The sequence below is a fragment of the Anopheles gambiae genome, chromosome 3 (assembly GCF_943734735.2).
Source record: "Anopheles gambiae chromosome 3, idAnoGambNW_F1_1, whole genome shotgun sequence".
NCBI lineage: Eukaryota > Metazoa > Arthropoda > Insecta > Diptera > Culicidae > Anopheles > Anopheles gambiae.
This window is the reverse complement of record NC_064602.1, coordinates 20,087,900-20,209,795: the sequence shown is the minus strand read 5'-3', so window position 1 is coordinate 20,209,795 and position 121,896 is coordinate 20,087,900. Positions and strand designations below refer to the sequence as shown.

General features: G+C 44.3%; 10 protein-coding genes and 1 long non-coding RNA gene across 16 annotated transcripts; 4 read left to right on the top strand and 7 right to left on the bottom strand.

Moving 5' to 3' along the window:
- Positions 1-1,402: 1,402 nt before the first annotated feature.
- Positions 1,403-40,914, bottom strand: LOC1279866 (uncharacterized). 4 transcript variants are annotated; one of them, XM_061660991.1, is made up of 9 exons: positions 39,783-40,914; positions 36,051-37,362; positions 16,742-17,697; positions 6,455-6,626; positions 4,816-6,353; positions 4,351-4,652; positions 3,801-4,271; positions 3,563-3,723; positions 1,403-3,501 (listed from the first exon to the last, which is right to left on the bottom strand). In XM_061660991.1, exons 2-9 carry the CDS (start codon positions 36,238-36,240, stop codon positions 2,540-2,542), a joined length of 4,752 nt encoding a protein of 1,583 aa, XP_061516975.1. In that variant the 5' UTR covers positions 36,241-37,362; positions 39,783-40,914; the 3' UTR covers positions 1,403-2,539. The 4 variants fall into 4 exon arrangements, with proteins under 4 accessions (XP_061516975.1, XP_061516974.1, XP_061516976.1 ...); XM_061660990.1 differs by lacking the exon at positions 39,783-40,914 and having other exon boundaries at positions 36,051-37,403; XM_061660992.1 differs by lacking the exon at positions 39,783-40,914 and having other exon boundaries at positions 16,742-17,694; positions 36,051-37,402.
- A 4,917-nt stretch (positions 40,915-45,831) lies between these two features.
- LOC133393604 (cuticle protein 18.6-like) lies at positions 45,832-46,388 on the top strand. Its single transcript, XM_061659238.1, has one exon. The coding sequence runs from the start codon at positions 45,921-45,923 to the stop codon at positions 46,278-46,280; it is 360 nt and encodes a 119-aa protein (XP_061515222.1). The 5' UTR covers positions 45,832-45,920; the 3' UTR covers positions 46,281-46,388.
- A 14,163-nt stretch (positions 46,389-60,551) lies between these two features.
- On the bottom strand, positions 60,552-61,618 carry LOC1279865 (ATPase inhibitor mai-2, mitochondrial). The gene is made up of 3 exons (XM_319645.5): positions 61,403-61,618; positions 61,031-61,166; positions 60,552-60,949 (listed from the first exon to the last, which is right to left on the bottom strand). Exons 1-3 carry the CDS (start codon positions 61,570-61,572, stop codon positions 60,821-60,823), a joined length of 435 nt encoding a protein of 144 aa, XP_319645.5. The 5' UTR covers positions 61,573-61,618; the 3' UTR covers positions 60,552-60,820.
- A 590-nt stretch (positions 61,619-62,208) lies between these two features.
- LOC133393006 (nucleolar transcription factor 1-like) lies at positions 62,209-65,481 on the bottom strand. The gene is made up of 6 exons (XM_061655797.1): positions 64,945-65,481; positions 64,473-64,879; positions 64,268-64,389; positions 63,207-64,157; positions 63,021-63,125; positions 62,209-62,916 (listed from the first exon to the last, which is right to left on the bottom strand). Exons 1-6 carry the CDS (start codon positions 65,018-65,020, stop codon positions 62,469-62,471), a joined length of 2,109 nt encoding a protein of 702 aa, XP_061511781.1. The 5' UTR covers positions 65,021-65,481; the 3' UTR covers positions 62,209-62,468.
- A 7,227-nt stretch (positions 65,482-72,708) lies between these two features.
- Positions 72,709-78,322, top strand: LOC1279863 (dynamin-1-like protein). Its single transcript, XM_061656113.1, has 4 exons — positions 72,709-73,119; positions 73,442-75,269; positions 76,415-76,626; positions 76,699-78,322. The coding sequence occupies exons 1-4, from the start codon at positions 73,018-73,020 to the stop codon at positions 76,753-76,755; spliced, it is 2,199 nt and encodes a 732-aa protein (XP_061512097.1). The 5' UTR covers positions 72,709-73,017; the 3' UTR covers positions 76,756-78,322.
- A 186-nt stretch (positions 78,323-78,508) lies between these two features.
- Positions 78,509-79,550, bottom strand: LOC1279862 (actin-related protein 2/3 complex subunit 5-C). Of its 2 annotated transcripts, none has more exons than XM_061656114.1 (3): positions 79,434-79,550; positions 79,212-79,370; positions 78,509-79,105 (listed from the first exon to the last, which is right to left on the bottom strand). In XM_061656114.1, exons 2-3 carry the CDS (start codon positions 79,354-79,356, stop codon positions 78,789-78,791), a joined length of 462 nt encoding a protein of 153 aa, XP_061512098.1. In that variant the 5' UTR covers positions 79,357-79,370; positions 79,434-79,550; the 3' UTR covers positions 78,509-78,788. The 2 variants fall into 2 exon arrangements, with proteins under 2 accessions (XP_061512098.1, XP_061512099.1); XM_061656115.1 differs by having other exon boundaries at positions 79,212-79,367; positions 79,434-79,543.
- Positions 79,551-86,882: 7,332 nt separating this feature from the next.
- On the top strand, positions 86,883-87,982 carry LOC133393331 (uncharacterized). The gene is made up of 2 exons (XR_009766101.1): positions 86,883-87,292; positions 87,387-87,982. It is a non-coding gene; the product is annotated as an uncharacterized LOC133393331 (long non-coding RNA).
- Positions 87,983-89,497: 1,515 nt separating this feature from the next.
- LOC1279861 (odorant receptor Or1-like) lies at positions 89,498-91,525 on the bottom strand. Its single transcript, XM_061662977.1, has 9 exons — positions 91,494-91,525; positions 91,184-91,415; positions 90,974-91,125; positions 90,590-90,887; positions 90,361-90,524; positions 90,069-90,273; positions 89,844-89,932; positions 89,691-89,776; positions 89,498-89,634 (listed from the first exon to the last, which is right to left on the bottom strand). Exons 1-9 carry the CDS (start codon positions 91,523-91,525, stop codon positions 89,498-89,500), a joined length of 1,395 nt encoding a protein of 464 aa, XP_061518961.1.
- A 3,482-nt stretch (positions 91,526-95,007) lies between these two features.
- LOC133393097 (colicin-E6-like) lies at positions 95,008-97,144 on the top strand. Its single transcript, XM_061656552.1, has 2 exons — positions 95,008-95,117; positions 95,709-97,144. Exons 1-2 carry the CDS (start codon positions 95,094-95,096, stop codon positions 96,945-96,947), a joined length of 1,263 nt encoding a protein of 420 aa, XP_061512536.1. The 5' UTR covers positions 95,008-95,093; the 3' UTR covers positions 96,948-97,144.
- A 1,987-nt stretch (positions 97,145-99,131) lies between these two features.
- On the bottom strand, positions 99,132-103,326 carry LOC133393096 (mucin-5AC-like). Of its 2 annotated transcripts, XM_061656551.1 has the most exons (3): positions 102,958-103,326; positions 102,193-102,662; positions 100,059-102,044 (listed from the first exon to the last, which is right to left on the bottom strand). In XM_061656551.1, the coding sequence occupies exons 1-3, from the start codon at positions 102,967-102,969 to the stop codon at positions 100,190-100,192; spliced, it is 2,337 nt and encodes a 778-aa protein (XP_061512535.1). In that variant the 5' UTR covers positions 102,970-103,326; the 3' UTR covers positions 100,059-100,189. The 2 variants fall into 2 exon arrangements, with proteins under 2 accessions (XP_061512534.1, XP_061512535.1); XM_061656550.1 differs by having other exon boundaries at positions 99,132-102,662.
- Positions 103,327-110,362: 7,036 nt separating this feature from the next.
- LOC4578396 (zinc finger protein 512B) lies at positions 110,363-111,801 on the bottom strand. Its single transcript, XM_001238171.3, has 2 exons — positions 111,694-111,801; positions 110,363-111,513 (listed from the first exon to the last, which is right to left on the bottom strand). The coding sequence occupies exons 1-2, from the start codon at positions 111,697-111,699 to the stop codon at positions 110,938-110,940; spliced, it is 582 nt and encodes a 193-aa protein (XP_001238172.3). The 5' UTR covers positions 111,700-111,801; the 3' UTR covers positions 110,363-110,937.
- Between the last annotated feature and the right edge of the window lie 10,095 nt (positions 111,802-121,896).

The window sequence follows — 121,896 nt, the reverse complement described above, 5'->3', positions numbered from 1 at the left end:
CACGCTGCACGCATATGCGCAACGCACGACGACTTGCATTCTGTCGATCAGTTTAAGTACGATGATACGCTTTAAAATAAAACACACACACACACACGCTGATCGTAACGTGGGAGGACGAGGCGAACGAGACCAAATTTGCATTCGGTCGCTGGTAGAAATTGTTTACGGTCGACGCTTTATCGCTTCCTGGGCACGGAACGCAGGTTTTGCTCTACCTCTTGCTTGCATTGTCATAATTTAAATGACGACCTGAGAGGCATCGTGACAGCAATTTCTTTCCCCCTCATCCCCCGTTTTCATTAGTGAACTTTGTATCCGTTCTTGAGTGAAGGTTAGAAACGGTTTTATTTTATGATGGAGCCTATTTCTTCCGCTTACCGTTTATTTTGCACTTTAGCGAGCGGGAATTGGATTTGTCGCATCGGATTGAAAGTGAGTTTTTTATGATGCGTTTATAAATAGATGCTAATTTGCTGACTGCTGCAAATAAATGCACGCTTTTAATTCATTTTAATGGTCACCAAAACCCCGTTATTGAAAGTTTAGAATTTATGTTAGAACATTGAAGTTTTTTTTTGAATTTTCTTTTTTTCACACCAGGCATGGTTTTTTTTAAAGAAAAAAAATAAGGCAAATTTCCAAATTATTTATCGAAACGTTATTTTACTGTTTTCAAACAGTTATGATTATGTAATTTTCATTCAAAGTAAAATTATAACGTAAAAATATAAATAATAAATAATAATAATAAAATATGTAATAAATTTAAAAATAAATTTCATGTCCGCTCCATTGATTCTCATCCACTATATGCAGTCTTTTCACATAGGATCTTAGCTGGAGCCGTCCGCTATGTTCATTTTTTTCTGAAAAATTAATTTAAGGGGTTTTCAGTGCGTTTTGTTTAAACAAACATATTGTTTTAAAAAGAATAATAGTTCATCTTTGTTAAGATCTTGATTGGGGCTCGTGGGCCTAACCATTGATATGGAAATTTAGGAAGGACGAAAATAGTATTTGAAAAACTTATATTAAAAACATTTAAATTTTTAAAGAAAAACGAAATAAACAAAAAAGCGTTTTGTACTTTTCAAAACATTAAACCCTTTAAAACAAAAAAAAATGATCCGAAATATGACCAAGTAATCGAATCGATTGAGCCCATTGTGATCTGAAGCATTTATCCAAGACAACAACCACACAGACGGCGCTTTTAGCCGCCTCGTGCAATGGAGATAAAAGCTGCTTGCAAAGTACGTAATACATTTATTCATTTTATAAACTGAAGATTATACATAAAAATGATAATTCTATAAATTATACTTGTATGAAATTAATAAAAAGTGTATGATTATTTTCGGACAGTAAATATTTCACGAGCATTCTTCCGGGAGGAGCGTTTTTGTGTTTGGTCTTTTGTAGTTGTTTTATGTCCATATATTTTTTCGCTAGAATATTTTTATGAATATATTTAAATAGCACATTATCCGTTCATAATAATAGTAATAATAATAATAATATATATGTGTTACCTTTGTTTTCTTTCTGCATGCTTTTCTAGCATTTCTTCTGCACCTTTGGGACGACAGAGTTTAGGCGTGTGCCAAAACACGTGTTGGCTAGCGCGCGCGACGATGACCACGACGGCTAAGTTCTACATTACTTAATGGCACTAAAATCAGAATGTTTTTGTCACGTTCTTTGGTTGCGGGGGCAGCAGAGCAAGATTATGCATTAGCTGACTAACTTTTTGAAGATGTAAATTATTTCGAGAGTAACAAAAATCACCACAATGAAGAGGGCGCTCGAAATGGGTGACTTATTTGCTTGACTTAATAGGATAGTGGGTTCATTTCTTTCTCTTCCCGAGAGGTTTCGATCGAACATTGAATTTTATTTTCTCCGTAACACTTTCCTATCATTTTTCCATCACCGAATTTCATCCGAAGGCAACTGTTAATAAATGCTAATGGATTTGGTAATTCATTCTTGGAATAAATTGATGCCTTAATACAAATGTGGGGAAAAGGTTTAACATAATTCGCGTTCAAATATGTTAGAAAGGAAAGATAGTATAGGAAAAGAAAACAAAAAAAAAGGAGACGCAAAGGAAGCACACCATCTAGGTGCGCTTCAATTATCAATTCCCAGCCTGATAATTCATCACTTACTACTACGGTTTGCACGTTTCAGCAAAACACGAAAAATAGATTCGTAATCATAAATTATCGTCCTTATTGGATAAAGCATAAATAAATACTTAGCTGGAAGTTGTACGTTGGAGTAAGACATCCATTTGGTTTTTTTTTGGTCGTAGATAGCATCTATCTATCATCTTCAAGGCGGTTATTTCACCACGAACAACTGTGTGCAGCAACCTAAACTTGGCTCTCTTTCTGATTTGCATAACACAGACAACTGATGGGAATGGGGAGGGGCTTGGAGTCGCGGTAACAGTTACAAACACGATTGTAAAACTTGTAAAAATATCCCTCGCGCCCTAAACAACCCTTGTGGGCAGCTCTTTTCCCCGAGCTTAAACCGTCGAGGTAAGCGTTAGCCCTATCTGTTCCGCTCCTTGGCCACCTCCTCCTCCTCCTCCTCCTCCTGCCGAATGCTTTTTCACCACCTCCGTGTACTCCACCACTGCAGGTGGAGCAGCCGCCACTGGCCCAGCAGCGGCGGCGGAGGTTTTGCTATCCACGTTGTTCTGCTTCTGCAGCACGTCCGATTCGATCGGAATGTTCTTCCCGTACGGTGTGCTGTGGGCGATCGGTTCCACCAGCACCAGCTGCAGCTCGTTATCGACGGTCGAAAATCGTAAGGCAATATCTTTGGACTGTTTCTTGTCGATCATGTGATTGATCTCGAGGTTCGCGTTCAGCTGGCGGCTGTTTTTGTTCATGTCCACGTACGATACGACCCGCCGTGGCTGTCGGCTGGGTGAATCGTACTCGCTGCTACTGTTGCCGCAACAACCACTGGCACCACCAGCACCACCACCACCACCACTGGTGCTACTGCTGCTGCTACTGCTACAACAAGCCGTATCGCGATCAGCATTGTGTCTCGTGATGAAGGACGTTTCCTCGAAATGGTTTCGCAGGCAGCGCGGTGGACTGATTGAGGACGAGCGTACCGCATTCGTGCACGGACGGGAGTGATGCCGATCGTCGTTCTCACCCGGCGAGGACGATCCGCTGCCATTGCTCAGCTTTTTTGGCCTCAAGCGCACATCGTTTTCGTACCGCAGCTTCTGCTCGATCGTGGCCGTTTCGATGAGCGGGCGGGGCGTGTCGTAGCTTTGCAGCAGCAGCTGCTTCTTGTCCTCGTTTAGCTCCGATATGACGGACGCCACGGCCATCGCGGAGGGTGTTTGGTAGCGTCCGGTCATTTCAGCGCTCGTCGTGTCCACCGTTTCGTACTGGGGCGGGGTCCAGAGGCTTTCCAGCCGGTCCTGTTCCTCCTTGCAGATGGCAAGCTTCGCACAATCGGTTTCTGAAAAAACAGAAGGTCGTTTAAAATTTGCCAAATTTTAAGACGAAAACGTCAAACTTACCATCGACATTAACGCAATAGACCGGATTGGAGATAGAGTTCTGCTCCATATCGAGATACTTTGCACTGCGCCCCAGCAGCAGCTCAAACTGACCGGCCAAATGTTTGAAGCTGGGACGCTGCTTAGGATCATCGGCCCAACACAAACGCACGATGCCGTAACTGTTAAAAACAAGAGGAAAATATAGAACATCAAACCCGTTTTAAAAGCCCTTTCTCCTCCCCTTGCTGCCACTTACATTTCTTCGGAACAGTTCTTCGGACACTCCATCCGGTAGCCCTGCTTCAGCAGATTGTACAGATTCTGGGGCGGTATGCCCGGGTAGGGCGACGCCCCGAGCGTTATCAGCTCCCAGCACAGCACCCCGAACGCCCACACGTCGCTCTTGGTCGTGTAGATGTGGTCGGCCAGCGATTCTGGTGCCATCCACTTGACCGGCACCCGGTCCTTGCTCTTCTTCAGATACGCATCGTCCTCGTACACGTCGCGCGTCAGACCGAAGTCGGAAATCTTGCACACCTTACCCTCGGCCAGCAGCACGTTGCGGGCGGCCAGATCCCGGTGCACCAGCTTAATGTCGGTTAGGTAGGCCATCCCTTTGCTGATCTGCCAGGCGAACGATAGGATGTCCTTGACCGTGATCGGTTCGACCGCGTTCTCGTAGTCCGCATTCAGCACCTCCAGCTTGCGGCTAAGGCGAAGGTAGTTTCTGTTGGGGGCGAGAAACATGAGTATTAAATCAAAACTACGCTCTAGTTCTACCAAAACTGCACACGTTCAACACTTACTTCAACGATCCATACTGACAGTACTCAATGATTAGCAGTGGCGTATCCCCTTTGGTGCACGCACCGAGCAGCCGGATCACATTGGGATGGTTCACCTCCTGCAGCAGCTGATATTCGGACAGTAATGCGAGCAGTTCGACCGAATTGGCGCCCGTTTTCAGCATCTTCACCGCCACGGTCGTGATGCCCGGCTTTTCGGGCAGATCCGTGGCAAACCCCTTCAGCACCTTGCCAAACTCGCCCTCGCCAAGCGTTGCGTCGAGTATTAGATTCGTGCGGGGAAATTCCCACTTTGAGTCGTACTGTGAAGTTGAAATTAAAAAGAAAATCAATCCATAAAATTGTGATGGAGGCGCCTAATCTTTTTCACATTTTGGTATGCATTTTTTGAACCTGTAGCTCTCCATTGCATACAAAAGCTTTCCAATTCATAAGAAAAACACCCAAAAAAACCGCTCAACTTACATCGATTTTAAAGTTGATCTCATTGATGCGCGTCGTCAGTGGTAATTCCACGTTGAAAATCTCCGTATCGTTGCTGACCAGGTTCATGCTGATGCTGTTCATGCCACCGATCGTGCCGTTTGCACCGCTGCTCCCATCCAGCAGCTTGTTTTTCACTGTCAACTTCCGGCTGAAGCAGTACAGCACGATCATCACGGCCACCACCATCGGTATCAGCACGATCGCGATCAGATAGATCGATGCGTGCGGACCAGTGATCAACCCCGGCTCGTACAAGCTGCCATCCCGTACCGCTGCCGGTGGTGCATCCTCCGACCGATCGCGGTGTCGTGTTCCAGCTTCGTTTTCAGTGCCATTTTTCGCACCAACAGAAAACACTTCCACCTCACCACCACCTCCCGTCGATGCGCCCTCAACGTACGACGGCGTTGTCGTGGTGGAGGTAGTAGTGGTCGTTGTAGTTGAGCTGGATGTCGTCGTTTTGCTTCGCTTAAACGACGCCGGTATGCGCAACGTGTCGATGCAGCTACAGTGCCCCGACGCACGGCAGCTGCAGTGCCCCGATGCGGTCTGAATGCCACGCGCCTTGTCCGAATGGTGCAGCCCCACGATGTCCTGCTTGTACACACAGTCCTGCGGGCAGATGTGAATCTTCTCCCGGTGGCCCATCTCCTCCAGCGGATCGCACACCCCGTCCGGACAGTGGGACAGCCCGGACGAGCAGGTCGGGTAGTCCTCGGTCCACAGGCCGGGCAGATCCGTCTGCGAGCGATACTCGCACGGACCCTTAAGGCTGCCCAGCCCGCACGCACCCTCACAGCTGGTACGGTTCGGATGGGCGGCACAGAAATCTTCCGCCGAGTCCGGCCCGGGCGGCACCGCTGCACAGTGCACACCGTCCGGGTTTTTGCGCAACCGAACCAGTATGCTGACGGTGTAGTTTTTCCACGCCACCGTTAGCTCGTGCCGGCTTTCCGGCTTGTTCTGGAAGGCGGTCTCGTTCTTCAGATAGATTATGCCCGCAATCTTTGTGATGCCGAACGCGTTCAGTGGATTGCTCACGAGCCGGAAGTTTAGGTCGGCACTGTTCTCCTGGATCAGCTGCGCGAGCGCGTTCGGTTCCGCGATGCGAGCAAACTTGCGCGACGTGTCGTACACAATCGCTTCCTTCGGGTAGACAATCCTGGCCGGGTTCGCTGCTTCCTTTTTGCTCTTACCTCCGCCCCGGCCGCTTCTGCCCTGCTTCGGTGCTTCGGCACGGAAGCCACTACCTTCGGCGTAAAAGGAAGGTGGCGCTGCTGCTGCTGCTGCCTGGTGAACGTTCCCGCTGCTCGTCAGTGCTGCTGGCTGTGGCAGGTCGTACTCGTGGATGCGATTCAGGTTAGTCGTCAGACAGATGGACGCATTTGCTGCCGTGTCCCGGGTGGTGGCAGTTGCCTCGTAGTGGTACGGAGAATACTCTACCGTTTGATCCACCGCCTGCAGCGTGACACAGTAGGGAGTTCTTCGCAGTATTCCGGACCGAGCGAAAATTAGCTCTGTGAATGAAAATACCATATCAAAGCAGGCGAGACGAGTATTAGAGTACGTGGCGTGGGGATTTGTGAGTGTGAGAGAGACAGCAGGCGGTTTCACTTACTGCATCCAAAGACGGTCTGCTTGAGGCCTCCGTTGTGCTCATTTTCGTACATCGCACAGTCCGGATGGAACAGATCCATCACGTCGCCGTGCAGTTTGTAGTGGACGCGGGTGTTGACCGGGATGGAGTCGTCGTCGGTGAATACGATTCGGAAGTAGCCTACACTATCGCCCTGCGGGGTGAAAGAGTGAAACAGTGAGAGTGATGTTATTAAAACAAGGTCAGTGTTCTGGGAAATGTTCATTTAATTGCTATTTTATCTACGGATGCGTGGTATCGGGCAAGGTACACCTTCAACGTTGAACGCATGGCGGCGGACCGAGAAGAAGACTCGACCATTCAACAATTCCACGAACGCAAATTTCTATTTGTTCCCTTTTTTGCAGTGCAAATAACAGAACAACGTAAGTACAATGTTTTCCGATAATTAAAGTGCGTTTTTTTTTTCATTCTTCTAGTGAAACTTTTCTAATGAATTTATTACCGTCAAAATAGAAAGTCTGCACTCTATGGCGTCGGTGGATCAAAAATTGGATATTCATCGTATTCAGTTCAATTTAATGGCATTACACGCGTTGGGACCACATTTACCACATACTCAGCAGCGTGTGTGTTGATGAGATGTGTTAAATTGTGCGATTCTGATAAGCGGAATAATAGATAAATACATTCAAACAAACGAAAAAAAAACCCGTTCCATTTAATGATTGATGCATGAGTTTGTATAAAATGAAGCATCGCCAAACCTTCGGCCGCGCGCAGCAGAGACTTCTTCCATCGAAATCGAATAACAACAATATGCAACATCATCGGTGGAAGGTGCAAACGGTGGTGGTGGTGATGGTGTTGTCCCGCGGGAAATAAATTAATTTTTGCTAACGCTTACATCATGACAATGTCAATTGGAACACACGCAGCAGCATTTTTCGCCTTTTCTCCTCATCGTCTTTTTAGCAGCAGCTTTTTCCTCGTATGTTTTGTTCACGCGTTTATTGTGAGACATTTTATTGGCAAATTTGCCCACATGTGCGGGTGCTTTTATCGTGACTGATCACATTCTTTTGTGATAAATCATGTAATGGAAAACTTTAAAAAAACCACATTACAATGGATCTCTCTTTTTTCTAGGAGTAAAATTTGAAAGAGGGAGAACGAAGGGAGCTCGGCTTCTCGAGGATGCTTAAACAGTTTTAAGCAGTTTTATGCTTAAACGAATGTTATCAACAGTGTTTCAAAATACTTCTTATTTCATAGACTGAAACTAAACTTAAACAAATACATTTTATAACCGATAACAATCCCGATACGCAATTGACAAGCATAATCATGACTTTTTCTAGCTGCGAACAGTGCTGCCAAATGCCACTGTTTCAGTCACCAACACTCATGACTGAAAAGAAGCTCAAATCAGCTCACGTACACAGCTGAGATGATCAGAGGTGAGACTAACAGTTGGTGGACCAATCACCAATGCTTGGTGACATTTTTTAGCACTCAACTCTTGGTCACTCATGACATTTTCTGTCGGTGATAATCACGACAATCTTAGAATATACTTGGAGAGTAATCCCAAGCAACAAAATTAGCATGCTTTCTCGCTCTGTTTGGTTTGACGGACCGTTGGGCCAAACAGAGCGAGTAAACATGCTCATTTTGTTACTCGTACGCACCGCATATCTCCAATGACTCTAGTGATGCTCACCGAGAGAAAATGTCGTGACAAAGTAACTGACCAAAAGTTGCTTACACAAAATGTCACCAAGGATGTAACGGTCGCAGCCACTGTTTGAGTCTCACCTCTGATCATCACAGTAGAGCTCGTAACGCTGACATAATTTTGTTTCAGTCGGAATTTATCATGACTATATCAGTGACATTTTGTAGAACTGATCATAGTAAAAAAAAAGTCATGACATACTGACTGACCAAGCGCTGGTCGCAAAAATGGACACGAAGCATGCATTGGCCACACCAATCGTTTTGAGAATCACCTCTGATTATCACAATTGAGTACGTCGTGACGCTGACATGGATTTTGTTTCATTCAGTTTTTTTTTTGTGACATTTTGGAGCACTGGTTTTAGCACGTTTATAAAGAATTATAATTGAAAACCTTAAAATATACTCGATGGAGTACTGGAACGATGTAAAGTACTCTGATTTTACAAGGATTCAATATGAAATATAACATAAATTTGTTTTTTCACTCTCTCCTCTATCCTAGGCATCCTTTTAAATCAGTTTAGAAGGTAAAACCAACTACTCGTGTCAATACTACAAATATTCAAGAGTATTTTTGATTAAAAAAAGGTTGAAATTCCAATTAAGATGATACCTACGGATCCTTTCGCGGCTGATTCGGCTATCTCGAGAATAGTAGAAACACAGTCCGTCGAATGTGAAACATTCGACAAATCTTTTAAATCTTTTTCACTTGAATTAATAAGACTATTCTCATACCACAGGATGATGCTTTTTCCCCAATAAATCCATTAACAACTGAATTTCACCCTACCGTTACGTTCACCACAATCGAATGCTTTGTGAGCGCAGTTTTTACTGAAGTAGATTTCCCGCAGGATTAGATTGTTGTGCAAAATCCGTCTACCTCTCGAGACAGTAACACTCTTTCTTAGGAATATTTCGGTTTAGATGCAAACCATCTTGCTCTTGATGCGGGTTGGGTAAGTGAGTGAGCTGCACAACGTCTCAGTTTCATTGCGGTTGACAACATCGGAGGAGGAGAATCCAGAGAGACCGGCTTGGCCAATGCTCGCGGCAAACAAATCGCACATAAAAAGGTCGTGTATAACAAATGAGCTCACTTTATAACCCTTGCTAACAACAATGATCCTTTCGCATCTTTCGCGACTTTTCCTGGGAAGGGGGAAGGAGGCAGGAAGGAAACAGAACACACACATCGAAGATGTTAGTTTTTATGAGTTCTTTGTTCTTGCTGTTTGTACCAAAACAACGCACACAGGGCAAACAATTTCTTCTGTCCCTTCCAATTTGGATGTTTACGTCCCTGAATCATTCCAATGTCCTTATATGAAGCGATCGTTGCATGCCTTGCTGTCTGTTTGCGCGCCACAGACACAGGAAATATGCAAATTCATTTGCTCAAAATCCGAAAAGCGCACATGGGGCGATGGTCACGCGTCTTTTGGAACGTGGCGGCGGAAACCTATAATGGACGGAATTGAGCGGCACGACGGTTATTCTTCCGACGGAAAGCATACCACCACCGCCGCTTGCTTCCGGTGTGTGGGTTTACTGCCACAGACAGGCGGGAACGGCATGAATGGTGAAGTATGGTAAGTTATATTGCGCACACATTAAAAGATGTCCTTTTAAAAGCTTACCGTATGGAAAGCATTGTCTGCAAGGACTGACACCGTCTCAAATGCTTAAAGTCATCGAACTTAGTGCAAGGCTTACAGTGTGCCGGGAGTGTCCCCGAATGGTCAGCTTCTTGGGAATTAATCTAATACTGCCCCGGTCTGGAATACTGCACGAAAGGATTTGTGTGTGGTCAATCCCGTGCAAGCAGCAGTATGAGTATGCTCGTCCCTACCTATCCGTCTGTGTCTGTCTGTTGGCCAGCCAAGAGGAACAAACCATACACGCTCTCTCCCTGTATCTTTAAGAGGGAGGTCCTCAGTGGAGGTTATTGCCGGTTAGTTTGTTAATCCAAATGTCCCAACAAGCACTATCTCGGCTCTTTTCGAAGGTTCCTTTTCCCATTGCTGCTGCTATCTTTGCTTTGCGCGTTGCGTGATTAGCTTGCATTAATCAGCGTGATGGGTAAATAGACACAAGCACACACGAGCGCCGAAAAAAACGCAATGCTGTCTGGCACACGGGGGGAGAACAAGGACGATGTGGATGGACCTGTGTGCTGCTGCCTCACCCCAGTAGTAGTGCTGGGGTGGTCATAAAATCCATCCACCCACCCACCGTCCGACCATCATCATCAACATTAGCAACGGCAGTAGGTGTTGCTTCGGGTGTTCCGGTGATTGTTTTCGTCATACTGCCTGCTACGACTACGCCACAAGTATCCCTGTAACTTGTGGCCACTTGAGTGGGTTTCAGCTGACTGGGGTGTCATGGTACTACTTTCGCCACACGACCGACCGACCAACTACTCCTACTCCGTAAAGTGGATAAATCTCGACGCAAATGAACATCCCTGTTGAGCTCGTGCGAGTATGTGGACGTTCTTTGACGGATGATGATGATGATGGTGACGGGCGGTGATGATGGCCGACAGCCGGCTTGGACTGGGCCTGTTGTTGAAGGATGAGTGATTAGTTTCTTTTTCAGAAGGTTCACGGTCAAAGTCAGGGTAATTTCACCCAAGCCTATAGCGGCGCACATGTGACCAATGTATATACACACACGCAAACACAAACACACGTTGTGAAATCTTTTGGACAAATATGCTGCTTTAATGCTTGTCGAATTGAATATTTTGAAGAGATTGTATCAGAATGGTCAGAAGCGTTATACAAAATACTCAGTAGGGCTCACTTCATGCAACACACGCTACAGGGTCGTGGAAGGACCGGCTATTGAATTTCGTGACTTAAATCAAAGCCTTGAACTGCAGCACGAAGCTTTCTTGTTGATGCTCTGTATCTTAACATGAATGTTTTCCCCAAAACCCGGGCCATTTTAAAGGAAATTCTTCCCACATCACATTCTTCTATCGAGAACGATTGATGCCTTACATGCTTCCTGAGCCATGTAAAACGATTCAAATGGTCAATTTGGATGGTTTGCTCCCCCTCACCCTGATTTTGGTAACGCTTCTTTGGTTGCAAGCAATTTTTAAAGCTAATATTGATACAAGCAATACGGGGACACGGTTCTCGGTAACATCGGCCCCGCTGCTCGGCTGCTACGGGAACTGTCGAGAGAGATTCCCCCTGTGTTCTCTTCTACCCGCACCGAACACGAACCAAACCCTTTCCGACATGAAACCGGCAGCGTCGTCGTCGTCCTGCGATCGCTCACCGTGCCATTTGTCAACACAATTGTCAAACGCGGCATGCCACCACCGCACCGTCGCATGAAATTCAATCTCCATAGAGTTTTTGGCGGAGGCGGGCGCATAGGTAAGCATCTCATACCGCGCTCTCTCCACCAGCGCGCGATTGCACAATGGGCAGTTTAGAACAAATTGCGGGATAAAATTATTTTTGCAGAAATTGTTAGTTTTTATCGTTTGTAGTAAAGTATTATGATAATAAATAACATTTTATTTGTAGTTCGCATCCATACCACCAGGTGGCGCTACATAAAATAGTGTTTTAAGGGATCTTTGCTTAGTTTTATTAATTTTGTGTGTTTTTTTTCTTGTATTATTTGTTGCTAATAGTATAAACCATTTTAAAATATACTGTAATGTTCCGTAATGAAGATTAAATAAAGAATAATAATAATAATATATAAACAAAACATAATAATTTTGAATAAGATAATTTTTTCTGCTTTGTATAGGACAATTGTAGCTAATTCTCGTCACTTTTACTCACAGGTAGTACAAATATTAAAAATTTACATACACAACTTAGGTGGATGCTATTACAAGCTCGTGACGTCTAGTTCACTTTTCTAAAGACATGAATAAAGGCATTTAAATAATTAGATAGAGCAGGTGCATTGAAATAAAGCACTTCCCAAATTCGTAATGAAAAGCAGCACATATTGTTTGTCTTTGAATATTCATCCAATACCTTTCCAAGTGCTGTACTGCCTTCAGAAGGGGTAATAAAACTAAAAATCCTTCTTGGTTTTACAACTATCTAAAAAAATCAAAATTGCACGATAGCTACAAACTAAGTATTTACTTCATTTGTAAAGTTAAACCCTGTCTTTGTTTTAGTGCGTGTAGCTACTGATATTGAACTGGTTAACGAATCAGAGGAATACAGCTCATTAAACAAAATGTCCTTCTGGATGCATTTTCTTTCTTGCAAAATATTCTTTGTAGCATCTCCCCTCTATCCTTATATTTAGTTTGTCATGAGTTTTGGGAGTTTCTTCTCCCAAAACGCCAATAGATGCTACTGCATTCATAACGTTTTCCTGTTATGCGTATAATTTAAGAATTACTTTCCTTATATCCTTCTATAATCTGCAGTAGGACCAAAAGGTATTTGGTTCTGATTTGCTTCATTATATTTAATGATAAAGTTAGGTTAGAATAGAAATTTACATATTAGATAAGTACATGAGCTGAAACTAAGGCTGCGCTCTGGCACCAATCGAACACGACATCCGACTCGAACAAACCCATATAATCATATGGAGGTGCACTGTCAGACACAAACAAACAAACAAGACAAACATGTCAAATCCCATACATTTTTCATGTTCGATGTCGTGTTCGATTGGTGCTAGAGCGCCGGGTAAGATACACAGCTTCGTAATTGAAATGAAAGTTGATCAAAAGCACGTAGAATATATTTTTGTAGAATACACGAAATACGCTACACTAGGCACCTATGGAGACGCCTAGTTACGCATGTGTCTGTTTTTAGAAAAAGTTGATGGGAAAAAACTTCAATAAAATTCGCGTTCGCAAACTTTCGCAGAATATTTCTTCACAGATTGAAAGTATATATATTACACTATGATGTGACATATATGAGACAACGCCACTCTACGCCACTTTTATAATGGCATCAAGTCAAAAGTTAAAATTATGAAAATTTTCAGGAGGTTTCTTCAGTTATTATCGTATATTTTTGCATAAAATTAACTTAGCTCAAAATTTTTCATGTGTTTATAAAGCTGACTAAATATCCTTTATAAAATGTCTAAATTTATCAAAATCGGTTCATATTTGAAAAAGTTACAAAGGTTTAAAGTTTTCCAAAAAAGTGAAGATTTTTCTGCGTTTTTTTTAACAAATCTCGACTTTGAGAGGTGTTTTCTAGAGAACCAGAACAGATAAAGAGCTCATATTTGGTATTTTTCTTAGTTTAACCCTTAGTATTAAAACCTATTATTTGGAATTGCGCTATTACAAAGTTGAGTTTTTGAATTTCATCCCGGCAAATGCCCATTGTGGATTGGTGCCGTAAGCGCGTGTGTTGTAAGTGGCGACATTTTCGTGGAAACCAGTCCGTACCAGTGAAGTCACGGAGCACAACAAACAACAAGCAAACCCAGGGGGGAATGAGAATATTTTATAAGGTATTTTTAAAAAATGTATTGAGTTTCCAACGCCAGCCCCCACGAAGGTAACGAATCGGAAAATGGTCTTAAAATGGCAGCATTAAGGCGTATCGCGCGAAATTCTTACCGAATCGTGTAGCGGAACTTGGGGCAAGTGTGCCACCTTAAGCATTTCAAGTTATAACTCACTAAAACATGTTTTTCAAAAGCCGATTTAAATCTCATAACCATTTTACATCTATTTCCTCACTTATAACTGAGTTTCGCTTGAAAAAAGTGCAAATAAAACAGTTTTTGAAGCGTTTTAAAAAGGGTCCAAAAAGACGTTGTTTTTTAGGCTATGGGGCAAGAGTGCCACTCGTATGGGGCAAGACGGCCACCTGGTTAAAATAACCGTATTTCTTAGATAATTGGAAAATATTACGTTTGTGCCACTAGTGTATGTATTCCTACATGTATTTAGTCACCAATGAACCCTTTTTGACCACCAACTGTACCACAATATGGTTTTTTTACTGTTCTGTTTTTCTGGCGTGGAATCCGCTCACAATAGCGCACCATTCCGCAGCACGCTACAACAATGTTTACATTTTTGACAGCTCGCGCCTATGAAAGATGGTGGCACACTTGCCCCAAACAGAGATGGCACACTTGCCCCAAAAGTTGTAACTTTTTTGAAATTGAATTTTTCAGTGACAAAAAGAAAGTTTTTTTCAACTAACCCCACACAAAATTTCACGTTTTCTCAGCTATACGGTGGTGTAAATATTTTCTCGGTTGATTGTTCGCATGATTTTTGAGAGCTTATTTGATTCGATTCAAAAATTATAATATTCTGCTCAATTTTGAAACTCAATATAAATCAGTTCAAAATAATGGGGAATATCGATTGGTCTATATGAAATTTGGCTCAGTATACCTAGTCATTGGAAAGGAACCAACTGTATACACAATTGATCATTAAAGTAAAGTTTTTAAGGAAAAATGCTTGGTGGCACTCTTGCCCCGTATGGCACACTTGCCCCAAATTCCGCTACTCGAGTGGCACATGTTGGTTGGCGACGCTTTTGTAATGCCTGTTGATTGACTGTTAGAGCTTAGAATGGGCTCAATGATATTTCCCATTTACGGGAGCTTTTATCAATTTATGAGAAGATTCAATGAATGACGAAAGAATAAGAGCTTCTTTGCACGATTTGGGCACAATGGCATTACATATTTTAATTTATATGCTCAATTAATTTTAATTTGGTGAGTTTTCCATTAACGCGATTAATATTGCAACGTTTCAAACTCAATTGTTTAGTGCAAAATGTATTGGATTTTATCCGCTAAAATGCTTGACCAATGAATAGTAACAAAAATAATAATGATGCATAATTGACAAACAAAAATATTATTCAACAGAAGTTATACATTGACTGCCGTGGTATGTACTTTGCGCGGTGTATCTTGTCCTACTATATCCTATCTATCAGCAGCACTGCCATCACTGCAAACGACGGGGCCATCTTTATGGCTTGAGTAAGTCAAGGCGCGCTTTTTATCCCTTTATGTGCCATTTTCTACGTGTCGCTGTTTATACAACCGATGTCACTTTGCGGCATCAGCATCAGGCATCGGATGGCGACCACAAACGAGTAAGCCACCGTGTCTCTCCCTCCCACCTTTGACCGCTTTCACCGTCGTAAAATGCTCCACACCACACACTCTCTCTCTCACACAACGGGCACAAGCAGATAGAGTCGCGGGACCACCAGTCATTAAACTCCAGTTTTCTTCAGTTTCCGCACCAGGATGCTCTATCGCCGGCACCCATTGACATCCATCCTTCCATCACTTATTTGTTTGATAAAGTCATTAAATTTTCATCACCCTCGGGACGCTAATCACCCACGAACGACGACGACGACGGAAAACAATCCAATCTTTCCTTTTTTTTTCTACACCCACCGGACTGGTGGTTTCGATTGCTTTGGGCCTCGCGCTTAGGACACGGCGTTCGCGAGGCGCATCCTTTTTGGGGTCAACTCAAACGCAGCTAATTGAATACACACGGTCGGCACCCGCCACAACACACAGCAGGGGGAGTGAGTTGTTGTGCTGTAGTGGTGTGTTTCGTTCCGTTCCGTACCGTACCGTCATCGCTAAACCGGGATGGTTAGAAGGGAGCATCGCTCATTACGCGCCAACGCTTACTCGTACGGGGGCTTTGTTTTTTAGGGACCGCTCGCACCCTAAGTTTATGATCCCTGCCGTCATGCCGTCGGCCGTCGGCGATGATGGAGTCGTCCCCCGCGCTACTATCTACTATCCGAGAATGACAAGAATTCGATACATTCTTAATTACGTTAGCCTGTCGCTGAGGCGTTCCATGGCAGTCTTTTACACGCTTTCTACCCCGTGGGTCTATGGCACAGTGGTGTCACCCTTCTAATTTAGTTTTACTTATAAACTTAACAGCCGCGCTTAAGGGAGAGTAGTAGTGGCAGATCCGGCGTCGTGTATTAAAGGTTCCCCTAACAAGGTTGAGATTATAAAGAAATGGGTTTTATAGAGCTACGGCTATTAAGCAAAGTATAGGCACGAGAATGAGAAATTGACCGTTGTTGTCCGAGCAAATATAATAAACTTCAGGTTCACTTCATTATACGGGGCCAATCCGTTGCTGCAACGGAAGAATATGCCGTATCTTCAGGTAATACGTTTCAATTACGCAAATGGACAGCGACAGTGCCGGTGCCAGATTGCACAACCAGCGCATTTAGCTTCGTTAATGTGAGAGATTGAAAAAAAAAAAACCCATGAAGCAGTAAAAAATGTATCTGAGTAGAGATTAGGATTATGTGCACCGGCGCCGTCATGATGGAAAGGAAGGTTGCATCTGGACAAATCGATTTTACGTTTGCACTTGAAACTTCAAACTCAGCATTGAGCGTAATGTTTCCCTTATTTAGATCCTAAAATATCCATAATATCATTCGTTGGTGATAGTATTTAATCCAATATTTTAGTTATATTTGACGTGAAATGATTGAATAAAGCTAAAAATTAAAGAATAAACTAGAAATGGTACCAACACTACCAACACCTTACCTGTTGAACATGTGGATCATCGATGTAAACCTGATAGCTGTCGTCTCTGGCATCGGCGTGGTTCAACTCATCCGTCCCATTCGCCACCTCCAGCCGGGGCAAGTTATCGTTCCGATCCAGCACATTCACCGTGATCGTGCGGTCAACCGTTTGCGATACGGCAGCCAAAATGGACCCACCATCCACAGCAACCTGTTGCAGCGTGCACCGCACACCCGTCTGCACAGTCGGTCCCGGTGCGTGTGTATCGTGATCGTACGAAACCTTCGTTCGCAGTATTCCATCTTGCGGGTCTAGCAGCAAATACTCGCTGCTGCTACTGCTACCGTTGCTACCATTGCTGCTGCTGCTGCTGCCAGCAATCGCCTCGGACAGTAACTCGTACCGGGGACGATGCTGTGGACAAAGCCGCCGATAGAACGAAGGACCGACGGCACCGATCGTCCACCCCGGCGGTCCATTCTCAGCCACCCGGTACTGGGCCGTGTCCCAAAAGCATGCCCGCTCGGGATGATGCTCACAGAAGCGGTCGAGTGTATCCTCCGCCACCGGCACCGGCTCAATCGTAAGCGTTAGCCGAGCGGCCGGTACAACGCCATGGGCGAAGGGTGAACCACCACCACCGCTCGCGTTGACCGCCACGATGACAAACTCGGTGACGTTCGACAGGGTGTAGATTTGGGACGTTAGCCAAAGTCCGCCCGTGTGCGCGTCCACCTTCAGGTAGTCGGTGTCGGGCGGGCTCTCGATGGCGTAACTGTAACCGGTCACAACAGGTTGGTCGATGGCATTTGCGGTTCGCTGCAGTTCGCTACCCGTCACGGACAGGAGCCGCAAGTTGACGATCGGTTCGTTGCGTAGGATGATGTACGACTCCTTCGAGATGGGCAGCGTAACACGGAGTTTCGAGACGGAGAAGTAAAACCCGGTCGATGGTGATGCTGCTGCTGCTGCTGCTGAAAATCAGAACAGAAAGAAGTACATGAATTAAATGGTTTTGACAGGAAAAAGTTGCAAGAAATGGCATTTAAATTAAACATTAAACAAGACCCAACTTCTACGGAAAGAAGCTTAAATTAGTAACCGATTCGGGCGGTTCGTTTTACGCTTTATACACACACTCCTTGAACAGCACTTAATGCTGCATGAACGAGCGCTTACACGCCTTTGCTTATTGATTTGCCCTAGTTAAGGGTAAAGAGGAGTTCTTTTGCAAATAAAATGCTCCAAAAATCGAATGCGTATCCTATTAAAGAGAACGCACACATACAGATATCTGTTTACTTAGGCCACGTGCGGCTGCAAACACGTCGAATGAGGGTGAAGGGACTTTTAATTACAAACATTTTAAGGCTTTTCTCTCCCCACTTATGAATTATTTCATCATTGGAAACCGTAGAAACTCACGGTCCAGAACGGGCCGAAGGGAGGTAGAGAAAGAGAATTGCGCTGAGAATTAATTACACTTTACGCACAAGTGCGATAAATACACCTAAACAAGCAATTAACCTTTAACAAAGTGAGCCCAAGCAACGACTAGCGGCGGTGGATCGGGTCTATTTTCATATCATTTGCGTGTGTTTCAGTTTTCACGCAGTTAGATTGGACTTTTTTCTTCAATTTTCACGGTAGACTGAAATCCGATCACCTAGCAGCAGCAGACGCAGCAGTTGATGGAGCGGTAAGCTTTCTCATCAATTAGAGTGTACCTTTATCGTTACATAGAGCAACTTCTTCCCGCCCAGTCGCTAGCTAGTTTTCTTGTACGTGCTAGTGTAGTTACCGTGAAAAGCATTAAATGGGGGAACAACTGCGATATGATGTGCTAATGAGAATGTGACCCGAGACAAGAGAACTTTTCTCCCGCGGAGACGTGGTAATGGCACTGGTAAAGATGATGGAAGCTCAACACAGCAGGCTGCCTCCTTAGCCTTCATTAACACCTGCTAATGTGGAGAAAGGTTAGCGCAATATGCTCGTTTCAGTTGGCGTTGGAAAAGCGTTGCTAGAAAGCACATTTCTCGACGGCTATCACGCTAATGACGGGAAGCTGACCACTGTTTGCCATTCTTGCTTTTTTTTTTGTACGCAAAGTTGCTACGACCTACGTCCTCTGATTAGAAACTCATTGCATTAGATTAGCCATTTGCGTGGCGTCCCGGTGGGTAATGAGAGTCCTCTTTCCATACGGAAAGGTGTTGGTGTGAAGCGGAAAACCACCTTCAGAAAACAACAAAGAGCGGACAAAAGATGCGCCCATTGTTTGAGCGTACAACAAACGAACCTTTACTCTCGGGCAGGAAGTAATAATGTGAGGCAGGGCACTAAAAGGATGATTTTTCCCCATTCCGAGATGGAGGAGCTGTAGGATGTTTGATGGAAATATCAATTAGCGTTACGCTTCTCGTCTGACAACCCGCTCTTCTGGCCATACCAAGCCCATCACCTTCCGTTCGCTTGTTCCTTTTGTTACGCTAGCAAACAGAGTAAGAGGGCTTGGGTACATCAGGCTTGGGTACCACCCAAACCACCCAACAACAACTGACGCAGATAGGAGATGCCGTGCGGACGTTCAGTTATTAGGTAGAGGGGTAGCAGGGGGTAATGTTCGTATAAGATTTCTAACCTCATAACCTCACCCACCTCAGCAAAAAGAAAGGGGTTTTCGGTGGAAAAAGGTGAACTTACACACGCAAAGAAAGGAAAAAGAGCACTAACACGTTTTCGTAGTCCGTTCGTCGAAATTTAATACACATGGCGACCGCATCACGGCTTGCTCTTTACCACCTTGAGGAATCATTTACATCACACATCGAAGGGCAAGCACAGGGTTGAGGTGTCAAAGTGTCAATGTGGGTTCTTTTTTTCGATGTCAAAAACCCACAAAATGACTGTTGGGTGTGAGGTAGCGAGAAGGTAGGGGGGAAGAGAACTGTAACATACCATCAGCGTTTCCAGCGAACCTCCGGTGCAATCGAAGGAAATGACGAGGAATTCTTTCATGGAACTTTGGTATCCATTTATGCGATTCGGGTTTTTGGAATTTTGTCTGAATTCGTCGGCTGTCGTTAAAGGAGGACGGAGCAGTAAAGTCACTTGATTCGAGCAAACAACGCATGAGATCCTTTAGTGTTCATATAATTTATAAAACTATTTTAGACATATTTGAGTTCGTCAGGGATTTAGAACTAAACATAACTACATATCTATTTCTAATTACTTGCCCTAATGCGAATATCTCGACAGCTCGCGAATTTGCTTACGCCATATCTTGAAATTCTAATCCATATCAGATAAGCACCAGAAGTCATATTGTAATAAAACTCAAAAAACGCTATCACACACTAACCTTAAAACACAAGACAAATTCTAAACAAGTTTTAGGTATAGAAGCCCGTTAGAGGTAGGTATAGAGTCTCGGGTAATAAGTGATGACTAAATTGATAACTGATTATTGAATTGAAAGCGGTTTTAGCGCCGTATAAGTACAATAAATAAGAAATAAGAAATTTCAGAAGCTAAATCAGTCGGGGAATCTCCATGAGAATGGATCGTTTATGAGTACATTTGGATTCTTTGCGACTATCCATACGTAGAATCATTGTACCCAAACGCCTATTCTTATGAAGATGCCGAAACAAACTCAAAAAAACAACATTCTGATTCCGGATCCGATTCTGGAATCAATTCTGTAGCCGATTTCGGAGCCGATTTCGGAGCCAATTTCTGAGGCGAAATCGGAATCGATACCGGAAACTGATTCCGCACCTACTATCCGGAATCGATTCCAGAAAACTTCGGAGTTAGCCGGAATCGACTCCGACGAAAACTTCATTTTTTTCCAACACTACACTGAAGATTTATTTAGCTTCATGGATCTAAATCTGAGATGCCCATCTCTACTCTGAATGAGTCACAATTGGACAGGAATTAACCTGTTTCAATGGTTTAATTTCACAAATCATATCATACTTCCATAGTCATAGAAAATTGTGTAGAAAGAAATGAAAAGCAATATCAATGAAGTATTATTTTTCTTCCAATTTTTGGAAACTGCAATTATTGGCCCTCCTTTTACAGAATGTTTACCCCGTTTTGCTCTATTTTTTTTGTAAATAATAATGACCTCAACTCATCGTGTGCTGCGCGTGTGGTCTAGCGGACAGTGCTTCTTAATGTCCTTGCGGTTTCATTTCGCATGAAAAATAAGTTTGTAATTTGGGATTTAGATCCAGAGCGAGCGCTCGCGCCCGCACCTGGGCGTGTATCCTTCCTTTTTGTGCCTAATTTTTCGCTTACGCTCCCAGGAGGCTGACGTGCCTTCGGTTGGTTGGCGTGATGTAAATAAATGAGGTGCCACCACAGCGTGTCCTCGCCGTGTGTTGCGAAACAAGTTTGACCTATGACACGTCCTATGGTGGGCTAGTGGCACATGGGAACCATGGGCGAAAAAAGATACATCATGGCACCATGCTCCGGTTTATTCGTTTTTGCGTCCATCAACACCTCGAGATGGTTCGATGAAGAATGAATGGACACAGGGACAGGTGGGACGGACTATAGTGCCCATCCGTGAGGTGATTAAAAAAGCTTTACCATTGCACTATTGCAGTTCTCGTTTCTAACGTAACGTACACTTTTTGTTCCTAGAACCACGAGAGCTTGGCAGACAAAAGAGTTTGCAGCGATTTTTTTTCCATTTTTTTTTCTTTCATATTCAAATCAATCAATTCCGTTACGGTGTGTGTTCTGCTGAATAGAAAAACCTGGCGTATAGTTGGTGAGGCTCACTAGAACGTGTAGGATGAAATAGCGATTGCGCTCATAGGTACATCTGTTGATGAAGCGTTGTTTTTTTCGCGAAACATTCATATCGATGCATTCCGGAAAATCGAGCAACTTGTTTTAGTTACTCTGTTCCTGGAAGGTTTCACATACAAGCAATTAAAACCATCATATGCCGATGATGAAAAGAGTGCCAGCGGAGAGTTGTGTTAACAGTGTTGGGCAGAAGTTTTTTTTCGTATTTCCGCTACATTTCCAATTATTTCTAATTAATAATTATTTCACAGAAGTGCCCCGAGCAAATAATAAACCACACATCCAGCGTTTATCAAAGTAGATTAAGCGTAGGCATATGGATTTGAAGTCGAATGTTGCAATTGTACGGGATATGCATGTGATCTCTGCTAACATTGTATGTTAACATTGTGATTAAATTAACATCAAGGCTGGAATACGAACACATTAATAGAATGATCATAGTGAAGTAATCAAATAGTTATAAACATTGATAAATAGGCTGATTATTGATTGGCAACCTTACATATAAATTCAACCAATTAGGTCGCATCTTTGGCAATTACCGTTGTTCGGTTCGATGTTTAGGTATAATAATAATGCCTTTGACTAAAATAGTTAAACTATGAAACGTAGTTCCTATATTTTTAGTTAGATTTTAGAATTGAAACTATAGTTTGATTGAACTTCAATTGACTGCAATACCCAATACCTGGGACTAGTTCATTACATCTGAATGAATCATCATCTACAACTTCCTTATCTAACATTCTTTTCATTATTACCGTAATTATCATTATTTCGGCCACTAATGTCATTTCTGCGACAGCTGCTACAGAATGTGTCCTCAGATATGGCAGAAGCTCAAACGGTGCTGATAGCTCAAACACATGACGTGTCAGTTACAGGAGTCAATTCAGAAGACCAGCGAGCAATCTCGTCATACTGAAACCCAATGATAAACGATACTATAACCACATAGCTGTTAGTTCCTATGAAGTATTTAAGAATGATACTAAAAATATCATTTCAGGAATATATCTGACAGAAGTCCAGGAGTCATTAAGAATTAAGATGGGAATGAGCGTAGGACACAAGAGTGAAGAAATTAAATGTCAAGAAGGTGTCATTTAGTGTACATTTACTTGGAGAAGATCCACACAAGATTTGAGTACAACTGGTATGTTGAGAAATGACTTTACTACTTTTAATCAAAAACAGTCAGCTTCAGTACATTCAGCTTCAAGCAGATGCCACCTGTTGCAACCAGAATTAAGTAGAAACCGAAGAGACATGCATTCTCCTCACTATACGTCACAATTACAATAATTAACCCATCAAACTATAAATAGTGTGATCGACCCCTGCTGAAGGCATCAATCTTCCCACGAGACGTTCAAAAGGGCAACCGAAAACTGTGCCAGCAGGAAGCAGGTACGGTACAAAACAACCCATTTACAGCTTAAGCTATAAAGGCCATAGCGATAGGTCTCACAGGGACCCGAAGGAAGAGTGCAGCATCGATCGATTATCGTTAACGGGACATGCACGCACATGATATGGAGCAAGCGTTCACATATCGCACAGGCAACAATAATATCGTACAGTAGAGGTTATCAATCATATTCCACCATCCATGCAAACACACACATCATAGCATAGCGCAGCGGTTTGCGCGTTTGTTTGGTTTGGACACGCGTCTTCCGCAAGCACTGTGTGTGTGGTGATAGGATATGGTAATTCGATAATATATTTATTGATGATAACGATAATTGTCTTATCTCCTCCGGTACGGTTCCTCCACCAGTCGGTGGACAAAAAGTCGATCAATAATGAGCTGCATGAGGCTAGAGTGTTGTAACTATACATTCGGTCTTGCGTTTTATCTCGATGTTTGTCTCTCCTGCTAGTTGACACGATTCCCCACTTTACCGGTCAAACTTTGAAACGCATTTGCTGATGCTTGTTGCCGGCACACCAACTCTATCATTTCGTGCAAGAAAAGTTTCTTTTATTCTGTTTCACTCCCACCCCAAACGCGCTATAACGTTTTGCGTCACTTTGCGCGACTCTCTTATTGCAGCAGCAGCAGCAGCAGCAGCACAAGCGTAACATGAGCGTCGTACACGTGTGTCATGGCGTGTTGTGATACAGGGGTTTTTGATGATTTTCCTAAAACGAGAGGATAAAGATGTGCCCCAGTGCTGGGAAATGCCAAACAAGAGCATAGTAGCATATAAAAAGCTCGTGCAAAGCGTGTTGGTGGTGGTGGTGGTAGTGGAATAATATTCAGAGCGGCACCACATTCCTTGAAATTGGTTTAACGAACTGTGCGCGAAATAAAGTTGTTTACAAGTGGGACCTTATTCTGGGATTCTGATAGCAGAGCAGAAAAAAAAAAATACTTAAACCTACAAACAAACCTACAAAAAAAAAGTTCTGCTCTGGTTCCCCCGCATGAGCTTTGCTCGTAATTATGAAGTTTGTTTTTTTATATTTTCCGGGAAATTTAATCACAAGACAAACGCACTTTTCTGAACTCCATCTGGCAAGACAAGACAGTGCCCGCCGCCCCGTTTACAATGGGGAATATCTTTGGCTTAACGTTTTTTTTTCTTTTTCTTTTCAACCCAACCAGTGCGTGAAAACAAACGTCAAGGTGAAATAAAAAATCGACAATCCTACGAAGCTTTGTGTGCTTTTCTACCTAGCCGGAGGGGATGAAATTACTCTAGAGAAAACATAATTCATTCATAAGAAGCAGTAGAAAAGGAGCTTCAGCCTCTCTAGCTGAAGGGGAAATTATAAGCAACATTTCTGCCAATAGAGCTTTAAGGTAGCAGTAAACTTTAACGATAAAAAAGATCATTTTTTTGGCAGAGCAAAACATAAAGTGTGAGACTACTACATCAAACAGCTAAGCCGTGTTTGGATTAGTAGTAGAACATTCGCTTTTATTTTGAATCGAAATTGTTTTCTCATCACAATTCCCTTTTTTGCGTGCGTGTGTGGTAGTAAAAATTGGATAAACGGTTAACGAAACGTACACGAAGCAAGGAGCGGAAAGAACCAAATCCTCCTGTATCAGTGAAAATTAATTTCTGCTGATGATGCTTTTTCACAGCAAAATAGCCCGAAAGTTGATGTTTGGTCTTATTCCTTCTCTCTCTCTCTCTCTCTCTCTCTCTCTTATAGCCAGCCAGAGTACAAGGGAATTGCTTTTTGAGCGCCTTTTCCGCTTCGCCGATGTACTTTTTTGGGCGTACGGACGGTGTTGTAATGTAATCTGTGAAGTTTTTGCTTGTGACGCTGCATGAACAACAAATCAGTTTCATCACTTTGACGCCTAAATAGGTTTGAAGGTGATGCTATTGCTCCAAAGAAAAGGCCGTTTATTCTACCCTGCCTTTGCGAAGTTTATGTATATCAAAAACACATTTCTGGGTGGTAAATTAGGTTCGAAAAAGATCAAACAACGATTCAAAAGTACGTTACAATAAAGAAAAACACAAAACATCTCATCGAGAAACTCGATTCCCGGTTTTGTACGCCTAATCCACACACACACCACATGGTTTATGCCTCGAGCAAAACCTCCTTCTTCTTGTGTTTGATTCTCGTTTTCTTCTTAAAGCCTCATAAAACGGAACAAAAAACGATATAACCGATAGCCCGTTTTGGAGGTATTAATATTCATTTCGTGTTTCGCTTTTCATTGTTCCGTCACGGGACGGAAATATCTAATATCCTTGTTGTGGTGGATTACTTCTTCAAACAACAATCGGATCGAAAAAATCCATCGACTGAGAGAAGACTGCGAGAGAGTGCATGTATGACTTTAAATCCGAGCTAGAAATTAATACCGATCGCTAAGCTCTTTCCAATTGAATGAATTGGAATTTTTGAAAAAAAAAATGTATCAATTTTACAACAGACAAAACCGATAAAACGACCAGTAAGATTTTTTTCAGCTAAACGGCTCAACAGCTAAAGGCAAAGCATAGAGGCATAACGAAGCGGATGATTGAAATTGATCGATTGTGATGGCAGAATAATCGAGGCGAATCAATCGTTTAAGGCTATGATTTTATTAAATTTTATCTAGTAATAACAATCTTGATGCATACTTAATACGTAAGGAATTAAAGTAAATAATTACCAATATCAATTGTACATTGAGTTTGAAGTAGTGATGGGAAAAATGAAGATTTAGTCGGAATCGATTCAGGCTAGCTCCGAAGTTTTCTGGAATCGATTCCGGATAGTAGGTCCGGAATCAGTTTCCAGAATCGATTCCGGAATCGGCTCTGGAATTGGTTCCGGGATCGACTCCGGAATTGGCTCCGGACATCGGAATCGGCACCGGGATCAGAATCAGCTCCGTAATCTGAATCGGTTCCGGAATTGGCTCCGGAATCAAAATCGGCTCCGACATCGGAATTGACACCGAAATCAGAATTCGAAACGGAGTCGGTTTCGACATCTTCATAGGAATAGGCGTTTGGGTCCAATGATACTACGTGTTGATAGCGGCAAACAATCAAAATTTACTTGTTAACTATCTATTCACATGGAGATTCCCGGACTTATTTCGCTTCCCACACTTCTTATTTCAATTCAAAAACTAATTCTCATTCCGGAGCTAGCTCCATTTCTGGAGTCAAGCCTGGTTCCGTTACCAGAGCAAATTGCGATTCCCAGATTGATGCCGATTCCGGAGACGATTCTGATTCCGGAGCGACTCCGGAATCGGCTCCGGATTCAACTCCGAAATCGGCTCTAGATCCAACTCCGGATCGGCTCCGGAACCAACTCCGGAATCGGCTCCGGATTCAACTCCGGAATCGGCTCCGGAACCAACTCCGGAATCGGCTCCGGATTCAACTCCGGAATCGGCTCCGGATTCAACTCCGGAATCGGCTCCGGATTCAACTCCGGAATCGGCTCCGGATTCAACTCCGGAATCGGCTCCGGATTCAACTCCGGAGTCGGCTCCGAAACCAACTCCGGAATCGGAATCGATTCCAGCATCGGAATCGGCTCCGGAATTGAGGGTAGGTCCGATTCCGAGCTCCCACCACTAGTTTGAAGGGATAAAAGAACTTTGAGAACTGATAAAAGAGAGAAACAATTTTATTTAGTTTCATCCACTGAGAGCTTTGTACGAAGCACAAGAGACACAGGGATAATTGTTAGAGCTGAAAAGTGAGGGCTGGAAAGTCGGAGCTACCAGCTTGCGCCGTGCTCTGGTATGTACAAGTCTGCTAAGCGAACCAAAACTCAAGCATCGTGTGCTACATTGAGCGTGTAGAGCTATTTCAAGTGAGTGGAGCTAAGTTGAGCGCGTGGAGCTAAATACAGCGTATGGGCCTCTGCTGATTGTGCAGAGTCACATGAAGTAGCTCTTTCTTTCCCCATTTTTTATTGAGTAGACATCCTCAGTAGAAAATCTCACCAACGATAAATTGGTGTAAAATATCTTGAAAACAATGCAAATCCATCTGCTTCAAAGGATTCAGAGAAATTCTGCGGAACCAATTTGATTGGATTTGAATAGAACTCTTGGAACACACGTTTGCAGAACTCGTTGAATCACTTGAAAATGTACGGAGAATTTTTCCTCCTTTGTACTTTTGTACCCAGTAATACTTGACATTTTGTGCTTCAAGAAATGGTGCCTAGAGGCCTTCATGTTGTATTGTATTGTATTGTATTGTATTGTTTATTGTATTAAGTGATTGGCCAAACAAGCGGCCTTATCACTGAATTAAAACTAAAACTTAAATAACTAACGCAGTGTACAATGACAAGACGGATCAACAGAATCTAGTAGGTAGGTGCCAGTCAAATAAAATGTAACGCTGATTAAACTTACGGCCCATCGCAGTCATTGGGTCGTTCTCGCTGTATGCACGTCTTGTAAGGTCAGTTCTTATTAGTCTGTAGTTAATGTTCAATGTTCAATGTTCAATCCACTGTTTAATTTGATTGACTTTCAAACCAGAATTGTTACACCATTTTCTACACGCTTCATGTCGGGTGGAGAAACAATCCCTTCTTGCTAGAGGCAATTCCGATTGCTTAATTTTTATTTACATTAATTTTGCGTTGTTTATATTGTGCCGTGTGTGTGTGACAACCAAACCGAACCCACAATGGCTCGAGCCATGTGCGGGTCGACAAACACATTCATAAAGATTACCAAAACGCCAAGACAAATGAGTTGAAAAAATGCAATCAAACACACTCCAACCAAATCCAACAACCCCTCTTAATCCCTGAAACGGTACCAGATTAGGTTGAGAGGAACCGTATTGCCATATTGCGCGCACGTTTCTGCATTATTTACAAAAGGCAAACATACAGCATAACGATTGCAAATTGATGAATGCGAAATTTATCAAAACGATTCAAGGGGTGGTGGCATAAAGAGATGGAGATGGAGAGAAAAACACAATACCACATCCCCAGCCACATAACGACACATACACCCACCAGCGCTTTGCGATATGATTAAAATTTATTTCCATTAATTGGTTCCACAAACGCCACGCTCTCCGCCGCACGTTTCTACTACTTTCTTCGTGCCACCCACCCAAACGGCCACCAAAGGCGACAGAGTGTGTGCACGCGGCGTGCGTTCGTTTTTGCTTATATTTGCAAATAACCCCGACAATGTACCACGTAACACACACGGCCGAAAATCTACAGCTTGGTTTGATTTTATCACTTGGCGCGTGAAATTGAGACGTAGCCCACCGTCGATGGGAATTATCAATAAGGCCTAAGGCAATAGGGCTGAGAGCAGCAAGGGAGCAAAAGCCGGCACAGTCTGTGTAAATGTGTGTAATCCCACAAGAGATGGTCAACGTTGAGAAAACGCCGGTGGTGGTCCCGCGATCATCGATGATGATGTTGATGATTGGTTAGCAACTGTCTCGTGTAAACACACAAACCAAGTCGCGGAATTTGATCGTACACAGGGCGATGAAGGAAGTGTAACCAACAGAAAGTGATAGCGAGAGAGAGGGAGAGATGGAACGCCAACAAAGCTTTCTGGAGGTTCTACACAACAACCTGACAAACACAGCCAGCCAGCCAGCCAGCCAGTCAGCCAGACAGACACGCAAAACCACCCACATCGTCAACATGGTCCATGGACCTAAGGTTGGTCGGATGAATAGACCGGGAAGTACTTGACGGCAGCATCCCGCCGCTCGACGGCGCTCGGCCCTCCACTTGTGGACCGACCGCCACACGCGCTCGAAGAAGGGAAAAGCAGCTTCTCACTTTCGAAAAGGAACTTCCTGGCAGCGAAACGCGTGTGCTGGAACCTACGGGAGAGGAGCGCAAGAGGCCGCCAATGGTGATTCGTTTGCGGAAACTAAAGTGTATCCTTCACGAACGATACACAGTGCGCCTTCCCCACCCTTCTTCTTGACGCTTAAGAGCTGGCCGGGGGCGTATAATTTATGTGATTTATATGCCAAATCGGGCGCTCTCCACCTCTATCCACAGTCCGATTTTTGTTTACTCATCGCCCGGCCGCCGTTCAAGATCGTTTATCGCGCGCAATCATCACACACTCCCGGGCTCCTCCTAGCGCGAGGCGTTTTGATGATGATGGATTTTCGTGGAATTGATTTGCTCTCGATGGGTTGATTTTTTTTCGCTACTTTGTGTGTTTAATCGGGTTTTTTTTCGTGAATGCACTTTGCCAACGCAAGAGTGTGGTGGGCAAATTTCATGCAAAACCGATTAGGCGCGCACATTTAGCGAACCACCACAACAGTACAGTGGTGGCTGGCTATGCTGGTTTGTGTGGCGATGTTGTGGGCTGGCTGGTTGTTGCAGGCATTGGTAGCAGCAGCAGCAGCAGCAGCAGCAACAAAAGGAAAGCATACTTATTCCGGTGAATTATTTTTTCAACCGCCTCGTCGTAAGTCTGCCTCGGAGGAAGAAGCGCTAAGCCGTTCTCGCTAATCGTTTTAACCAACAGGAGAAACACAAGGGAGGCTAACTGTTTGCATCCGTCGGGATCTTTGTGCCTTTTTTCTGAGGTACATTTTCGAGAACTGAAGCACCAATTGTGGGAATTGCTTTCTATTCTTTCAAAGGCAAATGCAAACTGATGTGAGATAGTACATAGCGTAGAAGATTCGTCGAGAGTTTGGCGTATGGTTTGGAAACCACAACAAATTTCCAAACTATGGAATAAATATTGATAGTACACTCGTAAACAAATGTTTGGAATTTGCCACGAAAGCTGTGAAACATCTCTAACGCAACATAACAATTGTTATCTTCTGAAGCCTGTTCATGAGTTTCCCAATTTTTCCCAAAGTTTAGAAATATTTGTCTAGAAGCTCCCTATCAGCACAGTTGTTCAGAAACAAGGCTTACCGGAAGGCCAAACCACACAAAAATGAACTATTTGACAGATTTAAACATCTGTCTGATAACGTCAACGGATAAACGGATCAATGGGTTGGAGGAGATACAACATGCGACCTTGGATAATCCCTCCAAAACGAGTATCTCTTTACGTGTAACTTTCACGAAACGAAGTAATTGACGAAGGAATCGATGAATGTTTAATTTAATTCGTACAACTTTGTCTTTTTGGTTCGTCATTGGTTGTGTGAACTTTTTTTAAATTTTCTTCGTTTTTCTTCTAATTTTGCGCAATGACCTCAGTCGATCTAGGTCTGTCTAATCCAGTAATGAACTTGGCTAGCTGTGACTTGTTGGTGTACTCGCAAGCAGGACAGTCAGTGCTGGGGTATTGGGGCTCGGTCCATACGGCTCTTGAACCTATATCACCATTTCCAGATTCTTACTTACTTACTTATCCGGCGCTACAACCGCTTTGCAGTCTTGGTCTGCCTCAGGAGTGTTTGAAACCGCTCACGGTCTCGGGCCTTCGTCTGCCAGTTCGTAATCCCGGCCTTAATGGCGGACGCCTCCACGCCATCTTGCCACCTCAATTTGTGCCTACCACGCCTCCTCTGTCCTTGTGGACGGCCTAAAAAGACTTTACGGGCTGGGTCGTCCGTTTCCATGCGTACAACATGGCCAGCCCACCGCAGCCTGGCGAGCTTGATACGCTGCACGACAGTGAGGTCGTCGTACATCTCGTATAGCTCGTCATTATAGCGGCTCCTCCATTGTCCTTCCACACATACAGGGCCAAGTATCCTTCTGAGCATCTTCCTCTCGAACGCGGCTAAGAGGGTTTCGTCAGATTTGGACAGTGTCCATGTCTCAGAGGCGTATGTGAGTACTGGAACTATATAGGTACTATATAGTCCCAGCTTCGTCCGTCGCGACAGGTTCTTTGAGGTGAACTGCTTTACCAGATTCACTCAATTAAAAAAACGGTGCTTCATGATGAACTTGACAAACTGCAAAACCGGTTTCGTGGTACAGTCGTCAACTCCTGCGACTTAACAACATGCCCATCATGGGTTTAAGCCCAAATAGACCGTGCCGACATACGTAGGACTGACTATCCCGCTATGGAGGCTAATCCAAAAAGTCACCGTAAGCCAACCCTACAAGTGGTGCAGGGCCGACAACGGTTGTTGTGCGCCAAATGAGGAAGAAGAAGCAAATCAACTGTGAAGAAATCAGTCTATTGGAATACAAAAGGCTCTAAATGTTAAATTAAAATATGATTTCATTAGATTAATTCCACATCCTGGCCACAAGTGGAACATTGGACTTTATGAAATTTATAGATCACTTAGATTTTTATTATTATCAGTTTAATGGACTTTTTGTTTGTTATTCTTATAAAGCCTGAGAAGACCAGCTGTTCTTGTTGCTCTTAAACTCTAAATTATGAGTTCTAAGGTTGTATATTTAAAGTACCATCTACATGTAATCATAGGTGAACTCATCCAATGTTTGATTGCCAATTCTAATGTTTTCAACACACAAAGAATCGCAATATCTTCAACATAAGCTTGAAAACTGGCCAAGAATGCTGCATAAAAAACTGAAAAAAATATTATACTATGAATCCAGTAAGCCACTGGGTAGGAAGTCGTCTAATCATTTAGAGCAGTTCTCTCCAACCTTTTTAGGATTGCGGACCACTTGGCTTTGAAAATACAAGTGATCGGTCAGCAGAACATAGGTTGGAGACCACTGATTTAGAGAATAATTTAGGAATCTCTCTATTGAAAAAAAAAAAAACGCTTTCTGGATCTTCAAAGCCTCTCGCTCAGACAGCTCTTATTTCAAGTTGAAATCTTTTATCATATTGTATACTGCGCCGCTTGCGATATCAAGTGCGACGGTTGTTTTAAGCACGATGACGTTCCGACAACAACTGCTGCACTTGTCCTGTCAAATACTGTGATTGCGTCAAGCATTGCTACGCTTGCGAAATCAAGTTAAAAAAACCCCTGTAAGTATGAAATGGTTCAAAATAAACTAAATGTCCATATTAAGGTCAATTAAACAAACGAGCATCAGAAACATTACAACCAAAGAGTGTAAAAAAATGCGAAAGAGTTGAGCTCACTCAAGTGAACATTCTCAGCACTAATGTGATTGAAATCGCTTCTAAGAAAATTATTAACTAATTTTCCTTTTCACCGCCACAAATGACGCCATTCCGGGTCAGATTTCCAAACCAGAAAGCAATTACTAATGAGTGAAACAAAATTTAATACAACCGCAAACACAACAACGAACACAACACTCTCGATCAGCATACTTAACATTGCCCTACGAAAGGGAAGCAGAAAAGTAACAGGACTAAAAAACCACCAAGTTATTGTGCACGTGGTCACGTTCCGTTCCGGTACCGCACCGGGAGTACGAATGTGCGCGCGCGTCCCCAAGGAGCCTCTTTGCTCGATGGCCTACATTATAGGGGCAAGAGTATTTCCACTTTCCTGGAAGGAAGGTCAATCTATCGGGACTTCACAAAAAAAGCCTGACAATACGCTTGGAACGTTTTTTTCCGCTTTCTTTTAGAAAGCTTCCTCCCATCACAAGCAAAGCTCAACATTGACAGGGGCAAATCGGCGAAAATAATCTTGCAACGCAAGGGGGCCTGCTGTACAGTTGTGTGGGTAGTATTTGCGTTGTGAATGAATCAGAAGCTAATATTTGTGGGGGGTAGACTGTTGTGGGGAAGAAAGAAGACGAGAGGGACAACTTTCGCCCCCCAAATCAACTCCACAAAGCCCCTGGTGTCTCGATTCGTAGAAGCAAGTATGAAAAAATGTCCGACCAACCGAACAGGCTGCTGCGGGAATTCTGCGAGCACCGTGACAGGCACTGGACGGAATTCCCCGACATTCGTCTGACAAGGGTCATGATGGGGCTGGCAGGCATGGAAACCCGCCCAAAGCGCACCCAAATATACGGGAGCAGTGCGCAACAGCAGCAGCAGCAACATCGTCATGTTTTTCTTTGCCCGCCTATTTCCCTGAAGGGGTTTTTCTTCTTTGTGCTAATCGAATGGAGCAATGCTACTCTCTCGTGGCAGACATACACACATACAGAATCACACACAAAGTGTGAGAGAGAGCGTCAGAAATGTTGCAGCGTATGTAACCCGAATGTCCAAAAGGGGTCTGGAAGGTCGACAACGACGGGCAGGCGAAAAAGACGCATTTTAATCGAAAGCACTCCGCTGCTGCTTTTCTTAAACCGGCGAAGCAAGCAAATGGTGCCCATAATATCCGTTCGCGCGTTTGCAAGGAAAAAGTTTCACCGGTAAGATGTGTCGTCGTCGTCGTCAGGGGAGATGCAAACAATGCTGGCCGTCGGCCAACAATGGTTCAGAGAAGGATATATGTAGGGGCACTCTTCTCGGGCCGTGGTTCATAGAAGAAGAAAAAACCTACCACAGCGCTCTGTCTGACTCATCGGGATCGGATGCAGGCATCGAGACGGATGTGTAACCTTTGGGGAGACAGTAGATTTGTGTGTGAGCCATAAAAAATCTGGGTCTTCCCAGATCCAGCCAGGGGTTCAGTCAACTTAGGGGGTAAAGTAATTGATGCACCTCTGCCCAATACGCAACCAGTGTTCTAAATACACAGCACTGCAGGAAGGATGTCCCCAAAAAAAGGGGGAGATTAAAATAGGGTTGCACATCCTTGAACATGGCTTTTAAAGGTGAAAAGTAAATACAAAGATTGCACAAATTGACAAATATTTGACTTGTTTAGTTTAAATTATGCACATACTTTGACTTTTTCTGATCACTTTCTTAGTCACTAGACTGATATGTCACTGATTATTGATATTGTTCTACAATCAATTCAAAGATTGTATGAAAACAAGCATCAACTCAACTCAACATAAAACCAAACGGGCAACGCGCAACCGTTGATAGCATCGTTCTCGAATCATAAACTACCGGGAATCCCCCAAGCCTGGAATCAAATCAACGCCCCCAGCTCAAAAATCCCCCCCAAAATTCACGAATATGCTGTGGTCCATCTTGAACGGTTTATCTTGAGCGGCCACAACACAAAAGCCCGCAAGCAAGCGAGATTGGCGTAAAGCTGGCGTTGTTGTAGTGCTAAAAGAGTAAATAAAACCACCATTATGATTCATTGGAAGTTTATCTAATCCACCCGTTTTGCCGTTGTTTTTACTGGTCAAACCAACAGAACTGTGCCGGAAACGGAAACCAAAGCAACCGGAAATGTGATAAAAAATGTGTTTTAAAAAGGTCTTGCTTAACCGCCTGGAGGTATGCAATTTGATGTTAAATTGTTTTATTCACTCTTTTCGGTAAGAGAATAAGTTTTGACTGCTCATGTGATGAGTAAAAATCAATCTATATATTAAAAGAAAGCAATAAACCTAAAATTATGCACGCTACATCTATTTCAGCTCCTGAGCACAATTCAACCTGTAGTGCCGGACGATGTTTAATATTAAATTTTGCCCCAAAAGTTGTGAACAAAATATTGAATTTTCTTATTTAATTTTAGCCATCTTTCCGTTCAATCAACCCCTTTTCACGGACAGCTTACCACAGCTTGAAAATCCGCTTTTGGATGAGAGATAATCAAATAGTTGTTATCATGGCTTCAATTTCACGACCACGCGCCGCCATTCACACACCAATAATCCATTATTTGTTGGCAATGTCGAGCGGGGTTTCCCTCCGGTGCGCGGTGCCACATTCTCGGCACGCTTTCCGTCAATCGAACTGCAACAAGGGGCAAAATACGCGACTCCAGGGGCAATTGAACTTGTGCAAAAAAAAAAAAGAAGGACATCCAGAGTTCACATTGTGCTAAAATGTGTTTTAGGGTTAGATTAGGGAGACGGGGAGCGTGTGATACTGGCAGGGAAAGTTTTCAGCTTTAATTTCACTTGTTCGATTTGATTCGAATTCGATCTTGTGTCCGTTTCATCTCCACTTGTGTCCGTTTCATCTCCACTTGTGTCCCCCGGCAATGTACGCGCGCAAACATTTTTATGTGGTTCGAGGGAGCGTCCATCGATACGCACCAAGTTTTCTCGCTTTTTTTTACTACTCCAATATCCTCTGTCAGTCAAGTCCTGACAGTGGAGAGTAAGATTGTAATGTGTGCATTTGGTCGCTACTTAAAGGGCGCAAAACTTTGTTACGATAAAACTCGCTTCTAATCGGTTTGGTCCCTTTTGTAGTGTGCATCGTACGACGGGAAAGTAGTTAAAAGAATTACACTCTACCCTACACACACACACAAAGTGGAGCCAACCCTTCTCATCCGAGCAGGGAAGGTTTAATTTCCGGGATAGGGGTTTTTTGTATGTGTGTGTTGCTTTTCAGGATAATCAAATGCTTCTTTCCTATCACAACGATTCAACGAAGCGGTGTGTCTCCAATAAACCGAACCGGGTGAACGGGTTTTGGGCGAGGATGTTTTATTGATCCGCTTCGGGACGTTGTTGAATGAATCTTTTCGTCATCCTCCTTTTTGCCGAGTACGGGGCGAGAGGAGCGCAATAATCAAATCAATTCGTAACCATGGGGTGCTGATTCATCGCGAAAACATCACGCTGCAGGGATGCTTTTGGCTAATGTTGTCGCTGTCAGCATAATTTAACCTACAAAGAGCATCAAATGTTTATTGCACCATTTTAACAGTTCACACATTCCATATTCCTTTGGCAGGGAATTCATTGGAATCGAAATGAAAGCAATTTTGCTTGTGAAAAAAACACCTCCAAGCTCTTGGAAATGTTTCGACCCATTATTTGTAATAATAATATTGTTTGTTTACAATTGGAGAAAGCGCGTGTAGAGCCCCAGAATACTTCCAATTCCCACGCGGAGGCGGAGAAGTAAATGCTTTCTTAAATTCTCTTCATTGTTCCGCGAACCGTCTTCGAACGTACCCCAATTAGCTCAATTGCACCGTTCATAAAGGTGCACGGTACGTTATGCTAAAACGAAAACAAAAACAAAAAAACTTTTCCAACCCAAAGCCTCCCACGAGGAGTGTAAATATAGTAAAAGCGGAATGCTGTCATTACTCACCGTGCGTCTTGGTTGGGAGGAGCAGGCAGAGGGCAACCGCCAGCAAAACCGTTCCCAGCATCATCTGGCGTCGTCGTTCGCGGGAACTCGTCCGCTTAGCTGACGGCAATTGTTTCCGCCGAAGGATGCGGTGATGATGCTTGCTGTCCTGCTCACCGTGAGCGGTGAAATGTCCTAGCAACGGCAGCATGGTGTGCCCGGTTACTATGATACGACGTTTCCTTTTTACGCTGGCAAATTTGTGTTCACTCGAGTAGAACGGACTGCTCACTGCCACCACTACACACTACACGCTACCCCCCCACTTGCACTCAGGTTGAATTTTTCTCGGGGTTTTGTCGGTCCGAGAGATGTCCCCCCGGCCGTTCACGACACAAAAAGGAAGTCTATATAATTTCACACCAACTTCGGTATGTTCTAGCGGATGATAATTTTGTTCCCCTGTTTTGCGCCTCAACATCCAGCCACCACACCGCGCGCTACGTCCAAAGGACGAACGAATGTACCGAGAGACGGCCTGTGCATGACATCGACGCCGTAAGAATGTCTCATTCCGGAACGAGCGCGGGACACGGGACCCGGAGAGCAATCATCAAGCAGTTATGGTGGCGCACACGTCATGCTTTTACGATGCATCGAATGCAGCTAGTGTGTACGTGTGTGTGTGTATGACTGCTGGACGGGTAGTCCTTATCTTTATCTGCTCACACGCAGTCCTGAAGAAGCGATGCAATGTTAAGCGTTTTTGCTGTCTCCTTGAGCGTGTGTGTGTCCTACATTCTTTTCTCCAGCACCAGCAATGTGGCACAAAAAGGATATGAACTATTAGATCCTACGAAGCAATAGTGTAATCGTAACCGCCACGTTTGCCGCCCTTCGCCGACAGCTAAAGCAAATCGATTAATTGCACACTCGGACAATTATCGAATGGCACACGAACGAGATTAGAAATCTTGGCGACTTTTTGACCCCCGCCGCCGCAGACCATCGGGGACTGTGATTCTGTCCAATTTAAAAACCATTCAAACTGACAGATCGGACACGCAGAAGGTGGTGGAGGTGGTGGTGGTGGTGCGGGGCTGGAATTTTTGAATGACACTGGACGGACGGTCGGTTCTTCCGCTTGTTGCGTATTTGTCTTTGCCGTTTGTCGTCCTCGTGTTTGCCGATGATTTGCTTTGCTCCGGCGCTTCGGGGAGAAGATAATTTAACTGACTGGCGCCTCGCTTTCTCTCTCTCTCTCTTGTTTAGGGACGTGCGCTTCTTGTCTCGATGATGATGATGATGGTTGGACTTGATCAAACAGTAGAACCTGCAATGATAAGCGGAGATTTGGTGTTTGTTAAATGTGTTCGATGCTATTTGCACAGTGTGACGACGGGGGAGACACAACGGATGGTGGTGCTGTAGTTAGTGATTGGACGCTCTTCTTTGATTATTAGGACACAGGCCAGACAAGCCCGAAAGACAGTTTAAAGCGCCAGTCAAGTTGCTCGAGAAGGCAATAAGTAGCGAGATGATTGTACTGCCACAAGCCCCATGGCTTCAATTTCAAGATCATCATCAGCAGCATCATCGCCATCATCATGAATGTCGTAACTTTTCTATCGAGTAAGGTAGGGGGGGCGCGTTGGTGTCTCGACTCTTGAACTTGAGAAAGACGATGTTGGTGGAGGTGGTGGTGGTGCTGGTGGGTGATACATTATTGGTTTTGTGTAGGCGCTTTACTGGGAGAAATGTGAGTCCTATCGCAATTTCAATTTGCGCCATGATTGGAATCGAAACGGTTGAAACATGATAGTTGTGAGGTGTTGTTCATTTCTGTATCTTCCCGTGTTTGTTCCTCTTGAGGTGTGAAGAAGCAGTGACGCTCAGAAGGATATGTTCTGAACAAGACCGATAATCGGTGAGGGATTAATTAACTAACTAATGAGAGAGCAAATGAAACGTTAATCGAACAGACTATCTAACTATGATAAAAATGCTTGTTGTTCGATGGGCAAGTACAGAATTAGGGTTTTTACCGCAATTTTTCATGTTTTGGAAAAACTTATTAAAAAGAAGCCTAGACATACATTTTCCTATTTTATCATTTTTTTTATATAAAAAGAGAAAAACTTATGTAACTCCTGAACTTCCTGAGCAACGATATTATGGATATTTTTCTATACGATCTAAGAATTGATTAACTGTAAAAAACAGTGATACAAAAACCAAAAATATTCATATTTTAGAATTTCTAAAGCTTTCAATGTATGTAATTGCCTGATTTATGCATTGGCATTGCATGAAAAAAAAAACAATGTAAAATATATAGCTTATTTTTTGAGTATTACGGCTCAGCCGTAAATATGTAATTTATAGCTTAAAAAAATCAGCATCAAAGATCCAAACATGTTATTTTAGCTAACTGCAAAAAATTGAAATAATTGTTGGTAAATATGCAAATTAATTATCAAATAATCTTTCTATTCCTCTCATCCCTTGCAGAAAACCCTTCAGGAGATAACACGATGCCGCACATCACACACGCATGACTCACACGAGAAGCGATCGGGAACCTTTGAACCCTCGACCGCCTTCTTCTTGCTTATCGTTTCCACCCCATTCACAAAAAGTCGTCAAGTGATCTTCGAACCGGCCACAACAATCCACACACCCACACGCACACACAGGTAGAGGCCCCGCTCACCCCCTCCCCATTGATAGGCGTGAAGGTAGATAAGCCGCTCACTGCGAAAGCCACTGTGACAGTGAAGACTATCAGCACAGCAGGCCGGGCAAGGACGTTCCAAAGCAGCTAGGTAAGATTGGCGATGACAGGCGGTGTGTGTGTGTGGGTAGGCGGTGATGATAAGTTGAAAGGGAAATTTCAGTACATGGGCTCGACCCCCGTGGCCCATTAAATTATGACGTCAGTGAGACGAGAGTGCTCAAAAAGAAAAGAAATAAACAAAACCGGGCAAGAAAAGAACAATCTACAACGGGCGGTGTGTTGTTATCTGGCCGGGTGAAAACATTCGCGCTCGTGCCTTGTCTCGCTAAGAACGTCCGCGTCACTCTACCTCCTTTTCTCTCTCTCTCACACACACACACGCACTTGTCCATTCATTTCGCAAAGGGAACCCTCGCTCCCGCCGTTGCCTCTAGATAACGACGGCAAACGACGTAGGGGGGTTCGGTAGGTTTGATAGAAAACAATCAGGTGGTCGTCGGCCGGTGTGACCTTTGGCCCCGAACGAGCGGCTCCAAAAACTCCCCAGCGAATGCAAAACGTGACCAGGCGTGCGTTACTATTAGCAACACACATTGCCAACCTGATAATGGACACATGACCAGTGCTGCCTTTTTTTTTTGGCAGGTAGTGATTGCACTTATCTGTCCAAGTGTCATATAATTCGGATGATACGCGGGATATGATTTATTTGTTTAGAGATAGACAAAAACAACAAAAACGGTTATGCAGAAGGTAGCAAAAACTTGTTGCAAAATGTTGAGAGTAAACCATCGCACGGTTGGTTTTTGATGGATTTTGGATGGCATTTGACAGCAACACCAGTGCATGTGTGTGTATGTGGTACGGTAACACGGGCAACACAACATCATAGTTACAGTTGACTGGATTCTAACAAAGCTGTGCCTTGAGCCATCGAAGGTGTATCGACAGGTGGGCCAAAGGAAAGGGCTGCGAAAGCAATTTCACGTCAATATAATCCTCCTCCACACACTTACCCAGCGATTGGCCGTTAGGCTGCTGCTTAAGCCGTTTCGCCAAATCAGTCAATGAAGCTATTCAAGAGCCTTCCGCGAACGAAAACTCCACTCACATTCGTCTCCAAAAATTCATTCAAAAAACCACTCCAACCAACACTCACCCAAGGAGATTGTGGATCTCGCAAAGGACAACACAGTTAAGCCACCCACACGCGTACAGGATGGACACACATACACTCTGGAATAACGGATTGTACACACGGTTTTGGGAGTGTGTTGCCGCCGTCGCTTCTGACGTTGTTTGCAAATTACGCTGGAATGCGCCTCCTCTTTATGCCTTTTGCATGATTACTTCTCCTCCTTCACCATGTACAAGGTTTCGTTTTTTCTTCTACTTCTTCCGTTTTCTTCACAAAAGCACCCACAATGCGTGGGGGAGCAAGCACAGAGCGCATTGAAGCAATTTCATTTCATTTCGCTCCGTTTTTTCACATTCTTCCACACCACGCTCTACACGCACAGTATATCTCGCACCCGAAAAACAAACACCGGAATACAAAAGCTGAACCACATGCACACACACACACATACAGGGGGACGCGGGAACCGCACGGGAACCACAAACAAAATGGATTCGACGGTTTGGTTTTGCTTTCGCGGGACACAATTAGGACGCGTTTTCAAACTGGCAACGGCATCTCCTGAATACAGCCGTCGCACTACTACTACTACGGCACAATACAAAGTGCTTCGCTTGCTAGGATTAATCCAACAAATAGCAACGACGGAGAAGTCACACGTTTACCTTTTACAACATCACCGTTTACGTATTGCACACTACAAAACGACAGCAAATCATCAAACTGGAGCGTTATTTGAAAAGGAGCTCAACAACAAAGTGCAAGTTTTATTTCCTTCTACTGTTTTGTTCAACGATTGTGCACTACTTTTTTTACTTGCACAGACGACGCGCGTTCACTGCGGTTTGATTCCTCGAGAAGCAATGTTTTCAGTACAGTGCAGCTTCGGGGAAGAATGATTCGAAAACCAGTCTCGCGCGTGTATCCTGGAAAACTAACCGCTCGGCACAAAACACATCCGTGCGCTATCAGTGATAAAACTATTGTGCTCCCGTTGCTCTGCTTTGTGTGTGCGTGTTGTCTGCCCGAAGCCGTCGTCGCGCGGCGCGTGCTGTCGCGAACGAAGCTCGCTCTGTCTCTCTCTCTATCCCTCTCGCAATGCATGGTGGTGCGGGTAGCTGACATATAGCCGAATGTGGAGTTTAAGGATGTAGAAAAATATATTATAAATTGCAGAACCAACACAAATGATCCGTTTTAATTTTTTCCTGCGACGTTTTGGAATAATTTATTTATTAAAAATAATATCACCGCTAAAAAAACACATTTACTGTAATTATCAGTTTTTTTTTTGTCCAACACTACTCCACTGTGATTTACCGACTCTCTCGCTCCCTTGCTTACGCTCCCGTTGTGCATGGATGCGCGGCTCTCTCCACAGGTAATGAAAACAACGAAGGAAAGATGCGTGCCCACGCGTGTGTATGTGTGTGTGGTGCGTTTGCATGTGCCGAAAGAAGCGAATAAGCGATCACAACAGAACACGCAAAATCAACGCACTCGTGGAACCGCGCGCACACACGCCGGCACAATTGGGTGATACGAAAAACGTTGTTTGCATTAGCTCAATTTAGGGGCTTTTAAAGTTTTAACTTTTTCTACGCTTGGCTCGATTTTTTTTGCTGAAGGAAATAAATACCCATACAACGTGTTGTATGTAGCAGCAAAGAGATGTTCAGGGCAAGTGTCCCTATTTACGTATACTGCTTTGTCTGTTTATCGAACTTATCCAATTTTTCTTAAATTTCCATACTATACAATCAAAACTGCATCACAATAAAAACGATATAAGAAAATCATCAGTAATAGTAAGACCAAACCGTATTACTTTGTAATAATTTAATGATGGTAGAACATTGTTGGGCCGTTCGGGTGGTACAGTCATCAACTTGTACGACTTAACAACACGCCCGTCATAGGATCAAGCACCGAATGGACCGTGCCACCATACGAAGGACTGACTACCCTGCAAGGGGGAATCAATAAGTCACTGAAATCCAAAACCCAACTGGTGGTTCAGGCAGGCCTTGACTTACAACGGTTGTTGTGCCATAGAAGAAGAAGAAGAACATTGCAACATTGTCACTATTGATTCAGGTTATTGATTAATTGTTCCAAAAAGAACTGAAATAAAAAAATAAAAAAAAAGAACTGAATTAATTTTTATTTAATAAGCCACTATCTCCCGTTTAAACAGAGCTAAAAAATGTTTGCTCTTTTAAAGAACATGCAAAACCGTGCCAATCTTTGCATCATAGTTCAATGCTTTATAAGATTTTTCCAAAATTTAACTCCAATATTTGCAGCATTGTTTCATCCTTTCATGGTGGCAACATCAGCGGGCCCACCAATAAATAATCCGAATCTACGTAGGCGTGTTGTACAGATAGGTGAACGCACTTTTGAAGTCGTCCCAGAATTCACCTATCTGGGGTCAAAGGTCAGCAACGACAACAGTATGGAAGCTGAGTTGCGCGTAAGGATGCTGGCTGCCAACCGGTCATTCTACAGCCTGAAAAATCAGTTCACCTCAAAGAACCTGTCGCGACGGACGAAGCTGGGACTATATAGTACCTATATAGTTCCAGTACTCACATACGCCTCTGAGGCATGGACACTGTCCAAATCTGACGAAACCCTCTTAGCCGCGTTCGAGAGGAAGATGCTCAGAAGGATACTTGGCCCCGTATGTGTGGAGGGACAATGGAGGAGCCGCTATAATGACGAGCTATACGAGATGTACGGCGACCTCACTGTCGTACAGCGTATAAAGCTCGCCAGGCTCCAGTAGGCTGGCCATGTTGTACGCATGGAAACGGACGACCCAGCCCGTAAAGTCTTTTTAGGCCGTCCACAAGGACAGAGGAGGCGTGGTAGGCCCAAATTGAGGTGGCAAGATGGCGTGGAGGCGTCCGCCATTAAGGCCGGGATTACGAACTGGCAGACGAAGGCGCGATACCGTGAGCGGTTTCGAACACTCCTGAGGCAGGCCAAGACTGCAAAGCGGTTGTAGCGCCGGATAAGTAAGTAAGTAACTTCATCCTTTAAAATGATAGTCGAAACATTTCGGTCAAAAAAAAAAAAACAATTTAAAATAAAGTCACTAATTACTTCTATTTTGTTAACATTTATCTGGGTCAACAATCAATGGTGAAGTCTCTTCTCTGGGTCTTCTTTCTATCTAGAACCTCCGGCATTATTTTTTACTCAACGAACAATTTAATGAGCAGTTAGAACAGCATTAGCAGATAGCATCGCGTTAGTGATATCTAACATCTAGGAAAAGCCGAAAAGCCATCCGGCGATTGAAGAATAATAAAAAGACATCCAAAAACTAACAGAATCACAACTGAACTGGTCAAGAACGTAAGTGTACTACTATAACACGAAACTCATCAAATTCGACTTTATCAAAATTATTCGGACTAAGCCTGTCAAAACCACTAGTGGAGCTTGGCTATCTGTGAGTTGTTAGTTTTAGGATATTCAGCCTTACATATGGAGGGCATGGTTCATAGTATGTTGGGAAAAAGAGCACAATTAGGTGTGCTGTGCGCACACGCACGCACATCTCAGTGTGCGGTGCACATTTCGCACTGTGCGCGCTCTACGCACTGTGCGCGCACCCCGCACTGTGCGCGCACTCTGCACTGTGCGCGCACTCCGCACTGTGCGCGCACTCCGCACTGTGCGCGCACTCCGCACATTTCGCACAGTGCGAGCACACTTCGCACGGTGCGCGCACTTTTCGCACACTCCGCACAGTGCGAGCACAGTCCGGACTTTTCGCACACTTCGCACAGTGCGAGCACACTCCGCACTTTTCGCACACTTCGCACAGTGCAAGCTTCACTTGCTTCACTTTGCACTGTGCGAGCACACTTCGTACCATGGTGGTACGTACACAAAGACCACGACCACACGACCAATGTCAGCTTTTTCTCTTAGAGTTCATTTACTCAGCCATCGGGTTCGTCTAACAGTGGATGAACTTGGCGGACACCTGACCTCTTCGAATCCCGATCGAAAACCCGTTACACAAACACAAGGATACAACACACCCAGACAAAAATTTAAAGGCCCCGAAACACAATATCAACACAGCGGTCCATAGCCGAAGAAATTATCAGGAAAAATCGGCTGACATCAAGCACGCGTTTCTTGAAAACAACTATGAACTGTGAAGGTCGTAGGTAAACGACGCTCCAGTGGGTTGAGGTTTCTCTTGAATTTGGCTGAGATGAAACGTGTCTGTGCTTGTACTCGGAGCCACCGCTTTGCGATTGTGCAATAAAACAGACAGCTGGTTTCACGGGAAAACTGTTATTCGCGTCGCAGGCTTGCGATTGCAGCGCATGTTTTGATGCAAAAATTACAATTTTCACTCGGAGCCCTAGTCAAATTTTGTGATTAACTGAAGAGAAGACATGGGACAGGGCAAAAGGGGAGGGGGGGGGGGCGATGGGCATGTGTGTGGTATGAATGTGTGCAAGCGATTTATGGATCTTTGATTCGCCCCGACTTGAACTCGTAGCACCAACGGATCGGAGTCGCTAATGCTAACTGATGCTGATGCTTAAAGGCGGTTTGTCAAAATATGCTCAGTACCATACCACCTGACTTCCTGTAACATGGTACGAAGTGTGCTCGCACAGTACAAAGTGAAGCACTGCACGAAATTTGCGAAACATGCTTGCACTGTGCGAAGTGTGCGAAAAGTGTGGAATGTGCTCGCACTGTGCGAAGTGTGCGAAAAGTCCGGACTGTTCTTGCACTGTGTGTAAAGTGCGCGCACTGTGCGGAGTGTGCTCGCACAGTATGAAGTGTGCTCATACTGTGCGAAAAGTGCGCGCACTGTGCGGAGTGTGCGAAAAGTGCCCGCACTGTGCGAAGTGTGCGAAAAGTGCGGATTGTGCTCGCACTGTGCGAAAAGTGCGAAGTGCGCGCACTGTGCGAAGTGTGCTCGCACAGTACAAAGTGTGCTGTGCAGTGCGCACAATGAGGTGTGCTGTGCGCACAGTGCGCACTCGCGCACAATGCCCAACACTAGTTCATACGAAGCTAGAACCCATGCCGGGAAAGTTGCTAGGATCCTCTACTTTACGACTTTATCCCGGAATCCGTATAGATGTCAATCACACCATACTACCATAGAAATACCATAGAAAACATACTAGGATTCAAAGAGGATTCCGTCAAGGAAAATCAACCACTGACCAAATCTTTATCATGCGAAAGATCTTGGAGAAGAGGGTAGAATACAGACATAACTGAACCCAGTTGAGTAGTCAGAATTAAACAACAGAGGCTTATCTAATGTCGATTAGTTTCGATATTTATGATCATGAGTAAATCAGTTTTACTTCTTTCATGTAAAAATCTATATAGACATCTCAAACATCTCGTGTAAATCAATAGATTACGCTCAATTGATTATGAATTTTAATATTTAGATAATAACAGTGTTAGTTATTTGACGATTTGCTTTCAATTTAACATTTAAACAGCCTTCCCAAAAAGCCATCAATTTCTTTCATTTTACAACGGTAGTCCTACTTTATCCGGTTGACAGTGACATTACCCAATTTTCAGACATTGTGTAACGCGCCGGCACACAGTAGGATGCGTCAGAACGTCACCGCCGACACCGTCGTACAACAGGTTGGCCGCCACCATATAGCACGTCCCGCGTACGATCACACGACGTGATCAGGTTGGAATGCTTAATCAAACGCATGCTACGCACCACGCAGTACCACACAGTGCCAGACACTATCCTAAGAGCGGCCCTCACGATCCTCAATGACGTTCGATGACCGCGATACATGTACTGTTCGTCACGGTCTCTTACCCTCTCCCCAAGAGATGCGGTTTTTTTTCGGGGAGGGAACGTTACAATTAATCGGGAGTATAAATATGACAATCATCGGTAGCAAACGACACAGTTCACAGCCAGCAAACGATCAGTGCTTTTACAAACCATCAAAACCCCAAACCACCACCACCACCAAACAAAATGTTCGCCAAAGTGTTCATCTTCGTCGCCATCGCCGTCGCCTGCGCTGCTGGCAAGCCGCTGACCGCTGCCGTCGTCGCCGCACCAGCCGTTGTTACCGCCCAGAGCTCGCAGTACGTCGCCCGGAACTACAACGGAGTGGCCGCCGCCTACACCGCCCCGGCCGTCGTGTCGGCCGCTTACACGGCACCGGTGGCCGCCGCCTATACGGCCCCAGTTGCTGCCGCTTACACCGCTTACGCCTCGCCGCTGGCTGCTGCCTACACTACCGCTCCGGTGGCCGCTGCCGCCTACAGTGCCCCGCTGACGGCCGCCTACACGGCTGCCTCGTACGCCCCGTACTACCCGTACGTGCTGTAAGGCACCTTCTCAGCATATCCTCAGTTAATGACTCAAAGGACTCCTGTTTTCCCCCCGCCATGATCGTTTGTTGTAAATAATTACAGTTGAAGCATTAAGCAATTCAAAGGTCGCCAGTGTTTGTAGTTTCGCTTTTTTTTGTACGAAGTTGGGAAAGAAAATTCATCATTATAGGTCTGGAGACTTCCACTCCGCCGGAAGTTCTTATTCTTCCCCCATTGACCCACAGTGCCCTGCAGTGGCATTCAATGTTGCGTTTGAAGTGTCCAGTGCCATTGCGAGTGTAACCTCCTTTTTACGGGAGACAGTGAAGGGAGTGAAAAGATTTACGCTCGTTCTTGGTCCATTCATTGGGATAGAAAAATAGAAAGGGGAATCCAAGAATAGGATCGGTTCTGTTCGCATGACGCACCGGACGCAATAAAGCCTCTTTAAGTATTGAATGGGAAGAGGGCCAATGGGTAGAGAGGGTGGTGTAAAAGTACACTTTACGGCGCAATGAAGTAGAGTGCAAATTGATCTGCTTCGATTGAAGCGGTAAGCTGCCGAGCTCTTTCTATGTCACGGGTAGCGAATGTTTTCTTTAGATGGAGTCTGCTTTTATGATGGTCGGTGTATTGATTTTAGCTGGAAAGCAATTTTCTGCGCAATGACTCGTTTTGTACGACTTTTCGTCTCTTGAACTGAAGGGGCGCTTTCTTTCAAAATTTGAAGTCAATTACTTGCGCGCATGATGAAAGTTGTCTTTAAAGTTATCAAAATTCAAAAGGAAATATTTTGTTCACTTCAACAATCAAAATAAGAGAAGAAACAATTTTAGATACGTATTAGTGAAAGTATCTTAGTGTCTTATTTGTGGATTTCGTCTGCAAATTGTAAATGATTTTCACTTCACTAAAACACTTCACTAAACACTTACCTAAACTATCTTAAGATGCAACTTATCAGCAAACAAACGATGATCGGATGACCGTATCCTCTCAAGTCATACTTATAATCAGTGCTGCAAAATGTCATGAAATGTCATATCCGTGGTGGCTTGATGCTCATTGATGATACTCAATGAAAGTGCATCATGACATGCCGAGCACGACGTGCGAGTGCTTGAGTCAAACCCCTATACTCTTACTGACAAGCTGAGCTTAATGCCGGTTCAAGCATAATCATGACTTCTTTTGGCTGTGAACCGTGCTGCCAAATGTTACTGCTTCAGTCACTAACACTCATGACTGAAAAGAAGCTCAAAACAGCTCACGTACACAACTGAGATGATCAGAAGTAAGACTCAAACAGTTGGTGGACCAATCACCAATGCTTTGTGACTTTTTTTTGCACTCAACTCTTGGTCACTCATGACATTTTCTGTCGATGATAATCACGACATTTTTGGAATATACTTGGCGTGTGGTTCCAGGCAACAAAATGATCATGGGTTTGGTCGGGTTAAACAGAGCGAGAAAGCATGCTCATTTTGTATCGGGATGATCACCGACAGAAAATGTCGTGACCAAGTGACTGCCCAAAAGTTGATTGCACAAAATGTCACCAAGGATGTAAAGGTCTCAACTACTGTTTGAAGCTCGCATCTGATCATTACAGTAGACCAGCTTTGCCATGACTATGTCAGTGACGTTTTGCAGAACTGATCACAAAAAAAAATTCATGACATAGTGACTGCCCAAGCGCTGGTCGCAAAAATGTCACAGCAGCATGCATTGATCACACCAATCGTTTGTGAATATCACCTCTGATTATGACAATTGAGTACGTGACGTGGCCAATTGGCATAAAGTCTTTATAAAAAAGTACGCAGCGTTGTAATGGATGTTGTTTCAGTCAGATCTTTTTATGACATTGCTTGTGACATTTTGCAGCATTGTTTATATTTAAGATCCCTCTAGCACAGGGTTGTCAGAACAGCGGATCTCATGCATATCTCGAGAGCCTTTTTAAAACTATGGAAAATTGTATGATTGTAACGTCTATTCAAACCAAGATTTAAACGTAAATGAATGACGTAAAAATTGACCTCAAGGAGTGCACTTTAAACCAATAAGTTCTGAGCGCCGAGAAATGTTAAGACTGCTGCTACTAGAACTAGCTTCAGTGGACTATCAACTTTCTATACATTTGCTAAATGTATGTTTTTCCTCGTTCCATCTTCAAGCGCTGACCTTCGACTGATTCAAAGAAAGTATCGAAAGTCTGTAGTTCAATGTATGTAATTTTGTATCTTGAGGATTTAAAAACAGCTCTACGTAAAGATTTTTTATAATTTATTACACAAAAATTCGATCTGTATAAAATTAAATGACATTCTTAAGAAACAAGCACTTGCAGCTGAGAGCTGATCTGTTTTGATCGAGTCGAATGTATTCAGGAACTCCTCTTCTAGGGTAAATGTACCAATAGTGGTGCAATTTGTAGTGGTACCGATGTGTTTTAATGGATTTAAAGTGTCAGAAAGGACAATTTCTGAATATTTTAACACATAGCAATTGAAATATGTTTTATCTACGCAATCACAACCATTTTTATCATAAAATACATCAAATTTACGAAAAAATACATATTTTTGTGACTGCTTCGTTGTACCTATAATGGAGGTATGGTTCCTATAGTCGTCGTATTGTGTTCCTATAGTGGTGGTAAACAAAGATGCATCAAAAACGGTGTATAATATCAATGAAACTTAGTTTCGAAGCTGTTTTCGTATGAATAGCAAGGATTACTGCCATAATATAGGTTTCTTGCGTAATTTGATCGTAAACAAATGTATAAATTTGATCAATGAAACTATTGACTAAAGTACTGCATCACACCTGTCGTCAACCTACACCCGGAAGAGTGTGCTTGATTTGAAGTCAATTTTTCATTCAGCCATATAAGCGAATTTTGGCCTGTTTTTGGTAAATTACCTACATAAAACTCATTTATGTTGCTTATTTTAGTGAAAACAGTACGACATGTCAAAAATGTCCTCGAAAAAATCTAAAACGACCTGTTTTTATTGATTTTATAACTATAATCACTATAGGAACATGCTTGTTTTGTGTACCTATAATGGCACTATGGTAAAAAACACTTAAAAATGCAAAAATATGGTCAAAAGGCAAATAATTTCAGTAAAACAATAACATTTCATAACAGTTATGTTGAAAAACTAGTAATTGCGTGGTTTTGTGGTCATTTAGAACGTTAACAGAAAAATGAGTTTCGTTATGAAATCCTAAGGATTTTGAAAAATGTTGACACATTTCACAAAATAATGGATTTTTTGGTCACTAAGTGACGGAATGGCCCCATTTAACTTTTAAACCCTTTGTAAAAGGCTAAAGAACATTTCACACTAACGTTAATAACTTAATTACTTGTAATTTGCCGTATGAACCGCATGTTAGTGCAATACCACCACTATTGGTACTACCACCACTATAGGTACATTTACCCTAGTTGATCCTTCAAATTTATGAAATAAAACCCGCCATTATTCGAACTTTCTTCTCCAAAGGCATCAAATGAGACCAGTCGTGTAGATAGTAGATAAAATCCGAAAAAAAAATAATGCGACAAATAAAAGATTGTGAATAATGTTCCCATGAGCAGTGGCTTAGGTCGCTCGCCGACTGCCACAAGGTCGTACGTGGTTCGATTGCCAACCGGGAACCATTTCTTACATGCACGACGTTCAGTTACCCGGCTTGCGGTTAAAATTAATCACAAAATGCCATTTGAAAAGGGGGTCAGTCTGCTTACAGATTATGAAATTGCGTTTGTACATCGAAAAATGAGGCAATAAAATGAACAACATTAAGCATACGCATAACATTAGACCTCATTAGTTGCTTCAAGACGTGATTGGTTTAATGTTGAATTGTTTATTATCAATTTTAAGCATACTTTTAATGCCTTACAAACTGAAGAGCTATGCAAAAAAGGAGTCTGAATCCAAGAAAGCTATCGTAACGATTGGAAAGGATTCCTTCTGCCGCTAGCTATGTCAGTGGTAAAAAGGCACCAAAAATCAATAACTACCACTAACTGTGCTAATACGCTCAAGACGCATTGTACCGCAAATGTACCTTCAAAGCACGTGACGAGTTTTGCGATTACCTTCATCACCGAATACCGAGAACGGTTTATCCCCCGTTTATGGATGTGCAAAGATTATGCAAATGCCACATCCTCACGCTGCCCCTCATCAAACCCCACTCATCAAACCCCTCACTATCATATACCGACAAACCTCATAAAACCCGGTCATCTGTCATATTCATATTGCACACGTCCGGGGGTGAGGAAGAAGGACAGGTTCCGGAATTCTTCGTACTCGGGGTTGCAAGGATATATATTCTATCTGGCACTCAGATCGGGTCGTCTTCACCCGATTGCTTAAAGTTGAAGCTCGGATCGAAGATCCACCGCTTCTACGCTATTCTTATCCCTTTTGGCAGCATTTCTAAGACAAATTCCTTCGCCTTCGTGCGAAACCCGCACCTGCACCTTAGAAATGGCATTTTCATCGACACGTGCCAACCACACAAAACCGCAAAGGACAAACGAACGACCAAGCGTGGAAAAATATTCTAAGAAATGCGAACAATTCTCATATTTAATATTCATACCCACCCAATAATTATGCACGGTACGCGGCTGGTGCCAACCAACCATTCCCGACCGACCGGATACCACCATCCTTTTCATCCTGCACAACCACACATCCTGCCAGCAAGCAGCAGCAGCATCGCCGTACCGTGGCTTGCGAAACAAACCATACGCATTAAGGTGCTTCCTTGCGCAAAAAGGGAAGTATGCGCCATCTCATGCCGTCGTCGTTCGCGCACGGGGACGGGGCACCGTCGTGAACCTTTGTCTACCGATACGATGGTGTCCATCCTGTGGCATCGGCAAACCCAACGTTGCACAAATACCACCGGTCAACGCCGCAACAACAGGTACGAGGCGCGAATTCAAAACGACTCGTTCGAGCCCGAAACCGAAACGCGCCACAGCAAACCAATATGTCATCATTCCAGCAGTTTTTTTTTTCCATCGGATGAGCTTTGAGCTGGACAGCAAAATAAAAAGCAACAGGCCCCTGCTAGGCAAGGGTGTGTGTGATATCGTCGTCCTGCTGGCATAATTGTGAAGCCATTGGGGTTGCCTCTTCCTGCCGCCCGGGCGTTCGTTCTGGAATGGAATCCACTCGCACGTTTGTGCACGCGGTGAATAGTCAAGCATTCCAACTCTGTTCCAACCAGTTCGCTTTCTCCGGGGCACTGGATGATGCAACACCGGACGGACGGGGTAGCACGGGGTCGACGAGCACAGAGGACACCAGCTCTTTCTCACGGGGGGTTAGGGCACAACAAAAAAAAGGATGGAGGTGCTTTATAATTGCACCGAGTTATTGCCGGCGGAATGAGATTAAAAGGCTATAGTGAGTGTGTGTGTGTCGATCAGGATGTTTGTGGTAAGTGAAAAGAGGAAAAGCGAGAAGCAAAAAAATGGTGGAAAACACCAGTCAGCTCGACGAGTGGACTTTGTGTGGTGCGAATGACAAAATAATGCCAGGGCTCGCTTATGTGACCGGACGATTGACTTTGAACTTCGGCACATTGGGGTAAGATGGAGGAATTGAAGGATAAAAATGGTTAACAATTGTTCTTTTGTTCTATTATTTATCTAGTTTTTTTTTCTAAAATGAGGTTGTAAATATGAGCACAAATGCCACAAAAGAAATTAGGGAAATTCCTGAAATGGAATAAAGGATTAACCTAGTAAGATGACTTGATCATCCGAAAATCGTGTTAGTCGTTCCATTGTTCATATTAATAACGATCTTTAGTGATTTTTACAATTCCTCGACTTATGCCTTCTTAACATGTCAAATTCCTCCAAATAATCTGCAAATTTCGAAGCAATTTAATATTTATTAATGTAATTTAGCTATCAAAATATTTTACCTAACTAAAATAACTAAAAGCATGCCCGTCAAGCCCCATACAGGCCGTCCCCCCCCCGTAGCAAGGATTGGAGAATTGGCTCTGTGGTACTGAATAAGTCTCGAAAGCCTATAAAGGCCGGTCTGCGTAGTACGATACGCCAAATAGAAGAAGACTTAGCCCAGAACTTCTCATGCTCTCCAGGCTTGAAGAAAGAGGCTTTCATACGATTGTAAGTCACTGTTACTATCATAGTTTTCATGCTGCTGTTCTAGTACCTATCTAATAGAACATCTTCATATAACAGAACTTCTGAATATATTATGATTCAAAGATAATTCACGAACTTATACTGATCTTGCAACTGAATTGAAACCTATCCTAGTGTAAGACAGTTACGGATTAAACCGCTCACACTAAAGCGATCACACGAATGTAGGCTCTTCTAAAGTCCCGAACGGGAAGTTGTATGAGGAATTGAGCAATGATTGAGAATCAAATTTACTTGTAGGAAGAGGTGCTCCTTAATTCGGGATCCCTCGAGACCTCTGGCCGCTTAGCTTGCATATGATTTATTCGCCTCTGGTTTAAGAATTGATATAGAACCTATACTGGACTTGAAATTAAATTAAATGAAATTAAATCAGATCGTAGTCTTGGAAGTTATTCCAAATCTATCCTAGTTCGTGAACCTATAACGGAGTTGATTAGGAACTCTAAACGGATCATCCCAGATACTCATATTGTGTCTAGAACTGGTCAAGTATCCTGATCTCGGAACTGGTCACGAATTTATGCCAGGCCTAGAACGGGCTGCAACATTCTGATTGTACTGCCCAATCGATAGGAAATCCTTGGAATTGCTATTCCGGGATAAATTTAGAGGTTTTAATGTAAAGGCCGGGCTACATTGATCGTACTCGCAAGCGTAATTTTGATTTTCACTAGCGCATCTGGCGGCGGCTGGTGGAAGCTTTTTTTGGTCATGTAGCGAATGGGCATGCCGGATCTCAAAATTAAGTAGTTTTTTCATCATTTTCCATTGCAAAAACGGCTGAAATACTTGCACAACATATTTATGTATCAATTGCAAAGCTTTTCCACTCCAGTTAATGTAAAAAACATAGAAAATTAACGTATTTTCTGGAGCGGCTCCAAATTGTTTGGCAAAATGCTTCGGTCAGCCGCCGCCAGATGCGCTAGTGAAAATCAAAATTACGCTTGCGAGTACGATCAATGTAGCCCGGCCTTAAGGTGTTAAGGTCGGGCTACATTGATCGTACTCTCTGGTGTAATTTCGATTTTCACTTGCGCATCTGGCGGCGGCTGACCGAAGCATTTTGCCAAACAATTTGGAGCCGCTTCAGAAAATATGTTATTTTTCCATGTTTTTTACTTAAACTGGACTGAAAAGCTATGCTATTGATAGATAAATATGTTGTGCAAGTATTTTAGTCATTTTCGCATCAAAAAACGATGAAAAAACAACTTAAATTAGAGATCCGGCACGATCATTTCCTCGACAACCAAAAAAAGCTTCCTCCAGCCGCCGCCAGATGCGCTAGTGAAAATCGAATTTACACCAGAGAGTACGATCAATGGCCCGGCCTTTACGCAAGCGAATATAAATTTCTTCCTTCGCGAATTTGCTGATCCTAATCCAAGTAACCATTGTTTTGTCCTCCCAAATCCTTTCACGTCACAAAAATATTTTCTTGAAACCCGAACAATCCGGTCCGAGCCGATAATCGGGTTAACATGCAAGGGTCAAATTTAGTATAAAAGTAGGCCATGCTTTCAATAAAGAGATATTCAAACGTAGAAGTTCCCCAAGTAAACACCTTTCATTCCAACATCCGAAATAGGACAAAGTCCCTGGAATTCCAAGCTAAACATCCCCTTCCATCTGCATAGGCTTCCCAAACATTGGATCAGAAGCATCTAGCGGGAAGCACTGGTTAGTAGGCAAAGTATCAAAGGCTCTATCCAAAAGTACGCTGTTTGATACTCCTTCGCCACGACCCTGCGACTCTTTCTGAGAGCCAATCCTTCGCGTGGCCTGCCGGAGAAGATCGGCTCGGAACAGTAAGAATTGCTGAAGTGCGCCAATATCTTTCCAATGAGAACTCTTGAGTAATTATATATTTTTTAAACACTTTTACTAACAAACAATCCCATTGTTCCCGTCATCGTACTCACTTCCTGGCTATGGGTGCATTAGAAAAAGTAAGTAAACGTCGAACTGAGGAAAAAACCCTACCTCACTCACCCGCAATCCGCAAGCCACAGGAAGTGTACAGAAATTGCGTCCGCTAAAGGGTTCTGCGCCATCATCCATCATCGCGCGCGCGAACCCCTTTCGACAGTGTGTCCCGTCGCCACGTGCGCGGTCACGGCTTGGCACTTTCTGCTGCATTTTGTACCGTTCATTCTCTTTCTTCTTGTGCAATGAATTGCCACTTCCCGTTCGAAGATGGTGCTGTCCCGGGACACTGCCGGAAGTCACTCTCCGTCTTCCTCGAAACCTCAGCCGCCGTACGAAATTATGGCACAATGAGACAAACGGTACACCGTTTTTTAAAAGAGTTTCTTCCAGCTTATGTATCCCAAAGGGTAATCCTGATCCTTGTGCACGACAGACACATACATACCGAACGCTGGCTGGTCAACGAACTCGAGCGCCGTGTGGCCCGTTTTGTCCATTCATCAGGCAAGTCTAGCCACCGTCATTGTTCCGGCAAAGCGCGATAGGCCATCCTTTTGGGACCGCAAGCGCCCTGTTTTCTCGGAGTTTTTTTTTGTTGCAGCGACTGTCAGACACTCACACGTGGGCGTGGACTTAATTGGCGGGAGGCTTCCTGGTGGGTTGGAATGATGAATAGAGAGAAAATAAAATTAAAGCACAACGTCAATACACGAACGACTGGGACGCGCTAGTGCCTTGGTGGGACCCTGGTGGAGGCTCTTTTTAATAAGTGCTACACCCTTCTATTTCGCCAACTCCAATCATACAGAGATTGGGAGGAAATGGCACGAAACACGAGTTCCCTCGATAGCCCGATCGATTGTAATAAATTTACGATTAAATTACAATCGCGATCGAATTACGAGCACGGGGGAGAGGCCACAGCACAAAAAAGCAAGGGGTGAGGTTTTATGTACGTATTTGGGCGGGCAAAAAGGACAACCCTTCTAATGATACCACCACCATCACCACCAATCGATCATACCGGTAAGGGTGGCGCGACAAACCTCGATTTGATTAGGGCCGAGAAACCGAATTGTTGTAAAAGGATAATCAAAACGAAGTCCCATTTACAGTTACCGAGCCTGTGCCAATTGATTCACCGCAAAGTGGATGTGACGGAGTGTCCTGCAGGCACACAATGCGGTGGGCATGGTGCGAAACATTCCTAAGCCGTTCCGATATTTCACCGTTCCTCAAAAGGGGGTGCTTCTCTCCGTGCGTGTGTGGTTTCCTTTTTTTCTGTGTGTGTGTTATTGCTTCATCTATCCTGTTTCGTGTTTCATCGAATTAGGTCACGCGTCGAAATAGTGTCAGATTTACTGTACCCGTACCCGGGCCCAAGTTGTGTTTTCCACGCGTGTTTTCTTTTGCAAACCTTTTTTTTTGTTTTGTTTTGTTCGTCTATTTGGTTTGCTTTGGGGGGAAAACGTGTACACGAGATGAATGGTAGGCGATAAATCGAATTCCAGGTAGGCGCTGGGATGAAGATGATTTCATCTGTCAAAAGGAATCGGAGTAGGCGAACTATCCTTTCACTGTGTCACGTGGAACGAGCCAGAGCAGCAAGGTGCTTTAAGAAAATAAACGTAAAATAAGATACCTCTCCCCTAAAGGTAAGTGAAGCTATATTACAAAACCTAACAGATAAGCGAAATCATGTGAATAATGTCCTTTCTTATCGTGCGTGAAATCACAGGAGGAACCTCCAAACCTTACTCTGCCGTCCCGTGTCTGGGTAGATAAAATTATAAGGGTCACCACGTGCGGCCTTTTTAGGACAATTATGACGTAATTTTGGTCACACAGGAGGTGCCCCTATCTGGGTACGAGTGTGCCTGTGTGCGTTTATTGCACTTCACCGCCATACGCCGCACGAACGCGGGTGCGCCACCTCTACCTCGAGGACCGACAGCACGTAGGTACACACACACAGTTTATATGGGGGCTGTCTGGGAAATTTACATTTCCGAAGGGACGCCGCCGGTAGACCATCCGTCAATTTAATCACATTCGGAGAGTTTCGGGGATGAGTGGGGTGATGCCGTTATTATTTTTTTTGGCACTCTAATGCTTTATTAAATAATGATGGCAGATACAGACAGACAGACAGACAGAACCGAGCCAGACATGCAATAACGTGTTGCATTGATGGCGGAAGAAGGAAATTCGGGGTATTGTAAATATTACAGCTACAGAAAAAAGGAGGATGTAAATTATAAAATCGTAAATCGTTCGACAAGAAGGTGAGTGCATCGAACAGCTTAATCATGAAAGTTAAGCACATCCTTGTTGACACTAAAACGGCATCACTAATATTGATTTTGATTTTCTCCCCCAAAGGTCTTCCAGCATTAATTGATTGGTCCGTTAAATTGTAATCCCGCCTGGTGTTCCCGGATGGTCTTGAAAACTGAGCAGCACACACCACGAATGCCTGGTCACGTTCGGTTATGTCCAATAAAACGGACCGGCAAGCAGAGACCTAGTGTGGCACGTGCCACGACCACAAGAGTGTCATGTACAGGGCACACATCGGAATACGTAGAAGGTGGACTCAACAGAGCAACAACAAAAAAGGTAGGATCTTCTCGTCTTTCGGTAAATTTAATACCTCCACCAAGCACGTGTGTGTGTTTGTGGGAGAGAGAGAGAGAGGGGGAGAGAGAAAAAGGGAGTAGAAATAATAAAGTAATAAATAGGAATAAAAAGCGCACCCCTAGCGAGTAACGCAAGGGCCCATCTTTACGCGTTGCATACGCAAATGGTGCGCGTTCGATGCGGACCCTTCTACTTCAACATCGCTTCCCCCGTTTACCATCAGCTTAATGTGTCACACACGATCCAGTTTTGATTACTTAATTTGTTTTACATGGAACAAGTTTAGCTGTGGTGCTGTGGTGGTGGTGGTAAAGATTTACAATTAATTACAATATCGAACGTGTGTTATTAGAGGGGAGAGCGATGCAAATCCTCACTTTAATATACTTAAACAATATCGCAGTCCTTTGGCTAATACTTCTAGCGTACACTAGTGACGATAAAGTTGTGCACAGTTTATCAAACAATTTATGCAGGGAAGTTTAACTTCTAGGAAAAGCGCTTCATGCGTTAACCTACTCCCCCATCATATATCGATTTGTGTGTATATGTGTGTGGAAAACGGCGAACGGACACCCAGGCAGTCGTCGTATCTTTCCACTTTGCTTCGGTGTGGTAAGCAGCAGGGACATTATTTAAATACCATCACATACTTGACATAATTTCGTCCCATTCCCACCCCACCACAACATGCTCAAATGCCCCTGCCGAAGGATAAAGCGGAAAAGTAGTTCTAAGGACAGTTCCCCATCTAATCCCAGCCCAGCTAGCCGTTTCGAAGGTCTTCCGGGGGAGGGGCGTACGGGTAAAAAGGGGGGACATTTTATCCCCTTATCTTGTTCTTGCTTTTTCTGTTTCTTCTGGCTCACTACTTCTTTCAATCATCGTTCCATCTTTTGCAAAGACACGGGGACTGGGCATTCCCTTCTCTAGCCAAAGTTCTACATATCTCGTACATCGGTCATGTGGTGCTTGCAAATGCAGATAGTACACAGTTATGGAGGCACAGTTTCGATGACTCGCATTACGCATATTGATGCCAATTTTTTTCTGTATTAAAGTATGCAAAGGAAGCAACACATATCAACCGCACGGGACATTGTGATGAGGTATCTTAAAGTGTAAAACCTTCTATTTGTTTAAAAACATTCAAACAAAACCTGCTGCTGGTTGGCTGACGAAATTTGCACAGCAGGAGTGATGTTCATGCCCCACACAGGCGCAGCACACCAAACGTGAGGGATTTAATTTGCCGAACCTTCCGTTTAATTAATGCCAGTTCCATTTCGGACACGGACGGGTTCCGGGGAGGGACAACAATTATCACACTGGGTAATGATGAGGTTCGAAACAGAGAAGACAAAAACTCCCAGATGTTATCGAATGCGTCGGATGTAGCTTTCGGGAGTTAGCTCGTTAGCGTTGCAACCTGGCTCGTCGGCTCCCTGAGGAGGACACATTTTGGTCGCCGTTTTTTTTGGCGGATCGGTAATTAATTCAATGTCAGGACACACACACACGTGCTTTTCGGTGCTTTTTGGGCTAGGCGCTTTTAAAGGCAGTGCTAAATATTATGTTTGCTAGGGAAGGTGAATGTTCTCCAAAACATGTTTAATGAAATAATTGTTGTGCTGGGCAGGAAGAAAAGGTTTATCTTTTTTTTAATGGGACATTATGTTGGTTTAACATAATTTGTTTGCTAAGTTACTAAGTGAGTAAAAATTAGGCCATACAAATCATTCTGATTTGATTCCATTCAATTTATAGGATGAACCCTACACAGATCATCCAAGAACATTGAAAATACAAAAACCAAATGAAAAATAGCAGTTGAGGAAAGAATTGTCAGTTCGAAATGATCGGTTAGTCAATTAAATACGTTTTTAAATAACTGATTAGCACTTTAGAACATTTGTTTTACTACAAGCAGTAGACATTCCTTTGAGAACGTTTTTCTGTAAGCTTACTAATTACTGGGGTTTAAGCTCTGGAAATTTCGCTTCTTTAATCAATCACATATGCAAAGTTGGTTCCTTCTGATAGGTTGCTACAAGAAATAAAACTTGAAATTGGAAGCTAGAGATGCTCTTGAAAATATTTAACGCAATTAATGCTTGGGCCTGCATGTTTTTCGCATCTACTTGTACATAACTTTACGGTTTAAACGATTTAAAACTTAAAGCTCAAGTATGGGTTTGGAACGAGAGCATTATATTTTATTCTTTTAGAGCTAGTTAGGATCCAGTCTCGTGGTTCAATCATCAACTCGTACGAACTAGCCACGTTTCCGTGGTGAGTTCAAGCCCCGATTGGATCGTACCCCCATACAAGTAGGGCTTTTGACTATCCTGCAACGGGTAAAATCAATACAGGGTTTTCCAGGAGTTCTCATAGCTGTGGAGCACTTTATTTACCCTTTCTAAAGTGAAACGAACTTAATGTAACAAGAATTGGACTCTGTAGCACCCGTGTTGTACATATCAAATAGGAATTTCCAAGAAGCCTGTCCAAAAAGGGTACCATGGAGTCCAATTTCCATCATATTAAGTTCACTTACCATAAGAAAGATTCAAGGAAGTGTGCCACAACTATGAGAATCCTTGGAAAACCCTGTAAGTCACTGAAAGCCAAAGCCCACTGGTGGTTATAGGCGCAAGCCTTGGCCGAAAACGGTCGGTGTGTTGTGCCAAAAGAAGAAAAAAGAAAATAGTAAGGTTAATCTAATAGACAAATAGAAAAATAGTCAATCATATTCTTCAAAATCGCCCAAATTTTAAACGGAATGATTCTGTCTTATAAACACATCATTTGGGTAGTTTGCTCGCTGTTTTAACACGTTTCTTGCATATTTTTTTCAACCTAACCATTGTATTGGTGAAAATAGTTATGTTCATCATAAATATGTATAACTCAAACATTAATATTTCAATTATAGTACAGATTATCAAACATTAATATTTCAATAAACGCTAAAGAAATACATAATACAGGATGTTAAGACTCCTACATAATAACGTAAGAACACGTGCAGCAGGTGTGATTTTTGCAATGAAAAGCAATGAATAGAAATGAACTGAAGAAATAATACAAAAAAAAATAAACAAAACACTACCAAATAGCGCTATTAGATGTAATAATTTTGTATAATAAAAGCGTCATCCCATGAGCCAATTGTACTGCAACGGTGCATTACCGACGAAACGGATTATATTAATAGCTCTACCGCTTCATTGGCTGGTAAACACAGATGACGTAGGTAAATCTGTAAAATTTGTTTTCTCTGCGCTTCAACTACAAACGAAAGCAGCTGCGTATTTCGCATTGAGTGAGTGACAATTTTAATAATGCAATGTGATATCAGTACACGTTAGAAAGGTTAAAAATAGAATTCTGCTTCAATCGCTTTTTTGTTTTCTTTCCCGATACAAAATGTTGCATAAACGAACGCAATTTAAACAGAACGCACCAAAGACGGGACAATTAAAATGATGATTGAACTCTCTAATTTATTCTAACAAACTGTCATCTGAAAACCATCACCACTACGTTCTTCGGGGGACAGGAGAGTACAAAGGCATTGGTTGGGGGATAATACTACAAACATGTTCACCTTCCTTTACCATGCAAACAAATGCACATACAAGACACAGACGCCGCACAAACGTGTTAAGTACTCATGGTACGATCATGATATGTGTGATGTGTGATGATATCACTCTCGATCGCGCTCCAAACGAGTGAAGCTTGATTTACTTCTTCAGCTGCTCGATCGCTTTCTTGTGGCGTGCGATCGCCTCTTCGTGATGTTTGATCGATTCCGAGTGGAAGTCTTCCTGGTTGATGGCTTTCTGCTTCAGCTTGGCCAGCTGCTCCTGGCGCTACAATAGACGGGGGAGAGGAGAGTGAGAAAGAGAGAGTTACTAATTGATGCAGCCATGCAGGCCAAATTATCGACTTACCTGCTTGTAGAAATACTCCTCCTCGTGGGCAACCTCCATCTTGCCGAAGGAACCGCCGGCTTCACGGATCGATCCACCGCCACCGCCTCCCTTGCCAGCACCGCTGCCCATCTCGCCGGCGCTCATGCGAGCGATTCTGGAAGGCAATACGCACATTGGGCATATTAACATCGAAATCACACTATCGACATATCGTGCTTGCACCGCACTCCCAAAATGATAAGCAATTGCACCCTCCGTGTGTCCCGAAGATAAGAAATTAGGGTAAGAAACGGTCTTGGCAACCATTTGGTTGAATACCATTTCAACCTCCAAAGCAGGCGCACAACGCAAACGGAAAATATCAATGTAATGGAGCTTTAAGAAACGTACCTCATTCCGCTGGGAATCATCCAGGTGGTAGTTTTGCGCAGAGATTGCATCTTGAAGCAGATCCTTCTTTTTGTTGAACTGTTTGGACAAACACGAATTGATGGCCGTTCGCCTCGAACGCACAGCACCGAATACAGCAGAATGATGGACGATCCCACACAAGCACACATACACTTTCACACTGACGATGACTTTGACGTTTTTGACAGCCTATCCACGACAAAAGTGCATTGCAACAGGTAGGGTTTTAGGATGCAATTTTAATCTGCCCGTTCGGATGACGGTGGACGGTTTTGAATCAGTAACGATTGATGTACCCATTTTTTTTTAATTCATTTTTTTCACTTTTATTCGTTTAAGTAAGATAAATTTTTGAATTTGCAACACAACCGAAACGAAAAAAAAATATACGCATTTCAATGCAGTCAAGTAAATTCATCAAAGGAGGCACACGTCACTTTCTTTAGAACAACACTACTAGATGCTACAAATAAAACACGTGTTTTTTGTGTTAGGATTCAACGACGTGTATGCACATGCGGAAAGGACCCGCAGGTTGTACCTAGTATTTGGCTTCCTCCAAGTCTTTTGTTGAGCTTCTGAGCTCTGCCACTACCCGTGATTGCAATATATATTGCAATATATATTCTCCCCTTTTTGTGTGTGCCGTAGGTTAGGCGAGCGTTTCCTATTAGAAAGGGTATAGAATTATGGTATCTTCCTTGCCCTAAGCGTCCTGTTGTTGGTTCTCTTTTTAGTTTGTTTTCTGTGTGATGCGTTTCGTAAGTCAAACACAAATGTCTCTATTTGCTTCACCCCCAAGCGAGGGAAGGATTGGTTTATAATGGCGTTATTTCAAGCAGGAACTACCGGCTTCATGTTGCATTTAACTGCTTAACTGTTTGCTTATATACACGCAACGAAAAATCCATTATAAAAAAGAAGGACGTAAAAATAAGGAAGGAAATCCTCGAACGACAGGGCGCCCATTCCCCACAACGGAACGGGGACACCAAGGGGAACTTCCAAAACGGGAGCATAATTCCATATACAATTACTACCATCATTACTCATCGCTACTATCATCATCGTCATCGTCGTCGTCGTCATCATCATCATCATTGTTGCCATTCGTACCCGTCGTGGCCGTCGTTGTTGCCGTCGTTGACGTCGTCTCCTCTTCCTCCTCCTCATCGCTGTCGCTGTCGCTGTCGTTGGGTTCCTCCTTGGGGATCTTTTTGGCCACCGTGGCGGCTGATACCGATTCCTCGTCGCTTGTAGCATCCAAACGAGCCTCCGCCTTCTCCCTTTCCATTTTCGCGAGATACTTTGTGAGGCCCTCCTTCGGTACCGTTTTGAGGTACTTCTGCAGGTCCTTGAAGTATTTCTGCTTTGCTGCGCGCATTTCCGCCTTCAACGTTTCCTTCCGGTGGGTGGAAAGGTTCCGGAACGACTCCTCGCACTTCTCATCCTTGCCGAGGTAGTGGAACTGTCGGTAGTACTCCAGCAGGTTTCTGAAATTTCGGGGAAATGGTTGCAAATAAGTAATAGTGCCATCGTGGCCGATTACCCACCAGTGTGTGCGACTGCGTTTATGCCTGCCCCCCCTGACACTTACTTTGGCGGACGTGGTGGCTCTTTCCTTTTTCCGGTTCGTCCGTTTGAGTCCACTGCTGCACTGCTGGCCTTGGAGCTGGTGTTGTTTGCTTGCTTTTCCGTGTTGCTGTCAAAAAAAAGGGAAGAAAGCCTCACATTACACAACCGTTCCCGCGCCGCTAAACCCGCACAATCTGGTCGCCCTTACCTATCAGATTCGCTGCTCGCAACGGACACCTTTTTATTCTTCTTCGGCGACGGTACAGCGGCTTCGTCCGATACCACCTCCTGGTGGGCCCGTTTCGGGGCCGGGCTTTTCAGGATCGATTTAATCGGTTTCGGAATCGGGCTGCCCAGGTCTGCTGTTGCTGCTGCTGCTGCCGGTGCCGGCGGCGGTGCTGCCAGTGCGGCCCCCTCGCCGCCATTCTTCTTGGACGCTTTGTTTTTCTTCTCCTTCTTGATCTCCTTCGGCACGCTAATGATCGTCGATTCCGCGATCGGTCGCGTCACGTCGTACACCTCGGTCGAATCCACCAGCGACTGGAACGGCCGGTTATCGAGCTGCTGCTTTTCCTCCTTGTCCAGCTTGGACTTGATGAACGTGCGCAGCTGCTCGATTTCCGCTTGCCGTGCGGTCTCGTCCTCCAGGTTGGTGATGTACTCCTGGTACTTGGTGACGTACTCCTGCTTCGCGTGCCGGTACTCGATCTCGAGCTGCAGCTTGCGCACCTTGGGCAGCGATCTGTACTCGGCCAGCTTGTCCTTGCGCCAGGCCGCCAACGACATCGATGGATCGTGCTCGGTGTAGCGCTTCAGGTAGTAGTCGGACACGCTCCGCGGGATGGGTTCCGGCTTGCCGGCCGCCACCTGCAGCATGGACTGCTCCTCCTTCGTCAGCTTCAGCTTGGCGGTGCCGGTCTGGTCCGACTGGCTCTGGAATGCCCGCTGGATGTACTTGACCTTCTGCTGCACGTCCAGCTCATCCCAGAGCTTGCGCAACGCCAGGCCGGTAATTTCGTCCATCTCGCCCTGCTTCTCGTCCCGGAACAGCCCGAACGGCGTAATTGCGGTGGGTTTGCGAGCCTTTTTCGCTTTTTTGGGAGTGGATTCTTTTTTGGCCTTCTTTTTCTTTACCGGCGCTGCATTCGGATTGTCGCGGCTGGTGGGGGGGTGGAAAGAAAAAGTAGCGAAAAACAATGTTCCGTATTAAACACGGTCTTCCGAAAGAAGGAGTTGTGTGGGAAGGGGAGGGGGATTCCGATTACTAACTAGAATTGTGCCAGCTCCTGCTTGTACTGTTCCTTCGCGGTGGCGGCCACGGCTTCGTACTTCTTTTTCTTTTTCTCCGACAGGATTGCGAACTCCTGGCTGAGCATTTTCATCATCTCGGGCTGTAAACGAGTTGCAATTGAACGCAGGTTTGCAATTAAAAATGTCTTTGTAAAGCCTTTGATTTTTTTATCGCTTCACTTACGGCCGATGCGTTGGGATGTTTGGCTTTCAAGGCAGTGAACTTTTCCTTCACGAAGAGATTGTACGCGGAGAGCGGATGTTTGGGTTTGCCAACCGAGTTCAGCTCCAGCGACAGCTGCTCCATATCACCCATAATTTCGGTCAGGGTACGAAATTTGCGTGCCTTCTCTGCCAGCTGTGCGGTGGTCTGCTTGACATCCTCCTCGGAGTGGCCCTCGACCACCACCTTCTCCCAGGGGATCTTTTTCAGCGTGATCTGATACTTTTTCGTGTCCTTCCGGGGCAGCACGGTGCGCAGCTGCTCGAACAGCTTCCGGTAGTCCACCACTCCCCAGCCGGCGTTGGGCGCGTCGTCCGCGATCTCTTCGATCTCTTCCTCCGAATCGCTCTCATCCACTTCGGACGATACTGTAAACAATGCGGGATGCGGTTAGTCGATGTGTGCGTGCGTGTGTGATAGAAGAAATCGTTACCTCCTTCGAACTTTTTCGTCATTTCCTCAACCGAGGGCGCGCGGGCGAACGCAACCGAAAGTGAACGTTTCCTCATGTTGCTGCTTGAGATTTTAACAAAACTGCCGCTTTACACACACACAAACAAGCACAACACAAACTACTCAATGTTGATAAAAACGAACGCGTGCTGCAAGAGGTAGGTTAAGTTGGGTTCCCTCCAAATAGCTATCGAACGGCCGAGCGGGATTACGCTCTATTTCGCTATCGCACTAATTAGAACAGATTGTACGCAACCGGTACAGAAGGCAAGCTTGATACTCCTGCGAAACACACGCCAGCTTTTATAAACACACTTTGTATTTCAAAAACAAAAGCGCGAACCGGCGTGGTGCTGAGAATGCCGTCGCGAGTTTTGTTTCGAACAAATGCGTGTGGCATGGACACCAGTGTGGCCAGATTATTTTGGCGGTTTTCGGTAGGCGCATCAAAATTTTATCGGTAGTTTTCGGTAGGTTAAAACTCGAAACTTAACTCGAGTTGAAAGAAGTGAAAGCGAAAGAAGTGTTAAGCGTGATGGGGGGGGGGGGGGGGGGGGGGGTACTAATGCGCAAAATTTAAGTTCCATATCAAAAGAATATGCATCCTTTACTTAGGATATGGATTAGATTTGGTTCAGCGGTTACACAAATGAAGGTCTTTCTGAAGTGTTGATCTGAAAATGGTACTAGGAATTCTAAACCAAAGAATAACTAAGATGCTTATTCTTTTTTCTCAGTGGTGGCAAGTTCTTTTTCTTGGGGCTCAACGCGACCGCTTAGGGCCACTGCAGTGCTCCATTGGATACGATTTTATCGTACATGCTGTAATTTGATTTTCGCTGGATTATTTAGATTGATTTGATTGTTTGGCTGAGTTTCATCGTTCAATGATTACAAAAAATTGAGATTTTTTCCTTGAAACCCAAATATATATACATCGGTATTTCTGGTCACTTTGCCCACAGGTTAGGCGAGCTTTTGGCGGCCACCGTCGCAAAACCGTCGCAAAACGTCAAAACCGGCGTCGCATGTACTGCAAACCGACGTCGCCAGCGAGCGAAACTCGCAACGATTTCGAGGCGCTGGCGACGGTCGTTTTTGACGTTTTGCGACGGTTATTGACCCTTCGAGTGAGCTTTTGCCCTGCGGTCCAGTGTGGCCAGATTATATTGGCAGATTTCGGCAGGAGCACAGTTGAGAACGCAACCATTTAACCGTCTTGTGTACGACCAAAAAACTTTACGTAATCGTACTACCACCTACCCGGGTAGGCCATACAATTTGTATGGAAGAATGATGTTTTTTGTGATTAAAAGAGTATATTTTTTGAATTTGTAGTAAGATTTGAATGTAAACTGTCTTATAGGTTCATAATAATGTTTTATAACATATCGTTGTAAAATTGGAATTTTAAAAATCCTGTCAATTTTTTTTTTAATCAAAAATGTGCAGTGAGGCACGTGTCTGTGCTCCATCGCATGCGATTTTATCGCACGTGCTGTCAAACGCTTTTTCGTATAATATTGCGATTATTGGGATGATTTTAATAATAAAACGATTATGAAAAATTAAGTTGAGATTGTTCCTACAAAACACCACACATTTAGTTTGACAGATAAAATCGGATGCGGCGTCCGACGAAATAAAAAAAATTTGATTCCGTCGTACGACGAAATCGCACGTCCGACGTTATCTGTCAAATCTCATATAAAATTTTGACAGGCCTTCCGATAAAATCGCATCCGATGGAGCACAGACACGAGCCTAACTCCAACACCCCAACCGGCCTTGCCGCATGTTTTAAGTGGATGAATAGTCTTTTTCTAAGTTTTACTTACGTTTCTTTCAAAAGTTACATACATTTTTCAATTGTTTTGCTTGTTGTATAAACATATATGTTGACGATCTATAAAATATACTCATCTGTGTTGTGTACAGAAACAGTGCAGTGTAACCGCGACTCGATGCTGTCGTGGAACTGACAGCATCCGACGTCCGAATGGCCGTTAAGGGCTTCGGGAGCGATCGAGCTACCGAGGGTTCGCACTCGATCATAGGCTGCGACCCGACACACACAACAGTCTTGTAGCATATACAGTGGAACGTCGATTATCCGGGCAGCTCGGGACCGGGCGTTTGCCGGTTAATCGATTTGCGCGGATAATGGTCTAAGAAATGTCAAATTCATATAAAAATTAAATAATCCACTAGTTTTATGATTAATTCACCTTGAATCAATCGATAAATCGTTAGTAGAATATTATTTTAATCAATAACTATAGGTTGTTGTTCATGAACAACTGTTCATGAACAAAAATAAATTTCGAAAACACCACTAGACACTACAGAGCTGCACAAAAAACTGGTTGCCCACTTGACTATCGCATCGAATGTTCAATGTACGTTTGAACAGCTGTCACATTTATGCGCACGGTTAAGGCGGCGCTCTAGCAGCAATCGAACACGACATCCGACCCGAACAAACCCATATAATCATATGGAGGTGGACTGTCAGACACAAACAAACAAACAAGACAAACATGTTAAATACCATACATTTTTCATGTTCGATGTCGTGTTCGATTGGTGCTAGAGCGCTGGGTAAGCCGCCCGCCGGTTAATCCGCCCCCGGATAATCGACGTTCTACTGTATATTATTTATATTAGAATATAGTGATTGATACAGAAGAGCCGCGTGTGTCCTTTAGTATCCTCAATTGTGCACCAGTCCGAAACACAAAAATCTGTTTTATTAAAAACTGGTTCCGACCGTCTCCAGACAACTTCGGAACCTCCTCCACTCCAATCCAACGGAGCCGGCTCTGCACCCACGGCTCCGAAGCTGACTCCGCTTCAGCTGCTCCGGAGCCGGCTCCGCACCAACTACTCCACGTTCACGGCTCCGGAGCCGGTTTTTACAGATTGTACCAAAACAATCATTTTAAATATTTTTTTAAAACAGGAATATCCATAATTAGGTGAGTAAATAATGTTGAAAGGAATCTATAAAAAAAAATCGATAAGTTTTGAACATTGTTCAACAATCACACAATCACATCGGGTGTTATACTCTACACTTACGAGATGATAGATTCGTTTTATACGCTATCATACAATGCCGTCTCTATTTGTTGTGGGCAGCCGTGCCGACCCCTGGACTTGCCGTGGCAGTTGCGCTGCCACCGGTCAACGTCCAGGGGGACGACAGTGTGTCACGCACACTGTCGCACACACTAACCAGCGCAAGGCTTAGTGTGTGCCGAGCGCACAGTTAGAGTGTGTTTGCGAGCCGATCGAGCAGGAGCTCTCGGCAGGGGCGCTCGGTGCGGCTGGTGCGCGGCCACCGCACTTGTTATTTTGAAGTGTATTGTGTATTGTGTATCTTATTTATTTTGTATGTTGTATGAGTGTAATAAAATATTTAAGTACAAAAGTTCTAAACATAAAACTAGTCCAGAGCCGTTGGTCCGGAGCCGTTGATTCATCGCCGGCTCTGGAGCCATTGATTCGCCGCCGGCTCCGGGCTGTTGGTACGGAGCCGGCTCCGGAGCTGTTGGTGCGGATCCGGCTCTGGAGCTGTTGGTGTAGATCTGGCTCTGGAGCCGTGGGTGCCATTGGTGCACTCCAAAACACCCATTCCTATTCGGCAGTAACACTATGACAAAAGTATGAATGTGTGTGTTAACTTTCAGCCAATTCTATTTCGTTTGCTTGTAGTGGTTGGTATCATTTTAAAAGAGATGATTTCAGTGTTAATTTCAAAATATTGTTACACATCATGCAATAAAATTTAACTGTACACAACTGTAATACAACATTTGAAAGAAAAGGAAAAGACATAAGCATCCACTTAAAACATGCAGCAAGGCCAAAAAAAATTGATAGGATTTTTAAAATTCCAATTTTACAACGATATGTTATAAAACATTATTATGAACCTATAAGACAGTTTACATTCAAATCTTACTACAAATTCAAAAAATATACTCTTTTAATCACAAAAAACATCATTCTTCCATACAAATTGTATGGCCTACCCGGGTAGGTGGTAGTACGATTACGTAAAGTTTTTTGGTCGTACACAAGACGGTTAAATGGTTGCGTTCTCAACTGTGCTCCTGCCGAAATCTGCCAATATAATCTGGCCACACTGGACCGCAGGGCAAAAGCTCACTCGAAGGGTCAATAACCGTCGCAAAACGTCAAAAACGACCGTCGCCAGCGCCTCGAAATCGTTGCGAGTTTCGCTCGCTGGCGACGTCGGTTTGCAGTACATGCGACGCCGGTTTTGACGTTTTGCGACGGTTTTGCGACGGTGGCCGCCAAAAGCTCGCCTAACTTGTGGACCAGTGTGGCCAGATTATATTGGCAGATTTTGGCAGGAGCACTGTTCAGAACGCAACAATTTAAATTTAATCAATTATTTTAATGATTATCCTACTAGCAAAGAGAATGAAAAAGTGTGCGACTTTCAGACGAGGCATGTAGAAGCAGGGGGAGACGGTTGGAAATACACGGAATTACGCAGAGCCGCGAGCGTGTTTTGGTTTCCACACAGTTTTTGCACTCACACAATTACACATGTGTGAATGTGTGCGTTCACTTTCAGCCTGCGCGCTCAGTTTGGTTTTCTCCTAGCGGCATGGTGGTATCGGTGTCTCGCTCGCACTAGTGCGGCTTGTTCGGGAAGAAACGGAAAGGAAGGGGTATGAGGAAAATACAATGAAACAGCGCGAGCGAGCGTTCTTTTCAGTGAGAGCGCCTCGTGTATTTTAAAGGCATGCAAGAGAGCGTCGGTCTGGTGGTACAGTCGTCAACTCGAACGACTTAATAACATGCCCGTCGTGGGTTCAAGCCCCGAATAGACCGACCCCCATAGGTAGGACTGACTATTTTGCTATGGTACCAATAAGTCACTGAAAGCCAAGCCCACTTCACTAGTGGGTATAGGCAGGCCTTGACCGGCAGCGACTGTTGTGCCAAATGAAGAAGAAGAATGAGCAAGAGAGCGCATTCTCCCTGTGGTAGCGCTCCATCCGCCATTCATTAATTATTAGCCCAAAACAACGGACTTCGGATCCGATCTTGGGCCGGACCCCCACCGTGTGTTTCTACCTTCCCCTCGCCTGAAAATTTCATTCTCTTTGTCTGTCGGGTAAGCTTTAACCGCCGACAGCGAGATTCAAATTCAAATTTAAATGACTTTCTTTGACGAGAAATTTTCGGAATCCACGCAACTGACATTTTCTACTTATTATGAACATTAAATTTTAACGGATAAAAAGTGCCAGGCAAACAAACGTGCATCAGCGCGTTAAGTAACAAATGTGGTTAACAATCCTTGAAATAGCATCCCAAGCGCCACAGATTAAGCTTAAACGACTGAAAAATCAAATATCTGTGATTTTCGGTAGGATAAATGGAAAATCGGTAGTTTTAGGGAGGTCATCTGTGAATCGGTAGGCGTATAAAAAAACGGTAGGAATACAGATAAATCGGTATTTCTGGTCACTCTGATGGACACGGCATGGTTTTGACAGGTGACAGTTGAGCGGTAAGTTTGGGTTTTGGCTGGCTGCTTTGAGCAGTGGTTAGACGGATGCGTTTTGGAATGTTACCGTAGCAATAGACGATGCGCAATCTCAGATTGCGCATATATTTATCTGTCAAACGGCCCGATTTGATATATTTATCTGTCAAAAAATATTTATATATCTCGGACATATAATCTTGAAAATTTATGCGCAATCTTGGCGCAATCTGAAAATGTATGGAAATGACGTTTATAGCTCAGGGTTGGCTACTCGAAATGACTTATGTTTTGATAAAACGAATGAATCGTGTATTAATACGGTTAGACGGACGTCACACGAGGCGTAAACTCAAAAAGTTTACGCTTGATTTGTATGGGAGAGCGTAAACTTCCTGTCAAAAGATTATAGGGTTGTATGGCTGAAATTCAGTTTACGCCAAAGTTTACGCTTCGTATGACGTCCGTATTAAGCCGGGTCCACACAACAGCGTACACCCAAATAGCCAGAATTGCTTAAGCAGCTCATTTTGGCACGCTAAAGATCGCTGCTCTAATTCGCCTTTTGCAGTAGATAAACAGCATCAAAGTTCTATGTGGGTCTTTCAAACAGCGCCTAAGCAGCTTCCTTATGCCACGATGCCAGGGATTATTTTTCTTTGTGTTTTATTTTCAAGCAAGCGTCATCGATGAAATAAACAACAAAATTTGTTTGGTTTAAACACATATGTATATTTTTAAATCTTTTGTATTGATAAATTACACAAATTTTTACACAATTTACTGATAATTCACAATCGCTTCACTCAATATTCATTCTTCAAGTAACGAATCTAACTTGTGCAGCAGCAATGAGATTATTGCCGGCGTCCGTCTTTGACACTTTGACAAGAGCCACCTTGAACCGATGTCATGCATTAAAAAGCTATAAAGTTCCACCAAGTTCAGTACCGTTTCTTAACAAGCCTTCAAGTTCCATCGTGAACCCTACACATAGTGCTAATCAGCCGCAAAGTTCCAAAGAGTACCATGTGCCTGTTAAAAAGCTCCATAGTTCCGCAAAGTACCGTCTATCTCTTAATCAGCCACAAAGTACGACATCGGAACGATTTTTCGTTAAACAGCCCTAAATCAGCTATAAAGTACGAGCTGGCTATTTGGGCAGGTATTCCCCGATATTAAAAGGCAAAAGCGTATCTTGAATATTAGCGTAAGTCGAATTTCGAGGGTTTCAGGCAAATTATATGAGGTGTGAGGTATGAGGTGAAATATAAAGCGAAATAAACTATTTGACAGGTGAAATTTTCGTTAGGTTACGCTTCATAGCAACAAACCGATGTGCAATGTAAACAACCCAAGTGCCACAAATCCACTAAACGACCACTAAACGGGTTCTAAACGATTCAAACTCTCAACCTAAACGGAATATAGAAAGACTTTGTTTAGCAGACGGCAAACAACTCGTGCATTCTAAAAATAGCAAAATGCTGGTGGTGCCATCTGTTGGTGGTGCCATCTGTTGGTGGAATACCCAACCAGTGGAGCTTCCTCGCTTGGAGGAGAGCTTTCACACTCCCTCTGTACTGTTGTATGGTTTCGCATTGAATTTATGCATCGCTAGAACTAGAATATAATGATGAGTTGTAATACGCCATCTATTGAGCAAAAACCAATGAAGCTATGGAGATTTCGTTTTTTCTATTGATATTTGATTTTCCAGTCGTTTAAGCTTAATCTGTGGCGCTTGGGTTTCCTATAATTCTTAAAAAAAAAACAATAATTCCGATGTCGGAATGTTTACTCGTGATAAGAAATTAGTCCGATGTGTGTGTTTCAAGGTTTTACAATAAAGTAACTTATCAAGAAAATTTAATTCGTCAAATGCCATGTTGGTTCCAATAGAACGTCCCTGTGAACGTCATACAACAAAATCACAACAGTGGCAGTAAGATAGCAATGGTGCCAAAGGATTGAAAAGACGCTGTAGTGGCTTTTTAAGTAATAATTTAAATTATTAAGAACATCAGCATGATTTTAGTTTTTGTAGTTTTATATCCAGCAAAACAAACCTAAACTGTCAGTCGCCATGTGACGTTACTAATTAACAAAAAAAAATCCAATTTGCTTTGCACGTTTAACCGCCAATTCAAAAACGGCGCATCGTGTAGACGCGGCTTCATCGCAACTTATCGTTCATCCATCAGTGCGCATTTGAAGCAACGGTAGAAAAGGAAAAAAGGAGGGGGGAGCGTGAGCCATAGACATATCGCCAATTTTCAGCTCGACGCGAACGCACAACGACGGAGGTGTGTGATAAAAACTTTGCACCTTTTGCTTCACCATCCACCATCGGCTGCAAAAACGGTCGTACGGTCGCGAACGGTACAAACGCTTCCGCACAGTGAGCGAGGTGTGTGAAACAGACGGACGGGGAGCGTGTGCGTGCGTGCGTGTGTGCGTTTCAGGGCAACAGCGAAAGGGTAACAGCAAACAAACCGCGACCGTACCAGCGGGGAAATAGCGATGGAAGCCCTCATTCCGGTGGTCAACAAGCTGCAGGATGTGTTCAACACCGTCGGCTCGGATGCCATCCAGCTGCCACAGATTGTCGTCCTCGGCAGTCAGGTAAGGGGTTTTTTTAGGGGCGTAATGTGGGGTTGGAGCGCTGCCTTTGGTTTCCAACTGGCGAGGACTGAAGGACATGTTTATGCATTATCACGGGCATGTTTTTTTGGTTGCATATTGAACAACTGATTGGAGAAATTATGTAACGAGCAAAATTTGGAAACCATTTTCACCGCTTGCTACGCTCACTCGTCTATTATTTTGGTCGATGAATAATTCCGACCGAGTCAAAGCAAACACTGACCGTCATCATTTTTTCTCTCTCTTTTCCATTTTTATGTCTCTCTCTCTCCCATTCCCCCTTTTTCTGCCCTCAACACAGAGCTCGGGCAAAAGTTCGGTCATAGAGAGTTTGGTCGGGCGAACGTTTCTGCCGCGTGGTACCGGCATCGTGACGCGCCGTCCGCTCGTCCTGCAGCTCGTCTACACGCCCCTGGACGACCGCGAGCACCGATCGGCCGAGCATGGTACGGTGGCGGTGGAGGAGTGGGGCCGTTTTCTGCACATCAAAAACAAGGTGTTTACCGACTTTGACGAGATCCGGTCGGAGATTGAGAATGAGACGGACCGGATGGCGGGCGCCAACAAGGGCATCTGTCCGGAGCCGATCAATCTGAAGATTTACTCGACGAAGGTAGTCAACCTGACGCTGGTCGACCTGCCGGGCATTACGAAGGTGCCGGTCGGCGACCAGCCGGAAGACATCGAGGCACAGATCAAGGATCTGGTGCTGAAGTACATCGAGAACCCGAACTCGATCATACTGGCGGTGACGGCGGCCAACACCGACATGGCGACGAGCGAAGCGCTCAAGATGGCGAAGGACGTTGATCCGGACGGACGCCGCACGCTGGCGGTGCTGACCAAGCTCGACCTGATGGACGCTGGCACGGACGCGATCGACATCCTGTGCGGGCGGGTCATCCCGGTGAAGCTGGGCATCATTGGCGTGATGAATCGCTCCCAGCAGGACATCATGGACAAGAAGACGATCGACGATCAGCTGCGGGATGAGGCCGCTTACCTGCAGCGCAAGTACCCGACGCTGGCGACGCGCAACGGCACCCCGTACCTGGCCAAAACGCTCAACCGGCTGCTGATGCACCACATCCGCGACTGTCTGCCGGATCTGAAGACGCGCGTCAACGTGATGGCGTCCCAGTTCCAGTCCCTGCTGAACTCGTACGGCGAGGACGTGACGGACAAGAGCCAGTGCCTGCTGCAGATCATTACCAAGTTTGCGTCCGCCTACTGCTCCACGATCGAGGGCACGTCGCGCAACATCGAGACGACGGAGCTGTGCGGCGGTGCGCGGATTTGCTACATTTTCCACGAAACGTTCGGCAAAACGCTCGACTCGATCCACCCGCTGACGGGGCTGACCAAGATGGACATACTGACAGCGATCCGGAATGCGACCGGGCCGCGGCCGGCCCTGTTCGTGCCGGAGGTAAGCTTCGAGCTGCTGGTGAAGCGACAGATTCGCCGCCTGGAGGATCCGTCCCTGCGCTGCGTGGAGCTGATCCACGAGGAGATGCAGCGGATCATCCAGCACTGCGGCACGGAGGTGCAGCAGGAGATGCTGCGCTTCCCGAAGCTGCACGAGAAGATTGTGGACGTGGTGACGCAGCTGCTGCGCCGCCGGCTGCCCACCACCAACTGCATGGTGGAGAACCTGGTGCAGATCGAGCTGGCGTACATCAACACGAAGCATCCGGACTTTCACAAGGATGCGGCGCTGGTGCCGAGCCTGATCAAGACCGACTCGCAGGACCAGTGGGCCATCCACCAGACGGGCAATCCGCCGAGCCGGCGGCCGGGATCGAACCGGCAGCTGGCGCTGGTGGATAAGACGGGCATGTTGAACTTAAATCACGATGCACAGCAACAGCAGCAGCAGCAACAGCAGCAGCAGCAGCAAAATCACGTGTCCGAGCAACCGGGCGGTTGGTTGGGCAGCATTTTGCCACCGAACATGGAGGCCATGATTGGGGCGCCGGGCAGCGAAAGTGGCAACAGTACGGCGAGCAATACGCCGACGCACGGTGTGCTGAGCCCGACCAAGCCGGTCAACCTGCTGCCCGACGTGCCGATGAACCATTCGTCGCGCAAGCTGACCGATAAGGAGCAGAAGGATTGTGACGTCATCGGTAAGTGCGGGGCGAAGATAGGGACGATGTTTTACATTTTCTGTTTTATCACGGTGTGTGCTCACGGTTTTAACAGCAGAAAACATGTTTATATTAGAGGTGGGAGCTCGGAATCGGAACTACGCGATTTCGATTCCGTGTTTGGAATCAATTCCGGAGTTGATTCTGGAGTCGATTCTAGGGTCGATTCCGGAGCCGTTTCTAAAGCCGATTCTACCGCCGACTGGAGTCGATTCCGGAGGCGATTCCGGAGCCGATTCCGAAGCCGATTTCTGAGTCTGAGTTTTTCTAGTTCACTCCGGTGCCAATTTCGGAGCCGATTCCGAAGTCGATTCCGGAGTCGATTCCAAAGACGATTCCGTAGTCGATTACGGAGACGATTCCGGAGCTGATTCCGATGCTGGAATCGATTCCGGAGTCGATTTCGGAGCCGATTTCGGAGACGATTCCGGAGTCGATTCTGAAGCCGATTCTGGAGATGATTTCGGAGCCGATTCCGCAGTTGGCTTCAATTCCGGAGTTGATTTCGGAGCCGATTCCGCAGTTGGCTTCAATTCCGGAGTTGACTCCGGAATCGTGTCCGGAATGGGAATCGACCTGGAAATCGCAATTTGCTCTGGTAACGGAATCAGGATTGACTCCAGAAATGGAATTAGCTCCGGAATGGGAATCAGTTCTTGAATTGAAATAAGAAGTTTCATAACCGAAATCAGTCCGAGAATCTCCAAGAGAATGGATCGTTTACATGTAAATTTTGATTCTTTGCTACTATCAACACGTAGCATCATTGTACCCAAACGTCTATTCTTATGGAGATGCCGAAACCGACTCCGTTCCGAGGACGTTATCGATCTGGAAGCCAATTCCGATTCCGGTATCGATTCCGGAACCAAATCCGGACCCGATTCCGGAACCAATTCCGGAGCCGAAGCCATTTTTCCCATCACTAGTTTGTATGTGCACAGTGTGTGGCTTAAAGCTTGTTTCACTTTAACACGGTCCAGCGGGTTGCTTGGATAGCGAGCGTAGTAGTGTGGTTTGATCTCGTTGTTATGACGAGATTAGAAAGCATATTTCTTTAATTGCCGTGCATTAACGTGCTTTGTTGTTTTTTATGCCTCCCTCTCAACCTCCCCCTTTTCCAGAACGCTTGATCAAATCGTACTTCTACATCGTGCGGAAATCGATCCAAGACTCCGTACCGAAGGCCATCATGCATTTCTTAGTCAACTTCGTCAAGGACAACCTGCAGTCGGAGCTGGTCACGCATCTGTACAAGTCCGACTCGGCGAACGAGCTGCTGAACGAGTCCGATCACATCTCGATCCGGCGCAAGGAGGCAAGCGACATGTTGAAGGTAAAAAGGCCAACATTCCTTACACGGCGTTGGAACGACTGTTGTTTTTAACCGCGTTCTTGTTTTTTGTAGGCACTGACCCGCGCCAACCACATCATTAGCGAGATCCGGGAAACGCACATGTGGTAAGCAGTCTCGCGGTCGCGCTCGCCGTTCTCTAGTAATGCTATTTATTCTCGCACACCAAATACACCAAACAACGCCACACCACGCGGAAGTGGCCGTTTTGATGCGCGTTTCCGGTGCTGGTATAAAAAACAACAAATAGAGAGTGATACCGTTAAACTGTAATGTGTGTTGAAAGCCACATTGTGTGCGCTCGGTGGAAGAGAAAGAGGATTAATGTGTGTGTGTGCATAGCTTAAAGTGTTTGTGCTTGGACACACGCGCTGCACCTTCGTTTGTAGTTAAGCATCTTACGATGCGATGAACATTTTTGATTAAATTAGAAATCATACACACTGCACACGCGCGCGCGCCATACAAATGGCGGAGGAATAGGTAACTTCTTTTCCCGTAAAACCCCGTTTGAGGAGACAAAGATAAAAGAGAGAAAGTGTATTCGTCGCGTGACGCATTCGTGAAAAATGTTAAATTCTATAAATATTGTACTTTGCTAAATTATATGACACGCAATGGAAGGACACAAGAGAGTACGCAAGTACACAGTGTCATAAACGGGGCAAAGGAGCAGCAAGCAGCGCGTATGCGTAATCTTTAATGTTATAAAACACGCCGTTTGATTTTTCGAGCATAATTCTGTAGACAAACGCGCGCGCGCGCACGCCCTCCAAAGCGTTTAGATAACGTAGCGAAGGGGTGACACTACCTTTAAAAAATATCGTGTTTCCTTTATCGTGCTGTTTTCCCATCTCCCTTTTCCCTCTCTATTGTCAAACTGCACTCGATATTACACTACCAATCTATCCGCCTTCCGATTACATTGCAGCATAGAAGAATGGAAAGCGAACGCGGCGCAAAATGTGCTGCAAATCTGCGAACGTATGGCGGAAATGCTTTTACTAGTCCAAACACATCATCCAGATGCTACCTAGGGTCAAATTTGGAAGGGTGTACAGATACAAAAAAAAAAAACGATTCCATTCCCCCAGTCATCTCCAGCTAAGAAAGGGTCATTAGGACCATTTCCATTCTTCCGGTTTGGTAAGCACGGAACATTTCGCTCTCTTGATTTCGAAAATCTGAACCTTAGACACAGCAGAACATCCTGGAGTTCTAAATTATGTGTCACTAAATTATGCTCCCCTTCTTGGTCGCAATACAATACGCTCCAATCGTGGGTTTTGTGTGTTAATTTTGCGAAAATCTCATCGCTTTTGTTCGCACCATACCGGGGAAAGGGGGTGGTCAGTACGGTTTTGCAAAATTCTAGTTAGCTCAATGTGTAGTGACGGTGAAATAGTAGAACGAAGAAGAACGGCATTTTTGTATGGTTAATCTTTTGTCTCCGTCTCGTGCTGTTTAGTACCGCAGGAAACCAGAGGGTCTGGGTGCTATAGCTGTTTGGCCTTTTAATTGTGACTGTGCATTTCATTTCTGCTGTTTAAATAGATGCTGTAGGAAAGTTATTAGTGGAAGACACCAAAAGACAGTAAAAATCGCGCGTGACACTGTGTCCCCCTGTGAAGGCAAGCCCTAAAAACATGAACCGAATAATATAAAACATGATATTCAACATTCGTTTTTTCTTCCTCAATCTCCGCTAGTAGTGAATGATTTAAATGAAATTGAATTAAGAAAGAAAAGATGCTCGATCCCATGCTGGCAAATGGGACATCTAATTTTCCCTTTAGATTACATTTAATCGGTTCTTAAGTTTGTGTCATCTTTAATGCATCATTTTCCCCCTAATTTCACAATCTTTGTTCTCCTGTTTTCAATATATCGCCTATTTATTTAACAAATTCAAAATAAACCACAATCACAACCGCCGCGCCTATCTCTCCTTTATGCGGCTGTCGGATGTACGATCGAGGAAAAACTGTACGGCAAAAAGAAATACTTTCACAAACAAAATGCTAAAACTGTGCAGTGCTATCTAAAAGGAAGAAATAACTTTCAAAAAGATGAAAAATGACTTTGTTCTCTCTCTCTGGTACGATTGCTGATTTCCAATTCCTCGTAGAGAAAATGAAACCGACTTATGCGCGTGCACTATCCGACAGCACCCGGACGATGCTTCCTACTCCTCCCTTGGCGAACACTTTCTCGTGCCAGGTCAGCAGGTGTCCGCTCGAACCTTCCGAGGGAATTTCGAACCCGCGGTAGATGTACTTCATCAGCACGTCGCACAGTTCCGGATCGTCCAGCGACTCGATGGCGGCATCGATCTGGGACGATTTAATCGACAGCAGCACACGCAACGTGAGGCTCAGCGCATTGTCCTTCACCTGCTGGTTTTTGCACATCAGCGGTGCATTCTGGAGGACGGTTTTAAGTGCATCAATATTCCGGCCCGTGCAGAAGAGGAAAGCGAAATGTTGTGTTAAGGAAAAAAGAGATCATCTCAGGCATTTGAAATTGTAGTCAGAAATCAGAAAGATTATGCTTTGGAAAAGGATATGAATTCAGCAGCGAGTTGATTTCGGCCTCATCCGGCACAATCATACCGCTGGAGGCCTGATCCGCGTCATCCTCCTTAAAGTTGTCCTCGTTGTACTGGTCAACGTCGATCTTTCGGAACGCCGAGCTGGATGTGTTTTTGGCCATTGTGACGTCTGCTGCTGAAAATACATAACATTAAAAACACTTTTTCTTGCTGAAACACTTATTTCGGAGGTAGTTACATGAGATAAACAATCGGGAAACGATCACACACACCCAAGAATATGATGAATCAAGCGATAGATTTTTTTCTTTTATTTTTCACTGCAGTAAAACGTCAACAGACCTTTGGTTGACAGCTGGTGCAGCGACCCAGGCAGCGAATGAGATGTTGTTGCATGAAGGTACGTTTACACCAAAAGAGAATTGTAGCGAGATTTTGATATGTGCTTAACACTTTCACCGCTGGCCTGACGTCACAGTTTATCGAGTGAGCACGTAGGGCAAGGCAAGAGAGCGATGAGAGCGACAATTTCTCGTGCGACTGTTATCACTCTTTTATTTCATTGCAATAACCCAAGCGCCACAGATTAAGCTTAAGGGCGGTGGCAACGCTTTTTCGCATGTGATTTTATCGGACGGCCTGTCAAATTTTTATATGGGATTTGACAGATAACGTCGGACGACGAAATCGTACGTCCGACGTTATCTGTCAAATCCCATATAAATCTCGTCCGATAAACTCGCATCCGATGAGCGTTGCCACGGGCCTAAACGAATGGAAAATTGAATACCCATAGAAAAAAAAAATAAAGCTCCACAGCTTTATTGGTTTGATCAATAGATGGCGTATTAAAACTGATTATTATATTGCTATCGTTTTCTTGCAATGTGTTTCGACAAGTTTCATCTTATCATGACTTATATAGCCTTCTGACTTTCCGAGCAAAAATCTATATGAATGGTCGTGTGCTCAGATACGTGGGTATCAACCCCAACGACCATTACTCAAATCTCACTTGCTTCAGTGCTGGTGGTTTCCATTGGAGTTTAGTATTTAAACAATCGTATCGCCGTTCTAGTTCTAGCGATGCATAACTTCAATGCGAAATCATACAACAATACAGAGGGAGTGTGAAAGCTCTCCTCCAAGCGAGGAAGCTCCACTGGTTGGGTATTCCACCAACAGATGGCGCAACCAGCTTTTTTGCTATTTTTAGAATGCATGAGTCGTTTGCCGTCTGCTAAACGAAGTCTTTCTATATTCCGTTTAGGTAGAGTGCTTGAGTTGTTTAGCAGCCGTTTAGTGGTCGTTTAGTGGATTTGTGGCACTTGGGAAGCGGCGTATCACATCTCGTTCTCGTTTTATCTTTCCTACCCCATTCGTTCTCAAGAGAATCAACCCAAATAACTGTTGGAGTTTGCACCGACGCCTAATCTGACAGCAGTGTGAACACCTTACAGTTTATACTAACCTTTGTGTTCACACCTTTCTTTATTTTGTTACCTTGTTTTGTACCATGTAAATATCTTGATCAGACAATAAATGAACTTTGTAGTTGAGCTTAGACCGTCAGCCAGAACGGAACCACTGCGTTTGTTGGATTTATTCCTTTTATTAAGCTTAACTCAACAGGTTATGGGCCCAGTTAGAGGCTAATTGCGTAATTTCTGCTGCATAATATCTTGACCAGTCAGAGTCGAGTACGTGTGTGAAAATTACGAGTGAATTCGGTCGCGCTTCCGAATAGAAATCCACAGTGCTAAGCAGCTACGAGCAGTACCGAATACAAAATGGTGGACAACAAGATGTCGTTCCCGAAACTAAACGCAACAAATTGGAGCACTTGGAAAGTGCGTATAGAAAACTTGCTACAGCGTGATGATCTTTGGGAGGTTGTGGAGAAGCAACCGGAGGCTAAGAACATAGCAGATGATGATTGGATGTCCGACAATAGGCACGCTAAGGCAACTATCATCTTATCGCTGGAAGACAATCAGCTCCCATTAGTGAAAAACAAGGAAACGGCACATGATGTTTTCAATGCTCTCAAGAAACATCACGAGAAAAATACGCGATCGGTAAAAGTTTCACTACTGAAGAAACTTTGCGCGTTGAACCTGGCAGAGCATGGTGATGTTGAACAGCATTTATTTAAAATCGACGAATTATTCGATCGCTTGAGTGCAGCTGGGATGGCTCTCGACACCGACACGAAAATATGCATGATTTTTCGTAGCCTTCCCGCATCGTATGATACGTTAGTGACAGCACTCGATTGTTTGTCGGATGACGACATTTCTGTGGAATTGGTGCGATCGAAAATAGCGGATGAAAACCAGCGCAGGATCGAACGTGAGTGTGGCTCAAACAATAGGAGCGACAAAGCACATAGCTCAGCAGAAAATAATCGACACCGTCCTCCCCGTCTTTGTCATTTTTGTAAGAAGCCCGGCCATCTCATGGCAAATTGCAAAAAGAGACAAAACCAAAGTAAGAACAATGGCAACGCGAAGACCGTATTGAGCGATGTTCCTGGAACAGCTTTTGTTGTTAACGGTGGGTGCAGCAACGCTTGGATTATCGACAGCGGTGCCAGTGCTCATATGTGCAACGACAAAGCCATTTTCACCGAATTGAACGAATTTGCTGGAGGTTTTATAACGCTCGCAAATGGTGAAAAGACAAGGGTTCTCGGAGAAGGAAAAGCGGTTATTTCTGTGATTGATGGTAATCAGGAGAAGCGGCACATTACCTTCAGTGACTTGAAATATGTGCCCGGATTAGAAGCAAATCTGATCTCAGTAGATCGCCTGGCGAAGAAAAATATGAGTGCGATATTCGACTGCGAAGGGTGCAAAATTATCGACATGCATGGAACCATCGTGGCAACTGGCGTACGGTACAATGGTCAGTACTATCTACAATTGGCGGAGTCGTCCATGAGAGCAGCCAGCGAACAACATCAGAATTGTCAGCATCAGTGGCACCGGCGTCTGGGACACCGCGATTGGGCAGCCATCGAGAGAATCAACAAGGAGCAGCTAGGCACCGGGATGAAGATCATCGATTGCGGAGTGAAACTGGTGTGCGAGTGCTGCCTTCAGGGGAAATCTACCCGAGCCCCCTTCCCAGCTGTGACCGACCGGAAGTCGACGAAGGTATTGGACATCGTGCACACAGACGTATGTGGTCCGATGGAAACACTAACACCGAGTGGCAACAGGTATGTAATGCATATAGTCGATGATTTTAGCAGATTTACCGTAACTTGTTTACTGCAGAAGAAATCAGATGCCACGGAGAAAATAATCGAATACGTAGAGTGGGTAGGAAATATTTTCGGCAGAAAACCTCGTTTTATTCGTTCTGATGGTGGAGGAGAATTCGACAACACAAGGTTGCGAAAATTTTACGTTGATAATGGAATCAAGCCTCAATTCACAACACCCTATTCCCCTCAATCCAACGGCGTAGCAGAACGAAAGAATCGATCGATCACCGAGATGGCTACTTGTATGCTGATCGATTCGGGTATGGATAAACGTTTTTGGGGTGAGGCAATGTTAACGGCAACATACATGCAGAACCGCTTACCGTCTAGATCCGTTAACAAAACACCGTATGAGCTATGGTGGAATCGTAAGCCGGACTTAAGACACATACGCATTTTTGGTAGTGACGCTTATGTTCACTTGCCGAAAGTAAAACGAAATAAGTTAGACGATAGAGCTATAAAGCTGAAATTGGTTGGATACTCCTCAGAGCATAAAGCTTATAGATTTGTGAATCCTGAAACTGACGACATAACAATAAGTCGAGACGCCCGGTTCATCGAACATGAAAATAGAAACAGTTTTGTAGAAGTTTCATTAGTTCCACGTTCTCAAAAGAATGCAAGCGATGACAATGACGAAACGGTAATCGCACAGACAAGCGAAGGGGCATCAGGAGAGGAGGAGATCCAAAACACAGAAACAGATGAAAATGCTCGCCCAGAAAGAGTAACAAGACCGCCTCCGTACCTTGAAGATTATGTTTTAGAGTACGCAGCTGGCGTAGCTTCGTGTGCTCGTGAAGAACCTTTAAATGTAGAAGAGGCCATGAAAGAAACAGAGTGGCGTGAAGCCATGGCGTCCGAAATGCAATCACATCATAAGATTGGAACATGGGAATTGGTACCCCTTCCTAAGGGACGTAAAGCCATTGGTTCAAGATGGGTATTTAAAATCAAAAGAAATGAGCACGATGAAATAGTTAAGTACAAAGCTCGCGTTGTAGCACAAGGTTATACGCAACGATTTGGCATTGATTATAGTGACGTGTATGCTCCAGTGACAAATCACTCGACATTTCGAACTTTTCTCACTGTTGCTTGTAAACGAAAAATGACAGTACGCCATCTGGACGTGAAAACGGCATACTTGAATGGAACACTAAGCGAAGAAATTTACATGCGTCAACCACCTGGTTTCGCAGTAAATGGGCAGGAGGAGCTAGTTTGTCGGCTTAAACGGAGCATTTATGGATTACACCAATCTGCTCGTTGTTGGTATCGAAAATTAAGCGACGTGTTAGCCAAACTAGCATTCAAAGCTTCTTCGGCAGATCAATGCATGTATGTAAAGTCTACAAATAATAATTCGATCTTCTTGCTTGTGTACGTAGACGATATGCTCATAGCCACATCAACAGAAGAAGAAGCCTTACTGATTCATAAAGATCTCAGTCGAGAATTTGAGATAACTTGTTTGGGTGAAATAAAGCATTTTCTAGGCATGGAAGTGCAGCGAGATGGAGGATGCTATAAGCTGAGATTGAAGCTATTTATCGAAAAATTATTGGAAGCCCATGGAATGAAAGATGCGAAATGTTCGAAATCGCCTATGGATCAGGGCTATTTGAAACAACAGTGTGATGAATCGGAACTGCTTGAAAATGTAACAGTATACCGCAGTCTGGTAGGAGGTTTATTGTATCTTGCTGTGACAGCTAGACCAGACATCGCAGCCGCTACAGCCATCCTCGGGAGAAAATTTGCCGCACCGACCCAAACTGATTGGAATGCAGCTAAACGAGTACTGCGTTTCTTGAAAGGAACTAAAGAGAATTATCTGCGACTTGGTGGTGCTGAAAATGAAGGGCTGTGTGAATACTCTGACTCTGATTGGGCTGGAGACACCGAGAGCCGGCGCTCAACGTCGGGATTCGTGTTCATGTACTGCGGAGGAGCTATATCTTGGGCCAGCCGTAGACAAACGTGTGTCACCCTATCATCTATGGAGGCCGAGTACGTGGCATTGTCACAAGCATGCCAGGAGACGATTTGGTTGCGAAAGCTGCTTCGAGATTTTGGAGAAAGCACATCAAATCCTACAGTCATCAAAGAAGACAACCAAGGGTGTTTGGCATTCGTGAAGACAGAAAGAACTCATCGCAGATCCAAACACATCGACACGAAAGAACGTTTCGTGCAGGAGTTGTGCGAAAGGAACGAGATCACCCTGGAATATTGTCCAACCGAGGTAATGATAGCCGACATCATGACCAAACCGTTGGGACCGCAAAAGCACGAGTTCTTTTGTAAACTGCTCAATATCGAGTAGTTGTACGATGGAGTCGTCGGTGAGGAGGAGTGTTGGAGTTTGCACCGACGCCTAATCTGACAGCAGTGTGAACACCTTACAGTTTATACTAACCTTTGTGTTCACACCTTTCTTTATTTTGTTACCTTGTTTTGTACCATGTAAATATCTTGATCAGACAATAAATGAACTTTGTAGTTGAGCTTAGACCGTCAGCCAGAACGGAACCACTGCGTTTGTTGGATTTATTCCTTTTATTAAGCTTAACTCAACAATAACCAAATCGGCCTTAACCCACTGTACACTCTCTTCAAACCCACGTGGGCTAGTGGTGGTCGATTCAGTCGTCAACCCACCAAATTTTAGAACAATTAAGGCTGTAATTTCTAATAAGATGTATTGACCTTTCCCACGCTTGAACCACCTTTTCCAAACATGTTGACGAGTAAAAGATGGATCAAGGGCGGGCTAGGGTCAAAATGCTTAACAGGATTTTTACACATCGAACACTTTAACTCATTCACTTACATCACAGCATAACTTCGTCAATATTATAAATCTAAAAACTGTGCACTGACCAGCGAAATGGATGAGTCCATTTGCAAGTAAACAAACACACAAAAATATGTTTTACAACAAACGAAATTAAACTCACACGTTTAATCGCTTCCTTTGCATAGTTAAACACATTTTGGGGTGAAACATGTTTAGCAAATGAATTACCCGTGTATAAAAACCTACTTAAACATCATTGAAGTGGCCGCTTCTGTGGCCGTATGGTTTAACTCACCAAACCTGACAGTGTTTTGGCTTTGTTCGATGCAACTGGATTTTTAGTACATGAAATAGGTGGCGTTTTCCGTATCTTGGTTTTTTTTTGGGCAGTAATAAGCATTGGAAACGTTATTACTCAAACGATAGAGAAGAAAGCATTGAAAAATACACCTCACAGTCGATTTTAAAGGGCTTGTTCTAAAAGTTCCTTGAACTGGTTGCTGTTTAAGGGATGTTTAAGGTGCCAGTTTAAGGGAAATAGCTCAAAACCCCGATTTTAGAACTCGAAAATGTCAATTGGGAAAGGTTAGCGGTGCAAAGAAGATCGAAATAGATCAATTCGGATGGGATCACATCACGGAACAAGGAGCTGGGACGATCGACCATCACTACATCAGAATACCTCATAAAGCTAGTTCAAAGCAGGACGCGCATCGAAACAGATCGCGGACGACTGACGCTTCCACACATTTCATTGTATCACATTTGTTTCGGTTAGTGACCGGTGCCAGGACCTGGTTTTGCGATTGGTACCTTTGTCGGAACTGCTAAGGTATTAATTTCAACACTGCGTTATTTATTGAAAGTGCATTGGATCGATTGAAATAATTCCGGGACAAGTATCAGGACCAGAACAGATTATATTAGACATGGAAGCACCGTGATTCACCTTGATAAATTCAGTATGGCTACGGAAACAGGTCTAGGATGGGAATAATTTTTGAATCTGTTTTGAGACCTCGGGGTCGAAAGTGAATACCGTGATGATTATTGAGAAAATTTGACAAACATCTGTAATCGACTCCGAAAGTGCAACACCGAACGCAATACCGCCGGAACCGCTCATAGCCGTTCGGTGTCGGAGTCGTCTAGGAATCGGAATCGGTCTAGTTGTCAGCTTTAGGGGTTGGTATCGGAATCGATATCGGAGTCGTCTAGGAATCGGAATCGGTCTAGTTGTCAGCTTTAGGGGTTGGTATCGGAATCGATAGCAGTTGTCCGAAATCGGCCGAACTCACTTGGAATGTTAAACGAAAAAAACCTGCTCCACCCTGTTTTTGACTTCGTCTACGTTATTGGTTATCATAAAAAAAAACATTTTTTTTTTGATTATTATTGATACATCAAATCTATAAATTCTTTGGGAATTAATTCAAGACTAAGAGAATAAATTCTTTCTGATGTCCTTAAAATCAAGCAGTTCTTATTCTGAGCAAATAATCTTTGCTACAGACTATGCTTATCTCACTGCAACTCCCATTTACAGGGTATCTCAATAGCAGTTACTTCCACATGGGGCCAAATCCCACCTAATTCCTACGGAAACGGAAACGGAGGCTACATATGCGCAAATATTCCTGCGCAACCGGAAAAGATACATCAAAGGCTAGGGCACTAGTGGATGACGGAGACATTGCCTCACAAATGCTACCTCTGTCGTACAAATATGTTTTTTCATCCAAAAAGGTAAACGCTTCGGGCCGCAAAACAGCGTAAAACCCCAAACTGTCTGCCGGAGCAGTACAGTGAAGAAGTGAGGAATGCGAAAACGATGGAGTACAACAGAGAAAGAAGGAACGCAATGCATTACAACACTGCGAATGCTACGACACGGCGGGTCCACGGCGAAAATGCACGGCGAGATACTTCAACAAATCAAAACATGTCATCGGAATCCTCATTCCAACCACGATCGACTAGAAGACGTCGTCGGTTCCGTCGTCGAAGAAACTGTAATAACGTAAGTGGACATTTTAGGAAATTTATAAAAGGGGTATACACTGTGAAATAGTTAAAGTAATTTATTCTTTATACTTTCTCTCCTTTCTCATTAGCCAAATCGAGCAGCGTTTCCGGACACCAGCAGCTCACCTATTATGGAAGCTGTTGCATCGCTTATAAACGGAACGCAGAACGAGGACATACAGATGTGTATGTCCTTGGCAACTCTTTTTCGCCGACTACCATCCGATCGCAAGATTGCAGTGTACGCATCCATACAAACATACATCATCCGTCAACTTCTTGGTGCAGAACACCATGATGTTGTCAGTGATCCATGCATCGTAGATGTATCTACCCGTAGGGAAGATTTGAATAGTGTAGAAGTTAAAAGACCGCCTGAGGAACGATAATATTTGATAAAACTCTTCTTGTAATAATAAAGTAATTTGAAACAAATTTAATTTGTTAGTTTCAAAATTTGAAACTTGATTGCAAAAAAAAAAAATCCTTACTAAAAAGCCGATTGGTTTTTAACAGATTAAAGCAATAGAAATAAATCAATGGAATGTAGCTATCATTCTGAACTTTATAAATTACTGAATTATCATTGGGTTTTTTATAATTAGTTTAACTTTGAAAAATGATGTAATTTGAAACATTATTAAAAATTATTAAAAATAAAAAATAAACGTAAAAAGATAAAAAATATGTATAAATTAGCTGAACTATGTTTTCACAAGTTTCTCTTTCTGGTAGTTTCACTCAGTTTTGGATGCATGAGAACGAAATATTCGGACGTACTGGTGAACTCGTTCGTCGAAAAACATTCGTCGCTCATAACTGGACAGGGTTGTAGCACTAGGTTGGGCAGTACAAAACCTGAACGGGTTTCTAATTTTTAATCTAGAGCAGGGGCCTCCAAACTTTTCAGCTCGCGGGCCGCATTGGTTCAAAAATAACTATGTTTAGGGCCATATGACGCTACCTTTAACTGATGAGTGAACGTTTAAATCTCGTTTTTATAACAATATACTTACGATACTTGTACAGCTTCTTGTTACTAAAGTTTGATTTTTGTCTAAGAAAAGTAAAAAATACAATTTTATTAGTAAAAGTCAAAATAACGTAATATTTATTTTAACTCTGGCAAAGTCATCGTGGGCCGCATTATAAGCTCTTGAGGGCCGCATGCGGCCCGCGGGCCGTAGTTTGGAGACCCCTGATCTAGAGCAGCGGTCTCCATACTACGGCCCGCGGGCCCCATGCGACCATCAAGGGCCTGTAGTGCAGGCCGGAATTGAATTTTCAAAAAAGTTCAAATTAATCGGCCGTATCGGCGAACTCGTTCGTTCCTGGGAACGTTCGCCACGTCGCTCATTTTTACTCATTTCGTAGCTCTCTATGATCAAAAATTAGAAAACCGTCTCGTTCGTCGAAAAACATCGGTCGCTCATGAGTAGACAGGGTTGTACCAGTGGGTTGGGCAGTACAAAACTTGGACGGGTTTCAAATTATTGATCTAGAGGGCTATGAAATGAGCGAAAATGAGCGTTGCGGCGAAAGTTTTCTGGGAACGAACGAGTTCACCGATACGGTTGAATTTGTTTTGAACAAACGCAACGGTCTCTCTGATTTTTCAAGCTTTTGCGTTACTACAAGCGTCTAGATGGTCTAGATGTAATGGTCGTTTGATGTAACTTTCGGTTTAACAATATTATTGTTATGTTTGAACTTTTACTATTTATTTCACAACATACCAAATAAATAATAAAACACAATTAACAAGCAATTAACACTTTAAAATCACAAGTGCGGTAGCCGTGCACCAGCCGCACCGAGCGCCCCTGTCGAGGGCTCCTGCTCGATCGGCTCGCAAACACACTCTAATCGTGCGCTCGGCACACATTAAGCCTTGCGCTGCTTAGTGTGTGCGACAGTGTGCGTGACACACTGTCGTCCTCCTGGACGTTGACCGGTGGCAGCGCAACTGCCACGGCAAGTCCAGGGGTCGGCACGGCTGCCCACAACAATTATATTTTATTTTACTACCGCGTGTCATGCTCCTCGTGTGGGTCTCGTGAAAGTGCACGAGGATCGGCACATCCGATCCTTTCTGACCTCGCAACGCACTACTACTGTTCCAATATAACCTATAACTAAAAAGGACTATTACAGGGTTCGCTCGGTGAGTTTGGCAAGGGCTGCTGGATTGTGTTTGGCGCTAGGTGGCGCTAGTCACTACAACTTCAAGTTCAACGCACGTGATCTCGAATCCAGTCATCGCACTTCCGAATAGAAACGAGCTTAATCCGTCATCGATCTCAATACTGCCAAATACGAGTAGGATGTTTTGAGTATCTGTGCAAAAAGAGAATTATTAATAGCGCGTTTCTTCTAATACGCTTGCCCCTTACCATTGATTCTTACCGTTACAAATGTCTCCATGCTTAGTTGGATTGTAAAAACATACTTTGCACTACACTTTATTCCAACAGCAGTGCTGGAATTGGTACAAAAGAGTGTTAAAATTTGAAGGTTTTTAATACTTAAAGCTTTCGAAAGCTTACATCTGCTGAAAAGCTATTAGAAGCTTTCTACATTTGATGTTCATATCGGGATAGTTCACAAAAGCGGTCGCTCGGTGTACCTTTTGGGCCTTAAATTGTAGTAAATGCAAATAAAATTCTATCTACATTCTTCTTCTTCTTTGGCACAACAACCGCTGTCGGTCAAGGCCTGTCTGTACCCACTAGTGAAGTGAGCTCTACATTCTTTCTTACCTAAATACTTACCATATAGTTGATTTCATTGCCAAAGTAACAGTATTGTGCCACTTGTATGACAAGGCACAGCAGGTAAATTACCGCCTGCACCGTATCTGCCATTGTGTTCACGTCCGTGAGCAAACGAAACTCGGTAATGCACAGGATAAACACGGAACAGTACAGTTGTGCAAGCAGCGGTCCACTGAACAGGTCGAGGACATCGCGAAGAAATCTGCCGAAGAAATGGCGAGAATGCAACGGACAGTTTGAAGGCCGATTTCCGGGCAATTTATCCCTTTCTACTTATCTATCTATCTACCCAGTGACTTCCTGATGAAAGATAATGCATTGCAGTAGTTCGTTGTATACTTCATCTGCATCTGATTTGATTTGAACGCTCCGAGCATTATCATCCAAGGAAGAGACCGCAATCATACGCCTCTTAGCATCCTTCGGCGGATGTAGATAGTTCCGATGTCCTAGCTAAAAATTAGCATCTATATTATTGCCAAATCAACTCAACCCTCTTTCCCACCTAGCTACATCACCTTCATAAGCTGTATTTGCAGTCGATGAAGATGCGCGTTAGTGAGCGCTAACAGTGCTGCCACGAGCGAGTCCCATGAGATGTTAAACGAAGCGTTAAGAGCAATTGCCACATACTGATGTAAGATCACCATTAAATATACCCAGTACGGTGTGGTATGATCTACGACGGGCCACACCGGCACTATCAAAGTGGTGAGCGACAGCGATATGACTAACCACTCCGTAGCCAGCCCAACGGAGAACATGAAGTACAAGGTCCAGAATATGGTTGACTTCTTGCGCGCACTCACCAGCGGCCTGTCAGTTGGGAACGTGCGAATTGGAGGTCATTGCATTGCATGATAGTAATGAATCACGTTTAAAATAGCACTACAGCTACTTACATGTCTTCCTCAGCATTTCCCGACTGGCGATACTGCTTGCCGTGCAGTCTTCGGATGAGCTGCTGAATTTTGGACACATTTTTGTAGAAAAACTCCATCTTCAGTATCAGTACGAGCTGGGTAAGCAGCACAAACATGCCAGCAAACAGTTCCTGTGCAGCAAAATGACTCATTTTAAATAACTTCCATTTTTAGCACACATCTACTCACCTCACGACTAGTGACCGTAAAGTTGTAAGCTAGCTGTGCTGCTGCTGAAAGATATATGAAAAACGTACGAAACAGCACACCCTTTGCACGGTACCACCAGAGCGCATTTGGCGCCAAACTTTGCTCATCCGGCCACGCGTAAAACATTCGAAAAATGAACAAAATCATACGCAACGACGGTAGAAACGCTTCCGGCTTTTCATTCTTCTTGCTTAAGAGCTCAGGGCTCACTCTGCAAATAGTAAAGCAGTTTGGTTTTGTTTGTAAAACTTGATACAAGCACAGTAGTTTGTAGTTCACTAGTACTTACCTTGCTTTGCAGCAGCGGAAAAACTTAACCATGGCTTCACACCGCTCAAAAGACGCTTGTGAAATGTCCTCGCGTTATTCTGCATTTGCAAACTGCACTTCAAATCCTTTTGATATGTGTTGATTGGACCAGTTAGGTACGGTTTTTGTTGAATTATTTATCATGCAAGGGTGACACCACACGGCGGCGATATGATTATTGATATGAATATTTTAATGCTGATTCTTTGCCTGATAGTTTTTAGCTGTTGATGAGTACAACCGGGTGCAGAGCATTGGGGACGAGATATACGATATACGATATAGATTCATTCTGTTTTTATTTATTTATTTATTTTACGTTAATTGTGAAGATATAAATACCTTATCGATTGCAATTTCAACTCGACGAGATCGAGGGCGGTTGAGAATGGTGATAGGTAACGTTGACAAACATCCGGAGTCGACTCCGATCTAACTCCGATAGTTTCGGAACTAACACCGGAAGGTAGGTCCGCCCAGCATTATCTGATTTCGTTCGGAGTCAACATTCGAAATGCACGCGCAAAGTAAACAGAACAGAATACATAAACACAACGATATGAAATGCCTGCTCACAAGCACATCTCCAATTGACTCCAACCGACTCCGATCGTCTCTGAACGACTCCGAATTCGAGCGACTCGGGACAACTCCAGTCGACTCTAAACAACTCCGGACGACTCTTGTGTACTAGTGGTGGGAGCTTGGAATTGGAGCTTCCCGATTCCAACTTCGTCTTGAAAATCTATTTCAGAGCCGATTCCGATGGAGGAATCGATTCCGATTGCTGTTTCAGAATCAGAATCGGCTCCGGAATCAGAATCGCCCTAGGAATCGCTATTTGCTCCGGAAATAGAATCAGAGTTGACGTTAGAATTGGAATTGGCTCCGGAAAGAGAATTAGTTCTTGAATTGTAATAAGAAGTTTCAGAAGCGAAATCCGTCCGGGAAACTCCGTAAGAATTGATCGTTTACAAGTAAATTTGAATTCCTTGCGGGTATCAATACGTAGCATCATTGGACCCAAACGGCTATTCTTATGGAGATGCCACAAACCAACACCGATTTCGAACCAGATTCTGATCTCGATGCCGATTCCGGAGTCGACTTCAATTCCGGATCTATTATCCGGAATCGATTCCACAAAACTTCGGAGCTAGCCGGAATCGATTCCGATGAAAACTTCTTTTTTCACATCATTAGTGTTTATTATCCCAGAAAGCTGTAACTCCGTATCTTGTCGAAATGGTGCGCGAGCTTCCTATCATCCCCGTTCCATCACAACTCCCCCATTGCTTCTTTCCATGCAATATTAGAACATTTTAAAAAGTTTCCATTGTAAATAACTGCTGTTACGTTTGTCACACTAAACCAAAGGCGATTGGAGCTTCAAGCTTTTCTTTTCCAGTCAAGAGCTAACACGTGCTACTAATTTCACGTAGTCTAGTAGTAGGCGGTTTCGTGGTAAAGTCGTCAACTCGAACGACTCTATAACATGCCCGTCATGGGTTCAACCCTAGAATGGAGCCGTCCCCACGTGATTGTGACTATCAGGCTGCGTGATAATGCATTAGGATTACATCTCGAAAGCCTGTATACGCCAGAATATCCGCGTAGGAGACGTTACGCCAAGTAACACAAGCCGGCATCGCGAATAAATGAACTCTTTTTAACAGTCGCTTAAAGTTCATTTTGGTTTAACCGAGTTCATTTGTTGTTCATTCCTGTTAAAATAAACGATCGTCAAAACAGTTAACGACTGCTCGATAACGCATATAGGCAAACACGGGGAAAAAATTCGAGCAGTATAATTAAACGACTGTTAATTTGTATCGCATACGCTCTTGACAGTCGTTTGTTTAACGGCGGCATAGGACCAGTCGTTAAAATTAACAAATGAACTCAATGCGTACGCGATGCCAAATTCTAGCAATTTTTAACGACTCTGGTTAATTTTTAACGACTGTTAATTTCAAACCAATTCTTTCGCGATGCCAGCTATAGTCTAGGAAGTGGTCTGAAATTTGAGCTGGAGTTCCTTTATATTCTATTTTATTATTAAATTATTGTTCCATGCAGCCCTATGATATTAGAAATTAAAATTGTTTAATATTGTGCTTTTCCTCAATTCAATAAGAGCGTCTTGAGCCCGCCACGATCATACCTCTCCACACGTGTACTCAAAGCTGTGAGATAATCATCGATCTTGTGCGATAAAAATCGATCCCGCCCTGCATCTCCGATCGACATGACACGATGCTCCAAAACACCATACGCTAGGCCTTTGACTATGTGGCCAATCAAACGTGTGTTAAACCGTTCACCATACGCATACGTCCATTTTCCGGACGACACCATTCCACCCGGGGGTTTTCGCTCCATCACCGCCGTTGGGTGCTGTATGACAACTTTCATCTAACGATCACCTGCACGCGTGCCAGCCAACCGACACGCGTAACGTAAAATTTGCATTGTACCCCACCGGGAGGAATTAATTTATTTTAGGCCACTTACGATAGGGCTGGGTACACATCAAGGAATTGGATCAACGGCTCCCTGTGTGTGCGTGTGTGTGTGTGTGATCATCCAACAAAGCCAACAAGTGTTGATCAGCGATCACCGTTCGTTCGTTGCGATCATGTCACGCGCTTATCATTACGCAACGCAATCGCAATGGCTGGCACGGGGATAATGATTGAAATCATAACAAATTAGCGTTCCATAATGTACCGTAATGGTGCATAAGGAGGTTAGGTGCGTAGTTTGAGGGAAAACAAAACTGTCACTTTAAAGTTAAATTCAAACAAAATCCATCAGAGGTAAAGTGTATTTGGCTTCACTTCCTATTCATTGTGGTGAGGAGGGAGGGAAGGAATTTATGCAATCTGACGCAGCACTCTGGGCGCATTGACTCATACGGCCCCGGTTGGCCTAGTCTGGATTACATCCACGCCCTGCAGACACGCACGCACGCGCGGTAGAGCCCGCAGGCTGTCTGCCAGGAATCCCCAAGTCCATCAGTCAACTTGATGTTGCTGCCCCATGCAACAACTACTGGCTGCAGCTCTTCAGTAGGTAACTAGTGCGCGTACATGGCCAGACAGACACTAATCGCCCGGCCGAGATCGCATTGGGCGGGGATGGTTGGTTGGAAAGGGACAGTGCGAACGAAAGTGCAAGTGATCAGCAGCGTTAGCCGGCAGTCGTGGAGGAAGCTGTTTGTCTGCCGATCTGCTAGACAGTCCGTCCGCCGTTGCCACCCTCCGGTTCTCCGGGTGGCGGCTCTTGCATGTACTCCGGGGGGAGGTCGATTAAATCGATGCAATTATATGCAAATCTGTCAAAACGCGTCAAGCCTTCCTTGGTGTCTTGCAAGTCCACGCTGTCCAGGGCGGATGGATGGATGGATGGATTGGTTTGGTGACAGACAGGTTAGTCTGGGCTGGGATCCGCGAAGATCCTGGCGTGGCGTGGAATGTATAAAGCGAGCGTTTCGCCTTCAGTTAACCATCAGTTGGTCCGGAGCCGGTGATAAGAGCGGTTTAGCTTGGTTTTTGTGAGATTGTGCGAACGTGGAGCAATGGTCGAAATGAGCTACCTGAGGGTAAAGTGTTGCAAGTGTCTTACTGAGGGGTTTTCACGTGATCTGATACAGTTTGGACATACTTTCTGAGTTCTGAGTGACATTAAGTGAATTGCAGTCTGTTCCTGAGTTACGCGGTAGACGCATTTTGATGGCACATGCGTAGGATCCCTGAAGATATCGATGGAATATCTCGAATACATTGGAATAATGGGAATTTTCGATTGAAATTTCTATTGAATTTTAGTAATTTTAGGTAATTCAATATGTTTTCCAATTCGATTCGTGTAGAAAATTGGAATATTTTGGTCTATTAAGTGATTTCCAAATTTTAGTACAAAATCCAATTTGTTCAGAAAAAAATTGGAGCAAATTGTACCAGATTTATGAACAAAGCTGTGTATCGCTTCTTAAGACGAGAACCGAGAAACTCGAGAACATACTGTATTCATGCCTTGTTTGTGATTCTTAACCTGTCCATTGCAAGAAGTTCAGAAAGTGTGCTAAAAGTATCAGATCAGCGGAAAACCCCCTGCATCTAAGTGTGCCGTGAAAACCAAGTGCCAGTACAAGCGTGTGTGTGTGCTTTTTTGTTTTTCTTCGACTTTTTAGATATTTTTGGCAGTGTTCGCCCTCGGCTGCATCGGTACGATCGACGGCGAGGAGACGGGCGGGCTGGGACAGTCGGCAGAAGTGGCCCAGCGACCGGGGCAGCAATCGATCGAGCCTAGTGCCGGTGCACCGTCCTCCGAAGTTACCGGCAGCGTGCAGGGCGATGGCAAGCGAACGGCAAAGCGACATCTTTCGTTCGGCTTTGGCCATGGGTACGGTGGAGGCGTCGGATTTTCGGCCGGCGCTGGATACGGATCGGGCGCCAGCTTGGGCTACGGTTCGGGCGCCAGCCTGGGCTACGGTTCGGGCGCCAGCCTGGGCTACGGTTCGGGCGTTGGCGTTGGCTATGGATCGGGCCTCGGGTACGATGGGTACGGCGGTGGATACGGTAGCTACGGGTACGGTGGCGGTTACGGTGGTTCGCTGGCCCGGTTCCGCGGCTTTGGCGGTTACGGTGCATCGTACGGTGCGAGCTATGGCGGTGGATACGGTGGGTATGGCGGTGCGGGAGGCGCCTTCCACGGGTTCCACGCGCACTACGGCAAACCGATCGTGACGGCCACGATCAAGGAGCACATCCCGATCGCCATCCCGAAACCGTACCCGGTGTTTGTGAAGAAAACCGTCCCCGTCCCGATACCGATCCACAAGCCCGTCCCGTACCCGGTGATCGTGAAGAAAACGGTCCCGGTGCCGATCGTCGTGTCGCACCCGGTACCGGTCCCGATCACGAAGCACGTCCCCGTGCCCGTCCCGCAGCCCTACCCGGTGTCCGTGCCGCATCCCGTGCCGGTGAAGGTACCGACGCCCGTCGTCGTGACAAAGCCGGTCGTTGCGTACTCCCCGATCGTTAGTACACCGATCGTTAGTACACCGATCGTGAGCACGCCAATCGTGAGTGCACCGATCGTCAGCACGCCGATCGTTACGAGCGCTGGTCACATTTCCGTCAGCGATCATGGGCTGCACCAGACGCACCACTCGCACCACAGCCAGTACGGTGCCGGTGCGTACAAGGCGTACTCGGCCGGATCGGCTGGACTGTACGCGGGCAGCACGGGACAACACTACGGCAGTGTGGGTGGCCATTACGGGGGTCATCTGTACGGCAGCCTGGGATCGGCCGGCGCTACACACTACGGTGCGACGGCGGGACACTACGGAGCGGCGCACTATGGAGCCGGCACCGGTCACTATGCGTCCGGGGCGCTGACCAGCGGAGTCCTGTGCGATCACTAAGAGGAAGTTCGCACAGTAGCATGTAGTTTCCCTCCGTTCTAGTTGTGTAGTCATTTATAAAATGTTCATCGTTCAGGAGCGGCAGCAACTTCGAACACGTTTTGCAACTCACGCACACTCTCGCGCTCGCTCTTTATTGCCATCGGGCAATGTAGATGAAATGTTAAATAAAAATAGATTATTTTGTTACAAGTTTATATTCGTCTTATGTCTTTTCTTATGATTAACTTTAAATATAGATGGTTATTGGACTGGTCAGCTTTGTTTTAGTAGGATAACTGATAAGTTCAGCAAATCATTCGTTATTCAACGCGATAGCTTTGGTAGACAAATCCATCCACATTCGTAAAATAAAAGTTCTGAAACCTTTCCAATACCTTTCAAATATTCGTTTAGAGTTAGATTTCCCATGACTACTCTCGAGAACTCAGAAAGAAAATGATTTATTTAAACACTTTGAGAGCCATGGCTATCGTACACGATAGCTAGGGACTACTGACTGTAAATCTTAATATCTTGTAACAGATTGGGCCTATAATCATGAAATTCTGCAAACAGATCAACAAAATGTAATGTATACAGTTTTTGCTATTTTTTTTCCTTTTTATCGAATTATTCATTGATACCCATAAATGGTCAACAATCGAGAATATAAATGCAAAATAACAATTGTTTCGATCAATATGGTGTAGCTTTAAAATTTAGTTTTAAAATAGTGATGGGAAAAATGAAGTTTTCGTCGGATTCGATTCCGGCTAGCTCCGAAGTTTTCTGGAATCGATTCCGGATAGTAGGTCCGTAATCGGCTCCAAAATAGATACCGGAATCGGCTCCAGAATCGGAATGGGTTTAGGAAATAGTTCCGGATCCGCTCCACAATCGGAATAAGCTCCGGAATTCGCTCTGTAATCATAATCGGCTCCGGAAACGGAACCGGTTCCGGAATCGAAATCGGCTCCCGACTCGGAATTGGCTCCAAAATCACAATCGGTTTCGAAATCGGAGTCTGTTTCGGCATCTCTTGGAGACATTTGGGTCCAATGATACTACGTATTGATACCCGCAAAGAACCAACATTTACTTGTAAACGATCCATTATTATGGAGATGGACCGGATTGATTTCGTTTCTGAAACTTCTGATTTGAATTCAAGAACTGGTTCTCATTACGGAGCTAATTTCAATTCTGGAGGCAGTTCTGATTCTGTTACCGGAACAAATTGCAATTCCCAGGTCGATCCCGATTCTGGAGCCAATTTTGATTCAGAAACCTATGCCGATTCCGAAAAGTTTTTGCCATAGAGAGTATCAATTAATATATTGCTTAATTATTTGCGTTCGTATTCAAAATGATATACTTTAATTCATTCTTATTTTTAATCAACGTCATTGCAAAATTTAGCTTTTTTTTAAAGTATTTTTTTAAAGATGTATACAATATCTACCTGCATTGAATAAAAGAGCATTATAAGGAAAATAAGGAGACTTGGTGAATAATTGCAGTACATATGAGTGTATTGTGATATCACTACATATATTTTGATACTTATCACGGATTCAAAAACTTTTTTCTCCTAAACAAATTAAACACATTTAAAATTCCTTTTCCCAAATTGTTGTGTTAACTTTATTACGAATTTTGTATCAACAGTTTGATGTTCATCATGTTGAGATTGAGGTTTATAAATGTGCAAATTTCAAATCAATAGCAAATTCCCGAGCAGACAAAATAGTATTATATAGCCAATTACAACCACATCTTCTTCTTCTTCTTTACCACACAACCGTTGTCGATGTCAAGGCCTGTCTGTACACCACCACTAGTGGGGCTTGGCTATCAGTGATTTAGTTACTACCATAGCAGGATAGTCAAGTCCTACGTATGGGAACCTTGAACCTATGAAGGGGTAAGTTGTTAAAGTTGTACGAGTTGACGACTGTACCACCAGACCGGCTCACACATCTCACCGTTAACACATCTAGATTTCCCAAATCGTTCCGGGGAAATAACTTTCCAATTGAAATGCTCAAATTTAAAAGTTCCATCGTAGTTCAATTAGAAAGTTTATAATGTAGTTGGCACACACCATAGCTCTTCCCATGAGATCCGACTATATTTTACTTCTTGCAAGGTTGTCATCATACCATTTCATTTGCAAGAAAAATGAGCAAATACACCATATCGTTTTAGCAATGATTAGATTTTCGACTTACAATTTATTGACGGCATGCGGTAGGGCCCAGTGCCAGATTTTTCGCAAAAACACAACCTGGCGCGGGGCACAAACTGCTAGTTGCCCTTTTTAATTATACAAGGTATAAACGTAGCGCAAAAAACGCGAAACATTAGTGTGAGGCGTAAAGCTCGCGGACCGTTGCCAGACCAGCCCACAAGCGAATGGGGCGAACGGTGTATACATTCTTAAACCACTAATCAACAACACAAAACACGCTAACACGACACGCACACGGTTACGGCGCAGAGGGGTGTAATGTTTAAAAAAAATTGGAGGAAAATGAAGAACTAAGGAAGGAAGTGTTTAACAAAACAAAAATACAACGTATCAAACACAAAATATAACAAAAAAACACGCGTTGGCGGGAAAACATGATCCACTGAACGAAAACGATAACACGGGTGACGTTCGCTTCCTTTTCTGTGTTCAGCGCTTGCCTTGCTTCTTACATCATCATCCTTACACAGCAGGATATGATGCTACAGTGAGGGTTGGGTGTAGGGTTGGGCTATGATGGCGAGTTTCCTGGTACAAGGCAGGAAAGGGTTGTGTTTCCCGGTAGATGGCAGCACCCTTTGGTTTATTCAATGCCTCTTATGCGTGCGTAACGCTGGACGCGCAACGGGTAGTTTGGAAATTGAAAGCTTGTAGTACATGCGCATCACGCAATCACGCGTATCAATGCGCATGGCGATAGAGAGCAGTCGCTAAGCAATAACAAAAAAAGATGGACATTTTTATGAAGAACTTCCACCTGGAAGTTGCGAAAAATAAATAACTCCGAGGCATAAAAGGTTTAAGGGGTGTGCTTTCCACTCCCCAACGCCCAAAGAAAAACGGCAAAAAATGGAGTCAATTTTCCCGCCAGACCCCTAGCTGTCGAGAGATCAGGGCGAGGAGTGACCGTACTGGGTCGATGCCCCTGCGTACACATCGCTCGAAGCGGCCGCCGATGCGTCGTCGTGGAAGTGGAACGCGCTGCCGCTGGCAGGTGGATCGTACGAGCTTACGACACTTCCGTCCGGTCCGGCAGCACCACCGCCGTACTCGGCGCTGGCGTGCCCTCCGTGGACGGCTGTGTAGTGGTGCTCACTGGCGGAGGACTGCTGCTGGTGGTGGTGGTCGTTGTTACCGCCTCCAATCGGGTGGACATTGTGGAAGTGATAGTGGAACTTGCCGGTAGTACCGTGGTCGTCGTGTCCACCTCCCTGATGGTGGTTGTCGCTGTGGCTTCCGCCGTACTCGGGATAAAGGTGTGCGTCACTGGGGACACTGTAGACGGTGGGCTTGGCGGGGTAGCTGCCCTTGTACTGCTGGCCAAACTGATCGCCTCCGTGCTCGCTGTGGTAGCTGGCGCCTGCGTGGTGGTGATGATGAACGGTTTGCGCGGCCCGATCGCCCGTCGAGGACTGCGCGTGTTCCCCGTACTGCTGGCGGAGCTGATAGGATGGTCCTGAGGTAGGGGCACCGCCTGCACGATACGATTCGACGCCAGCCCGTACAAGATGGGGATCGTGTTTGGTGGCGTGATAGAAGGGAAAGCGGAGTTGTCCAGAAGATCCGGCGCCGTCGTCGTCGTCGTGGTTGTCGTGGTGGGCTTGATCACGAAGATCTTGATGCGCTTCCCCCGGTAGGTGCGCTGGATGTGGATGCGTATGATGGTGGCCCGCGGTGGATAGCGACGGGTAAAGGGACCGTTCCCCCGGTACCGGGTAACCGTGGGTGGTGGCGGTGGAGGTAACGGTGGCAGCGGTTGGTACGGGTCCGGTTGCAGCAGCAGGTCGGTGCGACTTGGCAAAAGCTGGGTGATCGTAGGCTTCTGATAGGACGCCGCCGGCACTGCCTCGTGCGTCTCCCGCGGTGGACTGTGAGGGTGGATAGCGGGCAGCGTCGGGCTTCTCATACCGTGGGTACGACTCCCGTACGGTTTGGAATGGACGGGGCGTACGGTCGTTGTGGTCGTAGGCTTTGCCGTGGTGGTAGTGGTGGTTGTTGTGGTGGTGGTGGAGGTCGTCGTGGTCGTGCTGCGCACCTTTTTGGGCTTCTTGGTCCGCTTCGAGACCGGCTTGGAATCCCGCCTCGAGTCCCGCTTGGTGTGTCGTTTCGAGCCCGGCCTGGAATCCCGCTTCGAACCCTGCCTGGAGTCGCGTTTCGCCTTCACTTTGGTAGCGCGGTACTTCTTCGACTTGGGCGTGCGCTTGGAGTGCCGCGTCTTCGACGTACTGGACGTACGAGTGCGAACCGGTTTCGGGGCCAGCTCCTCCGACTCCTCCGACATTTGCTCCAGCGAGTCCAGCTCCTCCGTCAGATCCTGATACTCGTCCAGATTCTCCCGATCCTCCGACTCCTCCAGCGACTGTGACTCTTCCACCGACTCCTCGATCGTATTGGTGAGCCGCGAATCTTCCTCGCTGCTGGAATCGCTGCTGCTGCTGGTGGAGGTGGTGCGCGGTGGCGAAGCGGTACCCCTCACCGATGGCCGATGGCGCTGACGGCGCAGCCGATGAAGGTTTGCCTCCGGCGACGCCTGTCGCAACGGTATAGGGCGTATCCGGGGCACGGGCGAACGCGGCCGAGTGGAGTTGGCTAGCGTCAATGCCGAAGTCATACGGCTCGGCCGCCGGCTGGAGCGCATCAGGCTCAGGTCCGTACTGGCCAGCCGGATGCGCACCGGCTTGAACTTGAGCACCACCGCCATATCGTTGGTCCCCGGTGCGTCCCCGGTGGTACTGTTCCGCGGCCTGATCCAGTCCCGGCGCCGTTGGCTTACGATGCTGCTGAGGATGCTGCCGCTTCGGCTGCTGTGCGGGGGGGCGCTGGTGGGAGTGGTAGTACTGTGGAGGGTGCTGGTATTCTTCCAACTGTTGAAGTGAAGAAGGACTTGGTTTACTGAACGTGCTCTCAGTAGGGGATGCAGTGTGTTCCGCTAGTGCGAGACGGTTTCCTTCCATGGGATTGTAATCGTCGCCAGCGTCGTATACAGAGTGTATGGGAAACGAGTGTACGTACTCTTGGACCTCCTGGGCCGTGCTCGCGTGCACCTGCGACGACGCTGGGTCCGCGTCCGCCGGCTCGGCCGACGGACTCGGACGCCCGCCGTCGTCGGTCGGGGAGGAGGCCACGGTCGCCACCGTACTCTCGACCGGTACGGCGACGAGCGTCGGGACGGGCACCGGGACGGGCTTGGCGACCGGGACCGGCACCGGGACCGGTTCCGGTACCTTCACCGGGAACGGTACCGGCACCTGGACCGCCACCGTTTTCGTGATCTTGACCGTTTTCGGGGGCAGCTTGTGCTTGCCGACGTAGAACCCGAGATCGATCAGCTTTTCGCTCGCCCGCTCCAGCTCGGTAAAGTTTTGATTCATCTCATTGATCAGTTCGTGCTGCTCCCGCACGACGTCCTTGTAGTAGTTGCCGAGTGCCGCTTCACCCAGCGCCCCGCCAACCAGTACCAGCGCACACAGTACCACGAACACCTGCACACCGTGGAGAAGGATAGGGGGAGTCGAGATATGTGTGAGTGGAGCAGAGAGCGGAGAGAGGGAGAGCGAGAGCGAGAGCGGATGTAAATGTGAGAGTGAAAGAATGGGAGAGAGTGAATGAGAGAGGAACAAAGAAGGAAAGAATTAGTACAGCTCATCATCAGATGCGAAGGTCACTGCGCTTCGCGTTGCTTAGTAACTGAGAGCAGCTGTCAAAACAAGCACTACACTCTAAGCACACACTACTATCGCAGCTCGTCGCCGTACTCGTACAGAACGAATCACTTACAAAATTTAACATTGTGTTTGTGTGTTTTGGAACTGCGTGTCTAAAAGGGTAAACCCGCTCCAAATCACGTCAAGTCGGGATTGGACGATCGGGTTGCTGCTGCTTTCGCTGCACTGCGCTCGGCGGTCTTCGGTCAGTTCATCGATCTTTCTGAAAGCGTTCTTCAGTGTTCTTCAGGCACTTTCACTCTTCACACACAGCACTATCACTATCGGTGTACTACTATTAGAGTACTATCAGTACTATCACTATCACCCACACACACACACAGGTTCTCACAAAAGGGTCTTTCACACCACACGAGCTTCGGTCGAGACAATAGGACCTGCTCGAACGGATATCGTACTCCACACTGTCTAATGGCCGGTCGGTGCTACTTTCTTTTATACTATTTGCACCCAACCCTCGATAACAATGCACTGGCAGGGTTTTTTTTTCTTTCCTTTTAGCCACCTTGCCATCACAAGTTGGCGGAAAAGGGTTTTTGATAGTGTGTTTAGTCGCAGTCCCTACGGTAACGCAAAGGGAGAGAGTGAGTAGCGAAAAGGAAAAAAAGAAGAAAAACAGAGAACAACTGTTTACCGCCAACGCTTGCGGGGCCAGGAAGCGCATCGCGTTGAGCGCATCGCGTTCGCGCCATACTCTAATATGAAAAAAAATTACACGCCAACTGCAACTACGGCGCGCGCGGTAACTACCCAAAGGGAGGCAAGAATGCAACGGAAGCCCCGACGGGCGGACACGCCAATCCCCCCGGTTGTCCAGCGTGGTAGCAAAACTGAACCACGTCCGGCCACAAAACCGAAAGCGAAAGGCCAACGGACAAAGGGCCGGCCAGCCGGCCAGCTCGGTGCGCAATTTGTGCGCAGCGAAATTGTCCAAATTACGCAATGGCCTGCCTGGTGCGGAGGAGTTTTTACGCGGAACTGCCAACGGGAGCACGCGTCGATTTGATGAGGTTTGCCCTGCGCATCTGGTACGAAGTCAAACAGACGCGGTTATACCAGGGACGGTGGTGAGGCATTTGATATCTATTTTTGCGTTTCTGCCAGCCAGTGAGTGCAATCAATCAAAAGGGCTAGATGGTTTTTGGAGCTTCGAGTCGAATCGGTAAGTGGTTACTTTTGCCATTGGGATTTATTTGGGAAAGCACTGCAGTTATAGGTATTATGATACTGCTGGCTGATGCTCTAGTTCCATGCTTTTTGTAGTAAACAAATGTCTGGGATGTCTATTTTTCACCTAAAACGATCCAAATACATATTGTTCAGCTTATACTCATCAAAATCCTATTGGCATTAGTGAATTGATTCCTGTTCTGTCGGAATTGTTTGGAGGCAAAAATGTCGGAACATCAAATTCCAGTTTGATCACATTTGAATATGTTCAATATTTGTCAAAATTCCGGAATTTCTGGAATCAAACCAAACAATAAAATATCTTTCAGAGCTAGAGATATACTGACTTCGAAGACTCAAGCAGTCACTACGTTTACCAAATGTAGATTCGAGTCTCTGACAGTGTAATTTAAGATATTTGGAAGGATCTAATGCTTCACCAAATCCAATGCTCATAGTTCCTCATAGTAAGTGAAAGTTGTAATATCATAATAAGCTTCTTTTAATGTTGGGAAAGTTAAAATATTTCATTTTTTTTTTCGAGATTACGAAACATTCAAATATTGAACATGAAATTCTCATAAAAACATTATTATTTTCAATAATTAAATCATACATGAACATCAACATAAATATCAATATTGTTGACCAAACATCCCTGTTTGTTCAATACCAATGACAGAACAAGGTGTCATCTATGCAATGAGCTGATCATTAGTTCAATCTATTTAGTACAGGCAGCTCCAAGCAGTCCCCATCGTGAGCTTAACTTCAAAGCTTTGGTTCAAAATATCTTAGATGACTGCAGTTTTCTCTTTACATTGTTCATAGATAACATTATATATTTTAAGATTTTTTTTTACTTTAATTTAGTATTGAACTATTCCAATTGTTCCCAAATTCTCATCCATGTGTTTTACATACTTATCTTCTCATTTTTCCGATGTTACAACCTCTTCGCAAAATTGGTCTACTGCAAGAGTTTCGTTATTTTTATTCATTTATCGTTAGAATTGAAAATATGACAACGGTCATTAAAATACTATAAATTGCATCTTTGAGCCATTGTTAATTAGTATGACTTGAATGAATAAGTAGTCGATTGCTTGAGCATTATTGTTCGGATATACAGACTCAATTATTTAAGCAGGGAAGTAAGCTTCATGCAGCCTCACTAGTAAACCAACCACAGAAGGTGGTAGCTCGTAACAACGTGGTGCGTATAGCCAAGCGCAAATAGCTAACGATTGAGAGTACAATGCGTAGTGAGAGAGTTTTCTCTAGGGATATTCGATCTCCAGTCCAAGATTCGATCTCCAAGATGATCTGCAAATAGATTTCATCACATAATTTGTAGTTATTCAAATTTCTCAATTATTTTTTGAGACTATCTAAAGCTCAAAGGTCACTGGAATAGACATTTGACAGCATAATAGAAATTAACTATTATGATAAAGTTTATACTAAATTTATTCTTCGGATCAAACTAGCTTTAATCAAAATAACAGTTTCAATAAGTGCTCACATTCATCATAACAATGCGTTTAAGCGGCTCCACTGACTCCTCATGACTTTGTGAGCATTTTCATATTCCGTCGGCAAATGAATGCTTCATTTTTGCCACCAATTAATTACATTTGTACCAAACCACGAACAGGTATGTGAACGAGCCATGCCATACAGCTCGTGCGCGGTGCAGTTCCGTCGGCCGTCACACTCGAGCGCACACTCCACACCACATCCAAAATGCATGCATGCTTCCGTTTTTGATCACTTTGATGCACCACATTCGAAGCCTTCCACGCGTGTAAGTGTTGATTTTGGCCACCGAACAAATCCTGGTACGCACAAGCACAAACAGTACGCCAGTTTACACTTAGCAAGGTGGGGTGAAAATCTGGGCCACTTGCACGTTAGGCTAGTCGGGCAGGGAAATACAGTGAAGTGGATAAGGAAAAAAGGTGGCTTCCTCCTTGCAACCACACCACCGGTACCGGTTGGCCCTTTGGCGCTGCGAATCGTTACGAGAGCAACAAATAAATGCAAAACCAACACCACCACCACCACTGTGCGTGTGATTGTTGTTCAACGGTGGGGCCGATAGGAAAACTGTTCCTCCTGCTCGGCATACCCAACTCACAGGCGCACTTATATCATACACCCTGAAGAGGAAACACTTGAACAGTTGACCGGACTTGGATGATTTTCCACCCTAACTTATCAGCCCCCCATCACTACCGAGGTCATCATCGTGCAGAGAAGTGTAGTAAGTGTGTAGACTAACTTAATTACACTTTGACTGCAGGTGCCTGCAGGAGGTCTCCTTGGCTTGGGCGTAGACGATGCATCGTTTGAACCGGTTTCGTGAAAGTGTACTTCGCTCAACTTCGCATACCGAGGGGCAAGGGGGTACGCTTTAGTCGTGTCTCAACTCCCTTTTCTCCGTGCATATTCAATCGATTAATAATTGGTGGGCTTCATGCACCTATCCGGTGTTGATTGGAAGATCAAAAGGGATGTCCGTCGCTCAGCCAGTGCTCTGTCGTGGACCTTTGGCTCGTGGATTATGAGCGTGGAAGCGTGCAGCAGCAACTTGCACTGGTGCGGTACTTCCGCATGCTTACAAGTAATGCGACGCTTTTAGCATTGGAATGTGATCGGAATAGACTTGGAACGGAGGTACTCTTAACCGGTTTGATGGCAATAATTGTTCAATTATGCAATATCTGCCAACGTGTGACAAAGTTATTTTTGATTGCACGTTAAGGGATGTTGTTTGAAATGCATCGGGATTTGACTGAGAGTGGCATTAAGGATAATGTGTTGAAATGGACATGGTTAGTGTTGGTTTCTTGGAGTTGGCCCTAATGTGTTTTTCTATAAAGCACTTTATTGTAATATTCAGTGTATCCAAGATCAACGGTTATTAGATTAAGGAAAAGGTACAATTTACTACAATACAAAGATCGTCTCATAGTGGAGTATAATGTGTTGATCTGCTTGGCTTTATATATCTACTTTACACCCCAAAATTCAAAGAGGTGAATGATGCCAATTGACTTAAAATCTCTACAAAAAATCTTTTTTCTATGTGGAATGAATTTGATTATATTTGAACAGAAGACTCTGCAGTGTGTGTGTGGCAAAGAGTTTGAAAAGACATTTGTTGTGAGAGTTCTGTTATAATTCAGTTGAAATAATTGGATTTTTAGCAATATGGAATGCAAGAAACATTTTTGATATTTCAATGTGTTCGCATTGGGTTAGCACACGCATAGGGGCACACACATAGGGTCCGAGCTAATCGGAAGCAAAGCAGACGTTTACTTCCTGTCGCAAGAACCACACAACAAGATCGTCGGTTCTGCTGAGCGAAACATCGCAGAACACATTTTATGCTGAGTAAGCATAAAATGTGTCATACCCGATCTTGCAGCGATCACCAGCATCTATCAGAAATGGAGCATCCGCCAAAAGACAACATCATGGAACACAAGTCCGAAGTGTCCGAACATCGTGGAGTATCGGCGTGATAGGCTTACAGTGGTTGGTATTCAAAATCGGACACTTTTTAGGAAATTCACATCGAAGTCCAGCCGCTGTTCCTACTTTGCGATCGATACAGCATTTTCCTAGAATTATAAATCGTCATAAAAACTGTGCAGTGGGCTTCTTTTATTACATTTCTACACGGGAATGGCCACGGAATGTACACGTACATGTAAAAATAAAATTTTGTATAGGAATAACGGGGGGAACATTCTTCATAGTATAAAGAGTGTCCGAATTGGAAGTGTCCTATTTGGAATACCCACCACTGTAGGTTCGAACTAGTTAGAACTAGGTAGTTTAAGTTAGATCAGAATGGTAGCTCACCATTAACCATAGACTTGCTAAGTTGATTGAGAATTTGTTTTAATAAATGAAATGAATTTAATGTGACAGGGTTTCTTTACAATTTTTTTTATACTTTTGAAATTTTGATTTTGATGTTTTTTTCCTCTTATGTTATAATATGCTTCAGTATGTATGTAATTTTTCTCAATTATTTTTATAACATTTATATTTTATATCATTGTTGGGCAGCGTAACCAAAAACATAATTCGGTAAACAGTTAATAGTTTGTGAAATCGATTTAATTTGTTTAAAAAAACACTAAAAAATGGTAAGACTGATTCCAAAAATATGTGGGAATTAGTAAATAAGTCGTGAGACGATAAATACTAATCGAGAAACATTACCTATGATTGGTAACTCTGTAACAACCATAATTGAAGTTAAGAAAAGAGTAAATAGGAATAAACAAAAAATAAAAAAATAAACAATAAAAACTAATTTTTGGTTTAACTACCCGAAATAACCGTACGATCGTATCACGATTGTATCTTATCTTGAACTTGATCCATCTTGACCTTTTTTCGTACAGTTAACACCTTTACTTAGTACATAATATAAGATCTTTGTTCTGATAAGGTCATAATTAAATCATATTGATGATCTACTGCATGCTAAACCATCTGATTACCACGCTACAAATAGCTTAATTAAACATTAAACAATTATCGAGCCATTATCTAAGCGCCCTTTTTATCCTCTCGCTTGTTGCTGCAATAGATCACACTGGCGAACGACGAGTGTACTAATTGTATGTTATCATTCAAGATCTGTACCGTACCGGGGCACTTATTAATCACTGCAGCAGCTTTTGATCGGATGTAGCAAAACATTTTATCTGATTTTAAAGTGCGTTGGGTGGGAACCATTTGAGCCATTTGCGCTTGCCGTCGCAGCTAGTGGACGTTTAGTTATGATTATTAGTACGCTTAGATTCCATCTAATGATAGTGCCGGTGTAAACATGAGCAGTTCCATTGAGCATAAACAATGCAGGTGTCTCGTGAGTCATAGTTGGTGGGAGAGTTGAGCAAACGGGTGATTTGTTTGTTTACATTTTGCGATGGGGGGAAAATGGGGAAATTTGTTGGTAAGTTTGTGGCATATGACTGTGATTAATTGAGCAATTGGGTTTGTTTTGTATGAATTTTCCGACCCACTTACCTGAAAAATATTTCCATCACGGGCCGTCCGTGGGAAATTCGGATTATCCATGCGTAACTGAAAAGCGCCTAAATGTCTGCAATATGTACTACAGCTATAAATTTATTATGGCACACTACAATGAGAAGGTCGTGGTCATAGGAAAAATAACTAAAAATGTGGAAAATCTCTGGATGATTTCATTGTGGACTGGACAATTGAAAATGCTATTTGAGACAGATTTCTCATGAATCAGATGGGAATATGGAAAATTCCCATTCAGACTTGAATTTCCATTCGAAACTAGCACTTGTCAGGAACTGGTCAGACGTAGCGCAAATGACACGACTGCTTTTGACAAAGAAGAAGTGTATAATGCTTTTATGCTAAAAACTGTAAAAACAAGGTTTATTTAAAGAAAATTATTACTGTAAAAATTTCACAAACAAAGAAGAATTTCAACAGCGGGTCCATTATTCAAGATGCAGCCGTCTTCTGAAACCCCTTCTTTGTACATTCTTTATTGTACATGAATTAGCTACTGTTCATTAGGCAACAATGTACAACGATCATCGCGCAAGATCATCCGCTCCCTGGGATGCGCTCCTCTGCTCTACAAGCCGTCTTCATCTAGATGGCCCTTCAAAGCAACGCATAAATTGCAATGCGCCACAGCACCACCACCACCCCAACCCAGTGGCACTGGCATAATTGATGCAAAAAGGTACGGTTTTTCACTTTCAAAATCTATCATCCGTCGCGCACGTACCTTGACCTCGCACAATGGCAGTGGGTCCCACCAAAACACGGGCTAGCTTGGCGGGTTACGGCACCATTGTGCCGAGGCGAGTGTGGCGATCCGTGCCTGGGCATTCCACCGAAATCGACCGATCGATCGGAAGACATCCATCAGATCGTCCAGTTGGTGTACGGGGAGACGACTACTGGTGTAGGAGATTGGACGGTTGGTGCCGTGCATTGTGCTGTCGATCGTTTGCACCTTTGGAGTAGATCCATCTTAATGGTAAAAGGTCGTGCCAATGATGAGTAGCTCGGTAGTGTAGCTAAGTAGGTCATTTGTTGGACTTAAAGAGCATAATTAGCATAGCTCAGCAGTAGCAAGAATTTGAAGAACCTTTATTGCTGTGGCGAAGAAGATGTTAAGGTAATTCCCAACAAGAATCAGAGGATGGTTTTGGAATTCGATTGTGATACATTCTTTCTGTTGCGAACGGTTCAAAGACTTAGTATTAAATATTTTTATATTTTTTATTACATTTTTTAACATGTCTCATCTGTTTCTTGGGAAAGTTATCTTTTTTTTACATGTGCCCTTACACAACCGTGTAAGACAGGGTAAAATAATTTATGTACAGCTGACGACAACACGCTGCAAACTGGATGAGGGAAGACGCGGTCCGGTCGACATTCTCGGCCATAAGAGCTTGGGGATTGCTTTGGGCATGCTGGTTGGAGGTTGGAGATCACCTAGAAGCTCGAGATTGAGACAGCTGAGCGGGTGCGTTGTAGATCAGGGGACAGAATTGCACTATAGAATGAGCAATGATCGTCGAGATCGTTGAAAGAAGATGCGTGTAAGATGAGCATAGGGGATGTGCAGTACAGAGTCATCACAGCGAGGAACGTTGTTGCCAAACCGAGGATCACAATCAAACGGTACTGGTGTGTATGTGTGCGTGAGAGAGTGTGTTGCTGTGTGTAATGGTGTGAGTGTTTTGGGACGATATGTTTGGCGCATGTTCACCATTCAGACGGTGCAACATCTCACCCAGGTGGATGGTTTAGTTACCAGTTGGGTTGGAATTTACCACGAGTGGAACTCCGAGTACGAGTGGGAATGAGGCTCCCAGCCGTGCGACTTGACCACCACCGGAACATGCTTCTCGACGTACACTGGCTTCTTCACGACGACCGGGACATGCTTCTCAACGTGCACCGGGTACGGCTTCGGCACCTCGACGTACTCCTTGTGCACCACCTTCACCGGGACCTTGACTGGGTACGGCACTGGACGGTCAACGTGCACCGGCACATGCTTCTCGACGTACACCGGGACCTTCTTCTCCACCACGACTGGCACGTGCTTCTCGACGGTGACCGGGTACGGTACCTTCACCGGGTACGGGACGTGCTTCTCCACCTCGACCGGGTACGGGACGTGCACCTTCTTGGTGATGGTCGTCACATGAGGCTCCTCCCAGCCGTGGGACTTGTGCGAGTCCCAGCCGTGCGATTCGTATCCGTAGCCCAGATCCCACAGGCCACGCTTTTCCTGCTTCTTCTCGCCGTTCGCTTCGGCCTCAGCCGGTGCCTCAGCATCCTTCTTCTTGATCTCGGCACTCGCCACCAGAGCAATCGCCATCACAAACACTACGAAACCCTGGAGAGTGGAGAAATGGAGATGCAAAGGAAATGCATTGTATTAGTTTTGGAGGTTCATCACTGAATGCAGATCAATGTTGGGAAGCTGTCCCGTATTAGTATGTCACTCTTGCACACACAGGAGCAATGTCACTTGATTGGGGCACATTTGATTCTTGGGAAACAATTGCAAACACACCTTCATTTTCAGCTGCTCGTTTTTGCTTCTTCTAAATATCACTCGTTGTACTCGGAGGGTAAACTCACTGAACTGGATGTGAAGACCGAATGATGCTTTTCCAAAACTAACTGGCCATATTTATACGGGTAAAGTTGGCGAGTAAACGACGACCCGCCGAGATCCCACACTTCGATGCCACCGAAAAACAATCGGTTGGGGTTTTGTGTTGTGTCCCGCGTCATTCTCTTTCTCGTTCGCTCTCTCTCTCTCTCTCTCTGTGGGGCACTAGTGCTAGCCTTCGCCATGCGCCAGCATAAAAGGGAGAGGGCGAACATTTGTGGCAGTGTGTCGTCAAATTATGCCACCAAAGATCACTTGCACTTTGCCCCACCGCGCGCGCGCAACAAAACCGTAGCCGTGGTTGGCCCGCCGAACGCTAGAACGCGTTCGGATCTCCCTCTTTCGAGCCACACGGGGCCCCCCAAGCTTTGGGGCCAACCAGCTCTATAGCAGTGTGTGTTCGTGTGTGTGTGTGGGGCAACTCATGTGTAAACAGTTTTGTCGGTCCCGGTCAAGTTTTTGGCGCGCATTCGCTGCCTGACGTCCGAGCCGAACCGGTGTGGTTTGTGGAGGCGCCACACAACCAGAGTGGGGAGGATACTGGAGAACCCCCCCCTGACGAGGCACCCCGAATCTGCATGGAATGACACTGTAACGTGTAACGATTGCTCATCACCTGGAATCAGCTGATTGTGCTCCTCACCCCACTGTGTGGCTTATCTTTTCACTTTCAATTCAGCCGCGATCGTCACTCGATTTGTGGGGAGGGGTGAAGAGAAGCTGTCGTTTTTTTTCCTCCACTAACAACCTGTGGGGTGTGATTTGGCACGCACAAAAACAAGCGCACCGGGCACCCTGCTTTTGAATGCGAAATGTAACTCCCGGCACCCAGGTTTGGGTTAAATTTAGGCCAAACAACTTCACGCTGGCGGGCGGGTTTCTCGGTTGGAAATTCGTTCGCTTTCAGTTTCGTTCCATGCGGCGAGGGGGCAGGGGAGGAGGAGAGTGTGGGTTGTAAACGGGTTCTGAGGTCGTTTGCGTATCGGGAAGCGATGCGCGTGCATCGGCGAGTCGCGAGGCTCGCGCCAAAGATTAGTCGATTGGAGGTTTCCGTATGCGTTAGCAGTGCGTAGCCGGTGTGTGGTGGCTTTGTTATGTTTTGTTTTTAGCATAAATGTTACATTTCGAGTTGTGCACTTGCGTTGGTAATGCAGTTTTTTTCGACAGCATTGCAACATTAACGCTCAATTGTGTGTTTAATTGATCGAGATGTGTTAGATCTTGTTGAGTTGGATTGGATAGTTCGAGTTTTGTGTGTTAGAAATCAGTCATGTTTTTTGTTATTGTTTGTGCTGAGAGACTCATTTACTGTTACTGTGTGAGCAAGGAGTGTAATTGATAGTACTTAAGCTTTATTTTTATTTTTAAACAAGTCAAATTATCCACTTAGGTAAGTGGATTAAACAGAAGATATCAAATATTTTGCAGGCTGGTATTCTGTATCGTAGCACTACAATGAACTTATAAAATATTTAATGTAGATTAAAATAAATTCCAACATAAAACGAAACTCTGAGCAAACAATTAAAATGATCAAAAAGAACTTAAACATATGGACAACTAAGATATACGTTAAGAATTTAAGAATATTTTATCAAATATTCGTGAACAATATACGCAAAATCAGGTTGTAAACACAACCAAGCACTTCAAGAGCAAATTGATCTGATCAAATCTGAAGATGAAATTACATATTATGAAATTCAAGCTATAAAATATAAAATAAAATTACGTGATAGTAAAATATGTGTCAGTGTACGGAAGATTAGATGATTGTTTGAGTAAAAAAAAAACTTTAAAAATAATATTTAAATAGCAGAACAACGAAATGAAACAGGACAAGCAAAGAGTCAAATAATTCATAGCACATTGGGATCTTTTTACTTGCAGGAGTGTATACATCGTGAGTTTAGTTTCAATATTTATAAATTAAGGTTGTAAAGGTTTTGATACAATAAAAAGGAATTTGAAAAAAGTAAAGATTTTGTCTCTTACTTTGGTAACAAATATTGACATAATTGCTGTTCAACTCATCATTAAAAAATGAAATAATAAAATTAATCCACGTAAATATTGACAAACATTTCGACTTGTAATTATACTTCTTCAGCTCTTTTGTTATTTTGTTCAGTCTTGTCTGTTGATGCTAAACCGGCTCGCTACTCAAAATATCGGTCAATTTGGGCGGCTTCCAGTGATTGATAAGTGGATTTGCCCCGAAACCGCTCGAGAGCATTAAAATTATGCTCCAGCAAGGGAGAGCAAATTAGGGCAAAATGTTACATAAAGTGTCATTTAAAGCGAAAATTTTAACTGCTTCTGATCTGATTAAGCCACCCCGTTTGATAGCCGCCTGAAAACCAGTTCTTACAAACGACGGCTCAAAGTTAAGCCATACTTTGAAAGGAATTAACGGAGTCTTTGCACCTAGAGTAAACACTGTTCAATCTGCCCTTGTTTATCTGCATTTGTGCAAATTGTTAACCTGTGGCTGTAGTTACAAGCATGCGAACATCATCATCCACAGATCCATGGCTGAGCAAAACAAGACACAAGTGGACGGAGCGTGTAAATTGCAATTTAACATCTAAATTAACGGCCGAAATTAATTGCCACGCTCACACGCGGCATGGCCACTCAAAAAAAAAAAAAAAAAAAAAAAAGCCGCAACAACGGCACCGCGCACAGCCATTTCAGTAGCGCATTTAGCACATTTACTTTAATGATGGCTTGTGTCACCCCGATACCGATTGTTGGTTTTGCTTGAGTGTGTTTCGTTGGTCGCAAAATTTACCCCACCAACAGCAGCGGCAGCAGCAGCAGCAGCAGCAGGGACAGCAGTGAAACAATAAGCTGAGCAATCTGGCGCTGCATTTTATTAAATGCACAACTTAAACCGGCGACCATGCGCAACGGGCTGGGAAACAAAGTGTACCGATTGATACCGTTTCTATTGTCACACTGCGGTCGCTGGCCGTCTAGACCCGCAGCAGGGTGACTTCACGGTTCGTGGAGTAACGGCAAACCTGTAGCAGCATCCGAGGTGAAACAGTTGACAATCTCACGGGATCAACACAGTGGGCCAACGAAGGGCGATGAAGACATTTCGGGACGGTTGGGTGGTTGAATGCAAAATGGTTTCCTTCGCACCGGTGACCTTGTGGCGTCGCAACGCAGGCGAATGAACGGTCGGTGTGGAGTCGAGTTGAGTCGCTTGATGGAAAGATGACGATTTGAGATTAGCGCCAGCGGAAAGCATTTTGGTAAAGTCCATTACCCTTTTTTTCAAGCGCATTGGGAGCGGATTGGGTAATGTGAGATGAGATCCTTTCGCGTTGCTTGTCTATCTGGTGTCCTTGCAATTTCCTGTGTGTGTGTTGCCACAGTTGGCGTGTAGGGAAGCGAATATAATGGAAATTGTGTAGCATTCAAGGGCAAAGTTTTATTTGAGCTTAATCAAGAAAAAAGAGTGATTAGATGTAAAATTTTGAAAAATTGTGAAATATTAGCCTTTGTTTAGGAAAGAAGGATAATGAACAGACAAAAGTAGAAGAAAATTCAAATCTAAGAAATTAATACAATCATACGAGTTTTGGAGCTAGATGTACTTGTAACTGTACTATCTTTTTATTCATGAGTATATACCGTTATGCTTCAAATTACGGACCGCTTTAAATTCCGGACATTCGGCTTGTTTTTATTGAATTTCTTTAAATCCAGCCGCTGGCCATGCCACTTTTAAATTTTTAGATGATTGCCATCATGTACTAGAATCAAATAAAAATGTAACTGACCCCTAGTAGACCCCGATGCCTCAGTAAATAAATATTTTCTGTCGGTCAGTTCATCACAAGAGGCATTCTTAGCAGTTTTGCTAAAATACGGCGCCAGTGTTATTTCTTCGATAATTTCTTTTAATCGCATCCACGTGCATTGAAATACATCAGAATCCATTGTAGAAGTAGTTATGAAGGTGAACACAACAGTGTTTTATCATATTGTGCCCTGAATTTCATTAAATCACGTATTTAATTCTGTCCGGAATTCGAAGCATGATTTTTTTATTTTGTATTAAGTTCCGGCCACCCGAAGCAGGTTGTGTTTAATTGTATAAAAATATATGTTAAGACAGTGATAACAATAAGAAAACGACGATATTTGAAAATTTATGTGCCAAGTGGCTTTGTTACGAACGTGACAATAGAAATTTTTATACTTTTTTCAATTCATATAACATAATAAAATATGATAGTTCAAACGTACTCAAAAACAGATGTAACCATCAAGGAGACAAACATTATTTAATCCTAAACCCTTCAAGTAGGGCCATCTGGTTTTTTGACTTGCATGTTTTAGCAAATTTTATTCATTTCGAACCTGTAACAGTTAACTTAGGATTACTGCATGCACGTGTGTCAAGCTAGACCAATTCCGAGAAGCGTAGGGAAACCCTACATACATGTGTCCCAGGATCATAAAATTTTTAAACCTTAAAATCACTCAAACGCAGATGCTTCAGTAACATTAACCAGATAATTAATTCAAAAAGCAATAAGGTCAAGAATTTGTCAATGATGCATACATTCGGAACATGCACCACAGGATTCAAGTGTTAGGTACAGCTACGCCAAAGGGGAAAACCACCACGCATGCCATCAATGCAACAATTTGTCCTCACCAGAGAAAGCAATAAAAAAAGGATCACATTTCCATCCATAACGCTTGACGTAAAACAGCACATCAGAACCAGAAAACCTCCCAGAAGAATGCGTAGGCGTGGCGAAAAGGAAAAAGGCTAGCGACACAAACATATGCGTAAAAGGAAGAGAAAATAACCTTCCCACAATAGAACTTACAGAAAATAGAGTATAAGAATTCATTTTGAGTTGAAATAAACACTTACAATGCTGACGCCTAACTGTGCACCCGTGTACAGAGTTTTTCTTAACCGCTCAACTAACTTTCCACGACTTCGCGAATTTCGTTATCTGAAATTAATAGGCTTGATGGCCGTACGGAAAAGACCGACAATTCGTGTAGCAGATCTTCGGTTCTACGCATCTACGAGTATAAGAGCAAAACAGCATCCAAACCCCGTTGTTTCTAGGAGGACACCAGCTTCCAGAATCAAGCGTCCAGACCTTAGCACAAATTAAAAGCTAAAAAGGTGTAGTGTGTGAGCAAATTTGAAGATTATAAAAGGAATTTTGAGGCTGTCCGAAATATGAATAAAATCGTCCGTAATTTGAAACATCAGCTCGAAACTGTCCGGCGTCATCAGCGTGTCCGTAATTCGAAGCAGTACGGAACAATCTTATGGAAACAAACATAAGCATTTGTGAAACATAAAGAGACTCAGAATACATAATGCAATAATAAAATGAAAGTAATAGATTAACAACACTCTGAATTCAATGTATTTGTCGTTATTCTGCGGTTCGATGGCCCAAGATACTGATAGATATTCGACTTTGAGTGTCGTCTTCTATTTTTAAATGGTTTCGTTTCAAAGATCAACTGAAACGATCGACAGAAGGTAGATGATAATAGTTTCAATAATAAGATATATTTGCCTATTATTGAGACTGTCTTTACTTCCTGCTTTCAAGGTTGTTTTGCAACGAATATTAATGTTTTAATAGATTGTTATCCCAACATAAAAGTTTGAGTCTTTTTTATAGAATTGAGGAGACTCCCAGAAGAAATTGTAGAGTTAACCTAGTTGCAATAAAAGCAAACAAGCAATGTTCCATACATAGATGTTTGTATATTCAACTACAAGATGAAAGAAACTGAATAATTTTTGCTTCTTAAAAGTGACCAAAGTATAAATTAAGCTAATAGTTATTACAATTTCACAACAAAATAAACAGAATTACGACATTACTTGCAATACCACAGCACTGTCCAAAACTGAACCCCCATGAAAACCTGTACCGTTTTGTAGTCCTGCTCCACAAGTCTGCGGTCCCGCAACTAATTGGAACCGAGAAAGTTGATGTTTTACTCCGAATTTACATAACCTAGACAGCTATCGAGTTTCGATTTCGGGAGCATTTTTGGGGAGCACCAGTTCTCGAACAAACCGTTGCACCGTTGACACGTGCGATTGGGATAAACCAAACTGTGACTTTGTCAGGTCGTTGCGTAAAAAAAGTAATGCTGATTGATGCGCTCTTTTGCTCGGTTTGGTGTTTGATGTGTGAAAAATTCTGTTTTACAGCACGAAGCGTTCGGCTGCAAAGAAGCAAAACTGGAAATGTTCGACTGAGAATCATTTGCGTAATACCAGCCCATACGAGTCGTACTAAATTTGTGTGTGTGCTTGCGCTCGCGCCGTATGCAAAGCTAGTCCGCATCTACCGTCCCCCCGCCACTGACATCCAAGCCGACCGAAGACAGAAGTCATCTTTTCCAATGCATGAAGGTTGGCGGCGGTTGGTACGCTCACACACCGTTCGGGTTCATTTCTCAGCACCGGATTCGATTGCACCATGCAACACACATACGGTTTTATGATAACTTGGGTAATTTTTACGCTTCACTAGTCCACAGCATCCCCGAGATCGTGCCCGGCCGCCGGTGAGCTCGGCATCTTTCAACGACAAACGATCCAACCGGAGGGTTTATTATTGTGTTTTTCCCTTCTTTTCATGCATCTGTGTATGGTTGCGAGTTCTTTTTTTTCTAACCATTTTAAACCATAAATGCCGCTTCTGTGTGCAGCACTCTCAAGTCCTTCTATCGCAAGGGCTCACACAAACTGCAGCAACGCACATGCAGGCACAGCTGTGTCGGACAGGCGCCTGTCCAACTGGAAGGCCGGCGTTGATTGGGCGATCCACAAAACGATCCACGATCGTGGCGGTGCTTATTATTGGCAACTTATGAAAGAGGTTCGTCCGTCTTGACGGAGATGCTTTTGGTGCGTCGTCACCTGAATGGGCCATATCCGCCGTTTGGTTGGTGCAACGGGTTTCGGGGCCGAAAGCATCGTTAATTGGAAACTAATAATCCCACCACCAAATCCGATTGGGTTGGTGGTTAGTGAATGGTTTATTAATTTTGATGGGTGTTTCCTTGGGTCTAGGTTTAGGGTTCGGCGACGTCCTAGATGCATGGGATGGCCGTAATGGGTGCAAGGTTACTGGGTTCGCTTCGCTGGGACATATGTAGATCGAATGCGTTGATACCGTGTCCGTGGAGGAGATCGTGCGTCGATCAATTGGGCACGAAACGTGATCTTTGTTAGACGTTAGACATATTGATTCCAAAATATTTGCTGACATCTTTTCTTCCACCCTTCCTTGAGTCATGAAATCATGCTTTCAGATCCCTAAAATTCCTACTGCACGCGCTTGTTAAGCCAAGAACATGCTTTGCATGCAACGTTAATTTGCTTCGTAATCACACTTGCAGCATTGCGTAAATCCCATCCGTGCACCTGAGCACCCTTTCAATTCGATTAAACACTGCGGTGAGTAGTCGAGCCAGTAGACTGAGCCCTATTAATCATACTGTTCCGCTCAGAACATCGGCCACCTCGGGCACTTCAAGATCTCATTCCGAGAGCTTCATTAGCGTGCTTCATTTACATCATCACGGATCTAATGAGCGTTTTCGGAGGGAGGGATAGTATGAAAGATTCCTGCAAGAAGAATTTGTTTTCCCTCACGAAGATCAGATCCGATCGTGACGCGTTTGAAAGCGGGTAAAACCACCCCTCCACCAAAGCTAGTTAATGCGCCTCATTTGTTCCGTGCACCTTCGTCAGTACGATAGAACTGCATCTGTGTACGGGCTGTCACCACCAGCCTCAGGCAACAAGCCGATTCTCCAACGCAACAACCACCAACAAGCAGTGGCAGTGATCAACGTACCGTGACGTGGGCAAGTGTTTATGATTCCTCTTTGTTAACTATTTCCAGCACCATTTCGCTGGTGGTGGAAAGACTCGGAAAAGCTTACGAGTGAGTGGGGCACCATTGGACGACCTTGTGAAAAATGCTTTTAGTGCGGGCCTGTGGTTCGGTTTCCGGTAGAATTTTTCATTTCCTGCCATTGGAGCAGTTCTCACCAATTGAAGTGGAAGTTGTGGAATTTTGAATAGTCTGCTTAAAAAGCAAGGGCAACCGGCAAGGATGGAAATAATAAGTTCAATAAAATGTGATCTTCTAAAAACTCGTGTGCTCTCTTTTTTGTTTTTGGTGCACAATAAATCAGATACTTTGAATAAAAAAGCCACGAATAAGGTATTATTAAGGAATGTGCCCTATCTCAGCATCGTGCAACCTGGCTCCGCGGGTCTCGTGCCGTCGTGCTCCCAGAAAGTAGCCAGTAGTAGCTGCAGTAGTCGCAGTTGAAATAATTGGACATAACCATGCTCTAGGTCAGTGTATGATGTGCCGTCGTCTGTCAAGGTCACACAAGGTACGGAGGCGCCACTCACGACCGGCCGCGTACCGACCGACGCCGAGTGGCGCAACACTGACCACCGACCTTCCCTTCATCGTGTGTTTTTTTGTCTATTCCTTTCTGTCTTTCGGACTGGAGACTGGAGACGGAGCTTGGTGTGCGACGGAAAACGTATAATTTACATCCGTCGGAAGCCTCCGCAGCCTGCGTAGGGCCCGGAGGGGTCTGAAATCATTAGACGGTAACATGGCGGATCTGAAGATGAAGCGAGCTGCTGTTGAGGCGAGTGCACTGGTACAGATTGACCTCTCGGTAGGGTCGTCCCCTTCCCGCCACCACTGTCGGTCGAAAGGGAAAACGGTTGGAATTAGGCTTGGCGCTTCACTGTTGAAGCTGCGCGTGGTGGTGATGGTTTGTTGCGTACTTGAGCGTTTGGGATGCAAAATTGGGTTAACTTTATGTGCCGTCATTATGGCGAGGGCTCGGGCGATGATGGTGATGTTTTTTGTAGCGATTGTATGGCGGCCGGTTTTTGAGTTGAGTTGACCAAAGCCATAAAAGCAATTGAAATGTTAACAAAGAGCAAACGTGATTCTACATTTGAAGTTAAAAGGGAGAAATAGGTAATGATAGAGATCTATATTAGTACAATGTGTTCTAATTGAAGTGTCAATTAAAGCAAAATATGAACAAAACTCTTTGTTCCTTTTAGTTTACTTTTCAAAATTTCGGTTTGAATACAAAAATGGTTTTTAATAGAACTTTATCACAATCTAATAGCTAATATCCAATACTACAGTAATAAGAAATGGCAAATTCACACCGCAAACTTGAACGACGATCGATTAATCTCCATTTGCAGATAATTAATTGGATCCATATTTTAAACACATGTTCATACACTGGATAAGCCGTAACTAGTGTGATACATAAATCGGCATTTGCTGGTAGCAGCTTTTCTACCCTCTTATTGCAATGTATCTTAACGGTTTTTGGTATACACTAGCAAAACAACGATGACATGATCACCCAGCGGTTCCAGTATGCAAATACGAATGTCTCTACCAGCAATCGTACAACGATTGCTGTTTTGTGAAACATGAATGAATTTATGACCACCGTTGCAATAACACTTTCATTCCGGCAGAGACGAAACGAGTCACAAACCGGTAGCAATCTGAACAGCTTGTACTAGTATATCTCGTTTCGGGTCGTTTGTAGATGAAAATACATGGCGTTTTTTCAAATTGGATTTGTCCTGCCAGTTGAATTGAGAAGGAATTATTTTACCCATTTTGTTCCTGTTTTTAGTGCATAAATAGTGAATTGGCCAAATTTTAGTCTACAAGCACCGTTGACAGATGTTCCAAATTTGTGTCACAAAATGGAACAAAAGTGGTTCATTTCCATACCCCCACGATCGTGAGCTAATTTTCACCTATTTAACCAACCATCGTTTCGTCAACTAAGCGGCTCATCGTAGGTGTGATAATGACGAAACGTTCGCTCAATTGCGAATTGTGTCCTCGTCATTTTTTTTTGTTTTGTCGTTGTTTTGCTATCTACGCTTTGCCGCTCTTCCAGCGCCATCGTCTCGTATGCGCCAGACGTCGCGTGCGAATTTTATGCGCAATGCGCAACGCAAACAATAGCGCTTGATGGAGGGTTTATCGTACGGATCGAAGA

Excerpts from the sequence above, each read along its gene's own strand:
- LOC1279863 (XM_061656113.1), top strand. The coding sequence starts at position 73,018 with ATGGAAGCCCTCATTCCGGTGGTCAACAAGCTGCAGGATGTGTTCAAC. Across the intron at positions 75,270-76,414 it reads GAAGGATTGTGACGTCATCG|AACGCTTGATCAAATCGTAC; the intron begins GTAAGTGCGGGG and ends CCCCTTTTCCAG. Across the intron at positions 76,627-76,698 it reads AGGCAAGCGACATGTTGAAG|GCACTGACCCGCGCCAACCA; the intron begins GTAAAAAGGCCA and ends TGTTTTTTGTAG.
- LOC1279866 (XM_061660991.1), bottom strand. The coding sequence starts at position 36,240 with ATGCTGCCGTTGCTAGGACATTTCACCGCTCACGGTGAGCAGGACAGC. Across the intron at positions 17,698-36,050 it reads CCTCCCAACCAAGACGCACG|CAGCAGCAGCAGCAGCATCA; the intron begins GTGAGTAATGAC and ends TCTGATTTTCAG. Across the intron at positions 3,724-3,800 it reads AAGAACTGTTCCGAAGAAAT|TTACGGCATCGTGCGTTTGT; the intron begins GTAAGTGGCAGC and ends TGTTTTTAACAG.
- LOC133393604 (XM_061659238.1), top strand. The coding sequence starts at position 45,921 with ATGTTCGCCAAAGTGTTCATCTTCGTCGCCATCGCCGTCGCCTGCGCT.
- LOC1279862 (XM_061656114.1), bottom strand. The coding sequence starts at position 79,356 with ATGGCCAAAAACACATCCAGCTCGGCGTTCCGAAAGATCGACGTTGAC. Across the intron at positions 79,106-79,211 it reads AATCAACTCGCTGCTGAATT|CGGGCCGGAATATTGATGCA; the intron begins CATATCCTTTTC and ends TCCTCTTCTGCA.
- LOC1279865 (XM_319645.5), bottom strand. The coding sequence starts at position 61,572 with ATGTGTGCTTGTGTGGGATCGTCCATCATTCTGCTGTATTCGGTGCTG. Across the intron at positions 61,167-61,402 it reads ATGATTCCCAGCGGAATGAG|AATCGCTCGCATGAGCGCCG; the intron begins GTACGTTTCTTA and ends ATTGCCTTCCAG. Across the intron at positions 60,950-61,030 it reads AGGAGTATTTCTACAAGCAG|CGCCAGGAGCAGCTGGCCAA; the intron begins GTAAGTCGATAA and ends CGTCTATTGTAG.
- LOC133393097 (XM_061656552.1), top strand. The coding sequence starts at position 95,094 with ATGGTCGAAATGAGCTACCTGAGG. Across the intron at positions 95,118-95,708 it reads TCGAAATGAGCTACCTGAGG|ATATTTTTGGCAGTGTTCGC; the intron begins GTAAAGTGTTGC and ends TCGACTTTTTAG.
- LOC1279861 (XM_061662977.1), bottom strand. The coding sequence starts at position 91,525 with ATGGTTAAGTTTTTCCGCTGCTGCAAAGCAAG. Across the intron at positions 89,933-90,068 it reads GCAATGAAATCAACTATATG|GCCCAAAAGGTACACCGAGC; the intron begins GTAAGTATTTAG and ends CTACAATTTAAG. Across the intron at positions 89,777-89,843 it reads CTAATAGCTTTTCAGCAGAT|CACTGCTGTTGGAATAAAGT; the intron begins GTAAGCTTTCGA and ends TACCAATTCCAG.
- LOC133393006 (XM_061655797.1), bottom strand. The coding sequence starts at position 65,020 with ATGAGGAAACGTTCACTTTCGGTTGCGTTCGCCCGCGCGCCCTCGGTT. Across the intron at positions 64,390-64,472 it reads AACATCCCAACGCATCGGCC|CCCGAGATGATGAAAATGCT; the intron begins GTAAGTGAAGCG and ends ACTCGTTTACAG. Across the intron at positions 64,158-64,267 it reads CAGGAGCTGGCACAATTCTA|CCGCGACAATCCGAATGCAG; the intron begins GTTAGTAATCGG and ends CCCCCCCACCAG.